Here is a 122,779-nt window from a genome sequence, read left to right as displayed (position 1 = left end):
ATTTGCTGGCAATTTCCAACAAAAGCCAACCGAGCAGGGGCATTTTACAAGGGGACCCAGAATTACAGAAAACAGGCCTTAGATGCACCTGAAAAAAACGGGTGGCGGACAACATGACTAGACACAACGGGCAAACAACGACACATTCCAGCGGATGGTGAAATCAACACCGCTTACTATATCGTGAAGAGTGAGCTCCCCTTCACTGCTTACGAGAGAACGGTCGCTCTTCTCACAAAGAACGGCGAAGACGTTGGCTCTCAGTACCTCACCGATGTAGCATGTCGAAGGTAAGTTACTCAGCTAGCTAGCTAATATATCACTGTAACTTTGCTCATAAATGATAGATCCAAAGCGCGACTGCTTGACTTGTGTCATGGGTGAGTTTGAGTGTCATGTCACAGCTAGCAACCAAGCCACATTAGCTAGCTAATCTAATCTATGAAATTGTTTATAAATCCCGACTATTGCGAGGAATGTTGCGACGACAAATTTCACCCTGCTTCACGCAACTTTTTCTTGCGTAACAGGTTTTATAAATGAGGCCCCAAGAAGGGTTTTTTGTCCGTATCTTGAGCTGTGGACATCCCAAGAACATCTTTATTGGTGTAGAGGAGCTTCAACACGCCACAGCGCCTGGTCATTATGCTGCAATGAGGGCTGCTAAGTTTGTGTTGCTGTGTTTTCACTTGTTGAGTAACATTACATCAATAAAAAGTATTTCTCGGTCTACAAAATTGGATAGCTGCTGTGATGGTTGGGAGGATTGGGGGTGTTGCCACACTTCTTTGTGCTGAAGTTCCCCACTTGATAAATATCCAGTGCCTAAGCCATGGCCTGGAGTTGGATGCCATGGATGCTATAAAGGACCAAGAAAGAATGAGAAAGGCAAGTAACAGGAGCTTGTCAATCGAATTATCTGAAGTTCGGTAAAAAAAACTCATGCGAATAAAGCTGGGGAAAGTGTGTTTCCATCCAACAGCTTTAAAGCGAATAAAAACCTGTGCGTAATGACGTCACATGCTGTTTTGCGATTAAATTGGTACATCGAATTGATTTGAGACATTTTAAGGTGTTTCCATTCATTTTTGCACTGAATTGCACAACATTCAAGCGAACTTTTGCGAACAAAGTTTTGCTAGACAAAAGTAGTTGTTGTTGTTAATATTAGAAGCCAAGCTAAGCTACGATGGGCCTTTGGCTGAGGATCTGATCCAGCTCATCAAAAAGGTGGAACTTGCCTTTTATTTTCCCTCCAGCACCGCTGCGAGACAACTCTCTTTTTTGAGCCGTGTATCGCTGTTTGAGCGCCTTCCATTTACTCCGCAGGACGTCCCACGGCTTGTCGTAAGGGACATTAAAACGCTTAACGTGAAAAAGCTAAACGCGGTTTAATGTATCTAAACAACGATCAATCATCATCATGGTCATATCTTGACATGAACACCTAAGCCTGTCAAAAAAACTAAATCGAAATCCAACGATTATAGAAGTTATCTCACGTTAATGTTTTCTTCATCATAGTGTCAGATAACGTCCATAATATTTGGACATTGGGTTACATTTGACCGTTTTAAGTGGTTATGATGAGCAATATAGGAGAGGATTTTTTTTTGGTGATGATTGATCGTTGTTTAGGTACATTAAACCACGTTAAGCTTTTTCCTCGCCATAGGGCCAATGATGAAGAAAACATTAACGTGAGATAACTTCTATAATCGTTGGATTTAGATTTTGTTTTTTTGACAGGCTTAAGTGTTCATGTCAAGATATGACCATGATAAATCTGGTGATGATTGATCATCGATAAGTCATTTTTCATTTGATATCACTTAATTTGGATAAAAACGTGTGGATGGAAACATAGCTAGGGAAGTAGAAAGCCAACCTTCAGCAACTTCTGTATAGTAAACTGAGAAAATCATGTCCTACATAAACCCAATTTGTTATGTGCTACTTGAGCTAATTTGTATAATTAGCATAATCCTATCATTCTAATTCAGGTGATGGACATACTGACGGTATATCAGTATCATCACTCTCCAAAAGCGTGGAGAGAGTTGAAAGATCTGGCAGATGTGTTCAATCAAAAAGTCTGGAAGATGACCAACTTGGGAGGGACAAGGTGGCTCCCGCACTCGGAGAGGGTCATTGAAAAACTACCCTGTATTGCTTGCCCAGATGGAAAACACAGTGGAAGCAAGGCTAGTAATAAAGTCCTGTTTCCTAGGTAATCATACTTAATCAATCTCTGTCAACATTAATTCTTATTTGGTTGTTTATGTAATAAAAGGGGGGGGCGGCGCGAATAATAAAATATCAAATATAAAAGTGGTATAAAAGGGGGGCCGACAACGCCACCTAGGTTTTGGGACTAAGGCCTAGGACCTCTTTAAAACTACAGTAATTCAAACACTAAGATAAAAGTTTAAAACAGGTTCTTTGTGCCGGGGGAGAGCAGTAAATCAGGGTATTTAAAACAATGAGTAAAAACAAATTGAGGAATAACTGTTAAAAGCCCTCCTAGGGACAGGTGTTGCGAATTAGCCTTGGCTACAAACACTGTGATACAGGCATCGGATTGTTATTTATGTAATAATCTATGTTTTTTTTGTATCTGTCCCTATTTAAATAAACTACAAAAAAAAAAAAAAAAAAAAAAACACATTCAAAAATTCCTCTTTAAAAAATGGGATTTAAAAACTAGAAAAACACAACCGACTACATCAAGTTAAAACAGTCCAACAGAACAGGAGTCTCAGCTTTAAAATGTCCATAGGGCTCTGCCGGCAACCAGCCTCCTTTTCATATGTCTCCTCCCCTGGGGCATAACCTGCAACAGAGACTCCAGGCCAGTAAAACGTCCTTAAAAGAAATGCTACCGTTTCATACAATTCACAACAACCAACATTAAAAGGGACTTACGTGGAAGGGAGAGGTTTTTACGCTCTCCCACATTGGCCGCTAGCGGTCAGTGTTTGTGTTTTCTTCGGTGTAGCCTCAGGCCTCCTCTATGGTTCTGTTTCCGTGTCTCTTCGTCCGATCTCCTCTGGCTGCTTCTCTGCCTGTACCATGCATCTGTTGTGCTTTTCGCGTCCTCCCTGGTGTGCCCTCCTCCATGGTTCTTTCCCTGCGTGTCTGTTCTCATGCTCTCAGTCCTTCCTCATGTTCTCAGTGGCCTCCTCCTTTTCCCATGTGCCTCTCGCCCTGTTGCTGTTCTGCTCTTCCTATTCAAAAACCAATCAACCCCCTCCCGGACTCCCAGGTGCAAGTCCTTAGCCTCACCACAAACTGTTCACTGGTGGAAGTAACATTAAAAACACACACCACATATTTCAGAACAAAAGCATGCAACATAAAAGATAAAAACACAGCAAATAATAAAAGCATGCTCAAATAATAAAAGCATGCTCAAATAAAATAAACTTCTGCCCCGTGACATCTACATCAAACAGATCAGCAAGTGGTGAAATGATTGGGTGAGCCAAGCAATGCCTTCAGGTGTTGAAAGACCTTCTCTTCATCATGCTGGGCCAAGACGTCATAGAGTTGCCAAGTTTCTATTAAATATAATATGTCTGATCATTTTATTTTCAATTTAAGTTGCAGTGTAGTGTACCTGAGTTAGAGTTTCGATTCTCTGCCCGAGCCCGAGCCCGACCCGAGCCCGGCCCGACTTCGGGCCGGGCCGGGCCGGACCCTTGATCAAGCATTTGTGTTTTTTTAGTCATTACTTTAGCCTAATTGGGTGGGGAGAAAGCTATGCCATAATCAGAACTATTATCTATTTAGGCCAAAGTAACAAATGTGTCCAAAAAGTTACACAAGTTGGACTACAGTTACAAAATGCAACATGAGTCTCCTCCTCTCGCACACATCACACCGGGGCTGCGGGCTGTATTGTGGAGCTTAAGTGCAACATGGAGCTTGAGGATGTAAAGAAAAAAAGAAAAACGGGAGAATTACCTTTGAGCAAGTTTGGAGGAAAGTCGGAGGTATGGAGCCATTTTAAACAAGTCGTGGGCAGTGACAACATATGTGTCGGCTTTGTTGAGTGCATTAAGTGCGGCACGCTGTTCGCCTATGACAGCTGATAAAACGGAGAAGTGGATGATGAAGAGACACATGAAGCAGGCTCCCTGTGGCAGAAAAGATGATAGTCAGCCTTGAACGTCTTCTTTTGTTAGTTCTCCAAGCATAGGCTACCCCTGAGGGCGAGGCAAGCGGACAAGCCCTCACAGAGAAATACGTTGAGTTTTTTACGTTTCTTCATTCAGATCCATTTGCGATCCGTTCCATTCTGAATAAACAAACAGCGCAATTTACATGCTTCGCTCCTGTTCATTAAGATCATTTTAAACAGATTTCTGCAGTTCAAACAACTCTGAATTGTAGTTGAGAACGTCAGTTATAACGGCCCACGGATTAAAAAAAGTGTCGGGTTGAAATTGGGCTCGGGCTCATAATTCCAGTTAATGTGTCGGGCCGGGCTGGGCTCGGACACAACGTGCACGGGCTCGGGCAGGGTCGGGCTTGATTTTTTGGGCCCGAACGAAGCTCTAACCTGAGTTGAATCATGTTTTCATTCTTGTAGTCTGAGTCTCAAGCTGCAAGAGGACGGGCTTACCCTGCCAGAGGCACTCTGTGCCTTTGAAACAGCAGTGTTGAGGCTGACAGCCATGGAGGGCTTCCTAGCAGAAACCAAGAATGGAACCTATCAAAAAGTGGAGCTGTTGAGGTTCAGGGAGAGCAGAGAAGAGTTTTCCAAGTAAATATTTAAAGGAATATTTCACCGCTGGAAAGCTGAATATATCTTTAAATTGGGTCACTTATGTAGTAGAAATGTGAAAAAAAAATTGAAATTGGTGCCTTCTAGGCCGAGAAAAGCCAGAAAATGTGTTTTGGTCTTATATGGATGAAAAACAACAAATCCCAGAATGCACCTGCTTCGTTGCTTTGAGTCCACTCCCAAGCCACGCCTACCGCTTGACAGACCGACAGAGGCATTCAACTCAACTCAAGCGTGTTTTATTGTCATTTCAACCATATACACGAAACAACGTTTCATCGTGACTCAAGTGGTGTTACACATTTAACATATATAAAAACGACATTATATAAAAACGACATACGAAACAGGCTACATTTAGTACACACACTTTATAGGCTCCGTAAAGTTCAGCTAACACATACTAGCATTAGCGCTTGGTGGGCTGTAAACACCGAGCATAAACACAGCCGTGAATTAGTGTGCAATGTAGAATGGTCGGCATTTAACAGTCACAAACTCCACCAGCAGTTAGCAGTTAAATGGATACAAATCACCACATTTCTGCACCACTCGGCGTTAACACAGCCCACCTCTTTTACCTGGCGACAGAGCATCTCTAGCTCGGAGGGCTAGCAGGCCTGGTAGCTTGACAGTCCGGTACACTATTCAGGCATGTTTCCACAACAAAAACACAGCAGTCTCTGAACTCACGTTGGGAGTTTTGTTGAAGTTGGATGTAGTCCAGTTTGTGGTCTAAATGAGCGGACACTTGCAAGCAGGATCCGTAAAGTTCAGCTAACGCATACTAGCATTGGTGTAGCTAAACAAAGAGTATAAACACAGCCGTGAATTAGCGTGGAATGTCGAATGGTCGGCATTTAACAGTCACAAGCTCCACCAGCAGTTAGCAATAGCTAGTTGGATTTTATTTCTACACCAGTCCACCTCCACGGGCCGGCGAGAGCAGCCTGGTAGCTGGATAGTCCCGGTTCCGGTACACTGTTGTTCAGGCATGTTTCCACAACAACAAAAACACAGCAGTCTCTGACATCACGTTAGGAGTTTCGTTGAAGGAGCATGTAGTCCAGCTTGTTGTTTAATGAGCAGACACTTGCAAGCAGGATGGATGGGACAGGTGGACAGCTAGCGTTAGCTTTCCACCTAGCCGATGAGGATGTCCCCTAGCCGGCTAGCGGCATTGAGCGACACTGCTGTTCTCCGTGCAGCCGAAGCTCACGTAGTGTGCCGAGTATTGCGTCTGTAATAACGTTTCCTCCATATTCTCCGATCTGTACCGATGTATCCCGGTGGTACACACGTCCGGTAGTTTGAATGCAGATAATTGTTGTAAATGTTTTCTGCTGAAAACCGAGAGCCTATTTAGCAAAGATTCAAGATGGCTGACAGTCGTTTTCATTCGGAATACCTCGGCCAGACTCGGCAGTCCAACCCCCTGTGGGCATGTTGAAAACATACGGAAGTAGATCCTACTACTGGCTGTAGTCCTTTGCCTCTGGCCCAAAAATCTTCCAATGACGCAAAAATCGTCATTTTACGTCATCGGAAGATTTTTTCAGGCCCCAAATGCAGAAATCTCTCGTCTCAGGGGGACATGAGGGAGGGAAGCACGGTCATTCAGAAATACTATCGGGTTTCTACTGATACAAAGCTGAATGCTAAATCGGTGAAGTATCCCTTTAAACCAGAAGGATGAGATAATAAATTTTTAAGGGGTTAAATTCTGAGACATTATAATTAATTTTATTTTTTTCTCCAGTGTGAAGCAAAAGCTCCTGCACAGTGTGATTGCCAGACTACAGTCCTGATTCAAGGGGGTTGAGTCTCATCAGGTGCTGAAGGCTGCACCATACTGGTGGATCCTCGCGAGTGGGCTGCTGACCATCAAGAGCTAGCATGCTATGGCAGGGAGCACCTTGCCATGGTCTGTGATCACTTTGCTAAAGTCCTTGACCAGATAGGATGTGACCGGGACAAAGCACAGCGTGTGGAGTGGCCTACTGCTAAGGTGCTGATCAAGTCCTTACCACAGAGCCTACAAAGGAATGCTTGGCAAGACTTTTTCCTGGATAATGAGCGAAGGAGTAGCTTCCCCAACCTCCTCATTGTGGAGCTTATCTTGGTCTTGCCTCTGTCTGCAGCAACAGTCGAGAGGGGCTTCAGTGCTGTGAAGCGTACCAAGACTGACTGGAGGAACAGCTTGAGTATTCAAATGCTGAAGAGCTTGCTCTTCATTAGCTTGGAGGGTCCCAACTTGGAGCACTTCAACCCCATGCCAATAGTGAAGAGGTGGCTCATGGAGGCGGACAGAAGGAGTTTCCAGTGAATACAAATAAATGTATATGAATAATACAATTAATGAATCAGTTGTTTAATTCTGATTAATCATAATGTATACAGTAAATACAGTTTCATAGAAAAGTGTTTTCCTTATATTTCTTTCAGGGCCAGTAAAAATGTAGAAGGGGCCAGCAAAACTCGGATCTACTGGCCCCGGGAGCCAGTGGGGATTTTTTTTTTATGTTGAGCCCTGCCCACACGGCCCGTATCTTCATGGATGTATTAGCTCCTAAACTGTTATCAGTGTGGACTGGAGCATGTGAAGGCATCGCGCAGGTCAGAGCTGCCAATCTACCGACGTAACACAGTCAATACCTGCCTGCAATTACATCTTACCGCTAAAATCTGCCGCTAGAAACAACCTAACTCAAATCTTACGAACAACAACTAGTTGGATCAGAAATCTCAGAAAGTTTTTACATGAGAAACAGCAAGCCCATGGATAGAGTTAGAATTTTTGAAATATATTGGTTTATGGATTAATGACAAATATACATGGAAGAATCATATTAAAAATATTGAGACCAAATGTAAAATGTTTTTAAGATTCCAATGTGAAGATGACAAAGAAGCACTATCAGGCTACATATATACAGGGCTTTGATGAGATTCTGGTTGCATCATGTATGAAGCAGCAGCAAAAAGTCACCTTAAAAAACTATACAGGATACAACACAGAGCATTAAGACTTTGTTTGGTAGCGGTTAAAACTACGCCTATTAATGCACTCCTCGTTGAATCTAGTGAAATGCCATTACATTTGAGAAGAACTAAGTTATCATTAGCATACTGCATAAGAGGACGAAATTGCATCAATTTAGCATCAACTGTTCTATAGAATTGTTGAGAGTACACAAAATGTTCTGGTAAAGGCTTTGGATGGGACATGAACAAGAAAGTGAAACTACAAATGAGATAATATACAACACAATCCAGTTGTTATTAGCAGCAGCATTTCTCCATAGATGTTTTCTCAACCCAAGGTAAATCTTCAAATGTAGAAAAACGAAGAGAGTGGACAAAGAGGAATCTTAACATTGGGTATTTGGTTCAAGAATATTTGAAGAATAGCTACCACAATTATCTCAATATTTTTTACAGATGGATCAAAACATTTAAATGAGAACTGCAAGCAGTTATGACGGGGTCCAAGCCTCCCCGGCGCGAGACACCACCCAACAACCCGCAGAGTCCGCAATTGTGTAACCTAAAGTGTCACGGCATCTGGGAAACATCGCAATTCATCCAAAATCAGGAAGTGTGGTCTTAAGTATAAACCCTAATTTCCCATTCACATTCATGTTATACATGCGTTGTAATGGCACCAATGTAATTTTTTGGGGGCGCAGTAGACCACACCCACTTTGATGAATCACTACACCACAGTAGGCATGGCATCAGGAGTGGAAAAAATCAGAAAAGCAGTTTATGAGATATAAACTTGTAGCGCTCCCTAGTAAAGTTTGTTGGCGAGCCTCAGAGCATAAGGCCGGTTACAGACTGCACGCGTCTCGCGAGCGTGGCGTTTCTGTTGCATCTCAGCTGCGTGTCAGCTGCGTGGATTTTTCTGTGTCCTACATACCAGAAGCGTGTCTGACGCGGCGCTGCTCCTGCTGCTAGGTACAGGGAGGGCTGATCTCGGGACATATAGTGCCAATAGATTCAAACTCTGATAAATGGGTAAGTGGGCTGTCTGAACAACTTTGTGTAGCTGTAAAGAGCCTATATAGCCTATCTGATGTTGGACCGTCACTCAGAACACACACTACGTTGTTATCGTAGCCTATCCTACCATTTATATATAGCCTACTGATTTGATTAAAGCAAGACAACGTCGGCAGTATTGACTGCAAAATATGTTCTTTATGACAGGTGCAATATTTGAAAATCTTTTCTCTGAAATTTTGTATTACATTTATATTTACATTGATGTCAAAACCTAGACTTTCAAACATCAATATGTCATTTATTAATATGTATTTGTGTCTAAATGACATATAAACATATTTTCCTATTCTATTTTGCCTGGAAACGCTTCCAACACGCTCGCGTCTCGCGTGAAAAATAGGCGTCGGTTCTATTTCTAGCAGGCACGCGTCTCACGCCGGCAGTGTGTAAGCTCTAACCTGTTAACAATGGAGCCGAAATATAAAAGGACATGCCACGCAGCTGACACGCTCGCGCGACTCTTCCAGTGTGTAACCGGCCTAATCCTATCATTCTAACTGCAGACAATAGACCTTTTTCACGGCAGACATGTTGACATGTCATAGTAGGAACAGCACAGGTGTATTCAAAACCATTAATGATGGCTGCATTCCACTTAGGAGAGGTCCTGGTATTGGGCATGCTGACTCACTGAAATAGCTTACTGGGACACTTGATGGAATTGAGCCATCTATCAATTTCAGCTGTGCTTTTCCTACTATGACAAGTCAAAATGTCTGCTTTGAAAAAGGTCCATTCACCATTGCGGGTCAACTACATAACGCTAAAGTGTCTACGTCGGTAGAATTAACAGATAAAATGCCTACTCCTAAAGCTGAAAACCCTGTTCACAGCGGTGGAAGCCCGGTGCTCGGAAGCTCCAACGGCCACTACGAGTTCATGTCACTGACCAAGCCGTTGAACCGGTTCTTGCTGTCGCATCTTCTCCAGCGACAGGGCTCCGAGCCGGCCACAGCTCGCCTCTGAGCATCGGAGAGCCCAACTCAGTGCCGTGTGTGCGTGTGTGCATGTGTGTGTGTGTGTGTGTGTGTGTGTGTGTGTGTGTGTGTGTGTGTGTGTTGTAGTAAAGAGAGAGATTGGGAGAAGGAAGTTTGTGTGAGGTGGACCTGGTCACCACAGACCCAAATCTTCTCAGTCTCTTCATGTGGCACATTTTGTTTGGCACATTGTATGGGTCACTTCTTATATTATAACAAGGTAATACAATGTGTAATCAAGTGTAAATGCTAAATGCCCTAATACCTGTTGATACTACAACAATGCAAAGTATAGGCTCCTAACCTTGCAGTTTTGCACATATCGTGTAAGACTCAATTTCTCCATTTCTTTGCACAAAACTCTCCAGAAAGTGCCATATTAACGGTTTATTTTTCTAATTTTTTTCCCGGGGGGGTATACCACCCTAGGGAGAGCCCCCCCCCAATTTAACCCCTGTGGGGCAGACCAAACCATCAGCAATGAAAAAAAAAAAAATTGTGTTCGCTAAACCCACCAGACTCCATCTAAATAATTTTAGCATCGTAAAATATGGGCATTCTAGAACATCTCTGAGCTCTGAGCAGCTGTCTTGGGCCTGCGCGTGTAGTGTTCGCGACTATACGTTTGGTCAGTGTTTTCTTTCTTTCATTCCAATTTTGGGTCTGTCAGTCGCAGTGAAAACCGGGGACATTTCAGGGGACAGCTCCAGCCGGGGACATGGTCCCTGGTCACCTTATGCTTTAGGTCCTGTTAATCAGGACAGAGGCTTAGCAATGCTAACCATGGCCCTGTGTACATTGCCATTAACCAGAACTTGTTTTTGGGTGTTTTCCATGTTTCCATCTTACACTTTGACCCATTAAAGTTAATTGGAACATTTTGGTCACCTAAAAATATGTTATTTAGCAACCACGCTAGCTAGCTAGCATTAGCTGGTAACTTAAGAGAAAGTCTGCTGATTTTCTGAGATCACTTTAACTTTTAATTGTTGATAAACAAGTTAGTTGAGTGAGTTAGCCAAGTGTCCCTTGCGTAGCCTTTGTGATCCATGCTTAACTTGACCAACAGATGTCTGATGCCAAACAACAAGTGGACAATTTGTCTTATTAGAGGACTGACCTTTTTAAAAACAGTCTTAGGAAGTAAAAAGTCTCCCAACTCACAAAACATAAGATGGAAGGTGATCAAGAACAAAATCATTAAGACCTAAAGTGTCCAAGGTGTTAATCCACAAAAAAAAATTTGTGATTACCCAGGTTCTATTCTCAGTAGCCCCCATTTTATTTTGTTTTGGTTCAGAATTATGCCTTCAAGCTGCCAGTGTGCCATGTGTGTGTACCGGTATTTTTCATTTGTAAATGTCCACCAAGTTATTTTGACCATAGTCCAGTCATTTTAAGCCAAAATGGGGGTCAACTAGGACAAATTGCAACAGAAGAAAACTCAACTGATTTTGTATCCTCGATATGTCCTGAGTAAGGAAAAAAAAAGCCCCGAAGAATCCCATTAGGGGAAAATTTAAAAAAAGATTTGCATAAATACCACAAAATATCTAAACATTGGATATAGCCAGGTGAAAATGTTTTGTAGAATCTTGTTGACATCTTACAGTAAAAGACTATAGAGGCAAACAAATGTCACCATAAGGGGCAGAGATTCAGTCATTCATTCAAGGTCCACTCAACTGTCAATCAACTGTCACTAAGCTGTCACTCAGGTAAGAAAGATTTCCTTTTGTTTCTCCTACATGGATTATTCAATCTACATTAATAAAATATACCTGGTGATCAACTACAATTTAATGGGAACATCTGGATGTGTGTTGAGCTGTGGTACGACTATTATTCGTGAGCTGCACAAACTCAATGCAGATGGCCTGTGACGAGAATGAAGATGAGATTCTGGGTAGATGGGTAGCCTAAATGGGTTCCATTCAGACCTTAACATTAAGGGCCCTATCTTGAACCCAGCGCAATTTACTTTGTACACCGACGCATGTATCATTCCTATTTTGCACCCGACGCACAGCAGACTTTTCCCTCCACAGACGCACGTCGGTAAATTAGGGAACGAATTTGCGCTCCCGGGGGAGGTTCAGTGAAAAGAGGAGGCGTGTTCAGGCGCAAACGTTCCCTGATGCTATTTTGCAGTTTCAGAAAACAATTCCGCCACAGACCAGGAAAAACCTAGTCTAAAGTCAGTGGCGCTAGTCTAAAGTCAGTGGCGCGTTATTCAGATCCTATTTTAGTGGCGCATGCTTGGCCATAATGTAGCGTGTGCACAACGCGCATACACTTTGATTCTCTCATCTACACGGACGCAGCAGTTCCCATTTTTGCAAACCATACATAATTACAAGGAAAAATATTACTGAAAATGCACTTCAGGTGTTTGGATAGGTCAGGAGCACTTTACAGTACAGTCCTCAAAAACTCGCAGCATTCTTTGTGGCTTGTTGTGTTTTACACAACATTTCCATGAATCATGGTTGATGACATAAAGGAGGAAATATTAGAGGACTTAAGGAGACGTGATGTTGAACTACGGCGGGATTGGACACTGACGGGATCTGGTCCGGGAGTGGCAATGCGCTCCTGGTGGAGCAGGTGAACGGAGATGGAGTGCTGGGAGGAGGAAGGGGCACAACAGGTGCAGGTGGTGCGTTTGGAGGCCCACGCTCCATGGCTGCAGCAATCCTCTCCAGACTTGAGGAGATGCACCCGAGAGACCGCAGCAACATCGCCACCCAGTCAAGACGGGCATTTATTACTTTGTCGCATCCCGGACAGCTCCCGCTGGCGTGGGCCAGGCAAATCCGCCGTCATAATAGCAATCCGCCATGGAACAAGCGCGCCTGCTCTTAAAGGGAATGTGAGATGATGCTCTCATTGGTTTATTTCACATTACGCCCAAACCACACCTAGCTACTTCAGACCAACCCATTTTAGATTTGCGTCGGGCGCAAGAGTCATTTATCCCGCCGGTATAATAGCAACAGCGCCCGAGATCCGCCCACAAAGCTACTTGCATTTCACGTTTAATACTTGCGTTTCAGATCGTTAAAATAGGGCCCTAACCCCACAGTCACATTAGCTACAAGAGACAGAGACAAAGCGACAGGCTACCATTCATTTTCAATGGGAGTGGCCGTTTGACAAGCGACGAGCTCGCCGCTGCCACGAGCAAGGCGGGGCCAAAATAGACAAGAAGTCTATTTTATGCAAATGCGGAGCGATGCGACAAAGTAACAGCCAATCAGAGTGAAGGGGCACCGTGACGTAGGTCAGTGGCTCGAGTCGAAGAAAATAATTCAAGATGGTGGAAAATGCTTCAGGACATCGTATTTCTGTATATATCTGATATGTTATTTTATCTCATATATTTTGTTACTTTTATCAAGAAATAAATACTCTTAAATCCAAAAATATCGTTTTTGTGACTTAACAATACCTCTGAAGTAACTTTTAAGACGTGCTTGAAGGTAGCACCGGAGAATTTCCGTTGCCAAGCCAACCAGGAGTAGGCTAGGCACGCCCAGGAGCGCCCACAAGCGAGTTCATGTCGCTCTCTTTTGTAGCTAATGTGACTGTGGGTTAGTCTTTTACTGTTATATGTCAACAAGACATTTTCACCTGGCTATACCCAATGTTTAGATCTGTTGTGGTATTTATGCAAATTAGCACAATCGTAATTAGATTAAGTACCATTTGCCCTTGTTGACAAACAATTTCAAAAAACTTGTAATACATTTTTAGTTTGTCTTGATGTAAGTGATCAACTCAGTAATTTTCATGGTGATATCTAAAGGTTAAAATCCTTACCCTATTCACATGAGAAAAAGAATGAATAGGCTTATGAATAGGCTATATTTGGGTCTTTTTCGAAACTTTCACCTAATGGGATTCTTCGGGGCTTTTTTCCTTACTCAGGACATATTGAGGATACAAAATCAGTTGAGTTTGCTTCTGTTGCAATTTGTCCTACCTTTTTCATAAAATGATTGGACTACCAACCAATGTGTCATGTAATAAACATTTACAGTTTTCAATTCCATAAATCCTACAAGTTATTTTATTTGCAAAAAAGCAGGTCAAATATATTTCTCTTTGTAAGTATACACATCCTGTGAATTTTCTTCATCCTCTATTTTCAATAAGAGGCAGCTTGCTGTGACTTGGAAATATCCAAGGTCTTCAGGGTGATGGTGTCAACCCACAGTCCATACACCAGGTTTACAGAATCTACTCTCTTGACAGAGAACTTATAATACCTGTCAGGTATTAGGTTATTGACCTCTATGTTGTACGACTGGCATGTAGATTTAGTAAACTGGCAATGTTCAGCAATTGTTGGGTGAAAACTCTTTACGTGGATCTCAAACTCTTGGTTCAACTCCTGAGACTGCTCACCTGTGACTTCCCAACACAGATGTACAGTGTTGGATGTCGTGCAAGTCTCGGACCGGTTAAATATAACCGGCATCTTGATGGCCAGTGATGCACTGAGCTGTTGTATGGGGATGCTGCCTGTGTTGGGGATGAGCTGGTTCTGCAGGTCCAGCGGGCCGAGTTTCCGAGCCAATCTGCTCTCAAAGTCTTTCAGGTACTGGTGGGTTTGCTGGAGCCTCTCCTGGGTGGAAGCTGCAATGTCACTGTCTACCAAACCCTGGTCGTACTTCATGACAAAGGCCTCAAGCTCCTGACAGCCCCTGATGATCTCTTCGTAGAGCAGTCCCAGAAAAGTGAGGTGGAGTTTCACCTGGGTGTTAGCCAGGGTCATTGCACGCTGCAGCCTCCGCTGGTCAACGAGAGACCACACCGTGCTGTCAGACAAATGTAAAGTGTGCTGCTGCTCATCTGCTGTTGGTAGCAAATCATCATGTTGGATTTCCAAGTAGTACGAGCTCCTCTGCATGAGCTGCAGCACTTCCTGCATCGCCTGGGAAATACATCACATGAACTTGTGAATCTACAGGTGCTCTGCTATGTGCTCAACCTGTCATACTGTATCACATCCCTCAGACAGTACATTTATACTAGTGTAAGGACCCTGAAAAACACACACTGGTGTTAATTGGCATATGAACTATAGTCAGGTTGAAGTTGGGTAGAGATGGGAAGTCTTTGAATGAATAACAGAGAAAAATGCCCCACCCCTAGCATGTGCAGCAAAACAGGAGAGTGAGGGACTGTCAATCAAGCACAGTCAGTACACACTCACACAGTCTTGAGAAGAGCTCTCATCTAATCTAACACCTCAAGGTTGTGTTCAGAAAAACATATTGCACGCATTCATACACACAAAACATGGCAGAAGTAGTTCTAGTAGTAGTAACATCCTGCTACATTTCACAGCTATGTATATCTGGCCAATTCCTGCATGATGCAGTTGTGATAATTGCTGCATGATGCAGTTGTGATTGTCTGTCTGGAAATAATGGACATTTTCCACTATTTTCTGACATTTTACAGACTAAACTAAGTGAATAATCAAGAAAATTATCAGCAGATTAATTGAAAATGAAAATAATAACATAGCAAATAATAATAGCTCTAAAGTTCAGAGTTGTAAAATTCAATTTATCGTATTATAAATCGCTGTGCAGTGTTTTGATACCCGACAAGCCTTCAAACTTAATAATTAATTAAACAAATTTGACTTGTAGCATCATGTCCACACCAACTAAGCCCCTTCCGTGCCTGAATTGGACCAAAAAGGCAGTTACAGTACATTACATGATCATCGCATGTGTCTTGGGTATATTTATATTTATAGCATATCTTGGTAATATATCACTTCAAATGCATTCTATGCATTTCATTACACACATTCAGGGCATGACATTCTGCTCAAAGTCAAGCAACATAAAAGTAGCGTAAAAGTAACGAGTAACGTAAAAAGTTACTTTCTATAGGGGGTAACTAAGTAAAGTAACGGATTACTTTTTTTAAGAAGTAACGAGTAACGAGCAAACACTACTTTTTAAAAGTAACTTCCCCAACACTGATCGTAATGCAGACCATGTGGACAGTAGACTGAAAATGACACCGTAAACCTATCACAGATTGCTTTATCATTAAAACTACAGCTTCCATGTCCTGCCCATTTTCCTTTACTCACTAAAGGCCAAGATGTAATTTACAATATGTTATACAACCCCAAGAACATATGATGACTAATCAATAATACAAACATATTGTAGCTCTACATTATGGCATACTAACCATGATGCAGTCATCATTTAGTCTGGTGCAGAGCAGCTGTAGGATTTGGTTGCGGAGGTCTGGGAGGGCGTCCATTTGAGTCTCCTGGGCTCCACACTCCTCTAAACTTGTACAGGCCAGCTTAACTTGATCCATGGTTACTGTACAACATTTACGTTCAGTGTGGGTTGTAGGCAACATACAGGCAATTAAAACAATGTGTGTATTTTTGGCATTGCATTTAATATGCAAATGTATTCTTAGGGCATTTTTTCAACTATGAAAGATAAACAACAGATTGCTTAGGGTTTACTCTATGTTTTACTTTGGTGTAAAACTCCATATACCAATACTGTAAAATGTATTGATTGATTGATTGATTGATTGATTGATTGATTGATTGATTGATTGATTGATTGAATGGTTGATTGATTGACTGACTGATAGATTGACTGACTGATTGATTGATATATTGATTGATTGATAGATAGCACATGTGAGAGTTTTTTGGACTGGCTTATTGGACATTAAAGCTCTAGTGCGTAGTTTCTGTCTACCCCATGAGGGTAGTAATGACAACAACACTGTCAGCGCATCCACATGATGCAAGCCTTCAGTGATCACCCCCCAACCCCTCCTCCACACAGTTGCTTGTAGCCAAGGAGGACACAGAGGATTAAAAAAACATGATGAAGAGGTTATTATCTTCACTCAAGTTTCTGCGCGCGAAAGCTGCCGGACGACACCATTTTGTAAACATAGCCGTACTGAGAAATACAGAGAGAGTTTTATGGAGCTGATAGTCTTAATTAGCTTTGTATTAACTCATTTGGCAATTGCTTAAATATAACGGACGTTCATGGATCTTTTTCACAGCAGACATTTTGACTTGTCAAACTTCCAAACAACTTGGTATAAACCATAGATATAGTATAAACGCACTGTACTAATCACTGTCAACACTCTGAAACTCATGCATTGCTCTATTAGAAAGTGAATTTCATTTAAGAACACATTTTAGTTTTTAGAAATTAAATGTGTAGTGTCTGATGAGTTGCACTCATAAATTCAATGCATTTTTAACACAGCCTATTGCTTGGTAGTCATCATGTCACTCTGCAAGTGAATATTTTTGAACAAAGCATTGCAAAAACGAAAGCAAAAACATTGCACATAACATGAGACAGATGCATCGGAGGAGAACGAGTAGGTCAAAAGTTGCAAAGAAACTCCGGCACACTGTTTTAACTTGCAAAGAAAAATGTAATAGCTGGCAAAATTTCAGTACTAGACCTTCATCAGACAAATGACATTACATACTCAGAAGCCATCTTTCACCCACAGTCACCTACTACTAGTCTAATACTGAAATGTTGTCAGCTATTACAGTTAATGTATCTTTGCAAGTTAGACAGTGCGGGAGTTTCTTTGCAACTTTTAACAAAGCCAACCTAAAATATCAATCTCCACAAAAGAAAGCAGAGCACGTCGGCTAATGGACATCTAACAGATGCCTCTCATTTAGGAAATGACAGGCCTATCAGACTCCTCCACACAGTTGCTTGTAGCCAAGGAGGACACAGAGGATTAAAAAAACATGATGAAGAGGTTATTATCTTCACTCAAGCTTCTGCGCGTGAAAGCTGCCGGACGACACCATTTTGTAAACATAGCCGTACTGAGAAATACAGAGAGAGTTTTGTTGAGCTGATAGTCTTAATTAGCTTTGTATTAACTCATTTGGCAATTGCTTAAATGTAACGGACGTTCATGGATCTTTTTCACAGAAGACATTTTGACTTGTCATAGTAGGAAAAGCACAGCTGAAATTGATAACCTAACGATGGCTCAATTCCATCAAGTGTCCCAGTAAGCTATTTCAGTGAGTCAGCATGCACAGTACCAGGGCCTCTCCTAAGTGGAATGCAGCAATCATTAATGGTTTTGAATACGCCTGTCCTTTTCCTACTATGACATGTCAACATGTCTGCCATGAAAAAGGTCTATTAATTAATATAAAATAGTTGTGCACTATAGCTTTAAGTTGATAGCTAATGATTATAGACGGCCTTATAATGTGAATGTGTTTTAAATGTGCTAAAGCCATGAAGTCACTAACATAGAGATAAAGCCTAAAGAGTCAAGACTGAGGTGAATAAATTCCCACATTTCTAAGAACTTTGTTGCGAGAAAAAGCGACAGTCAAGCTAACTAAACCATGCTAGCTTACTTGAAGCAACAAGCTAGCAAGTGTTAGGTCTACCTTACAATTGTCAGTACAGTAACGTTACCTCATCAGGGCAGTGTAAATAACATTAGTAGAATTGGCATTAATAAAATACTCAATTAACCCAATACACATTACCCAATATGTTATTAGTCCACAATTTCAATGCCTTGATGATTTCCTAAAGTGAACAACAGGGTTAGCCTGATACAGCTAGTTAACAAGCTAATGCCAGATAATACCAATAAAATCGTCTACATAATACAACAGGATAGTTAGTAGTAGTAGTAGTAGTAGTAGTAGTAGTAGTAGTAGTAGTTAGTTAGCCTAGATACTTGCCTTTGTTTTACTTGAGCTTCCTGTAATCCTATATAGTTTAATGGCAACTCCTGTTTATGGTTAAATTGTTAATCTGCATGGTAACGGTTTATCTGCCATGGTTACGGAATGACAGCAGCAGCCTGCAGGTTCTGTTAGAGTCAAGTTCTACAGAGAGTGGACTAGTAATCCAAACTTCCAAACAACTTGGTATAAACCATAGATATAGTATAAACGCACTGTACTAATCACTGTCAACACTCTGAAACTCATGCATTGCTCTATTAGAAAGTGAATTTCATTTAAGAACAAATTTTAGTTTTTAGAAATTAAATGTGTAGTGTCTGATGAGTTGCACTCATAAATTCAATGCATTTTTAACACAGCCTATTGCTTGGCAGTCATCATGTCACTCTGCAAGTGAATATTTTTGAACAAAGCATTGCAAAAACGAAAGCAAAAACATTGCACATAACATGAGACAGATGCATCGGAGGGGAACGAGTAGGTCAAAAGTTGCAAAGAAACTCCGGCATCCTGTTTTAACTTGCAAAGAAAAATTTAATAGCTGGCAAAATTTCAGTACTAGACCTTCATCAGACAAATGACATTACATACTCAGAAGCCATCTTTCACCCACAGTCACCTACTACTAGTCTAATACTGAAATGTTGTCAGCTATTACAGTTAATGTATCTTTGCAAGTTAGACAGTGCAGGAGTTTCTTTGCAACTTTTAACAAAGCCAACCTAAAATATCAAACTCCACAAAAGAAAGCAGAGCACGTCGGCTAATGGACATCTAACAGATGCCTCTCATTTAGGAAATGACAGGCCTATCAGACAGTGTCCAATTAGAGTTGTGAAAATGAGCTGGGTGGAGCCCGGCAGTGCCTTGTTCTGTTAGTTTGAACCTATTTTGGGTTCTAGTATATCAAGTCAGATTGGTGTGTGTGTGTGTGTGTGTGTGTGTGTGTGTGTGTGTGTGTGTGTGTGTGTGTGTGTGTGTGTGTCATTCATATTTTTCATAAGAGATGTGTTGTGTTGGAGGGATCGCTTTGTTGGCTATTCAAGTAGTGTCAGGTGTGTTCTTTTCACTGGAAAGTGTACCTGGCTGCTACATCTCCAACTAATGAACCAATGTTTGGGTTTTCTTTACATTTCAGCTTCTAATACAAATGGCCAGCAGTCTGTACAGCCGGTGTAGAACAATTGTCAGTTTCCTTCTTTGATTGCCATGTCCAGCACTGCTGTCTTGGCCACAGCTGCTCTATAGCTATTGTATTGAATCATAAAATAATAAATGTCACTGGGTGGTATGAACCTATGATTCCTCGTCCTTGGAACATCTACCTGTGGCCACCTGTGGCCTTATATTTAACATTAAATTAAATTATCAGCATACTACAGCTACAAATCTATCAATCAAGCATTATTTATATGGCACCTTTCAAACAAAATGCAATTCAAAGTGCTGTACAGTGAAGTGGATTTAGAGGCTAAACAAATAAAATATTTATAAAATATAGATTGTTAAAAACAAAACAAAACAAAGAAAAAAGTAAGTAAAATGATAAACACTAAAACTATAACCATAAGACCTTACGTGAAAGCCAGACTGAATAATTAGGTTTTGGTCTACATTTAAAGGTATCAATATTTCCAGCTCCTCTCAGATCTTCCGGCAGATGCGTAGTGGCAGAAGTCGCTAAGTTGGCAACACTGCTGTCACGTACCATGTAGAGCTTGTGACTATTGCGCAAGCGCGCAGCTGAGAAGGCAGTGTTCCTGTCAAATCTGTCCCTGGGAAAAGTAATGTTGTGGCAAATTGAAAAAGGAAATAAGTTTTGTTACCAAATTTTCAGTAGTAGCGCATTACACTAGTTACGTTACACACAACAAACGCTTCAGGTTCACAAATTTAAAAGCAGCCCAACATGGCGGCTCTTTTGGAAGCTTTCTCTTATTTAACGAAAATAGTTCAGAGAAAAATGCAATGCAGTTGATGAATCTGTCTTCAACACAAGTGTTTGTTCTGTTAGTGGAACAGCTAAAAGAGAAGAGCTGGGGGATCGGAGGGGCCTACCTGGTTCGTAAACTAAAAGCATTTGTCAGATGTAGTCTAGTGCGAAGCCGTGTAGTGCCTTATAAACTAATAAAAGAATTTTAAAAACCAGGTAACCAGACTAAAGGGTTAATGTTATTTTAAAATAGCCGTAATGTGTGCTCTCCTTCTGGTCTTAGTCAGCACTCTTGCAGCAGAATTTTGTGTTAATTGCAGCTGGTTTATTGTATTCTTAGGTAGACCAGATAGGAGAGGATTACAATGATGTAACCTGCTAGTAATAAAAGTGTGCATTAGTCTTCCAGGGTTTCACAGAGAGAGTTGTCTATATCTAGGACAGTTCATTTACGAGATAGTTTCAATGCCACCGGATATTCAGCTGGATGGCCCTCGCCTTCCGCTTTCTTTAAACTCCGGTCGCATCAAGCAACATTAACCGGAACCTCTGAGTAATGTTACAGGCTGAAAATGGCAAAATTTGGTGGAGCAACAAGGCAGGCCTACTTGCAAACATTTTTTTACGGCATTTCCTCTTTAACTGGGACGTTTTGGGACCGATTGGTGGGATTGCTATGGACGAAGTACACACAGTGATACACTGGTAAGAGCTAATGAGGTTTAATCATGTATCCAGCTAATTTAAATAGCTCATGTTACTGTATTGTGTGAACAGTTAACTTCATATAATATTGTATGTGGTGTTTTTTTTTGCAGGGTGAAAATGTTCTACCAAAACAAGTTCCTTCCCGAGACTATTTTGCAGAGCCACCGTCGCTGCATCCGGAGCTTAGCGCCACCCAAGATGATTGTGTTTGGTTTAAAGAAATGCAACCCTGAGCATTTTTTCTCCTATCCATGAATGTTGTGTCTTCCTTCGCAGCGCTGTGGAGATAGGTCTGGCCTAACCTTGGAAATTTTCTTTAAATGATAAAAAGCTGTTTTTGTGACACAACAATTAAAATCAGTCAAAAATCACTCCTAGATTTCTTTTGCTTCTTGGCTTGGGTTGAATCCTACCACATTTAGTTTTGAGGTCCATTTCTCTCTCTGAGTCTTTGAACCAATCATCAGCACCTCTGTTTTGTCCTGGTTGAGCTGTAAAAAGTTCTATGTCATCCAGGCCATATTTCTACAAAGACCTGGTAGAAACTTTAACAGTGATTTGTCTCCACCTAGTGGTTAAATCTGATTTACTAGAGACAGATTGGTGAGAAACTTCTCTTCTTTCACTTGATGTACTCCATTTATTGTCTACTTGAGCGTGCTGTGCGCCCCATGTACAATGGATGAGTCCTTACTGCTGCAGCCGCATGGTCGATACCAACCTGCAGCTCTTTGCTGCATGTCATTCCCTCTCCCCCTTCCTGTCTCCCCCCCTTTCTCCAGCTAAATGAAAACAAATCTGAAATCATTCGTCTTGGCCATCCAAGTTCTTCAAAAATATATTGCCTTTCTGTCATATTTGACAGTGAACTTTTATTCAAACAAGCAGCAGCTCTGCTTTTAACAAACACTAGAAGAAAAGATCATATATCAGCCCTGTTTTAGCCTCTCTACACTGGAAACTGGAATGTTTTATAATAGAATCACATTAAGTTTAACATTATAAGTGAATTTCCATTTCCCCTCAAAGTTGACCTCACTCATTTCTCCACATCTGTCCACCAAAGACAGACCACCAGTGCTTTCACCTGGCTCTGCAAATAGTTGTTGCACTGATTTATCAGGAAGTATGTAAACGGAAATTACTCATTCAGCCTAAAATACACTAAAGCATCTGCTGATACAATAACAACGGTTCACGGGGCGAGACGGTATCCATGAGCTGACTCTTTCTCACCACAGCTCACTTCAGTTCAGATATTCCTCATGCTGGGTTTTTCCACACACTCTGCAAACCTGGAGAACCAGCCAGAATGGATTTGGGCTGGTATGAGCCACTATAATTTGAAATGAAACTGTTACTGTTGACTGTAAACAAGTACCTTACCTTGTTTTTACACAGCATGCACACTCAGACATTGTTGATCCTGAAGACGGTCATGGGAAAGAACATGCAGCTCCAACTCCAACTGTGTAAGTTCTTTTTAAACAAACTATTTCACACACAATTTTAGGTTCATTATGATGTTGTTTCTTTGGTGTAATTCTTTTTAATGTAATATTTCAGCATTAGGGTCAAGTTTTGCTTCTAAGATATTACGATAGCTAAAACATAATCCATGTAACCTTGAATGACCATCACTGTGATGGAATAGCTGCATACACCATTTATCTTAAATATCTTGATCTTTAAAAAATGACAGGGCCATCTCAGATTGCCTGTATATCGTTTTAATTCTTCATTAGATTCTGCCTTCATTTTCTTCTGTTTCAATACATACATTTAGTAACTGCCCAATGTGAATGTTGTCAGGCAAAAGGATAGATTACCAACTGGGCAAAGCATGCACCTGCCCCAAGTACCCAGGTTCAATTTGTATCAGTTGGTTGCATATGATTTTGTTAAATGCACATTTATTTCTGCATTTTCATAGGACAATCATTTCAAACTCAACTAGATTCTAGTGGAGTGGAGAACATTTCAAACATATCAGGTAAAACAACTAAAATACTCACCAACATTTCACTCAGTGTAAACTTTATATAGCTTCAATCAAATACAGGATATATGTATATGAGATACCAGTCTCGCATTATGAGATGCAATCAAACAGGATGGCGTATGATGACTTTTGCAGCCTTCAAGCTGAAAATTCTATTTTTGCTGACCTCTGGTGGTTTAACTTCTCACCTTGTTTTAGTGATGTACAGGTAAACTCCAGTACACTGTGACACATGCATGTGCAGAGAGGCCTGCCCCTTATGCCTACAAGTCCAAAGTGCCCTCTTTTTGTCAAGATTTTTTTTCCTTTTCCTTTGATTTTGGCAATGGCCCGTCCATGGCCCTTCAAGAAAAACATTTATCAATTAATAATAATGTGCTAGAAATAAAATGACCTGCTTGACCTTCAGCCATTTTACGTCACAGACTTTTACATTTATAGCTTGACGTGTCCGCTTCCTGCCAGGCATTACATCAGGACAGTCACAGTGAGCCACTTCTTAGCAGTCATGGCAAGCTTTAACTCTCCTTACCATAGGAATTCCTCAGAATGCAGATTGCACTGTTCTGCTTAAAAAAAAAAAATAGTAAAAGTTTTTTTAACTCAGATTTTATGCACATGGTGTTTTTTGGGGGGGGGTTTTATTTTTTTGTTTTTTTTTTTTTTGTTTTTGGGAGGGTATTTTTTTGTTTGGTTGGTGGGTGAGATTGAAAAGAGATGTTGTCTGGTTGGTTGGTCAGGGAGGATGTACTGGAGACTGAGTGAGACTCAGTGTGGGGTTTCCGTCTCAAGTGCTTTCACCTGAGCTGATTCCAACCCCCCGGTCGTTACCTAGAATGACAAATGAGAGAGGAATGCACTGGACTGAGTAGGAAGGGAAGAGGGTAGGAAGGATAAGGGGATGAAGGGATGAGGGGGGAGATGATGAGGCCACAAGATAGTATCTTGAGGCCACGAGATAGTATCTTGAGGCCACGAGTTACTATCTTGAGTCCACGAGATAGTATCTTGTGGCCACGAGATAGTATATTGAGGCCACGAGATAGTCATAATAAATTTTTTTGACAAAGTGGGACCAGGGGGGCTCCGTTCTAAGCTATGTGAATTTGTGATTTATTTTTTTTCTATTTCCTGACATTATACAGACATTATAGCTACAGACTAAAGAATTACCGGTAATCAAAAATATAATCGATTGACATTTATTAATAATTAAAATAATGGTAAGTTTACTATTACTATGTACATACACTTTTTAATCTTAATGTTGAATAGCCTATTATGATTAACAATTGAAAAGATTTTTTTAATTATAAAGCTTTATATTGATTATTAAGTCATACCCATAGACTGTAAAAGGTCAGACCACATGGTGCGCTGGTCGGTTTGGTGCACCGTTCACAACAGGTCAACGTCGTGACGTAACCCAGCATTAGACGCACTGAGCGGAAAGAAGTCATAACTGTAGCTTCTGAACCGTCTCTGCTGTATACTGTCTATGGCTGTAGCCGATCACACAAGCCAACCACATTGAGCAGTTCTTCAGGATTCACATTGCACACATTAGCTGTTCTAACAGTCTATGGTTTTTCCTACCCCCGCCCCCGCTGCTGCCTTTGAGTTGATGTAACGTTACCGATCCCGGGTTTGTGTTTATATCTCCAGCCTGGAGGGACAGAGCAGAAGTAACGGGAGGAAGAACACGGATTCACGGACTGAAACTGTGAAGAGATGGGGGCTGTTCTGGGGGCATTATCCTTCGCAAGCTGGGTAAGTTCTGACATTGTCAATATGAATTATGTTATAAACCACTCGTTTTTAAATTAATGGGAAATGTAAGATGGCGTCATGCACAGTAGCCTAATAAGCAACAGCAGGTAGTAGGTAGTATACAGTAGCCTAACGTTAGCGTATGCCGCTCTCCTGTAACTTACGCCAAACTCCACTCAAATATCGCCACGGTTTACTGATAAAACGGTACGAACAGAAAGCCGAACTGTATTCTCTCACACACACACAAACACACACACAAACACACACACACACACACACACACACACACACACACACACACACACACACACACACACACACACACACACACACACACACACACACATTTGAACAGAGATAGAATAAAACTTAAAATTAAATTAATTACTTAGCTATGTTTATTGTTTAAGTCTGCAAGTTATTTGATTCACCAATGCGTTTTTCAATATTTGATCAAATGGTTAGCTAGGGTTACCACCGACCACCACTGTGAAAGAATATTTTATCAGCCGAACCTTTCGTAGTGGTTGGAATTTTATTAAAGAATATGCATATGTCATAATACATAAATGTTATAAGGATAAGAGACACATTCAGCATGCCATACTCTCGAAATGCAGGCTTTGTGACATCAAGCACATACTTAAAGTGCATTTATATTTCCATAAAGCCAAACGAAAGTAATACTTGGTGACCGAATCACAGTAGCCGCTGTAACACCTGCTAAAGTTTTTTTTTTAAAGTGTCTATTGTAAAGTTTTCTAACTAACTTCTATGAGGGATAGTAGACGAATTTGAAGCCCACAGCAAAGGGTTAAACATAACACACTTGATCATCTGCTTACACGTGATTAACTGGATTAACTCTGCTTTGTTGCCTTGTTGTACAACCACAACAAGCGCCACATTCATAAATATGGTCAACATATACAGTCTGTTTGCAGACTAACAGCATGCATTTATGTAAGTTTAACAACGTCATGATTAATACAACAATGTAAAAAAGGACATAACATCACAAGTCATGCAATAATCAAATATCCCAGGTATTGGATTTATGGCGTATCAAAATCAAGAAAAGAAACAAATCCTCACATTTCTTAGGCTGTGACCAAAACATATTTGGGATTTTTACTTCATAAATAAATGAAAAATACAAATGCCTGTTCTTTTCAGTAGAGGACTGTGAAAGCTCATGCTAAATGAAGACCATGTGGATTGTACTCCCATAAACAAATTTCCCATGCAGATTTATTTTGGTGTAGGTCAGGAGGGAGCGTGCCTGGTTGGTAATGTGTGTTATCTGGAACACATGGCCTTGCCTGGGGTTTGGACTAAGCTGACCTTGTCTGGCTGGCAGAAGTATTAACTTGTTGACAGTCTTCCAGTCCTCTCTCACTCAGTGTTTGATGTAAGAGAGAGAGAGAGAGAGAGAGAGAGAGAGAGAGAGAGAGAGAGAGAGAGAGAGAGAGACATCTAAAGCACTGTAGATACTGGTTAATTGTAAATGAAGGAACAGGCTGTTTGAGCAGGGTCAGTGAGCTTATGTTGTTTCTGTCTTGTATATCTTCATGCCCATGTATGTCTTGTGTAAAGCACTTAGAACTTGTTGTTGTTGTAAGGTGCTACAAATAAACTTGCTTTGCCATGAACACAGCCACTGTATTTTAGTATTTTAGTCTGCTGCTTAAAATAGTCCCAAACAAATGCACAATTTCCTCCTGTTTAAGTGATGTTTTGGCCAGCTGTTGAAGGAAATTAAATTAGCCTTTTTAATGAAACTTTATGTGTGTTGTTCTAAAACCAATTGGCTTGGTGCTGAGAGCCACAGACAATGTCAGAAAGTACTGAGCAATGGAGTAACACATTGTTGGTTTTTGGTCCTTTTTAATGGATTTGTTTACAATTATAAAAATACTGAAAAATACATGAATGAAGGCTGATCCTTTAAACAGTCTGACCTGTTTCACAATAATCTACCAAAATTACGTTCTGACTAAATCTGTTGAGAAGTGACAGAATTATGCTTCATTATATTTAGCCTTTACAACATCATCTTTTGATAGTGGAAATGAGACACATTGAACATTGTGTGATTGGTCCAGTCCACATCAGAATCAGAATCAGAATCAGAAAAGCTTTATTGCCAAGTAAATTTTTTACACATACAAGGAATTTGTTTTGGTGTCGTAGGTGCATGTCACACATTATCTAAATAAGTTAAACAAACAGGTTAACAGAACAGACAATATAAGTATAAATATATAAATATATGTGCATATATACACACGATGTAATAAAATAAGAGTAACAATTAAGATAAAAAGAGCAGATTAAGTACAGTGGCATGTAGAGCCAGAGGTGGGTGTGGAGAGAGTCAGGGTGGTTTCCAGGCCTTGTTAATAAGGCTAGTGGCGGAGGGGAAAAAGCTGTCCTTGTGACGTGAGGTTTTGGTCCTGATGGACCTCAGCCTCCTGCCAGAGGGGAGTAGCTCAAAGAGTTTGTGTCTGGGGTGGGAGGGGTCAGCCACAATCTTTCCAGCATGCTTCAGAGTCCTGGTGGCGTAAAGGTCCTGGAGCGGTGGGAGATTGCAGCCAATCACCTTCTCAGCTGACCGAATGACACGCTGCAGTCTGCCCTTGTCCTTTGCAGTGGCAGGCAGCAGCGTACCAGATGGTGATGGAGGATGTGAGGATGGACTCAATGATGGCTGTGTAGATGTGCACCATCATTGTCATTGGCAGGTTGAATTTCTTCAGCTGCCGCAGGAAGTACATCCTCTGTTGTGCTTTCTTGACGAGGGAGCTGATGTTCAGCTCCCACTTGAGGTCCTGGGAGATTGTAGTCCCCAGGAAGCGGAAAGACTCCACAATGTTAATTGTGGAGTCACTGAGTGTGATAGGGGCAGGTGGGGCTGAATTCTTCCTGAAGTCCACAACCATCTCCACTGTCTTTAGAGCGTTGAGCTCTAGGTTGTTTTGCTTGCACCACATCACCAGGTGGTCAGCCCCCGACCTGTAGGTGGACTCGTCACCATCAGAGATGAGTCCGATGAGGGAGGTGTCGTCCGCGAACTTCAGAAGCTTGACAGACTGGTGACTGGTGACATCTGTCTAGGCTGAATTTAGGTATTTGTGTATCTTTCTTGATTGGATGATGATTGGACACAAAGTAAAATATGGGATCTGAGCTCTTTATGTTTGGTTGTAGTTTGGTCTTTTTATAGCCTATTTCTACAGAAGCATATTGCATTCAGAAAAAAAGCACTGTGTTTCTGAATTAACAAGACAGAAATTCAGAAAAACAAAAAAACAGCCCGTCTTGTGTGAAGCTTTTTTCCGGCTAACCTAATTGAGTGTTTGATGTCTGGAAGCAAACATGTCCCACCTGTAATTTAATCTGGTTTTATTTTGGTTTGGGTTTGAGGCATTGGGAGATAGTAATGTCTTTAAGTACTGTAGATGGCATTGTTATCAGTGTGTTGACTTTGCGCAGGCACCTCAGGACTTTGTGGTTGTTCAGGCAGAAAGCCCAAAATAAAAAGCTATACCTTATTACTAGTCTATATCCACAACGTTCCACTTCCGGGATTGCTCCGGTGCCGCCAGAAATTCCGGATGTCCCTCTTTTCAGCCGGCTGTCCGTTACCTTCCGCTTTCTTTGTGTTGGCACGCTAAACTCCGGTGGATTTATGAGGCCGATGGTTAACTGCTAGCTAGACTATCTGTCCAATCTGAGTTTTCTGTTGCATGGCTAAAACAACTTTTGAACAGTAAACTTGTAAAAACAGGGCTTTTTTTTTCAAGTGAATGCATTCTGTATCTGTCAAGTCACACTCTAATAAAGATTTACAGGCAGGCTGTCAGTATTCAGTAATTGAGTATTTAATGCCAGTATAACAGAAAACTGACAGGAGATCATCTTGTCCATAAATACAGAGAGTGCATGTCCTCCTACCCATCCCCCAGTCTGATCATTATTTCGTTCTGTAGCCATGACTCCTATAGTTGACATGCATGGGACGTCTTAACTGTTCTTTTCCCAGCAAGATAGTCACCTGTTCGCCCCCTGTTAATGAAAGATTCTTTTGTTTTCCATGGTCAAGCTCTGCACACTAACCATGTACTGCTGGCAAATTAGTTCAAGAGCTGACTCGGAGAAAGACTAAATAGCAGACTCATTCAAGCCTTTAGTTCAGACACAGACCAAAAGTCAGATGATACTGCCTCGGCAGATGACTTTCAGATGATGGTTTAACAGTTTTGTTTCTCTCATGTTCATCTGATTCACCATACTTACAAGCAGAGAAAAGCCACTAGCCTCCACCCCCTGCTAATTAAAAGAACAACATGATATGCTCCTATAACTCTCACCTCTCCTTACATTGTCTCACAGGAAGTGTAAAAAAGCCCATATTGGTTTATTGTAAAATAAGGACCCCACCAAAAATGTCTTTGAAAATGCTACATTTTCTAAAGAAAATATACACATGCTCACTGCTCAAATTTTGCAGATGAAACATTATTTAATACCAACAGTAGTTGAATTAGCAGGAGCTGATTTCAGTTGTGTGTAGGTGAAGAATTGAGCTTGAAGTGTCCATTAAGGTGGATGTCCTGCAAGGAATTATTAATTGTAACAGTTCAAGTGTATAAAGTGGGAGATGATGTCAGGTGAAGCGTTGGCTGAAGTGGGAGTAGTGAAAGAAGTTGGAGTAAATTGGGTATGAGCAGTGGAAGCTGTGGAAGTTAGACAAGCTTAAGACGTTTTTTTGTACAAATGTGAAGACCTACCCTGAAAGAGGTTAAAGGGCGGTGGTGTAGTCTACGTAATACACCGTATAGGCAGTTTACTCACTAAGAAAGCTCCAGGATTTCCATATACCCACTTGAAAATACGCAATGACATGTAACAACATACTTCCCATAATATTTTTGATATATTTTGAATTGTCATCTGTGATTTCCTTCGCATAGGCTAAATAAATATTTCCACTGTAAATTGGTGCAAGAAAGTGTATCAGAATGCAGGAAATGAAGTCTTTGATGCTCAAAATTTCCCTGGGGGAGGACACCCACTTTGATATGTCCATTCTGGTCCATATATTTATATAGTACAGTTTACTCGTACATTAGACTACACCAGTGTTAAAGGGTTAGTCAAAGTGTAACCATTGAAAGGAATTGAAATGTCAGTTGACGTGTAAGTGGTGATAGTAGTTCAGTTGTTTTTTGAAGAGTAAAAGATGAAAGCAGTTGACGATCACTTAATTATATCATTACTGTATGTCACCTGTATGGATGCATCCTCATTCTGCACATTTAGTTTTAGGTTTTTGCGTAATAGGCAACATGTTACATGTTTTTAGATGTTCCTCATTGAGGTAGATGCTGAAATGCCTCACGTGTATTGTGCCTGTCCCCAGGTGCCGTGCCTGTGCAGCAGTGCAACCTGTCTGATGTGCAGCTGCTGTCCGGGCACCAGGAATTCCACGGTGACCAGGATCATCTACGCCTTCATCTTGCTGATGGGGACCATCGTCGCCTGCATCATGCTTTCGCCGGGTGTGGATCAGCAGCTAAAAAGGGTACGAGTGGACCATGGGAATGAAGTAAATGTATGCATGTAACGGTCATTTCTATACACAGTAACACTCTATTTCTGTGTCAAACACAGAATAGGAAGTAATGTGTTTGTTGGGTTTTTATCCCGTATAAGTAGCTGGATAATTTGTACTATCAGAGAGCGTTAAAGAGAGAGAGAGAGTTAAAGCTGCATGAGTGATAGAGTCGGGATCGGCAACATCTGTCTGTCAAGATCTTCATCATGATTGTTGGATTTTATTTTTTGTCTCATTACTTATTGCTGCTCTGCATGTTGACATGTTTTAATAAAATGGCTAGAATCAGTGTTGCTTGGCTGTGTTGTGTTGCTTGCATGGCTACATGTACTGAATGTGGATACTGTTTACTGTGTAAATCTAGTAATGTCTTGCTGCTTCCCATTGCTCTGCATGGCTTCTTGAGAAAGCTTATTTTGTTGCTGTTGTGTCTTTATGGCATCTTGTTGTCTTCTGTCTGTAAATTTGAACCTCTACTAATATATTGCTGCTACCTGTTGCTCTGGTCTCAAAACATCTTGTCAACGGACTACAGTTGAAAATTACGCTGGCTAACACTGGCACATTTACAGAACTGTTGATTAAAGTGCGTTGCTCATATAAATAAATAAATAAATTAATTAATAAATAAAATGAAATATAGAGGCGTATCAATCGATTTTGAGTTTAAAACCCCTTCTAGGACCAGCAAAGTAGGTCTTCAGACTGCCTGGCTTTCAACTGCCACCTCAAGGGCATTCTTTATCGAGCGGACCTCCCTTTGAACTTGAAGATGATCTGGTAATCTGCAAACTGTGATATCAGTTGTGTCTCCAGAGCCTCAAAGTCTTCTTCAAATCTCCACTTTGCCCCACGGGAGTTAATGCCACAATCTGACAATATCTTCTTCGTTAGATCTTTTCCGACACTAAATCTGCATAAGGGGAGCAGGAACGCATCCGTATCCAGAAAGTTGAAGAGTTTGATGTGGATGGTGCGAGCACCTAGCCTCAGCTCCTGCTCCTCTGGCTCTCTCTTGGGAGGGCAGGAGGAAAGGGCAAACTATTAATTATTTGGTCAATAAAATGCCAGAAAATAGTGAAAATGATTATCCCAAATTGCAGAGCCCATAGTGACGTCTTCAGATGTCTTGCTTCGTCCGAGCAACAGTCCAAAACCCAAAGATGTTCATCATACTATCAAGAAGATTAAGAAAAATATTTATTTAAAAACAATTGAAGCTTGAATCGCTGCAGCCATTCTCTGACAGTATTTCCATTAAGCTTTGTTCTGGTCTGTATCATGTTTACTGAAGCCAAAGTGGGCCCGCCTACCATCATGGCATCATATGTTTCAGTGTTATAATTTCAGGTGCATAATCAGGGTTTCCGCGGAGTCTAAAATGTAAAAAAAAAATTTTAGGCCTTAAAAAGTCTTCAATTCGCTCAAGTATTGTGTTCTAGGTCTTAAATAATTTTAAACAGGTCTTAATTTTCTTATGTCCATGCAATGCTACTTTTATTGCTCTTTTTTTTATTTACTCCGTGGTGTTATAGTTCTTTGTTTCCCTAGTTCAAATATAATTTCGCTGTATTACGACTACAAATGAGACCAACATTAGGGCTGTGACGGTATAGTATTTTTCTTATCGCGGTGACGAAGCAACATATCACCGCGGTATGGCGGTTAACCGCAACCCCCTTACAAGAGTAGCGTAAATTAGAGCGAGAATGGCAGGGGGCCTTAAGTGATTGACGTCAGTGCCCGTGTGGGGAGCAAGCGGTAACGGAGAGCAGCGTATGAGTGCTGCTGTGAGGAAAAGCGAGAGGAAAAAGAGATAGCAAAGATGATGTAAAGTAAACAATAAAACAACAAGCTTGAGCTTCTCAAGACACAGTGGCTTTATCTGTCGTCAATACCGCCGGTAAAGTGAATGGCCGTTACCCCCCGATAAACATTGGCTTAACCCATAGCACAGTGTTTCCATTTCAGCTCAATGTGAGAGTCTTTACTGTGTTTTGCTGTCAGTTATGGCCACTCTGCTTTCTCTCGTCTCCGTTGATCTATTCCACAGACAGTTCAGAAAGCTCTATTGTCAATAAAGTAAAAAGAAGAAAAAAGGTTTGCCGACAATGCCAAGGGAGACGCTCCGCAGCACAGCGGTCTTAGCAGCTGAGCAGACAGAGTGCTCTGTCTAAGATAACCAATATAAGCTGCTCTGTTTAGGCTACAAAACGTGCATGCAGGCTGAGATTCAACCGTTCGGTTTTGTCAGGATTAAGCTATAAGCAGAAGGAAACTCCGCTAGCTGCTAGGCTAATGTGCAATGGTAAACACTGCAGCGTTAACGTTAATGTGTCCACGTCCACCTCAGCTCAATGGACTGTCCATCCTCGTGCAAAGCTGAAGTGACGGGTAACTACACAATGATTATTGCTTTCATTATATGTCATATCACACAATATCTGTTCTCCTGTAAGTTACGCGAGCTAAAGGTAAAAAAAAAAATATGCGGTGATGGCGGTGATGACGTCATGACCGCGGTAGTGGCACGTCACCGCCGGTATTGCGGTGATGCGGTTATCGTCACAGCCCTAACCAACGTGCAACTTATATTGCAGCCAATTAGCTTTCGTGTTATTGCCGCGAGTCTCTTTGGGATTATACCACACCTAAAACGGATTTTCTTCTTCAGCTATGGGGAAGTGCAAGTTTAGCAATACTTACTAATTTAGGGCGTAGTTGATGTTGTGATATAGGTCTTAAATTGCATACACAATGGTCTTAAAAAGGTCTTAAAAAGTCTTGGGTTTGACTTGGTGAAACCTGCAGAAACTCTGATTATAGACTTGATTTAAATAAAGTCAGTTAAGAGGTTCACAGTGTTGTTGTTTTGAATATTTGTTCAATTGGCCCACGCTACTCAACATCATATAGAGTGAAGCTCCTGCTCATTTGACCCAGTTTAAAAACAAGTTAAAATGTGACTTCTTGTGATTTGCTGTAGATTCCAGGTTTCTGTGAAGATGGGGCTGGCTCCTCTATCCCTGGTCTGCAAGCTGATGTCAATTGTGAAATGTTTGTAGGCTACAAAGCAGTGTACCGCATCTGCTTTGGCATGAGTATGTGGTTCCTGGGTTTTGCCATTATTATGATTAACATCAAGAACAGCAGAGACCCCCGTGCTGCCATCCACAATGGGTAAGCACTGCAATAACAACACATGCTCTTTATTCCCAACACATCGCAGTAGGGCCGGGTATTGATCAAACGTTTTCGATACCGGTACCGATACCAATACTGTGACTTCGATACCGGTTCCTTAACGATACTTTTTTTCAATACCAATTTAATAAAATAAAAATAAATTACATTACTCATTACGGCACAAATCCTTTTACTGTATTTATTTTTCATTGCCCTACTACATGAGCCCCATCTCTGCGATGTGTAACGTTAGACAACCAATCACAAACATTATTAGATCTTTGTAGAAACATGCTGCATGCTTATTGGCTCACTGATGCTGCTTTACTCCTTAGGTATTGAAATTGGGTATTGAATGACTAAGCATTTTTCGATACTTGATACTTTAGAGGCCATTCGGTCGGTGCCTTAAAAGTATTTTGAATTATATTGAATTCGGTACCTAGCCCTACATCACAGTAGAGGTTTGTCTTTCTAACCTTCATTTACCTGGGGGGGAAGCCTGCTTCTTTTTAAAAACTGCCAACTTCAAAATTCACACCGGAGATGTGGAAGGTGCAGAAACAGAGCAGGCCAACATCAAATGCATTTGGCTGTTGATCGAGGCTACATCTGCATTACTACATTTTGTAAAAAAAGAACTTTGGCTTTCTCTGTCCTCTCCGCATGTGCACTGTAACACTACATTCGGTCAGAGTTGTTAGAAATTATACGTGTCGATCAAGGGGGTGGCCTTTGTCCTGTACACACCTTTCTTCCTTTCTGTTTTTCGTAACAGATCTACAGCACATTACTCATCTGTTGATTTGATTTTTTTATCAATCAGTGTATAAAGTTAAAGGAAAATGTAACATCAGAAAACATCACATTACCTGAGCCCAAACAGATGTAAAGTTTCTCACTTGGTCTGACCAGCAGCAAAAAAGAATTGGATAACGGACAGATTGGATAACATGGGCACTGAAATAAAAATAGCTGCACTGCGCTGTTTTACGCATGCGGTGTGTTGCAGCTGTAACACATTATAGGAGCAGTTTCTCATGTAGAATATGTTGGTTACATGCAGAGCTTACATACAGTGTGAGGTTTTCTCAAACTGCCAAACTTTTTAAATACATTTTTTTCCAATTCAAAGTGAAAATAACAATCTTAATATCTGTAGAAAACATGTCATCATTCCCTCACCGACATCTTGAACAATTCAACTCTCACAATAAATGCCAACTGTTGTAACGTTAAACACATTTATGGATAAATCATTTTAATGAACTGTGTAAGTTGCGTTTAAGTTTTTAACGATTCCGATTCTGCTTATGGATTATGGTTCTCAACGATTCTTGATTCAGATTCTTTGAGGGGCGGGGTGAAAACAGATCACATGCTTAATTCAATCAGCCAGTTGCCCGAAAAACAACAAGAATCCATGTATGTGTTAATGAACAGTCTAGGACACAGTAACCACATCCTTCCTCTGCTCATCACTGAGCAGATCAAATTGTTTGTTCACATGCTTTGGACATTGTTTCACTTCAAGGCTCACCGGATACATATGCTTGATGCAACTCTAAAATGTATGTTTATGTACATTCTACTGAATAATCATCCATTAACAATTTGTTTTCAGATTTTGGTTTTTCAAGTTTGCTGCCTTGGTGGCAGTTACAGTTGGTGCCTTTTACATTCCAGATGGGCCATTTACCTACAGTAAGAACTTATCTCAGATCATAACATCTAATATACACACAATAATATCTGATATGAGTAATGTAATGAACTGTGTGTCTGTTGTTGCAGCTTGGTTTGTCGTGGGCTCTGGCGGAGCTTTCTGTTTCATTCTGATCCAGCTGGTGCTGTTGGTGGACTTTGCCCACTCCTGGAACGAGTCCTGGGTGGACAAGATGGAGACCGGCAACTCCAGGGGCTGGTATGCAGGTCAGTGTCTCAAGCTGTGGCACGATTACACGCTGCATGCAAAAACATCACAACATGCAGAATGGGGTGTTGATGGACTCACACTTCCACAATGCAATACACAATAAAAAACTGCTCACAGCTGGGGGGGAAAACCTTTCAAATCTGTGGGAGCAGGAACTGAATACAACATGTATAGATTTCGTATATACTTCTTTATGAATGTGTAAAAAAAAAAAAGAAACCAGATCACTTTTTTATCTTTTTTTTTTTTTAGCTTTGCTGGTGGTCACTATCCTCAACTACATCCTGTCATTTATTGCTGTCGTGCTGTGCTTCCTCTTCTACACCAAGCCTGATGGATGCTCTATCAACAAGTTCTTCATCAGCTTCAACATGTTGTTCTGCATCGTGGCCTCTGTTGTCTCTGTGCTGCATAAAGTACAGGTATTTCAGTTTCAACCATTCAGTCAGGCAAAAATGTGCCTTAAAGCACTTTGAATTTCAAAGTAATACCAACCTGTGATGGAGTATCTTTCAGGACCAGCTGCCTCACAGTGGAGAAACACCACACAGTGGATGTGCCATTGTGGCTTTTTTAACATCATTCAACAACATATTCTATCATGAAATGCCCCTGGCCTTGAAAGTAGCTGATGTAGACTCATCAGGTCAGTCACAGTTAGGTTACAGTAGGTGATGTGCTTGTTAACCATTGCTTATGTTAACATTACTTTAGAGCAGACAATCACATTGTTCATGACCAGTGGTGGAATGTAACTAAGCTAAGGCTGCACAATATATTGTTTTTTCATCGTCATCGCAATATCAACTGCTGCAATAAACACATCGCAAAAGACTGCGACATATTGCGAAAGACACTCTGAGAGTTTTAGTGTTATTTGAAAGAAAATATCAGTAAAAAATTGCACTTAAAAATTTTTATGCCTTTTACGTTTAATTCAATTCAATTTGTTTAATAAAAGAATGATGGAAATTATTTCCTTTCATTTGTTTAAAACTCAACATTAAATTGTTTGTATTTTAGCTGAATAAATACTGAAAGCAGCAGAAAAGCATAACAGAGTGCACTTTAATATCTGTTTATTTATCGCAAGTAATATAACGTTATCACGATTTCAACGTTATCGCATATCACATATTTTCCTCATATCGTGCATCCTAAACTACAGTAAGTACATTTACTGTACTTAAGTACAAATGTTGAGGTACTTGTACTTTACTTGAGTCTTTTCTTTTAATGCCACTTTCTACTTCTACTCCACTACATTCATCTGACAGCTTTAGTTACTAGTTACTTCTCAAATTAAGATTTTTGCACACGAAACACATGTAGTTTATAAAATCTGATGTTTTATTATCAATGAAACTAGCCAACAATATAACGGCCTACTGCTGAAATGATTAGACCATTTAACACACAACTGTTCCTTTACACTCTAAAATGGGAGGGTCTAAAATTTTCCTGATGATGCTTACATACTTTTACTTAAGTAACATTTTCAATGAGGGACTTACTATTTTTACAGTGTAGTATTAGTACTTTTACATAAGTAAAGGATCTGAATACTTCTTCCACCGCTGTTCATGACTTCCTTACACCTTTGCTCTTGTGCTTTTCGAGAATAAAAAAAGACTACAAACTTCAGCGTTGCTCTCATACGCTGTTTGTGATCGCTCTGATCAATATTTCTATATTATGTGCATTAGAAACATGACATCATACCTTCAAGTGAGGGACTATAAGGGAAATAAAAATAGCTAAGACTACTACGCAAAATGGGGTAATTAAGGTAATAATTGACGCGTGTAATGGGAGGAAGAGTAGAGTGATCTCAGCCCTATATAATGCTTTATTGATGAGTAGAGGGAACTCAACAACGTACATAAAAAAAAAAGTGGGAGAGAGAACTGGGGATTGAGTTGACGGAGGAATAATGGTACAATATTTCCAGGGTATAGCATTCAACCACTAGTTCAAGGGTATGGAGAGAGTTTGGGTGGAAGAATATTGGTAGATATTTCATAACCCCAAAGACGAAAGGAATGTTCGCCCCAGTACGGACTAGGTGTTGGAGGCAATGTGGACAGATAGAGGTGGACCACATGCACATATTTTGGAAGTGCCCAAAGATGAAAGGTTATAGGGAAGAAGTATGGGGAGTCTTGAAGGAGATATTTGTAACCAGAGCATGGTACAAAGCAGACCCACCTACAATGGAACAATGGCTAAGTGTAGTAGAAGAAATATATGACATGGAGAGATTTACCCACATATTGAGGCTCCAGGAGGGGAAATTTGAGATAAGGTGGGTAAAATGGGTTGAGTATAAAAGAAAGCTGAACGATACCATAAATTAGGAGATTTATAATCCTATTACAATGTTGCATCACAAATATGGGAGGAAGCTCACATGTCACTTTGTTGATTTAATTTTTATTACCAAGTTGTTTACTTTAGTATATTATTGTTTGTTAATATTGTTGATTGTTTCATTTAATTATTATAATATACCCATATATGCATGACATTATTGTTTTGCAACATGCTGGCTGTGTAAAAAGCTTTTTCGTAAGGGTCTTTATCTCAATTGCAATATGCATGTGTGCAGCTTGAATGTGCACAAAAGTTTAGTTACAAAAAAAAGAATAGAAACATGACCTCACGTCACAGGGCGGCTGTAGCTCAGGTCGTCTACCAATCAGAAGGTTGGTGGTTCGATCCCTGCCCCTGCAGTCTACATGTCCATGTAGTAAGTGTCCATGGGCAAGAATGAATGTGTGTGAATGATTATCTGTTGAGCAGGTGGCACCTTGTATGGCAGCCTCGGCCACCAGTGTATGAATGGTAAATGGTGCTTGTACTGTGTAAAAAAATCAGATTGAGTAGTTGCTAAGTGCGGTGAAATTTCATTGAACAGAAATAAAATTTGACCATAGTTTAAGGCCAGGTGCAAGGACTTGAGCTCTGTGTGAAAAATAAAACTCACCCATCACATTTATTTGAATTGAGCTAGTCCAGCAGCACAGTGGTGGCGTCATCGCAGGGTCGTCAACTTTTTCTGCAATGCAATGAGACATCATCCAGCAAGGCACTGCAGTGGACAACATACGTTGTTGTCATCACCTGACAACCGTCCCAACGAAATATATAAAATAGTTTAGAATAATCCTGTCTGTGAGTGTTTTGGCATCTGATATGCATTTAAATGCTTGCGTACTGTTCATTGTCTCACAATGCAGCCCCCTGTTCTGGTTGAACGCAGGGCTGTTTTCAGTCCCAGCGTAGGATCAAGGGTGTCGGTTGTTGTACTGATTGTAAAGTCCTTTGAGGCAAATTTGTGACTTGACATATGACACCACAATTCCTTGGAATCAGCATCACAGAGAATCTGATCTGATCAGTGAATGGAGTTTGCTCACTATTCATGGAGTATTTCATGTTTTAAATTTAGATTTCTGACTATTTTATCTGTGTGTTTCTCCAGGAGTCTCAGACACGTTCAGGTCTTCTTCAGTCCTCCGTCATCACCCTGTACACCATGTACCTGACCTGGTCTGCCATGAGCAATGAGCCTGGTGAGAATGTTTGCTGGTTGCCGGAAATAATTCTGTAAACAATGATACACTTATGAATTAACAGAAGTAACAGCCATTCAGCTCCAAACAAGAAACAGGACAATGTCTTTGTCATTGTTGTTGTTTAGCATTGTTGCAGTCATTTTAAAGAAATGACATCCTTTTTTTGTCATGTGATTATGCTTTTGTTAGTTATGCTTTTGGTTGTTCTGTTCAAAATGCATGCTGTGTGTTGTACTGCTGTAGATAATTGATTCCCCCACAGAATGTGTACAAATATCCAAGAACAAAGCATTACTATTGATCTGAAACAGTTTAAGTATCATTATCAAGCTACTTTCATGTGCTTCCATGTCTTTTTTTTCCCCAAGAATGTAGCTTATTTAAGGCAATTGAAAGCAGGAACATGTCTGCAAATGAGGTCTCGTATTTTTTATCAGAATCAATCTCTGTCAACATTTCTACTTACACACTGAGCTGTAAATTCAAACATTGTGCTTGTTTTTTTCTCCTCCCCTCAGACGAAGAATGTAACCCCAGCCTACTGAGTATCTTTCAGCAGATCGCAGCCCCCACACTGGCCCCTCTGGAGGTGGAGAACCAGACAGCTGTGGTGATCATTGGCCCAGAGGAACCTGCCTTGACAGCCCCGTATCTGCAGTGGTGGGACGCCCAGAGCATCGTGGGGCTCGCTATATTTGTCCTGTGCATCCTTTACTCAAGGTAATATCACTGGATGAGATAGGAAACAGTGTGACCACTACTTCATTCACAAACTTCCTACAAGGTCTAGAAATGTTCACATGAAAATAATGTGGCTGCGTTGGTTCTGGTTGTCATTGTGCAATGCACAGGCAGTGATAGGCGGAATCACAAAATGTTGAAACTGATTATTGATTGGCTCCCCATATCTAACAGGCTTTGTTGTTACTCAGATAGTCAGTGTGACTCAGACTCAAACTTGTTTCAACTGACATGATTTCATTAGAATGGGATGTCTATGGGAAACTGTGGCAAAAGGTTTTTGTCACAGCTTAGCACTGTCTCTGGAGGCCTGAGGCCTCACACGCAAACCCTCTTCTTTGTCATAAACAAATGCATGAAATTAAACACAATTAAAATGATGTGACAAACACTCATACATTATTTATTAACATGGTCAACTCAATGCATTTCTAATCTTCAAGTTTAGTCAAAGTTTAGTTTCATCTCAAGGTCTATTTAGTCTTTATCTGCAGCTGCTGTTTTCAAGGCCAAGAATCATTTTGGAAACTGTTGAAAAAGTTTCTGTCGCCCCCATGAGGAATTCTAAGTAATGACAGCAAAACTGTCAGCGCGTCCACATGATACAGCCTGATGTGATTGCACATGCGCCCTCACCCTCCTCCACACAGTTGCTAGTAGCCAAGGAGGACACTGAGGATGATGGACTCTTCAGAAGAGGTGATTATCTTCACTTGAGTTTCTGCGTGCGAAAGTCGCCGGATGACACAATCTTCTGAACATAGCCATACTGAAAAATACAGAGAGAGTTGTGTGGAGCTGATAGTCTTAATTAGCTTTGTAGCAACTCATTTGGCAATGGCTTGAATGTAACAGACGTTTAGTAATATAAATACTATAATATATAAAGCACTGAAGCTTTAACTTTTAAGTCAACAAAGTGAACAACAAAGTGCTCAGAAAAAAACATGTTTAAACTGAAATCTAATGTTCCAAAGCCCATTTGAGGAAGATCATGTGATATCAAAAGTTGCAGAATGACTACGAGACGGACCGCGAGATGAAATTATCGGTATGAGTATTAGTAATGTAGGTGCCTTTTCATGTGATGTTGTGTCTTGCACTTCAGGGCCATTGTAAAACAGATTGTATTTCGTATTTCTAAATGGAGATACAGTCTCCATTTATCAGTGTTGTGCCCTCAGTATTCGTTCGTCCAGCACCAGCCAGGTGAACAAGCTGACCATGGCTTCCAAAGACTCGGCCATCCTGGCAGAGGGCGGCAGCAGCCTGGACCTGTCAGAAGAGTCCACAGGACCCAGGCGGGTGGAGGACAATGAGCGGGACATGGTCCAATACAGCTACTCCTTCTTCCACTTCATGCTCTTCCTGGCCTCACTCTACATTATGATGACCCTCACCAACTGGTACAGGTCAGGCTTTGTGATATGCCGTGTAATATGCAGGATAATGTTGAGAATGCCAGTTATTACTGAGAATTGAACCATGTAGCACCCTGTTGGAGTTTTAGTTCGCAATAATGACCAGCTTGCTCTACATTGACCCTTACATATATGAAAGAATATAATGAAAATCATAATAGGTCTCTTTTAAGAAAATATATAAAATAACACAAGACACAAATCAAACATGCTAACTTCTGTGACTCGAATGTAACGCTAACACATGAGGCACAAACTGAGGCGGGCATGGCCCATCAGAATGGTCACAATAGTTGAAAAATTCCCGAATTTTAGTTAAAAGTTCAGATTTGCTGAAACATTTATTATATCCTGACAGTAGCGCATGAGACAGATAATCTGTGAAAAAAGCATGTTCCTCTGCCTCCTGCTGGTGCTCCTAATGGCATTTGCAAATTTATGCCAGATTAAGATTAACAACCAAGTCTCTAACACAGTGTCTATGACTGCTCGTGAACTGAGGTCAAACTAGGCAGCGCTGACCAAATATGAGGCAAGATTCTGTTACTGTATTGCATATTTCTCAAATGTTTTCAGAAACACATTTTAATGTTTAGCTGTAAAATTTGAAAGTTTGTGGCAAAGTCAAGTCAAGCCAAAACTAGTTTCACATTGCCAGACCTTCCTTCACAGCACTGCGGAGGCAGGGCCAATTTTTCTCCCATCCCAGAATGCTGTGTGGACTACACACAGCATTCTGGGATGGGAGAAAAATTGGCTCTGGTTTATTGGCATTTCTTTAAACCAATAACAATCGTCTTGGGCGGCACTAAGCGCCAGAGTGAGCCACGGTGTTGCTGCAAAATAGCCTCGGATGGAACTTGTTTTGGTGGAACGTGTTCGTTCAAAAGAAGTTTTAGTCGTACAGGTAGTCTAGCTAGCTGTCTGGATTTACCCTGCAGAGATCTGAGGAGCAGTTAACCATAGTCCTCATAAATCCACCAGAGTTTAGAATGTCAACACAAAGAATGTTGAAAGACCTTTTGTTGTGTTCTCTTCTTAACAGCCCTGATGCAGACTACACCATAACCAGCAAGTGGCCAGCAGTGTGGGTGAAGATCAGCTCGAGCTGGGTGTGTTTGGCCCTGTACACCTGGACCCTGGTGGCCCCCATGATCCTCACCAACCGGGACTTCAGCTGATCAGCAACTCCGTCTCTTGCTCCACTCAGTCCTCTACAAACCTCATTTTTACAGAAACTCTGACCATATTGCCTATGTCTTACTTTCACAATTTATACTTTTAACTGGAGCGTAGTTTTGTTATTTAATAAAGTTAACAATTGGTCAGATTCAGAGGTGCCATAACAGCTGCTTCAGGTATTAACTGCAGTGATTTCATAGATGCGAGGACAATTACACATGTTCCACTGAAGCACAAAAACACACTTGAAGAAAAACAATCCATTTGTTTGTGCAAATTTATGTCCACAATAGGGCTGGAAATAGGGCAGGGAAATATGCGATATGCGATAACGTTGTTGAAATCACGGTAATGATACAGATATTAAAGTGCACTCCGTTACGCTTTTCTGCTGCTTTCAGTATTCTGCTAAAAGGAAATCATTTCCATCATTCTTTTATTAAACAAATTGAACATTGAATTAAATGTAAAATGCATCAGAAAAAAATCTCTGAGTGTCTATCACGATATGTCGCAGCCTTTCGCGATGCGTTTATTGCGGCAGTTGATATTGCAATGACGATAAAAAAAAAAACGATATATTGTGCAGCCCTAGTCCACAATAAAACCAGTGTCACATTTTGATATTACGTGCTCTTAATCTAAAATCATTTCTGCTGTAAGAACAACAAATATTCAGATTTAATCAAAAACCAACATTGTTTACACTGCTTAAAAATATGAATGTATTACAGTATTAATAATGAGGGCTGGTTTGTGAACTGCACACAGTAGTAAACTCGTATAGTTTGCTGCTATGCCTTCCAATGCCTTATATGTCTGTCAAATGTTTCTGATATGTGAATATATTGAATATATTAAGAGTAATATGAAGAACATAAGTGTAGTAAACTTTGATTGGTAAACATTCCTGAAGTATGACTCAAAGTCAAGTTTCTGCCAAATATGTATGGTCCAAGATATTCAATGTGAAGGTGTCTTTGAGATGTGTTCATTTCAGGTTACAGGGTACCCCCAAGATCCTCCAACTTAAATTCAAGGCTTTTTAAGACCTTTTTAATACCATTTCAAATGAAATTCAATGCCAACTTCGTACCCATTCCGACAGAAGTATGAGGGGAAAATGTCAAATCTGTATAAATTTCAAAACCTAGAAAATAATTATGTACAAGTAGGCTACTTGAATTAAATAACACATTGTATTTAAAGTATCAGTCATTTAATACAATTTATTGGGTTATAATATAATCCAATAAAATAAGATAATTACACTGCATAAGAGCACTTTTACTTGTTGTTGTTATGTTGAATGCAGGATTTGTAACTGACAAGTAATTTGTAACTCTACAACACTGTTTTTTCTACTTTTAATACACGATCTGAGTAAGTCTTCTGTATCACCAACAACAGTCGTGCATGAATACCTGCAGCTGTGTTTAACACTGAAAACACACAGCTCAGTTCAGCGTTTACTCAGTGATCTTAAGTTTTAAGGACAGGCAAGCACACACTTGAGCACACACTGGATTCCTGTCAGTTTCATAGTGAGAGCGGCGCGCCAGAAAAAATTATTGGCGGCGGCGCATATTAAATAAATATTTATTAATGAATTGAATTAATTAAATATATTATAGTTTTTCCGCGTGAGAAATACAATGTGTGGCGGGACTGCGTGACAAAAGACCAAAATGGGTGACTGTCACGCTCAATGTGTGACACTTGAGAGCCCCTGGTTTACTTGCAGCTCCGCTACAGTAGCAGCGAACCTTTAACGTTACCTGTAGTCACATGGTCTCTAAACAGTCCGCTCACCGTGAAGTCCTGCACGGATCAACAGATGTTAGAGCGCGGCGGCTGCTCGCTCCGTTTGTTCTAGCAGATTAATGGAGTCGCTCGGTGTTTGGCTAGCTAATAAGCCGTTAGCCTGTTACCTTGAGCTTTGTCTGAAGGCGCTGAGTGGCCAGCCAGGCTCGACACACCCGAAACATTCCGCACATCCGCCGATCAGTTTAACCGCTAACCCCCCGTACCAGTCAGAGAGGCGTGTTTACTTTGTGTCTCGGTCCTCCAGTGCGTCCAGAGACGGGCTCCGGCCAGTTTTTAAATTAGCCTACATTAGTAACAGTTCATTTTGTTACGGTATGAACTTAATCCTAGGAAAGGCGAAAAATATAAGACCTTTGTAACGAAATCCATGACTTTGTATACCAAATTCAAGGCTTTTAAGGCCTTAATTTGAGATTATCAAATTTAAGACTTTTTCAATGCTTTTAAGACCCCGCGGGTACCCTGGGTTAATATAAATCCACACAATACCACTAAACACGCAGATACAATCAAAAGATTAGTTTAAAGCTGCCGTGGGTTATGGTTTTATTATTTTCTGTGCATCATTGTATGACTCCAAATACAAAGTATTACAGAAGGGCTTTAAAGATTCTTAAGATTTTACTTGTAAAGAATGTCATCTTTTTTTAATCCAAAAAATAAGTTGTGTTTTGTAAGACATGTCAGGGAATGGAAATTGAATAGTTAAATATGTTTAAGAATTAAACCTGATTCATATGACACAAAATTACCAAATGCCTTGTAAGCCAAAGTGATGGACTGTAGTTAGTATGTGATATGTGATATGTGTGAGTTCTCAGTGCTTCTGCAGTTTCTCTTCACACTGATTTATGTTCACAACAGAGATACAATGTGCAAAACTCTTGACATGAATAAATGAGCTGGTCCGTCTTACATTGTGTTTATCAGAGTATCATTGTTCAGGTTCAGTTTACTTCATTTGTACCCATGGGTAGATTTGGTTTGCAGTACACGACGCATCGATCTTGGCCAGAGGTGTCAAAAGTATTCACATTCATTACTCAATACAGATAGTAGGGTTTGAAAATGCTTTTGTAGAAGTTGAAGTATCAACTCAAGCTTTTTACTTAAGTAAAAGTGTAAAAGTACTTGTTTCAAAACTACTTAAAGTGTAAAAGTAATGTAAGGCAGATATCTTCAACAGGAGGTCCTCAGAGTCATTGCAGGGGGGCCTCCAAATTATTGTAAATTTTTGAGTCTTTAAAAAAAAAGAAAATGAAAATGCCTTAACATAATTCCAATATATTATTAGCAAATATAAATTCCCACTGATGATAGGCTTACTGGCCTAGGTAGTCACTAAGATATCAGCCCACAGATACAGTTAATCCTTATAGATTTACTGTGCCACATATGTAACATTCAAATATGATTTATAAAATCATGCCAACAATTAATATTTTAATAGCGTATGAAAAAAGGGTATGTAAGAAGGCTTCAGGTTGCCCTAACAGTTATTGTAGGCCCAGTTTAATATGCAACTTAATTTAATACAATATGTAGTAGGGGGTCCCTGCTACATCTCACTTTAAGTTAAGGGGTCCTTGGCTTAAAAAACATTGAAGACCAAAAGCTTAACCCCAAAACGTGGGGACAAAACCCCACTTCCACAAAAAACATTTTTCTAAAGGCCATAATGACTATAATAGCCAAGATTATATTAAAATCATACCTGCAAACTCAGAAGGGCTGAAAAAGGTGACACATCTCTTCTGTGTTTTTCAGACAAGGGCAGCTACAGTCCGGTGTTGGAATCCTCTCCAGTGAAATACAGACACACTTTTACACCGTTTAGCTGTCAGCATTTTAACCGTGTTCACTCCAGCTGCTAGCTAACGCTAGGCTAACGTTACCTGCTGCCAACTGTAGTGTTAACTTGCGGCGATGTTTCAGTTCCCTCTAACGTCCGTTTTCGGAGCATCAGAGAGAAGCGCAGTCATTAAAGTGGCACCTAAATAAGGCAACGAAATCCGCGTTGCTATTCGGTAGATAACGGTCGTTAAGGCACCGGTGCCGTATTAGCACCGGGTCTGTGCAGGTGCGATGGATCGCGTACAAACCAATAGGGTGTCGGAATGGTATATGTTTATACTTCTCATCCAACCACAATCACAATCACTCTCTCCGGATGGAGCGATCTGGATAGTTTTTTTTGTGTGTGTGTTTTTGAACGATGACAAGCCGGAATGAAAACAAGCCGAACTGAAATGTGAGTAACGAAGCTATTTTTAAAATGTAAGGAGTAGAAAGTACAGATAATTGCGTGAAAATGTAAGGAGTAGAAGTAAAAAGTATGCTGTAAAATAATTACTCCAGTAAAAGTGTGCCAAGATCTTGGCACACATTTTACAAAGAACACAGACAATAGAAACATGATAAATTTAATAATGATATGAGTTTTTATAGTTAGTGGTGAGAAATAAAATAAAATAATTAATATGTGTTTAGATATTTTAATATATATGTTTAGTAAGATATATGACTTAAATAAATAAAAAAATAAAAGTAATAATAATTAAAAAAATAAATAAAAAAATTTTTATTAATTTATTATGTGTAGTGATTTTAAATTTATTATTGTTTTTTTTATAGAATAATTATTCCAAAAATAGGAGCTATGAGCAAGGATACAGAGAGCAGTCTTCCCTGAAGCCGTGCAGCTGAAAGCTGTTGCTAACTCCACCCACACAGCCGACTAATTTGCATGAAGCTTTAAGGCTCTGACACACCAGCCGACCTTCAGCAGAAAAGGCAGTCGGACTGACTGCCTCCCAGAGTTGGTCAAAAAAGTGCCTTCGGAACACACCGAAGCAACGCCAACTTGAGCATACGTTCTGTGCGTGCGCGAGACGTAATACGTCTCCATAACAGCAGGTGGTGCTAATCTGTATTGTCGCCCAAAAAATGAAAACCGGCAGCTGACTGGACGAACGCGTCATGTGGGTCTGGCTTCTCCGGAATTTCAAAGCCAGACCATCATGGCTGCTCGTTCGCAATACGATCTCATATTTTACAAAAATAGTTCACCAAAACGTGTTTCTGAAAACATTTTAAGCGAGAAATAGAATCCGTCTTCATTTCAGATCGACAAAAGGTCAGTTTAAAAGATTTTCGTCAGATTTTGAGAGACTCTAGTCATGCTCATCCCGCTCGTCATTTCCGGGTTAGATCAGATTGGTCATTGAGTCCGACTGCCCGCCTTCAGATTCAACATGTCAAATCAGCCCAAATGAAGGCTGACGGCCCTTCCGACTGACGACGGCACCGAATACACCGAACAGACTCGAGTCGCTGACCTCGCCAGACTGTCCGACGGCCCATAATCGGGTTGGTGTGTCAGGATCTTTAGAGCAAAGGACGTCTCATCCCTCTAAAACACATTTCCTTGTTTCCTCTCCTCACGTGGTTTCCTCTGTCTCTCCCATGCTTTCTCGGTGGGACAGACTCAAAGGCGAGGAAGGGAAGCAAGTGGAGGAAACATTGATGCAATTAAGGGAAGTGAGATTCAGCCCCTGCTGTCCTGTCCATTATCTAACTTAGCTATAATTATCTTATTAGTTGGTCACATCAGCTGATATTATCGATCCAATAGCTCAGCGACACACACTTACATTGTTAGGAATGTGATCCGAAATTATGGAGAAATTAACAACCTTCCACAACCAAGAGTACAGGTTTCCCTGACATTATGGCATGTAGCTACATTTAAATAGGGAAGTTTTTCCTCGCTGCTGTTGTACTAAGTTCAGCCTCTTGGGGGGGAATTGTTGAGTCTATTATAGAGTGTGGTCTAGACCTACTCTATCTGTAAAGTGTCCTGAGATCACTCCTGTTGTGATTTGACACTATACATTTAATTGAATTGAATGTCAATGTTGAATGGTACTGCATGATAAGGCAACCCGTTCTCACTCTGAACTCGTAAAATACGGACGTTTGGACAGTGGCTGTCAGCTAAAGCGACGAAAAAGGCATTCTTCAGCGTGTTTGTATAACGTACCGGCTACACAGGGTTTAGCGTGTAGTATGTAAGGCCGAAGATTCCATGTAAGGAGAATGGTTGGGGTGGCAGGTGGGTCAAACACAGGACTTTCAAACAGGAGCGCGGGGTTTGTGTCCCGCTTGTCACGTTTCCTAAAGTCGCTTTCTTCTTTAACCGTTGCGTTATTCCAGCGTGTCATGGAATCTTAAGCCCACCCACAACCTTTTTCTAAACCCAACCGCCCCGTTCCTGTGTGTCATGGAAACGTAAGCCCACCCACAACGTTTTCCTTGACTTAACTGCGTCAAAAGGGACGCCAATAGTCCCAATCAAGCGTGTTTAGTTAAAGCAAGTTATATGACACTAAAGGAGACTTTTAGCGTCAATAACAACGACAAAGGCACCTGACCAAGCGTCCGTATTTTACGAGATGGGAGTGAGAACCTGTTGGATAAGGGAATGTATGTCTCAGGACTGTCCCCGTTTGGAGGTTGGTGGGCCAGCCACACTTTAGCATACTTCCCAGAGAGAGAGAGAGAGAGGCTGAACTAGGCTGTAGTATCTGATACTTCCCAGAGAGAGAGAGAGAGAGAGGCTGAACTAGGCTTTTAGTATCTGATACTTAACAATGCCCATCATATCAGAGGCAGACAGGACCAGATTTTTTTTTTAAGTTCCAAACTCTGTTTCATCTCTACTAATCTGCATCCCAACCTTCACAAATAAAACCATGTAGATTTAAATACAAGAGATCAGTGAGGACATCAGAAGCCTTCAGATATCAGATGCAGATTGTGACTTGCACACAGGGTGAAGAGCCTCTCCTCAGGCTCCCTCTGGGCACTGTGGACCACCTGGCACCTGAACTTGGAGCCCTGGTCATCCTTGTTGGGGATGAGTTTGAGAAAACTGAACATGGAGTAGAGGCCATTGATGTTTAGGCTCGGGGGAGTGTTGAAGCAGGAAACCATCTCTCCATCTTTAGTCCAAGTCACTGACACGTCCTCAGGACAGAAGTCTTTGACGCACAGGTGCAGTGTACATTCTTCATTCAACAGAGGACACAACGGTTCACAGTCAATGAACATCACATTAGGAGGAGTTCCTGTTCAAACAGACATGGGATATGTGCCATAAAACAGGTTAAAGGTTGTTACTGTATGTGCAGCATTTTGACCTGAATAAATTGTCACATTTACCCTTGTGTTTATTGTCCTCGGGGCGGGAGGGAGAAGAATAAATGAGTAGAAGAATTTTAAACAAAACATTCTTGTTAGCACCTCTAAATCTGTGAGTGCCTACTCTGGGTGAGGAATGAGTCCACGTAGCTTTTTTCTGACCTTTCAACCACATCTCAGCATCTTCCTCAGAACATAGAGTTGTTCTGGAAATAGGCATTAGTTGTCAACAAGTGTTATCGTGTGACCAGAGTTTCACATGATGACAACTGTCTGTCATGAAACCATGAGATGGGGTTGAAAGCTCCTGGAAAAGGTAGTTATGTAATATGTAGGCTATGTTTTAAGAATCTTCCATGTTCACATTCTTTCACCTTAAGGTTGGTATTTGTTTTATTTTATATTTTATTTAAGTTATATTTTAAACCTTTTACCTTAACTTCTGCACAATGTCTTAAATTAAAGCTATAGTGCGTAGTTTCTGCCGCCCCCATGAGGAATTCATACGCGTCCACAAGCCTCCCCTCTGCAGTCACAGATTTACTCAAAAGGATTATCTAAATGTACTTGCAGGAAACATTTGGTGCTGCTACCTTGAGTGTTGATGTGGTACAGGACATCTTTGTAACCCGGAGCAGAGAAGCTGGAGTGGTAAACACGGCAGGTGTAGACGGCACTCTCATCCTCTCTGGCCATGACCAGCTCAATCTTACTCCACACGCTGAAGAGGCGGTTGTGGTCGGAAAAAGGTCCAAAGTGTTTCACGGTGCACACCTGCTCCCCATCGTTCCTGGACCACTCCAGGTCGATGTCCTGGGGGTAGAAGTTCTCCACCCTACAGCAGAGAACCAGCAGCCTTTCCACCTTGGGGATCTGAGGGATGCTGGAGATCTGTAGGAAAGACGGCTCCACTGGAGGTGTGTGAGTGTGTGTGTTGAGAAGGGATGGCAGTACGTGTTATATAACAATACAGAACACTATCACTGCTCTCAGCAGCATAATTTTCCACATTGCATTTTGCTAACACTAACATGTTAGCCATGTCAACTTCATAAGGTGATATGTCAATGTTGTGATTGAAGCTTAACAAAATGTCAGGGGGGGTCACAATCTGGCCAGCAGCTGACAAATATCCGCACCAAATTATTGAAGCGTCAGACAGACTGATCAACCTCAAGTGATCTTGTTTCAGAAAACATCATACAATGTCAATGACAAAACTGTCCTCCCCAGAAAAAACATCAACACAAGTCGTTTTTTCAAGCAACAATTATGACCTATATTTACGTTTATAGTGGCGGCACTCTCTAGCGGCCGTAGTAGTTATGAAGGGAACAAAGCAGGAAGTAAGGTGCCAAATTTCCATGTAAGGAGTTAAGTTGGGGTGGTGGACGGGTCAAGCAAACATTGGACTTTCACCCTAAGGACTGGGGTTTATGTCCTGTTTGGAAATGAAAGTAAACAGCAAGTTCTTTTGTTTTTTTACCTCATGCAACAAACGTGTGTAACCGGATATAAAGTAGCGTCTGATTTTAACCCAAATTACAATCTTTTTCGACGAAACTGCTACTGTTTCTACGTTAAAGATGTGTTTAAAACATGCGACCGTTACGTTTTCTGCTTTAAATATGAGGACGGAAAACGCTCCTGTGGGTCGTATTAGAGGGGAGGAACAAACGACCCATATCGCCGTAAGGTTTGGAGGACTGGTTGACAGTGACATGAATATAGTTTCTGTTGGAGCTAAAGTTACTCACCTTTCACCTGGACTGTGGTCTTTCTGCTGACGCTCTTGCCCCTGCACAGCACCACACACTGGTATTTGGTCAGGTCTTCATTGACAGTCAGACACACAGTCAGGACAGATGTGTGGTGTGTGCCATCTGACTGGAGACAAGCCTGTTCACTCAGATCCTCACTGACCAACAGGGGATCAGATTCTGACTGGACCACTGAGTCTGCGCTGCTTCTTAATTTAAACCATTTCACTTTAAGCTCCTGCTGTCTTGCTCCTCGGATGGTGCATTTGAGGTCGGTCTGCACCTGAGCATATATGATGCTGGGTTGGCTGATTTCAGAAACACTTGGTGGAGCTGTGGAGAGAGATAGAGATGCATGATATTGCACAATTAAGACAATCAGTATCAGTAACAATCAAGTATTTTCTCTTCATTCTGATTATGCAACAAACTTGAATTATGCATTATACAGGTTACAAATTAAAGGCCTTCACAGTCTACAGATCTTAACCCAACTTTGTTCAGTTGGATGTTCAGTAAATGAGGTGCTACCGTCACTAAAACAAATAAGGAAATATCTCGGAAAAAAATGTTGTTGGAGAATCTTTGACAAGGAGCCCTGAAGCTGTTCTGGAGGCTAAGGCCAGTAGCTGTACAGTAGCTGCTCTGATTGTTCCATGTACTGCTGACTAGTTTAAGCTCTAACACTGCATCACATTTTACAAGCTTTTACACATAAAGATTTTTCTCAGAAATATAGTGAAGTAAGAACTGTCACAAAATGGAAAAAGTGGATTCAAGTATCATTTGACAACCACTGGTAGCATAATGGAACAGTATTTCTACGGGTGAATCCCTGTTTTTTATACCATTGACACGCATCAGGATGATATAGCATCCGCACGAGCAAGCCGGAGGGGAATATTCATTCCAGCTGACAGTGGTAGTAACGTACCTAGAAATGCTAAAAGGGGTCCTTGAGGGTTGATTATACAATTGTCATATACACAGAGGTGTCAAAAGTATTCACATTCATTACTCAAGTAAAAGTACAGATTTTTGTAGTACAGACGGTTTGAAAATACTTTTGTAGTAGTTGAAGTATCAACTCAAGCTTTTTACTTAAGTAAAAGTGTAAAAGTACTGGTTTCAAAACTACTTAAAGTGTAAAAGTAATGTAAGGCAGATATCTTCAACAGGAGGTCCTCAGAGTCATTGCAGGGGGGCCTCCAAATTATTGTAAATTTTTGAGTCTTAAAAAAAAAAGAAAATGAAAATGCCTTAACATAATTCCAATATATTATTAGCAAATATAAATTCCCACTGATGATAGGCTTACTGGCCTATAGGTTAGGTAGTCACTAAGATATCAGCCCACAGATACAGTTAATCCTAGATTTACTGTGCCACATATGCAACATTCAAATACGATTTATAAAATTATGCCAACAATTAATATTTTAATAGCTTATGAAAAAAGGGTATGTAAGAAGGCTTCAGGTTGCCCTAACAGTTATTGTAGGCCCAGTTTAATATGCAACTTAATTTCATACAATATGTAGTAGGGGGTCCCTGCTACATCTCACTTTAAGTTAAGGGGTCCTTGGCTTAAAAAACATTGAAGACCCCTGATGTAATGCCATTAAGGACAAAAGCTTAACCCCAAAACGTGGGGACAAAACCCCACTTCCACAAAAAACATTTTTCTAAAGGCCATAATGACTATAATAGCTAAGATTATATTAAAATCATACCTGCAAACTCAGAAGGGCTGAAAAAGGTGACACATCTCTTCTGTGTTTTTCAGACAAGGGCAGCTACAGTCCGGTGTTAGAATCCTCTCCAGTGAAATACAGACACACTTTTACACCGTTTAGCTGTCAGCATTTTAACCGAGTTCACTCCAGCTGCTAGCTAACGCTAGGCTAACGTTACCTGCTGCCAACTGTAGTGTTAACTTGCGGTGATGTTTCAGTTCCCTCTAACGTCCGTTTTCGGAGCATCAGAGAGAAGCGCAGTCATTTAAGTGGCACCTAAATAAGGCAACGAAATCTGCGTTGCTATTCGGTCCGGTAGATAACGGTCGTTAAGGCACCGGTGCCGTATTAGCACCGGGTCTGTGCAGGTGCGATGGATCGCGTACAAACCAATAGGGTGTCGGAATGGTATATGTTTATACTTCTCATCCAACCACAATCACATTCACTCTCTCCGGATGGAGCGATCTGGATAGTTTTTTTTGTGTGTGTGTTTTTGAATGATGACAAGCTGGAATGAAAAAAAGCCGAACTGAAATGTGAGTAACGAGGCTAATTTTAAAATGTAAGGAGTAGAAAGTACAGATAATTGCGTGAAAATGTAAGGAGTAGAGGTAAAAAGTATGCTGTAAAATAATTACTCCAGTAAAGTATAGATACCCAAAATTTCTACTTAAGTAAGGTAACGAAGTATTTGTACTTTGTTACTTGACACCTCTGCATATACAATTGTCATGATGTTTATATGTTGGTCTGTTGCAGGCTGCAAATTAATATATATATATATATATATATATACATGATATATCAATACTAATAGTGTCACTAGCACCTTTCACACATAGATTTTACAATAGCGTCACAATGAAGTTCTGCCGTTATGCCGGCTTTGTTTCTTCCCACAGAACCAAGCAAAGGCGAAATAATGCCACTCCAGTGTATGATTTTGCATAGCATCCTGGTATTCCGGAGCTAAAGAGCCATGACGTGTTAAAGGGCTGTCACACCAACGAGACAGAAAAGAACTAGTGGCAACGAAGACCGACTGTGGTGTCTCCTCACGTCTCTTCAAGTCGCCTGTGTCTTGGCTAAAAAGTTGCACTTGAACACACGACAAAGACTAGAGCTGATGGCCAATGTTTTCTTAATACATTCATGTGGCCAACTAGCACGAACGCCTGCGTAAGAGGAATACTCCATGCTATGTAAAATAGACAATTCAGCATAAATTTTGCAGGGCTGACGGAAGGGCGACTGGAGAGGACTGCACCTTCTAGAACTACTAAAACTACTCAACTTAAGGTCAAGGAAAATATTCATGAAACAATATATGATCTCATGACATCCAATATCAAAACCACTTATGACAGTTTAAAGGTGCCCTGCCATACAAAACCGTTTTTACTTGCATTTTTTTAAATATGTTAGGTCCATATGTGTTTGTGTTATGTTGTGAATGTGAAAATGAACTGCTACCTCCTCTGTCAGCTCTAGCCACTGAAAAGAAATAAGCAGAGAAATCAGGCCAATTACAAAAGCTGGTCAGTCTGACATCATGTTGCCTGAGCTCATTACTATTCATGAGCATGCCGAGTTGGGCTGGGTAAAGGATTCTGACAGCCAGGCTCTCATTGGCTAGCTGTTAGCCAATCAGATTCAAACAGCTTAGCTTGTTGAATATTAATGAGAACTGGCAGAAATCGAGCTAAGTCTTCCTGTAGGCTTTCTATACCACGCTAGAATGGCTTGAAACAAGGTAACCAAGGCATTTTTTCCACAAAAAATGTTACAGAGTCCATGGTAGAACTTCAGACATTACCACAAAGTAATGAAATACGTTTGGCAGGGCACCTTTAATGTGATGCTAACACATAAAGCTAAATAGTTTCTTTAAGTTTGATAATTGACTGCTATGACATATATTTAACAGGTTATGTTGTCTAAGTTAATGTCAAGTTGTCATAACAAAGACATCTCAAACAATTTCAACTTTGAACCATTCAGACTCCTTCATGTTCACGACAGGTGTCATGTCATAATTATGACAATGTCATGTCAGTCATCATGACATTCATTCAAGTAAAGTGTTACCAAAATATTTATGTATAAATTAATTTGATGAAATTGTAGCATTGCATTGAATCAGGTTAAGATCTACCTTCGACATGCCGACAGTTATACAGTTAATGTGATCCCTCAAACTCCATCACATCCACACTGAGCTGTTCACTCTCAGTTCAATGTCTCAATATGTTCAGTCGAGCTGTAATTAGATGCAAGATGTACCTTTACAGAAATACCTGTAGAGAATCAACGCGCCTCCAATGACAGAGGTGACCAGCAGCAGACTGATGACACTGGTGACAGCTATCAGTGTGACAGCACTGTAAAGAGGCTGTGATGGCGCTGCAGGGGAAAGGATTTAAGAGATTCATATAGTATATGTGTAATTTAAGTATGGATAATGACTGGAAGAAAAATGTAATCCTACCCTGAACAGTCAGTGTAACAAATCTGCTGTACGGCCGGCTGTAAGTCTGGTGCTCCACCTGGCAGATTATGTGTATCTCTGCATCTTTCACTGCTGACGAGTGCAGTGTGAGGCCACTGCGAATACTGTAGGTGCCATCTGGATTGTGAATGGCCATTTCGGTGCAGACACGGGAGAGGTGGTTGGCACCTGCGTGGACAGTGTGGGAGCCATTTTGGATGAGCCATGTCACGGCAAGTTTCTCTGGATAGAAACCTGTGATGTCACACTGTATGGTCTTCTCCTCCCCCTCTGTCACTGCTGCCTTTTCTGGGAGAAACACTGAAGGCAGAGCTGGGGGAGTCAAAAACAGTAAGGTTTTACTTCGTAAATTCTACAACACACATTCATGCACCATATAACATTCTGCTGTAATGCTTTTTTCTGCCACAGCCCAATCAATGGCAGCACAGAAATTAGCAACAAGCTAACTTTGGTGGACATACTGTAATGGAGCAGCTAAAGGGACAGAAATGATAGGAGTTGGTGGAGACCAAAACAGAGATAAAAGAACAGTGAATATTAAACTTGCATTCATGAGGTAAACAGAAACACAACTCTGTTTATAAATAAGCAATTGTTTGCTAATATATTTGCAATAAAAAAACTTGATATGGTAATTATATAGGCTAACAATATTGTGTTTCAAGCTTGTTCTGCCTCCCCAAGTTGCCAAAAAAATGTCTCACGGCTCTCTCTCTGTCTGTCTGTCTGTCTCTCTTTCTCTCTCTCTCGCTCTCTCTCTCTCTCTCGCTCTCTCTCTCTCTCTCGCGCTTTCTTTCTCCTCCCCAAACCAGTCAGGGTAATTGACTGCTCACCAAGAGTCAGATTCCACCTGAGGTTTCTGCCTGTTACTGTAAAAGGAAAGATTTTTTACGTCACTGTCGCTCAAAATGCATGCTCTTGTAAATTATAGTGTGGTCTAGACCTACTCTATCTGTAAAGTGTCCTGAGATAACTTCTGTTATGATTTGACACTAAAAATACAATTTAATTGTTATTGTACAGGTGAGAATGGTATCAATCTTCTCATTTACCCTCTGAGCAAGAAAGCAAATAAACATATTTCCCCCAAAAAAGGATTTAATAATAAACAAAAACACTCCTACTCTACAGTTCACAACTAGAACTGCAAAAAGTATGAATTATAATTAAACACCTGGTTAAACACCTGGTTTTAACAGTAAAGATTATTCTGGTGGCACACTCCAGCTTCCATAGCAGAAATCTGACATGCAACTTAAATGACTGCAAGGGGAAAAATCTAAATCATTCGGAAGAACATGTACAGTCTTGTGTTAGCGAGAGTATGACTTTTGTATAACTTTTCTCAGTGATCTAATTTACTTAAAGACAGTTTGCAATTTCTTTCTAGGCTGGTTAGAGAACATTCTTATTAAACCTCTTTCTAAATCAGTAGCACATCTTGAGCTAGAGCATGTGACACATTAGAGTGGAAACAGGCAGAGGAATACCCAGCACTTCCAGTGAAGTGGTCTCTGTGTAGACCACAGGTGTGATGATTCTGCAGGTGTACAGCCCTTCATCTCTCACAGTCACATTACGAAGCTGCAGAGAGGCATCACTTTCTAGCAACTTCATTCTATCCACCACAGAGCCATCTCTGCTCCCATGTGCTCTACCATCCTCAAAAGTGTACACGACGCTCTTCTCTGCATGTTTATCCACCATGTTCCACTCAATGGTTAGAGTGCTCAACTCCAACAGCTTGGACAGTTTATCAAACCGGCAGCTGAGAGTCACATCTGCCCCCACCAACACAATGAGCTTTCTTGTCGTATCAGCTGAGGAACCTGGAAACACAAAAGGGATTAGTGCATAAAGGTGGAGAAAAAAAAGAAACTGTGCAAGAGACAAACACAGATCTTTCCTTTACAGTGTCATACCAGAACAATAATTTAAAAAAAACTTACCTCTACAGTGCAAAACAATAACTATGAATTTAATCATAATTTTAATATTTTGTAGGTGTTCCATTTGGACTCAGATGTCACAATGCCAGTTCATAATAAAGTGATTACAGTTCAAAGAGATTCTAAAGAGATTGGACTAAGGTTAATGTGGTGGTTGTGTCACCGAACATGTAGAGTAGGGCTTGGCTGGTAAACATTCACCTGATTGCTCCGGTACTCATTGTTCTCTAATGCACTTCCTCCTGGACTCTGACCCGTGGCTGTTACCTGAACTTTCACATGCCAGCCGTAAGGTGCTCATGAGAGGGGCCACAACAACCACTTTGTTTGGCCTAAACCTGATACCGGCTTTTAGTTTTGTAAATGTATTAATGCAGTCAAAAAATATGTACTGATTTAAAATGTCTGCACTATTGCCATGCCATAACACAACTCTAACAAAAATAAATGATCGCCGCTGTGTGTAATTGCTCTTGAAGGAATTGTTGGGTCTCTGTAAAATATAGTGTGGTCTAGACCTCCTCTATCTGTAAGTGTCCTCAGATTATGCCTGTTATGATGACACTATAAATAAAAATTTGCTGAAAATGTAATTTCATTTTCCAAAATGTTGAACTATTCCTTTAACACACATAGCTGAATATCTGGCATGTATTATTGCAAAATGTGACTGAAATGTTGATACAATTATTGACCATCAGCTGTAAAAGCATTATGCTTTTTGCCTTTACAGTAGTCTCGCTTTGCCACACTCTTCTCCAAAGCGCTATAGGAGAATCTGGCTACTCCAAACAGCATTCAGGGATGGGAGGAAAATGTGCTCTGGTTTAATGCATTTCTTTAAACCAATCAGAATCGTCATGGGCGGTCCTAAACTCTGCACAGAGCTGCTGCAAAATAGTCATGTGAGAGAAAACTCAGATAGGACAGTTGGTCTAGCTAGTTGTCTCAATTTACCATGCAGAGATCTGAGGAGCAGTTAACCATAGTCCTCATAAATACATTGAATTTAAAATTTCAACACAATGAAAGGGGAGGGAAACAGAAAATACATGCATCCGGCGGAATTTCTTGCAGCACCGGAGCAATCCCTGAAGTGGAACGCGAAGGATATAGACTTATATAGACTTTACAGTGACTTCACCAATGGAGGTGTGACCACAAGTATGGAATGCTACAAAGCAGAGATGGGAACTGGAGTTTGTGACTTGAGTCGCATTTAAGTCGCACTCACAATGACTTCAGACTCATCCTTAAAAGACTTGAGACTCGGACTCAAGATTTGAGAATCATGAACAATCTGTATTTTATTTTTGTGGCGCATTAATTAATTAAATGTCTGACAAGCTGAATTCCATTCCCTCCCCATTACCATGCGTAACATTAGGCATGTGGTGAAAGTGACAACAGATGACTGCAGCAAGCCTGAGATCCTCCGAGTAGCAAGCGTGTGGTGAGCGGCACCGTAGTGGCAAGCATGGGGCAGGGTTGAGGACAGTGACAAGCGAGTGGCACTGATTTGGCACCCACAAAGGATCTGCTGAGCTGAGCAGCACCACAGTAGCAATCTGTCACATTTCCTCGGAAAACCTACAGGAGACTAAGTGTGTCCTTGGTTTGTTGGAAAGATCTACTTTTTTGTTTTGCATTCATCTTATTTAATTATTTCCACCAAGGAGATTAGGATTTCGCCTTTCAGTAGATGCCACAGAGTGTCTCTATGTGCCACAGGGTATCAGTACAGTAGATGCCCCAAGCAGCCACAGGAGTGCCACAGTGTAAAGTCATGCTGCTTTGTTTTGTTGGGATACAAAACTATGTCTCTTAAAAGAAAAAAAAAACCTTTTTATTTTATATAGGCCTTAGTGGTCCCCTAATACTGTATCTGAAGTCTCTTTCCCGAAATTCAGCCTTGGTGCAGAATTACAGCCACTAGAGCCAGTCCCACAATGAGCTTTCCTTAGTATGTGCCATTTCTGTGTCTGTAGCTATTGAGGAGGAGAGAGGGGGGGGGTTGGCCTTGACCAACTGCCACTTTGCTCATTTGACAGCCATGATGTCTCTCTCTCATGGGTGGGCCAAATTCTCTGGGCGGGCAAAGCAGAGAAAGTGGAGGTAGCCTTCCAGATTGGCCCATCTGAGCTTTCATTTTCTCAAAGGCAGAGCAGGATACCCAGGGCTTGGTTTACATCTATCGCCATTTCTAGCCACTGGGGGACCATAGGCAGGCTCGGGGAAGTCATATTAATGTTAAAAAACCTCATAAAGTGAAATTTTCATGCCATGGGACCTTTAATTTATTAAGTAGATTAGGTTTTTTATACATATTTTAATTATAATAAAACAGAGGATTTGTTTTCATTATTGTATTTAGTAGTAGTTTATTGAATTTTACCAGTTGATAATTGGTTACGTGGGCTACAGGCAGGTTCAGGTTTATGGTTGACCATGTAATGTTACAGGCTTATTAGGTTACCTTACACTGGGTTTGAGAGGCTATGGTGTGTGTTTTTTTACAGTAACATTACATCATAAGCATCATAATTAGTTGGGGTCTCCGTGTAATTATACTGTATAATGTTAGCAATATTTTCATGTTACCCTGAGTAACCTATATCAATTTTGGGGGCAAAATACAGTTATTACATTTTAAGGAAAGCCTTGTGTTTTTTTCATGTTGCATTGCAATAGCCTGTTTAAAATGATCATACACACAACTAAGCAATGCTGATGCATGCTAAAAGATAAAGGAGTGATGATACAGTACTTAATATGAATTCGTTAGGTAAAGCCATGCAGGGTTCTAAGCTGTTCTAATCATACAACGCTCATCACAACCATAAGAGACCGGACTTGGACTTGAGAACAAAGACTTCAGACTTGACTTGGACAAAACAAGCAGCTGTTTTCTGCTAGATTCCGTGTTGAAACCCGAGGATGGTCGCTGCTGTGCTGTCTGCTTTCTATGCAATATTAACTGTAAATAAACATGGGCCAAACTACAGTGTTCCAAAACAAAAAGCAGACGCTTTGTTCAAAGTTAATGCATCCAATTCGTTTTTTTTATTACGGTTCTGTTTAATGTGATTTTGATAGATCTTATTCTATTTAAATTAATGTCTGACAGCTAATTGACAGTCAGTGAACTCCAGTGTCTTTATTCCTTAGATGGGTGATCTTAATTATGCTAATTCACAGAACAAGTCAAAAGCAAATGAGCTGCATGTCATTCATACAGTATGAGGGGCTTAAAAAAGGAACATATCCCAGCAAGCACTGATTTGTTGATTTTTCCGGTTGCAAGATGCATAAAGAACTGAGGTTACAACAGACTGACTACAGATCAAGACTACGTATGACCATTGTTTCAACAATACGTAAAATAATTTTTAATAAGATAATTAATTAATTAATTAATTAATAAGATTTATTGTTCCAGAGGGATATTTGTTTTCATATCCAGTACACAGAAACATATAAATCTGCACATACCAACATACATCTTTCATGTCTTGCTCTGTAGTAAAGCGGGGCAACAGGCACTTGTGTCTCTGTAGTTTCTTGGTACATGCTACCACAATATCAGCAATAATGGATGTGAGGATGCTAATGTGTCTTACTAATAAGAATGTAGCCTGACTTTGTATGTAACATTTTTGTAGAAGTGGAGACAAATTGTTCCAAAATGTGCTAACATCACTACAAAGTCACTTTTTATTATATTGGCCTTCCATAAGAAGAAACAACTTCTTTTTTTGCACAATAACAGCTTTGTAATTAGAACATACTTTTAGAAACATAATTTCCAGAGATGTTTGTCCCTGTACACAGCATGGACCATCATCCCACCATTGACCTCTTCCTCCCTCTCAAGCGAACCTCATCAAGCTTTTTAATGACTGCTGACGACTTGCTTGATGCCGCTGCATAGCTCTTCAGCAGCCTCTCAAACAGTGCCTCGGTGTTGGGGTGGGTACTGAGGAAAGCCTTCTCCAGCACGTATAGGTCCACCCCCTTATCCTCCGGCAGAGCAGAGATGTAACTCAGGCCGAAGTCGATGAGGAACAGGTCAAACTCCCCATCCTCCAGGCCGCATCTCAGCAGCATGTTGGAGGTGGTCAGGTCTCCATGGATGACGTCCTCGTCGTGCATTTTGGCCAGGATCTGGCCCACTCTGTCAGCCAGTCGCTCCAGCACCGGCTCCTTACAGGAATCAGACCGCTGAGTGGATGCGATGTGGTCACGTACAGTTGAGGAACCCACGATCTCCTCCAAAAAAATACAGTGGGATGTGTAGTCCACAAAATAGACTACAGGGGCAGATATGCCTGAGGAAGGGGAATGAGGAGAGTCTGATTTAACAAATTGTTGTTGTTGGGCTCTAAAGATACAAAAGCAACACCTTATAAGCATGTGTTTTCTCATATTAAATGATAAGGATGACATTATCCTTTTCTTTACTCTTATTCTTCCTTATTGTCAAAAAATCGCAGGCAAAAACGTAAACCAACTATGTGTTAGTGCATCTCTAAGTACTATTAATGGAGGAAACATTGAGGAAATAGTTAATTTGTTGAGGACTATTTTTAGCGCTGATTAATACTCATTTGGTGTGAGGATTTGGGGCAGCAGGTTTCTAAAATGTGAGGATTTGCTGCTTTTCTCTTTTATTTCACTGATGATTATCTTTGGGTGATATTATGATGTTAAGACAAAACAGGCCATTTGAAGGCATCGCAGTTGGCGTTTGGGTCGCTGTGATCTAACGTTACATTTTTCTGCGGGCTTCTCACCCGGTCAACTACTTCTGACGGGTCACAGATTTTGTTGCACGGTTCGCGGTATACACTCTCGGCTAGGTTAGCTGGAGTTGAAGATAATATCGCTACTTTTATTTAACCGTATTTTGTTGGTAAGTATGCTGCTCTGGATCAAGTCCACTCAGACCTCTACAGTGTGAAGTCCAGACCGGGTCCGGACCAGCAGAGGGAAACTTGCCTGCTCTCCGGCAGCGCAGTATGGAGCGGACCTCCTGCACCGTCCTGCGGTGGGTCAGTTTCTCGTCCAGCATTGGGTGTCTGTAGCGTTTCGGGAACCTTTCTTTCACAATTGTCGGCTTTCCCAGAAACTCTGCCCGGTACACCCGGGCTTCTGCTCCTTGTTTTACTAACTTTGCTTTACTGAGGAACTCTTGGACCGCCATGCTCTTCTCCTGGGCCATGTTTACTTCCGTTGTTTTTCTCTATGGTTTTTCTACTGTCTGCTGTCCTCGTGCTTCCTCTGCTCTGTTTCTACAGGCTGCCACCTAGCGGCCACTAATGAATACACATCAACTATAGAACTAAAAGAAAGGTTTTACATACTAGTCACATCTTACCTTGGTCAGTGTATCTTTTGGTCATTCGATTATCATTTAATAAAAAGGTATTAAAAAGACGAATTTGATTTTCGTTTTAAAATACAAAATTTGAAATTGAAATACAAGGCGTTTTTTCCTTTTCCTGGTCAAAAGGGGATGCGAGATATTTAACAAAATATGCTTGATATTCATTTTCTATTTCATATAACAAAAAATAAAATCACTCGAAAATAGAACCGGATGTTGTCATTTCCAATGCAACACGGCACAGGCTAAAATGACTTTGGAACATATATACTGTTAATATTAATATTTACAGTCTATGCTTTGGAACCCTACTCTGCTTGATGATGCTTGAGTGGACTTTTATTTAAAAATGTCACATTAGTTTATTTCCCTCTCCCTGCCTCCCGTCTCTTAGTACTGACATTATGCAACATGACCCCACACAAATTGCAACAGAAACTCTTTCAACTGATCTAGTCTCATAAAAGTCTCCTCTATAACATAAAAAGTCCTAAGAAATTCAAGTAGTGGAAAGTATTGAAAAATACTGAAATCAGTAATGCCAGTTTCCCATTGCAGCCTATGTAAAAGAGACACTACAGGTGAATAGGGAAATATTTTAACTTCCAGATATCCCCATTAAACTTCCCCAGTTGATTATTTACATTAAGACAATAATCTCTTGTATTACAAGTATTCTGAACATGTACTTAATTATACAAATGACTGAGGCATTGTCTAATTAAATATGTGCTAATGTGCATAAATAATGGTGTTTCAGTATTTTTCAACTTGGACTTGAACTTATATGTTATAGAGGAGACTTTTATGAGTAATACACATTTGTCAGATTTTCTGTTGCAATTTGTGGGAGATTCACTCCTTTTTTTCCTCACATAATGCTTTTAGGCCTACTCTCCCCGCTCAGAGACAACTTCGCTGCGAAAAGAGTTGATACCAGCTCAGGAAATAATAGACTTTCAGTTCACGGCTGTAACGTTACTGTTATATTAACGTTACTGTTACAGCGCCAAGGTCTGATCCCGGCAAACTTTCTGTTGCTGCCGTTGAGTTTGCTGATCTGGCGGAGAGTCACAGGCGATTCGGGATCAGATCATGGGGATCAGACCTCCGGTGCTGGGTCCGACATTAGCTGCTGCCGTTTTCTTCAAGTAGCAGCTAGCTTGCAGCTAGCCATCAGCCCCATTGGTTGTGACCCGGGTCCCTGGTGCCGACTGATTCTGGTCCGTGTGCGAAGCTAGTTTGACCCGCACTGGCTAACATTAGCTGGGTATCAGACGAATCTGCAGAGCTTGTGTTTTATTCATGGGTGTATTAAGGTTTTATTTCCTTTGGGAGATAGTGATATGGTTTGATGCACTATGCCAGGGAGGCTAGCTAGTTGCTTTTAGTCTGAGTCTGTAAGATAACCAAACTTAATTTAAATATAACGTACAAATAGGGAAATAAATGTTTACGTTACATATAAAATAAAGTCCCCTGATATAAATGAAAGTAAAACATGTATTTAGGCTATTGAACTATATTGACTAATGTATATCTTTATATGTATTGCCTCATTTATTCATTTCAGGATTTATTTCATATCCATATTTATGTATATTTAGGTAAAGAGGTGCAAAAAACGGAGGATTAGTCGCTCAGGAAGTTGGGGTACAAGTTTCCCTCAACTGCAGAATCAGACGCTGCAAAGCAGAAGCTAACTTCAGCGTGGTCAGATGAGTCCATACAGTCTATGGTCACATCTTGTTTGAGCCATTTTCAGTGCAAAATCTCCTCACATTTCTTGTAGAAATTCCTCTTGCACCCCCACTTCCCTGTGATATGCACACAGAGATTTCTGCACATGATAGGCTTTTTTTTTCTCGCCATGTCTAAAATCACATCAGAGTAGGAATCCAAAGTCCTTTTAACCTGTGCTGAAAGCAACACTGGTACACTGGCGCTGTTGCCTTGGAAATGACAACATCCGGTCTCAGAATATAAAAAGAAACCAGGACTTTTTTCATTTCTGTTTTCTATTGATTTTTTGTTATATTAAAAAGAAAATGAAAATCAAAGCATATTTTAAATTTCTCTCATCCCTTTGACCATGAAAAGGAAAAAAATGCCTTGTATTTCAATTTTCTAATTTTGTATTTTAAAACAAAAATCAAACAACTATAGTTTTTTGTCTTTAATACCTGTTTCATCCATCCATCCATCTTCGTCCGCTTATCCGGTGTCGGGTCGCGGGGGGAGCAGCTCCAGCAGGGGACCCCAAACTTCCCTTTCCCAAGCCACATTAACCAGCTCCGGCTGGGGGATCCCGAGGCATTCCCAGGCCAGGTTGGAGATATAATCCCTCAACCGAGTCCTGGGTCTTCCCCGAGGCCTCCTCCCAGCTGGACGTGCCTGGAACACCTCCCTAGGGAGGCGCCCACACAGTAGCAGTACACAGTAGAACCTGGTCATACGCCTTCTCCAAATCCACAAAACACACGTAGACCGGATGGGCATACTCCCAGGCTCCCTCCAGGATCCTTGCGAGAGAGAAGATCTGGTCCATTGTTCCACGACCAGGACGGAATCCACATTGTTCCTCTTCAATCTGAGGTTTGAATCGGCCGAACCCTCCTTTCCAGCACCTTGGAGTAGACTTTACCAGGGAGGCTGAGAAGTGTGATACCCCTGTAATTGGCACACACCCTATGGTCCCCCTTTTTGAAAAGGGGAACCACCACCCCAGTCTGCCACTCCTTTGGCCCTGTCCCAGACTTCCACGCAATGTTGAAGAGGCGTGTCAACCAGGACAGCCCCTCCACACCCAGAGCCTTGAGCATTTCTGGACAGATCTCATCAATCCCAGGGGTTTTGCCACTGTGGAGTTGTTTGACTACATAAGTGACTTCCGCCTGGGAAACTGACAACGATTCCCCATCATCCTCCAGCTCTGCCTCTAACATAGAGGGCGTATTAGTCGGATTCAGGAGTTCCTCAAAGTGCTCCTTCCACCGCCCTATTACCTCCTCAGTTGAGGTCAACAGTGTCCCATCCTTACTGTACACAGCTTGGATGGTTCCCCGCTTCCCCCTCCTGAGGTGGCGAACAGTTTTCCAGAGGCACCTTGGTGCCGACCGAAAGTCCTTCTCCATGTCTTCTCCAAACTTCTCCCACACCCGCTGCTTTGCCTCTTTCACGGCAGAGGCTGCAGCCCTTTGGGCCCTTCGGTACCCCACAACTGCCTCCGGAGTCCTCTGGGATAACATATCCCGGTAAAACTCCTTCTTCAGTCAGACGGCTTCCCTGACCACCGGTGTCCACTATGGTGTTCATGGGTTACCGCCCCTTGAGGCACCTAAGACCCTAAGACCACAGCTCCTCGCCGCAGCTTCAGCAATGGAAACTTTGAACATTGTCCACTCAGGTTCAATGCCCCCAGCCTCCACAGGAATGCACGAAAAGCTCCGCTGGAGGTGTGAGATGAAAGTCTGTCGGACAGGGGCCTCCTCCAGACGTTCCCAATTTACCCGCACTACCCGTTTGGGCTTACCAGGTCTGTCCAGAGTCTTCCCCCACCCCCTGACCCAACTCACCACCAGATGGTGATCGGTTGACAGCTCCGCCCCTCTCTGCACCCGAGTGTCCAAAACATATGGCCTCAGATCAGATGAAACGATTATAAAATCAATCATTGACCTTTGGCCTAGGCTGCTCTGGTACCAAGTACACTTATGAGCATCCCTATGTTCGAACATGGTGTTTGTTATAGACAATCCATGACTAGCACAGAAGTCCAACAACAAACAACCACTCTGGTTTAGATCAGGGAGGCCGTTCCTCCCAATCACGCCTCTCCATGTGTCTCCATCATTGCCCACGTGCGCGTTGAAGTCCCCCAGCAGAACAATGGAGTCCCCCACTGGAGCCCCATGCAGGACTCCACTCAAGGTCTCCAAGAAGGCCGAATACTCCGAACTCCTGTTTGGTGCATATGCACAAACAACAGTCAGCGTTTTCCCCCCCACAACCCGCAGGCGTAGGGAGGCGACCCTCTCGTCCACTGGGGGAAACTCCAACGTAGCGGCGCTCAGCCGGGGGCTTGTGAGTATCCCCACACCCGCCCGGCGCCTCACACCCTGGGCAACTCCGGAGAAGAAAAGAGCCCAACCCCTATCCAGGAGTATGGTTCCAGAACCAAGACCGTGCGTAGAGGTAAGCCCCACCAGATCTAGCCGGTAGCACTCCACCTCCTGCACCAGTTCCGGCTCCTTCCCCCACAGAGAGGTGACATTCCACGTCCCCAGAGCCAGCGTCTGCTAGTGATGACGAACTGACCGAAGAGCCGGTTATTAACCCGATTCGTGTCACTGAGCCGGGAGAATCAAGTGCCATACGTCAATGAACCGACTCACTCCTGTTTTTTACCTCATTAGCGCCTCCACTGGAGTGGTGGTAGAATCAATCAGGAAATGGGCTACCTCGAGCAGCACGATTCATTGGACCGAAAGAGTTGTTAAGAGAGTTGTAGAGACCGTGCACCCGGCTACTGCCGAGAGTCTGCACTGCCGAGAGTCGAGACCGAATGTAACCGTTAACAACCGCTCGAGTATATAAGCAAACGGTTTGTCTAACGGTTCTCGGCAAGTTTGAGTTATTAACCAAGCCTTGTTTCTGATGCATCTTAGGTGATTGTGTTCGGAAATTCACACATTATTGATTGGGAAGTGCATCACATACAAATACACATGTTATCTTAGTTATGTTAAGTTAAATGTTAGAGAAGTTAATGTTACAGGCTGTCACGAGCAGACCCGGGCGGGCACCCGGATACTGCCGAGACCGGGAGTAGCCGGATGCCGCAGCCGCAGGCACGTGAACCGTTGACCGAATCTATAGACTCGGTTCGCCAACCAACAACCGTCCGGTTGAACCGACTTGCGTAAAAGAGCCGGTTGTCACATCACTAGCGTCTGCTGCCCGGGTCTGTTCCGTCGAGGCCACCTTCACTGCCTGTTTATGAAAGGAAAATTGAATGACCAAAAGATACACTGACCCTTAACCATCTCTACATCTACATACATATATGTATATAAACTATCGCTCTGTTCAATTAATTAAATGATAATGTAATGAAAATGTATTTCCACAATTGCATTATAGGCTAATTTGAGTAAAAATAAAAATCCAACAAAACATTTCAATGAGCACGCTCTGTTTTAAAGCTAGAGTTAAGAAAACTAGACGACCTAAGGAATCCAACCAACAACCATGTCATGCTAACTCCGTTCTCTCGGGAACATACAACAACAAACATCTAGCTAGCAAGCTACACACTGTAAATGACAAGTTTTGAAGAAGAAAATTTGGATTGTGCAACAAGGCAGGCCTGTTTGGTCATACACAAAGTCACCCCTTACGGTAGGGTTCCACACAACGAAATACCTCGCGAATTTCGGCCAACGAAAGTTTGCCTCGGGGGCGTGGTTGCGAAAACAACACGCAAGTCCGCAAAATTTTTTTAAATGTCCCGGGCTGTCAGAAGACAGGGCGGTAAAAATGCACAGCAGCAAACCATCGGTTAAATGTTAGCTCATAAATGCTCTGGTAACCTGGCTATATAGCCTAGCTGCCTTGCTATGCTTACAATGAAATGCAATGTCCGAAAATGCAAGCCGTATACCTGTCGGCTAGCTGAATAATTTTGAGTGTTTAAACTATCTACAGTGGTCTATTTGGTGGTGTTTGCCCTGTTTAAGTTTGTGTGACATATAAACAATCCGTATTGCTACAAGTGTCAATGTTCGCCAACAAAACATGTAATCAAACAAATGCACAAGTAGCCTAGCTAGCTAGCTGCCTGGCTAGGCTACAATGAAATCCAATGTCCGAACATGCTAGCGATTAGCCTGTCGGCTAGCTGAAAAGTTTGAGTGTTTAAACTAACATATACAGTGATCTATTTAGTGGTGTATGTGCCCTAACTAAGTTTGTGTGTCATATAAAACACAATTCGTGTTGAAAGAAGTACCAATGTTCGTGTAGAAACATTTTAATCACATCAAAATGTTCATGATACGGCGCTGATAACCTCCGCCATCTTTGTCAGACTTTTTTTGTAACTCCCGCCTCCAAACACAAACACACGGACCTGATTGGTTCTCGAGTGGTCCTCATTTGAGTAAAGTTAAACTTTCATCAACTTTATTTCGCTCCCCTCAGCGATTCGCTCTCATCTCGCTCAATCAGGGCGAATTTCGTCTCCATTCAACCTCAATGAGAGCAAAGCAAAATTTCGCTGTGTGGAAACCTACCGTTAGGCTACTTCTGAAATAAGGCTACGCCTCTGCGTGAAGGGGGCTAAATAATACTCGAAAGGTAGGCTACATTTTGGCGAAGGAAAAACTGAAGCAACTCCACATGATTCTAACATAGAAACATGTTTATGGAGGCTTTTGGGAAGAATGGCTGTAAAGTTGATTTAGTGCTCAAAACAGGGTTTTCACATCACAGGAAGCATTGTGGAGGCGTCTTCACATCATTCCCACACAGAAACATGTTTATGTGAGCTTATGGTAAGAAGTGGCTGTAAAGTCGTTTTAGTGATGCACACAAACTTTTCACCTATTTAAAAATGGTGTAATTGAATTTTTCTGCATACTGGGTAGAGGTGAAAGTCGCGATGCCGACGTGGACGATTCTGCATCGATGCAGTGCTGACCATGATCGACTGATGTTGCTTGTGAATTTTGCGGTCGCTGTTTCATGTGTTGGTTGTGTTAAGACTGTTAAGTGTCATTTTTAAGAGCAGATGCAATAAAAAGGGGAGTTCATAGTAAATATCTGACTGCTCGAATTTGTTGATGAAAACCACGTGTATAATAATATTGAGGAATAATAATTACACCAGCAATGCATCATGATGCCAATATGTAGACCTACATCATTCCCGAATGATGTAGCCTACATATTTCTCGACATTCTTTTAATAAATGGCTCGAAAAATAATGCAAATAGCTGCTGTTTGGGAAAAAAATCTCCCAGACTAGGTTTGGATTAAGCCCTGAATCTGAACAGCTGGCTCCACAGTCCAAAATTAAAACTACTCACTGATCCTTTAACCTGTGAGCGGTATGTTGAGCCTCTTCGGGACTTTCCTTCCTGGGAAAGTTGGACAGTTGTCGACCTCTGGTGTCAAAACTTCGCCAATAAGTTTTTCCTCTTATGACTTGACACGGCTGCCACGTAGCTCAGACTTCGAGGGAAGGGCCATAAGTCTTCAGGAGCATCTCTTTATTATCCCCTCCGCTGTTTACGGTGAGTCCATTTCCCTTCCCGGATGTCTCATAGCCGAACTAGTCCACAGCGGATTAAAGTGTCTTCAATGTTCATTAACAGTTTTACAAACACAGCGAGGAAGCAGACTGTCGCATCTACTGTCTGCCCCGTTAACAACGGACAAATAGTGCGAGTCGATGAATAGAGGCTCTATTGTCCACAACTGAAACTGTTAGCAGGTCAGGGACTGTAGACAGCGAGGACTGGAGAGAACATGGTCACTGGTCAGGTCGGTTTTCTTTTAAACTAATTGAGACAGTTGTGAGATAGACCCAGTGGTGGAATGTGACCATACAATTACTCAAGTACTGTACAGTTTTGAGCATTTCATGCCACTTTTTACTTCTACTCCACAACAGTTTGGAGGGAATATTGTACTTCTTACTCCACTACACTTATCTGAAAACAGCTAGCCTAGTTAAGAATTTCCATACAAAACATATACAAAGATCATCAAATATGATGCATTGCTCCAGTACATTTTGCTTGAGTAAAGGATCTGAATATTTCCTCATCCACTGGATAAACCAGTTTACACTCTTCACTTCCTTATGTATGATCACTGTACTGATTTAGTTTCTGCATATATATATATATATATATATATATATATATATATATATATATATATATATATATATATATGTATGTATGTATGTATGTATATATATATATATATATATATATATATATATATATATATGTAAACTAGCTAGCAGCTATTGTAAAGTTTCTCTGTTCGAGTTGAAATTGTCAGAATTTTGAACTATGATGCTACATATACAGTAACCCTAACAGGAACTGCACAGTTACAATTGATGGGAGGTTTTGTGTGCCTGTCCAAATATTGTTTTGAGTTTGAAACATCTCTCTCCCAGTTACGACTGACTTCTTGGTCCACTAACACATCAACTTTTTTTTTAGATTACTCTTTGGGATTTCCACCTTTAATGGATAGGACAGTTAGATATGAGAAGGGGGAAGATATGTAGGAAATTGTCACATGTCAGACTCAAACCCTGGACCTTCTGCACCGAGGAATAAACCTTTATATATGTGCACCTGCTCTACCAACTGAGCTTACCAAGCCACACGCTCACATGATTTTGTCGACTAATTGATTAGTTGATTTAATCGACAGATCTGTAAAACTGAGTTTCCCCACAAGAAGCATGCAAAGCACCACTTTAAATCTTGTGTTTACCAGAGATAATAATATAAGTTCCTTATAGGAAATAAGTCATTCAGTATGAAAAAAAACATAAAAATGACTAATCGACTAAAGAAATCTTAGTTGTCTAAGACCAAAATGGGGGGCAGCCCAACTCAAAGTTAATTTCTGTAGAGGTGGTGCTTGTAATCACACTGGTGTAGATTCCTCCACCGAATCCCCACTGCTCTGTCATTATCAGCTGATATTTGGTGTTAATATAGGACTAAACAAGCTAACTGATTGCGTCACAGCTATTTATTTTGTTGAGCCCATCTCAAGTGGACTCCCTAATGAAATCATGGCAATCAACAAAAGGGTTGTCATGGTGACAGGGCTGCAGCAGGCTCTTGTGGGCTCCCTTGTCTTGTCTATTCAACGTACACAAGACTCACAGTGGGTGCCAGACCAGGAGAGTACTGCAGGAACTGGAGATTGTCCGAACCATTATTATTTTCTTATGTTTTGCTTATATTTCACAGAGGATGTCTTCCAAGAAATGAATCCAGTCCTGCACAGCCTGACTGAAATGTGAATGTAACAGGACAGAAGCAATGGGTAAGTTAAATGTAAATGTCTGATTCTCCATTGTAAAGCAGTTAAACTGTGTTTAGTTTTACTCTGATGTAAAGGATAGCAAGGGAAGGAACAAATTCATTAAATATTTTCCCTGTAAGGCTGACCAGTGTGTCCTGGTTGGTGATGGTGCAGTGGATATGACACATACCTTTAGTGTGGGAGATCTGGGTTCAATTCCCACTGTTATACATTAACCAATGTGTCCCTGAGCAAGACACTTAACCCCTAGTTGCTCCAGAGGCATGCAACCTCTGATATACCATATAGCAATTGTAAGTCACTTTGAATAAAAAGCGTCAGCTAAATGACATGTAATGTCTGTTTAAAGTCAATGCAGATACCATTTCTTTAGTGTCACAGCTCTGAAACTACATTTAGACCACCAATAGTCCTTAAAAAAATCATAAAACTTTTCAAATCAATCAATCAATCAATAAAATGTGCAAAGAAACTTAATTCTGTCAGGTTTACACATGGACTGTGTCTGCAGTCAGTGAGGAACTGTTGAATTGATGGCAGGGTTAATCTTTTATCCAAGCTTTCATGTGGACTACCGTCTGCCTCATTTGCATTTCTGTCAATAGACACTGCACATGAAAGACTCAGGTTAATGTGAGAAACAGCTGCGGAACAGTTGGAGTGATGAATGTGAATCATTCATTTGGAATTAACTAAAATATGATACATTCTGTAAACTAATGTAAAAAAAAACATTTTGAGATTGGATATACTTTGCACAACAGAGCTTTGATCAAATTCATAAAAACACAGGAAACCTATAGACTGCGACGACTTTACCTTATATTGTATATTATGTATTGCGTAAAGCTAATTTATATCTACCTGAGTAAAAACATAGTCTACATTTAGACCATAGACTGTAGAAAACGTGGCTTTAGCTTAGTGGTACCCAAACCTTTTTCAACCACAGCACCCCTTCATAGGATTTGTTTAGCTGAGACACGGCGGAGTGAAGCAGCACCCATTTTGGAAACCACTGCTCAAGCATTTATGACCTCATCCATTGCTTCCTGTAGGCACATTTTTAGGATATGACTTACAGACTGCTGTCTGGAGATGTTAATAGAGCATGAAATTCCTGTAAATACAGTAAACACTTTTTAAATATGAAGTCAAATCTGCTGTCTTGAGAAAAAAAAAGGACTTTGTATTTCTTTTTTTTTGAATGGATGTTAATAGAGCTTCTGATTTTTTGGAGTCCGCATCTATTGGCCATTAGTGGTACTATTTGATGAAAACCCCATGAAGGTGAAACATTGATATAAAATTCGCAAGTTCACCACAGAGTTTATTTTGCTGTGTAAATGTATATCTTTTGTTAAGAGTGCTCTTCTAAAATAGTAAGCCACTGAATTTTTTCCTTCCTCCCAGGTAGTTCCATCCTCCTGTTGGCCAGTGTTGTTTCCAGTCTGGGCGGCCTGGTCTTTGGTTATGAGTTGGGCATCATCTCAGGTGCTTTGCTGCAGCTCAAAGCAGAGTTCAGACTTTCATGTGTCCAGCAGGAGGCTCTGGTTAGCTCTTTGTTGATAGGAGCTCTGCTGGCCTCCATCGTGGGCGGCTGTTTGATCGACCATCGGGGCCGCAGGAACTCCATCCTCCTTAGCAATGTCTTGATCCTGATCGGCAGCCTGGTCCTGCTCATCGACTCCTTCTCTGCACTGGTGGTGGGCAGGATGACACTGGGCTTCGCCATGTGTATATCCTCCATGTCCTGCTGCATCTATGTGTCCGAGATGGTCACCCCGGACCGAAGGGGCTTTCTGGTAACACTGTATGAAGCTGGAATCACTGTGGGCATCCTAGCAGCTTATGCTATGAACTACATCCTGTCTGACTCCAAAAGAGGGTGGAAGTGGATGTTTGGATTAGCCGTAGTACCGACTGTGATTCAGCTGGTCTCTATCTGGTTTCTTCCATCCAGCACGAAGGAATCTTTAAGCCAAAAGTATTGCTTTCAAACTGAAAGAGACCAAATAAGTGCTGTCGGAAACCAAGAAGCAGATGACTCAGAAGTCAGTATGGAAAACAGGAAGGTTCAGTTCAACATCATGTACCTTATACAGCGTAAAGACAACATGAGGACTCGGACTGTCATTGGCCTCGGACTGGTGCTCTTTCAGCAGTTCACAGGCCAGCCCAATGTTCTCCTCTATGCCTCCACTATCTTCCACTCGGTGGGGTTTCAGAGCAATGCCTCAGCAGTGCTGGCGTCTGTTGGCTTGGGGTTAGTCAAAGTGATCACTACTCTAACCTCCATGGTGTTTTCAGACAGGGTGGGCAGGAGGCCTCTGCTCATCAGTGGGTGCTCTGTTATGGCGCTGTGTCTGATAACCATTGGACTCCTCAGTGGGCATTCATTGATGAATGCTAAGAGGCCTTGTAATTCTGAGGACTTTAACGTTAACAGAACAGATGTAACTCATTTAAATGTTGGTAATCATGTTTTTGACATGCCTGAGAGCCAAAAACTCCTTAATACCAACACACAGGATCAAGATGTAGTACTTGATCAAGTTAGACAGAAACCACCGGACACTCCTCTGGCATCTACTCCTGGCGCCCATGGCACAGTTGTGAACTGGATCATTCTTGTGTGTATGATGACTGTCGTCAGTGCATACTCCGTTGGATTTGGACCAAGTTTGTATATTCGCTCAAAATGTTTATTTTTAATTTTTATATATAACCATTTTTATTCCGAATTGTGTATTTAAAGCTACAAAAGGCAAGATTGATAGAAATACCCATACTATAAACTAATACACGTACTATTATGTGTAATAGACACTTTAATAAGCATTTTAGAGCTGCTAGCATGCAAAGATGCCTACCGCCTTTAAAATAACCCTATCCAACTTTGAGTGGGTTATTAGAGCTGGTAAATTAAGCCGTTTCTTTTGTCTTTGACCAGTGACCTGGCTTCTCCTGAGTGAAATATTTCCACCCGCTGTCAGAGGAAGGGCATTCGCATTCACCAGCTGCTTCAACTGGGCTGCCAACCTGTTGGTCACATTCACATTCTTGAATTGTATCGGTGAGTTCCCATACATTCCCATACATACCTGGCGCAAATTTTTCCTAGTAACCGTAGGAAAAGTGCAGGTGTAACAAAAAAAATTAATAATGTTCCATTGACATGATAATATCACCTTTTTAAGAAGATATGATGAACTTGTTGGCAAAATGCAAACTGTAAAGGATGAAGTAGAATGCAAATGAGTTGCAAGATGGGATATGTTAGACGGAAACAGTAATTGGAATAATGTTAATTTGTCAGTCCATTTTAAAATTCAGTTATTAAGTAATTATTAGGAAATATATATATAGGGGTGGGAATCACCAGAAGCCTCACGATACGATATCATCACGATACTTCTGTCACGATATAATATTATTGCGATTTTAAAGATATTGTAATATTCTGCGATATATATTGCAATTTATTACCTTTTTTCCAACTTCAAATTTCAAATTATGTCCCCAAAAGAAAACTTTGTCAACATCTGTTTTATCTAAAAAGATACATTTCTCTGTTTGTTCATCTCACTTCAATTGTATTGCTGCAAAATGGGATTGTCAAGCTGACCATCACATATATAATAAAAGATCAATACTTGGCATCTGTGTATCAGTATTGCCACGGAAAATATTGCGATACTATGCTGTATCGTTTTTTTTCCCCCACCCCTAATATATATACATATATATATATATATATATATATATATATATATATATATATATATATATATATATATATATATATATATATATATATTATAAGGAAATATAATAAACAAGTGATCTTGCTCAACCCAGGATTTTCTGTACTAGAAGGTGGATTAGTTGTTATCGGGTTCAATCGCCGTGGAAACTCATGCTGAACACCTAACCTGGTCGGGAGCAGGTTAAGTTGGAGATTAGAGAACAACCGGTGTAAAAGCCACCGCTACGGACCAATCAATAGATTGATACCCGCGTCACCGTTCTTAAAGAAGATCAGAAAAAAAAAAAAAAAAAAAAAAAAAAAAAAAAAAAAAAAAAAAAAAAAAAAAAAAAAAAAAAAAGAAAGAGAGAGAGAGAGAGAGAGAGAGAGAGAGAGAGAGAGAAAAAAAAAAAAAAAAAAAAAAAGAGAGAGAGAGAGAGAGAGAGAGAGAGAGAGAGAGAGAGAGAGAGAGAGAGAGAGAGAGAGAGAGAGAGGTGCGCTCATAAAAGTTAAAACATTTAGAGACCGACAACCCCGTTAACATTCCCTGATGGGTATTTTTATGAAATATATATATTTTAATGGGAGGGAATTGCATATCGGCTTCTTGAGCCGTGTGTCGCCAATGTACATATCGGTTTGAATTATGTTTTTATATTTTTTATTTGCTCTCACGATCGTTTCCCACTGCTGGGGATGCAACTGAAATAATAGGCTAAAGCAACGACCGTTTATGGAAAGCACAAGTGTAATTATGGTCAGATCTTTCATAGATCTTCGTCCTGACTGATGGGGAAGTGATATTGATATTTTATGTTCACTTTTATGTGAACGTGCGTGCCGCTGGATTGGGAAACCCTGAGTTGACTGAACTAGTTGATAACCAGCGTCGTAATACAGGATATGCGGGACCGTGGTTGTTAGGTTTGGTGAAGCCGGATTACTGAAAGAAATCCAGGCCATGTTGATCTTGCTTCGTAGTACAGAGGCCCGTTCCAGAAAGCAGGTTTAGTTTAAACTCTGAGTTGGTTAACCCTGAGATGAGGGAAACTCTGGGTTTTCCGTTCCAGAAAGAGAGGTAACTTAACCTCAGAGTCAGTTACTATGGTAACTGAGTCTGTGAACCTAACCTGGTCGGGAGCAGGTTTTCTTCAAGAAACCTTGAGTTTCTCTCATTCTCCTCCCTCTCAGAGGGAGGGGAAACTCATTTCCTCATTCATTCAGTCTGTATCAGGCACATTTTAATGCAGTTTGTTATCTGCATGAATAAAAAAACGTATTGGTTTATGTTAGGCAGACTATAAAATGTTTTTTTTCTCAAATATGTCATGTCCTTTTGTCGACGATCCCGTTGATGAAAAAGCTGTATTAATTCAGAGAGTTTACGTCGGGAGATGATATTGAGTCCCGACTAGATGTTTTTTCATTTCCACATAACCGATTTGAGTGGTATTTTTTTATCACAGTCTATTAGATACCTTATCCTTTCACTAGTTCAACATCGTGGACAGGCTTTAACATCCCAGCAGATTCTTTGTGTCGCATTACGTTTTTTGCAAACGGCAGTTTTCTTTATAACAGCAGCGGATCATACTGTAATAGTAAAGCCACTGTATGTAGAGCCGTCAGAAAGTGTGATCGCTCTGAAACGTTTTTTAAACATGTTCCCTGGACACAAACTAGTGAGAGCCATTAAAAAGACAATAAATGATTATACTTATAGTTCTGTTAATGATCATGGTGCTGCAGCCTCAGAATGGTAATAGTACAGTTTACTTTTTCGCCCGCAGGATTGCACCTGAATAAAATTATAGGTGTAGCCTACAATTCCAGTTTTCACCAGTAGCCTAATATTATTATAAGTTAACTGTGATTAAATATGAAATGAATACACTGTTAATGCGTACGCATTGACTCGAGCAGCAATTTTCTCCCACACCAATTCTCTCTCTTTTGCAGCAGCAGCCGCTGTCTTGCTTTTTTAATGAAATGCATGTTCAAACTCGCTGTTTGTGCGCATGAGTATTTCCGCCGTTTGTTTGTGGTTGTTACCATGGTGAATCGTAGAATCATGGCTCCATTCATACTGCCTTATGTGCACACGCGTAACCCTGAGTGAACCTACTCCGAGTTGATTGAACCAACTCAAATCAGCTGTTCTGGAACCGAAAACTCGGAGTTTCCCATCTCAGGGTAAATCAACTCAGACATCAGGGTTAGACTCAGAGTTTGTTAAACCTCCTTCCTGGAACGGGCCTCTGGCCTCTGCACAACGAACCATAACAAACAGTGTTCCAGCCAATAACCGACAAGAAGGAGTTGGTTGAGTCATGAATACACATTGTGGAAGTAGCCTACGTGTTAATGCTGCTGCATCAACCAACTCCTTCTTGTCGGTTATTGGCTGGAACACTGTTTATGTTTCGTGGGACAGGTTGGTGCAGTTTGTTTTTGTTGCCGTTTGTGGAGCCTGAGCTGTCTTCAGAGACCGCGTTTTTTTTACAGTGTGTTCAGGGGACAGGCAGCTAGCGGATAGTGAGGAGATGTTTGCTGTATGTGACGAAAAATGTTGTAGCCTAAAAAACGCGTCACATCACTTAGAGCACCTTTAAAATGTCTGCTGAGAAAACAGGAGAGACATGTCAGTGCATACACACCTACATAGGCAGACGTCTTATCAAATGAAGGGAAAACATCTGTGTGGGTGGACCACTGTGTACCACTGTAATGCTTAAAAGCTAGCAAGATGTGAAAGTAGCATCTCCTCTGGGCTCCGTAAAGTTATTTATTGCTGTCGGTGTGTAAAGACCATTTCAAACTATATTTAAAAAAGGTTATATTGGAAATAGTTGCTAAGCCTGCCTTCAAGATAAAAATAAATAAACTGTAATGCTGCTTCAAAGTAAATTTAAGAGCAAACATGACTTATCTTATAAAAATATGATACTTCTGAAGCCATAAAATCACTTTGTATAGCTGTATTCATTGATAAATTAATTTCCGTTCTGACTACAAACTCCAATGACCAACAGAGAGTGGACTGTGTTTTTAATCAACAGATGCGATCGGTCTGTCTGGGATGTTTCTTTTGTATGGGATGGCTGCTGTGGCAGCTGCGGTCTTCTTCTTCTTCATGCTACCAGAGACCAAAGGGAAGACTCTGGAGCAGATAGACAAGGAGCTGCGTTCAAACAAGTAAGATCTATATTTGTCGGATTAGAAACACAAAATAATGTCAGGTGGCATGCTAAGACACTGATGTGTGTGTTCTTGGCCTTGTTTTGCAGGTTTTATCATAGCGAGGAGTGCTGTTGCATCATCAGCTGGAGAAATACTTCCCCACAGTACCAAAGAGTGCACTGTCAAGTTAGCCCCTCAGGGTGATATGCTCAGTTTACACTATTACCTGTGGATTTGTCTGATCATTTGACCACTCTAGTTTGGGTCTCCTTAAGCAATAAAATGAATTAATAAAAAAAGTAAAAGTTAAACTGTTAAAATGTGTGTGAGTGGATAGCAGCAGGTACAAAGGACCGCCTGAAGTGCTTAGTTTTAGACCTCGTTGGGATGATCCAGTGGCTAAATGAGCTGCCCATCGGCCAACAGCTTGTGTGCCACTAACTCCAGACTGTCCAGTTCTAGCCCAATCAGAGCTGGACTTGATGCCACCTACCCAGCACACTGGCTACTACAGAGTGATAGAAGAGCTTCAGAAGCCTGTTGCACACACTGAAGCATCTGAGTCTGCTCTGGCCTTTCCTGAAGAGGGCTTCAGTGTTGTGGAACCAGTCCTGTTTTTTTTTTCCTTCTGAGTCCACCCTCTCCACTTCCTCTCCTTGGATGATAAACAGGACAGGGGGCCTCTTGTTCCTCTGGTAACCCACCACCAGCTCTTTTGTCTTTTGATATTGAGCTTCAGTTGATTGTTGTTGCCCCACGTGATGAAGCTCTCCATCAGTCCTCTGTACTTGTCTTTGCTGATGCATAATGCATTACCAACATGTGCATACTGTATGTACATTTAAAGTTATTTGTCTTCATATTTAGTCTTCTGCCCATACTGGCCACAAAGTAATACCTCCCTATTTTGACTCAAATGTTAATTCGTGGACAAAATCTACAGTCCTTGTTTTGTTCTTTTAACACAGAGGTGATTTTGTACTCAGAGGCTAACTCGGAAGATATCCACTTTGGATTGGTCAAACTCAAGACTGCTGGAGCCTCATATTAGCAGAGCACATAAAAGGGACTGTGGATTCTGTCTGTTAGTGTCACATTAGAAAGGGATAACTACACAACCAGTATGGACAGAAGGAAGAATTACAGTAACTATTAACTCTCAATGTTAATAAATGTTTATAAATAATGCATTCAAACACTTGGAAAAACCTTTAATTTATAATGTAAATTGTAGCAGTATAGTTTTAAAAATCCTTAATTTGCATTTGTATATGTAAGAAGAGTGGTCTGTATGAACATGACAGTCAGATGTTCCTGATAAATAAAACGTTTATTTACACAAATATTTTCAAATACTAGTCTTCTACATAAGGACATAAAAATATATACAGCAATGTAGGGACTCAAACTGCTCCGTTCTCAGGTCAATGTACACATGTTCAGATTTATTTGCATTTTCAGGTTTTGAAATAAAAGAAAAAAAAAAAAGATGCGTATGTACAGCCGGATCTAAAACGTACACTTTCAAACTAAAACTGGGGAAAACTCTACCCTTGAAGTGCTATTCAACTCCAACATTTCCCTCAACATGTTTGTGAAAGCTAGTAAACTATCTTGTCACAAAGCTTACCCATGTCACTACTCATAACAGATCTTAGAATGGCTTACAGCACTTCAGTCACCTGCAGCTTATTGTATCATGTTGTCATCTTATTTACTAGAACCCACATTGTCAACCTGCATTACAGTATCTCCATTAGCTACTCCCACAAAACAAAACTAGGTGTGGTCAGAGTCTTCTTCCAACCAACTGAGGAAACTTTGGTTATGTCTTGAAGTAATTCAAGGAACTGGAAAGCAGCACATTTGAGAAACCATTTCTTTGAGAACCTGAATGAACCTTACCTGGCTTCTTAAGAGATCGTAGTACAACACTAGAGTCAAACCACTTGATGGTGATGAACCTTATCCAGCAGTCTAGAACATTTCAATACAAAAATGTTTAATAACAGATGATGTGACAGAGAGCCGCATATCAAAAGAAGACTGGTGATCTGGTTTGGCAAGAAAGGCAAGCCAAAACTACTCAGAGAAAGTGTAATTGTGTTCACATACACCTGGAGCACTGAACAGCACTAAACACTTCCAAAATGCTGTGATCTGGAGGGTGTTGAGACTCACTTGGCGTGATAAATTAAGTGTCATCAGGTCTTGTTTTTGACAATGCTGCATTAGTAAACTATACAGGATGTTTGGTCCTGATGGCCAACATCTAATTTTTTGCCTTCTACTGATGTACTTTTTGACCACTCCCTTCACAGTGCAATCTAAACCACACAGGACGGGTTGTTGAGTCCCCGAATCAGCCGTTGATGACACTCTGTCTCAGACTCGCCACAGACACGCAACCCTTTGTATTGACTACGGCTTGTGGGAAAATGAAAGGAATACCTGTATATTTCAATAACACAGAACATTCATTTCAGACGTCAGGTTTGTTAACCTGACGTCTGAAATGAATGTGTTAGTGAACTAACTTGTAAGTTCATTTTAGGAGGAAAAGGAACGGAAAAACATCGTTCTTTTCTCAGACGACGGCTTCCTTCAGCCAGTAGGTTAGTAACCCCCCTCCCCTATGCTAGGTGGTGTTGGAGAGCCTGGGGAGAAGGTGGTGAGTGTAGTGATTTGGGTGGGGTATCACTGCGGGGCGCCGACAGCAGCTGCCACCGGGGTGCTCAGGATGTTGGTGGAGGCAGAGAGGACCGGCGAGCCAGTGAAAGGGCCCAGGGCAGTGGACGCTGGCAAGGCAGAGATACCTGAGGGAAGGACAGCCAGAGCGATGGTTAGAAAACCAATACCAAATACTTTGTTCAGTCACCAAACAAACATGTGCAAAGATGGTGTGGCCCTAGTTCAGCACACCATCTTTCTTGCTATTCATCAAAAATTGACCAAAACAGACACGGCGACTATCTGACATAGTTAAAGTCACGTCAATAAATTTGATACATACAGAACTTCAGACTGGCTGCCTGAATAAGGGGTGGAAAAAAAACATTGATTCACGTAGGCATCGGGATTTTTTTTTAATGCAACAATTTTTTAAATAGATTCTTTTCATTAACCAATGATTCACCTAAGTATGTTCTGCTTATACGATACCGCTAACAATGACTACATTTGATCCAGCAAAACAGCAAAAAAAAAAAATTGAGAAAATACATGTTCTGTACATCTTTACAAATTAATTAAATGTCAGACTGACATGTGCATTCTTTTAAGAAAACAATTGAAATTTATCATGACATATTGTCTCTAGAATAGGCATGGGCTGGTTATCGGGTGTAAAAGGTATATCACGGTATGAATAAGTCATGATTTCAAAACCACAAAAATATCAGTTATATCGTTCCTGCGGTATGAGCTGTTTTTTTTATGAGTAGTCACGGACAGGAAAGTGCAGTTCAGAAATCCCTCTGCCTGCCAAGCGTAGAGTATTGCAGACCCTCCCCCTCCTGTTGTTGTTGCGAGTGTCTGTGCATGATGGCTGCAGGAGATGAAACCCTCGAACTCTTCCCGCACGTCTGAAATGACTGGAGCCGGCTATGTGGGAATTTTTCGGGTACCGAAAAAGCACAGACGCCCCAAACAAATTCAATGTAACGCAACGCTGTCTTTGAATGAACGTTTGCAATCAGATATGAGAGTTAAATAGGCGCTATGCAGTTTTGGCCATTCCTTCGCCGTTTTCTCGTTTTTGCTCGCAGGTTTCTCTATAGAGCTCCCCCTACAGCTTCGGAATAGATATTTGGCAGCTCCTAGGTTTACTTGTGTCTGCTTCTTTTTAGCCGGCTCAGCCATGACGATAGTGTGAAAAACTCCATCGCTACCTTATTAGCCGGTTCCTGAATGGGCGTATGTGTGCAGTGCCATGAAGCAAATCGTTACATCGCGAGACCTGATATCACGCGATACTTCCTGGTGCTGAGGCCGGCGGTTCGCCAGCCGAAAGTTGCAAGGGTGGTTTTTCCGTTCACAGGCGCTAGGGGGGAGCGAGACGACCACCATTCAACTCGAAAAAAAAGTCATATAACCATTCCAAAAATAAATAAATAAATAAAAATCACAAAAACACTTAGGCTAAAGGTCATGAAAATTCATCCTTAATTATTAAAAAGTATCGGTATCTTGTCGATATCAACGATACTGGCCCTGTATTTACTTGGTATCGGATGGATACCAAATTTTGCAGTATCGCGCACCACTACTTTCTATCGTCACTTCACTAAGCACTAAGTGAACATTTTCTGCTAAGTTAGTACTTTTACTGTAGTGTTAAAATAAGCTGGTGTCACATCTGTTGTTTAAGTCTTCAACAATTGTGTACATTTGGTTTGTTTTTTACCCAGACATTTCAAAATAATACGTTTAAGAGCTGTAATTGCAATACCGTGAAACCGTGGTATTTTTGCTGGAGGTTATCATACCATCAGAATCTCATACCGGCCCATGCCTACTCTAGAAGTGTATTATTCAACTTTAGTTTTTGTTAAAGAAGGAAAAGAAAATTGCAAAACGTAATATTGTCAATCGCAATACTTCTAGAATCGCAGTCAATGAAAATCCCAATACTAATCGAATCGGCACCCATGTATCATGAAAGAATCCACTCTGGACAAAAGTAGTGTAGAGTGTAAATGCTGTTGAAAGAATTGGGCATAATATAAAGAGTAGCGCAGTGCCTATCAGACGACTCCGTGTATGTGCGAGATGTGTCCGTGTGGAGAGAGGTACAGGGTGCAGCTGTCTTGAATAGGGCTGCACGATTAATCTAAGTGCGATGTCACTCAAAAACGCAATTTTTTTTTATTTAATTAAACAAAAATGTGTGCCATGTGTGTGACACTGTAGTCTGTGTGCACAGCAGTCTCCACATTGTTACACCTTTCCTGTTTCACTGTGGTCGAACCAACCATCGCTCGGATGCCATTTGAATGCATTTATCATAAGTATCAGTATACAGGTGCACTGTAATTTTAGCGTTTGCTGATTTGACCCAGGAATCCAAGCGACAGCTGCCTTGACCGCAGCCCTGTTTCAGGATCCCGGACCGTGGTCGGGAAGCACAGGGGAGATGTTCCCTCCAGCGCCGATGCGCTGGAGGGTGCAACACCCTTCACATTACTGGCAGTACTAACAACAGATGAAGCCACCGTGTCTTTGGAAGCTTGTGGTTTGCAGCAACAGAAAGACATTATGAAGGGATGTTGCCATAAATGTTTAACCAGATTGGGGGCAGTACAATCTCTTCATGGCACGTGCGAGTATTCTCACCAGTGATCATGTTGGCTGTGCAAACAGCTGTATTCCCACTGGGCAGGTTGGCTCCGGCCACACGAGACTGATCTTTCACGATGGGGACTGCAGGAACAGCAAAAATAAAGAAATCACTTATTTTGTCATTGCTATTATGGATTTTGATCTCATTCTTATAAACAAAACAACACTGGCTGATTATGAGGGCTTACAAAAGTAAGGGTGATCCATGGCCTCGCGGGCAGTTAGCCGGGCCTGGTGGTCATATCGCAGCAGCTTGTCCAGGAAATCCAAAGCCTCGGGGCTGACCAGGTGCTGGTTCTCACTGTGGACAAACCGCTCCCATCGCTTACGAGAATGCCTGAAGGTAAAAGACAAATCAAGACTAGAATTACCTCCTCGTGGTTGTATGCCTTTACAAGTTTACATTCATGTTTGTCCAGACATATATAATATCTGTAGTGTAGAATTTGAAGCAATTTATTAAAAAGGTATTAAGTCTGAGTTTTGGCACAATGCTGGATGCTTTACACACATCTTCAACCCGGCAGCACAGAAGATCTAAACAATCACCAGTTTCAACATTAGTGTCACCTAGTCTATATCAACGACATTTCCGGGATTGTTCAGTGAAGCTGGAAATTCCACTGGATGTCCCTCATTTCAGCCGGATGTCCGTTACCTTCCGCTTTCTCTGTGTTGGCATTCTAAACTCCGGTGGATTTATGAGGCCTATGGTTAACTGCTCTTCAACCAGAACACATTTTTATACCATCCCGTAATGCTGCGTTGAGCCTAGTGTCACCAACTCGGTATCAGTCCTAATGTCTCCCTTCTCTTCCTCAGTTAAGGGTTTTGCAGAACATGATGACGTCACAGTGAAGTTGACCTTTGACCATCAAAATCCACTCAGTTCACCCTTTAGTGCAGATGCCGATACCAATTTTTTTTCATCAGCCTTAGCCGATAACCGATCCGGGCTGCCGATTTTCTTGAGCCTATATTTGGAGTTGATATTGCTTTTGCTCCCTCAATTTACATCATAAAAATGTAAAACCCTGCCACACTGGATTTGTTTTCAGAATCTGTTCTGCCATTTCTTTAAAAATAATAAACAAAAACACAGATCAGTGTCACTTCTGCAATCATCTTACATTCATATCACCCAAATTATGTGTGCAATGCGTGCATGATTTAGAATGGTAAATATATGTTAAATTGCAAGTTAAAAGAAAAAAAAAAGTTTTTTCCACTGAAATAAAGTGCTTGATTTGTAATTTAAGACTGCCACCAGCACTCTGCTAGTGGGGGAGGGGCAGTGCGTGGTCTGCACGTGAACTGCAGCGTCTCCAGCAACACAGAGCTGCCTGTGGAAACCTGTCTGTAAATAATGCCGGGAAAAAACTATCGGCGAATATCAGCCCGATATATCGGTCGGCCGATAAAATCGGTCTATCACTAGCCAAATTTGCAGAGGTTCCCTCCAGGGGTTCAGAAATATCGCATTCACCAGAATGGGATGGACAGACATGAGGTAACAGTGAGCTTGACCTTTAACCTCCAAAATCTAATCAGTTCCACTAAATTCATTTTAAATCATTTGGACAAAACAAAAGCCTACATATCAAGACAGCACTATCACTATCATCATCATCATGCGTCAGTGGTAACTGCTCTCACCTTCCCAGGATGTCGTTGAAACGAGGTTCCAGCTCAATATTGTACTTGTCAATGTAGTCGTAGAGGTCTTCAGTCCCCAGAACCTTCGCTATTCTCACCAACTACAGGAGCACAAACAAGTAACAACCTGAATCTATTTTTCGAAGTTCTGAAACTTACATTTTTGGATCCGAGTTTGTGACAACTCAAAAAAATATATTCAAATTTAGCTTCTTTTTTTTTTAAGATCAATTTTTTATTATTTTTATATTTGTTGAACATACATAACCAACAAACAACTGAACAAGAACAACAACCCTCTCCCAATCCCCACCCTCTGCGGTCTCGAGGAAAACAAAAACAAACAAAAACACAAAAACAGAAATCACACCTTGCCTAGTTGCTCTCCTCTAATTCTTGTGATTCTGAGGTCATTAGGACCGATACTTGTGCTGCTGCGTACTTGTGCTGCTGCGTATTTCCATAGGTCTATAGTCGATTTAGCTTTGTTAATCCTTGCTGTAGAGAGCTCAAGCATAACTATGTCCAAAAAATAAACCAACCACTGTTTTATACAAAGTGAGTGGGGGGGGGAGCCAGTGCTGAGCTATCATTTTCTTGGTCGCAGTCTCCCGAGTAGGTGTAATTTAGAGTCATCATTAAGTAACAAAACAATCGGGTCAGTAGTAAGTAGACATCCTATCACATCAGATATTATTGATGTTTTATTCCAAAACTCATGCACCTGTTCACACTCCCAGCCCATGTGCAGGAAAGTTCCAGTTTGTTCAGGTTGGCAGAACGTGCAGTAGGGAGTAGGAATGGCTTTAGAGACCCATCTCTTCTGAGGGGTCCAATATGTCCTATGTCATATGTTGAAGTGGATCTGCTGGTGATTTAGGTTCTTGGAACAGTGGAAAATGTTGTCCTAAACTGTCTCCCAATTAATTACGTTCCCCTCCGGGCTCGGCTCTCTATCCTATTTCTTTACTATTGGGAGTTCTCCTACGGATACTTGCATCAATTTAGCATAAATCCCAGACACTAATCCTCTCACAGGAGAATCAACAAGCCATTTAATGATTGGGTGCATCTCAAAACTGTTCTTGTAGCTTTTAAAAATGAAAATCAAAAAAATGTCATACTTTAATTTTCTCAACAGATAATTTTTTTTTTTCAAAAAATGTTAAGTATTCAGTGAGTGTTAAAATTACTTGTGTCTCAAGACAAATCAGTTAAAGAAAATACCTGGCAGAAATGTAATCACAATAATCATGGCTAGCTACATTTCTGGCAAGCTATAAAACGTAGCTGCTTGTCACCCCATAGCCTTCCGATGAAGAGAATTGTATGTGGCATTTACAGTAAAGTAGCTAGAGAAAGCCCTACCAGTCAACCCTGCTTTGTGTTTACCTGGTCATAGTTATCATGTCCATGGAAGAAAGGCTCCTTCCTGAAGATCATGCTTGCCAACATACAGCCCAAGCTCCACATATCCAGACTGTAGTCATACATCTGAAACAAACACAAGTGTCAAAGGCATCACAGATAGGATTAAAGCAAATAAATCAAATTAGCTAGGGATGCAGTAAAAAGAAATTGCTATTTCTATACCACTAACAAGGCTCAAAATAGCACCACACTGTAGCATAATGAAGGTCCCTACATGTAAACCGAAGCATTGAGAACTTTGTAAGTGTACAGACAGTTTATTACAAGAATTTTTAGAAAGACATTTACGTATACAGGCAGGCGCCATCTTGGGAAAACAGTCACGACCAGTCAAACAACGAATGCCGTGCAACCAGTAACCAGTAACATAGCTCATGCACGGCGTTCGACTGGTCGTGACTGTTTTCCCAAGATGACGCCCGCCTGTATACGTGAACTGTCTTTCTAAACTGTATGTACACTTACAAAGTTCTCAATGCTTCGGTTTACATTTAGGGACCCTCATTATGCTACCAGTGTGGCGCTATTTTGAGCCTTGTTGGTGGTATAGAAACAGCGATTTCAAATAAAACACCACAATTTACTACATATTTTAAGGTTTAATCATTATTTTATCATTTAAATTACTAAATTTTTAGATTATTTCCTTATTATCTAAACTTGTTCTTTGATTTTATTTTAGTCCTTTATTGCCGTTTAGTTATTGATTCTGTATCTTAAAGCTATAGTGTGTAGTTTCTGTCGCCCCCATGAGGAATTCTAAGTAATGACAACAACACTGTCGGGGTGTCCACATGATACAAGCCTTCCATGATCATGCACCAACCCCACCCCTCCTCCACGCAGTTGATAGTAGCCAAGGAGGACACACATGAATAAAAAAAAACATTATTGACTCTTCAGAAGAGGTAATTATCTTCACTCAAGCTTCTGCATGGGGAAGTCACCGGACGGCACAATCTTCTGAACACAGCCAGACTGAGAAATACAGAGAGAGTTGTGTGGAGCTGATAGTCTTCATTAGCTTTGCAGCAACTCATTTGTCAATGGCTTGAATGTAACAGACATTTATTGATATCCAAAAGTTACGCACTAAAGCTTTAATGTGCAAGCGTTTTGGTAAGGAATATTTGGTACACAGTAAGTTATTCCGTCCTCTCAAACTTTATCAGGGCATATGGGATTATAAGGGGGAAACATTGTTTAGCACGAGATTCTCATCTGGCGGTCAAAATAATTAGGGCAAGGCCTTGCTCGGGCTCAGAGAAAACTGGAACCTGAAAACAAGGATTTATGGGTACACGTATCAAAGGAAAACTGCACCCTGCACAGAAAGCTCCTCAGGTGCTGTCACTGCCTGACCCGTACCCAAAACCTGATCCATTCGTCACATCGCCTGACCCTAACTATTCTGAGTTTAACGCCTGACCTCAAACATGTTCGAACATGAGCAGAACAAGTTGATTTCCGGTATGGATCAGGCAGCCACAGTGGCTCAACGCTTTGAAATTCTTGGACCAGACAGAACCGATACAGACAGTCGCTTCAAGAGTAGTCGCACGAGAGCGACACTGATGGGACGTTTGCGGACATGAGAGAGAAAAGAGTGGAAGATGTTGCGCATGTTGCTTGTCAATAAATAAACAGTTGTCAATTAATAATACTTTCTCATCTCTTAATTTTAATACTTAATATACAACGTTATAATAGAATATTAAAATACATAAATAATGCTACACAATAAATCGAAGGCTGCAAATAGATGTGATCAGTTTCGGCCAATAATGCCCCATAAATCCTGACTCAGAACATGTCAACTCCACCTGAAGCACACAGCTGTACCTGATAGTCCACCAGAAGCTCGGGTCCCTTAAAGTAGCGGGAGGCGACTCTGACATTGTACTCCTGTCCTGGGTGGTAAAACTCAGCCAGACCCCAGTCAATAAGGCGCAACTACAGACATGGAAATTAAGCAGTTAGCAACTACAAACAGTGTTGCATGTGTTCAACACAAGAATGTGTGTGTGTGTGTGTGTGTGTGTGTGTGTGTGTGTGTGTGTGTGTGTGTGTGTGTGTGTTATGTGTGTGTGTGTGTGTGTTAGGGTGGGATCGGGCCGAATTTTTCTGTCCGAACCCGGCCTGCGTCCGACAGAACCGTGACCGAACCCGGCTCGAGCCCGACAGGCATCAACAGATTTATGTCCGAGCCCGGCCCGACACAGTTAAAATCTCTTTTTTCCTGCACTCAGAAATGTCAACAGATCACCGCATCAGCACAGTGAGCGCACACAAGGGCCAACAAGCGCACGTTAACACAAGCGCACACAAGAGGCACAATCATATAATTGAAATAAAATTAACATATGCCTGGACAACTATGTGGAAATACTTCCACACAGTAGACTTTACTTAATTTTCGGTGGTTTTAAAATCTCCTGAGGCCAACTTCTTTTTAACATCTTCCATTGTTGCGCTCTGAGCTCTCAATGCGCTGCGGCATTCAGTCTGCCTGATATGCAGGTGTTTCGTTGTCAATTGAAGAAACACATTTCCGCAATTCTGCACACAGAAGACGGATGTTAGGTTAATATTTAAAATTTATTTTAATCACAAAAATTAACCTTTGCATCAAGTGAAACAGGCCCATTACATAATAAGCTGTTTTAAATTTCCAATGCCTTACACTACCGTGCTGATGTGACCGTCCGAGCCAGTCCATCATTTCTAAATATCTGTCCGAACATGGCCGGTATCCCAGCCTTAGTGCGTGCGTGCGTGCGTGCGTGCGTGCGTGCGTGCGTGCATGCGTGCACACACACACATAGTCAGTCCAAAAGTTTGGACACACCTTGTCAATGAGTTTCCTTTATTTTCATGACTATTTACATTGTAGATTCTCACTGAAGGCATCAAAACTATGAATGAACACGTGGAATTATGTACTTAACAAAAAAGTGTGAAATAACTGAAAACATGTCTTATATTCTAGTTTCTTCAAAGTAGATACCCTTTGCTCTGATTACTGCTTTGCACACTCTTGGCATTCTCTTGATGAGCTTCAAGAGGTAATCACCTGAAATGGTTTTCCAACAGTCTTGAAGGAGTTCCCAGAGATGCTTAGCACTTGTTGGCCCTTTTGCCTTCACTCTGCGGTCCAGCTAACCTTTAACCATCTCGATTGGGTTCAGGTCCGGTGACTGTGGAGGCCAGGTCATGTGGCGCAGCACTCCATCACTCTCCTTCTTGGTCAAATAGCCCTTACACAGCCTGGAGGTGTGTTTGGAGTCATTGTCCTGTTGAAAAAATAAATGACGGTCCAACTAAACGCAAACCGAATGTGATGGCATGTCGCTGCAGGATGCTGTGGTAGCCAAGCTGGTTCAGTATGCCTTCAATTTTGAATAAATCCCTAACAGTGTCACCAGCAAAGCACCCCCACACCATCACACCTCCTCTTCCATGCTTCACGGTGGGAACCAGGCATGTAGAATCCATCAGTTTACCTTTTCTGCGTCGCACAAAGACACGGAGGTTGGAACCAAAGATCTCAAATTTGGACTCATCAGACCAAATCACAGATTTCCACTGGTCTAATGTCCATTCCTTGTGTTTCTTGGCCCAAACAAATCTCTCCTGCTTGTTGCCTCTCCTTAGCAGTGGTTTCCTAGCAGCTATTTGACCATGAAGGCCTGATTCACGCAGTCTCCTCTTAACAGCTGTTCTAGAGATGTGTCTGCTGCTAGAACTCTGTGTGGCATTCATCTGGTCTCTAATCTGAGCTGCTGTTAACTTGCGATTTCTGAGGCTGGTGACTCGGATGAACTTATCCTCAGCAGCAGAGGTGACTCTTGGTCTTCCTTTCCTGGGGCGGTCCTCATGTGAGCCAGTTTCGTTGTAGCGCTTAATGGGTTTTGCGACTGCACTTGGGGACACATTAAAAGTTTTCGCAATTTTCTGGACTGACTGACCTTCATTTGTTAAAGTAATGATGGCCACTCGTTTCTCTTTACTTAGCTGATTGGTTCTTGCCATAATATGAATTCTAACAGTTGTCCAATAGGCAGGGCTCTAGAGTGCGACCAATTTGCGACCAAAATTTGTAAGGGTGCTACTAAGATTTTTCCTAGGTTGCACCGGTGCACTTAACGTCCTCGCATCCGCTGCCTCTCCACGAACGAAGCGATGTCGTTTATATCAATATGGTAATGTTGCGTTACATGACTCATTCCTTCTGTAAAGCCGTGCCTGTGTTTGGATCTCTCCTCCGCGCAGCCCCGCCCCCATTCACATGGCTCCCCTGCAACATGGAGAGACACAGCGCCGCCGGTCCAAACTACTTACATTTGTCTACAGTTTTAATTGTTATTAACACAGCTTTATATTGTTAAGTATGAGAGGGAAACCTGTATTGGTACCAGTGTTTCCGCTGGTAACTGTTATTGCGGCCACCACGGCGAAAAACACAGAAGAAGTTATTAAATGCAACTAACTTCATTTTGTTGAGTAATAGCGTGTAAGACGGAGCCTGCTGGATCATAGTTCATAAAAATGTAGCGCAGTGACGATACAGACATTTCATAGCCTACACAAGACGGGTGTAACGCCGCTAATGAGTCAGCAGTCTCTCTCTGAGTAGCATATGCTTCAGTCCATCGCACTCCCCCTGTCTTTCGGTCGTTCTTTTTCTATCTTTTTTTTAAGATTTCAGCCTTTATTTTGATAGGAAAGCTGAAGACATGAAAGGGGGGAGAGAGAGAGAGGGGGGAATGACATGTAGGAAAGGGCCGCAGGTCGGAGTCAAACCAACTGAGCTATCCAGGCGTCCTCTTTCTTTTTTTTAATCTAATTAACAGTCTGTTATTGTTGTTGAACACAAGGGAGGGAAGGATCTCTCTCTCTCTCTCTCTCTCTCTCTCTCTCATATACATGTGTTGCAGCTGTATATTTTTAAACTGGTAAAGGAAACCCTGTCTTTAGTATTTTATTTATTATTATAATCACAATCTGTTTTAATAAAAGAGCTTGTGAAAAGTGGCTTTGACTTAAAACTGTTAGCCCACTTTGTAAAAAAAAAAAAAAAAAAAAATACAGAGCTATATATCGTGCATCGCCATTCAGCGTTAACGGCGATGCGAGGAAAAATTTGGGTGCACCTAAATTGAAAAAGTTAGGCGCACCAGTGCAACCAAGCCAAAAAGTTAGTCTGGAGCCCTGATAGGGCTGTCGGCTGTGTATCAACCTGACTTCTGCACAACACAACTGATGGTCCCAACCCCATTAATAAGGGAAATAATTCCACAAATGAACCCTGACAAGGCACACCTGTGAAGTGAAAACCATTTCAGGTGACTACCTCATGAAGCTCATTGAGAGAACACCAAGGGTTTGCAGCGCTATCAAAAAAGCAAAGGGTGGCTACTTTGAGGAATCTAAAATATAAGACATGTTTTCAGTTATTTCACACTTTTTTGTTAAGTACATAATTCCATATGTGTTCATTCATAGTATTGATGCCTTCAGTGAGAATCTACAATGTAAATAGTCATGAAAATAAAGAAAACTCATTGAATGAGAAGGTGTGTCCAAACTTTTGGACTGTGTGTGTGTGTGTGTTGGGGAGACACTGACCGACTTATTTACTCACCTTGCGGTGTTCATGATCAATCATCACATTATGTGGCTTTACATCTCTATGCATGATTCCCATGCTGTGGCAGTAGTCCAGGGCCTACAGACAAGAGCAAAGGAAGTTTGTGATCCATTGGTCAGTTTTTTTCTTCCCAGTAATTCCAAAACAGATAGCAACAGATTAGCAGATGCTGCCTACTAGATCTCTCACACACACACACACACACACACACACACACACACACACACACACACACACACACACACACACACACACACACACACACACACACACACACACACACACACACACACACACACACACACACACACACACACACTTACTTACATACTTTATGGTACTCTACGAATACCCAAGCATGTCCAAAAATCAAAACAAGGACTTGAACTGAGTCTTACTGCTTCGCCTCCCTCATGACATTTGGAGGTTTTAGATTATGAGCAGAGAGGCAGCTGAAACCATGAAAGACATACCTTGAGGATCTCGTACATGTAGAACCGGATGTCATAGTCTGTCAGGGTCTGGTACAGTTGCTGGAGATTAGAACAATACCATTAGGCTTTCTATGGCAATGTATTACAGTAAACCAGCAGCACACATTCATGGAACAGCCATACATCACTCACAACAACCTGTGGAAATGTGCCAGTGATTGAGGATAGAACCAGACGATGGTTGACTTTCTGGCACCAAAGACATAGCATTGGACTTTCATATTCCTCCATCTCACACACACACACTCACACTCACACACACACACTCACACACACACACACACACACAGTATGCCAAGAAAGGAGCTTTCCATAATCTTACAAACTTTTATAGAGTAAAAAAAGTAAAAAAGTTCAGTTCCTACCTTGAAGTCTGTGTTGTTAACATGCTCAAAGACCAAGGCAGGCGTCCTGGACTGAAAAAGTAAAAGGTTGTGTATTTAACATTCTACCACTAGGCCCAGCTTATTTATCTATTTTACTGAAACAGCAACACTGTAATAAGCTATGGCACTAATGCAAACTCTGTACAAACTAACCAGGCAGCCACACTGTGAGCAACACTATGGCCAAGTCTCCAAATGTCTCATTACATGGATTACAATGGATCTATACACAAGTAAGCAAGGAAACTCAGCCAGCGTGTGGACAGTCAATTAAGCAATAGTCTGGCTCAACTGATGTACATTCTTGGGATAAAGTGTCCTATCAGTCCCTTCCCTCTAGCTATCTCCACTATCGGGGCTTAGCACTGCCCAGGACATCTGTGATTGTTTTATTTAAAAAACAAGCCATAGCATTTTCTTCCCTATTCCAGAATAGATAGGTGGTATAACCAGACCATACACCATTGTCTTAGCCATTTTATCACTACCAAATATGCAGCTGTAGCAAGTATCTCACTTTCATCTTCATTCCTATTTTAAGATGCCACAAATCATATCCAGTGACAAAAAAGCCTGAAAAGTCGTATGTTAGAACGGATGTATAGAGAGTCGTTGCTATGGAGATGATACACCATATTGGTCACACTGGTGTAAACTGGCAGGTTTCAGAACCTTGCAGACTGGCACATTGCAAGTAATTGCAAGTTTCAACTCGCCTCATTGAGAATATTTGATCTGAACTGGGCTGAAGGGCATTGTTAGCTGTGATAAGGTTGAAGTGGGCTGGAACGATCCAGGACGGCGTTCTGGCAGTTTCATAAATCAGGGTTTCCCGTTCTTTTAGAAAATTACACCAAATATCCATTCCAGTGCTTCCCCTATTCACTCTCAGCAGAGCACTGCCGTGACTCCATGCACAATGTAACTGTCTGTAGTAGAGGTTTTGAAATTAATCAAATAATCGCGGACATTGACGATGCTGCGGTTGACCATAATAGATTATAACGCAATGATGTCACTCGTTAATTTTCCGGCCGCAGCATAACATTCAAATGAAAATAACATTCTCAGTAGCTGGGCTTTTATTTTGAAGGCGAAGAAAACAAAGGGCATGAGCGCTTCGCATATGTGCCAGAGCAAAATGGCTGAGGAATTTGGATTCACTAAAAGGCACACAATAATACTAACTAACCAACCAAGGCAGTGTGTAGACCAGCAACTCCCGTGTTCTGCGAGGTAAAATTACAGTTTTGGTCAATGGGGTATGGCGGCTTTGAAGAGAGCAGAGTTTCAGTTCCCCGTCGTAATGGGCGGATTTTAAACCAGCTCTGTGCTCAGGATTTCACGATCACAACAATTCACGCAAATTCAACCAATCACCACAACTTTACTGCAAATTTGACAAATAACCGGAGTTTCCCGCGACTTCAACCGATCACAGCTAGGGCTGGGTACCGAACGTCGATACTTTTATGGTATCGAAAAAAATACTCCAATCCTATGAGTATCGAAAAATTCTTTATCTTTGGGTGCCAAAAGCATCTGAGCGCGAAAGCTTATCTGTCCTCTCTGCATATTCACACAGATCGGAGCTCCAACCGACACACACACACACACACACACACACACACACACACACACACACACACACACACACACACACACACACACACACACACACACACACACACACACACACACACACACACACACACACACGGGTGCGGACGGAGTAAACTGTTTGCAGTTTTGTTGAAGTCACAGAGAGTCACGGTTGGTCTCAAGTGTGGTAACAGTTTTTTAAAACTTCACGCAGCGTTTGCTGCGATGTGATATTAATGGCGAGCCGATCGCGGTGCTGTTGACGTTACACTTCCTCTTAGGCCTACTAGACAAGCAGCCACAACAATACTACAATCCTATGAGTATCGAAAAATTCTTTATCTTTCAGTGCCAAATTTCGGTTCCAAAAGCATCTGAGCGCGTAAGCGCAAGCTTATCTGTCATCTCTGCATATTGACGCAGAGCGGAGCTCCGACCGACACACACACACACACACACACACACGGAGAGGTGCGGACGGAGTAAACTGTTTGCAGTTTTGTTGAAGTCACAGAGTGTCACGGTTGGTCTAAAGTGTGGTAACAGTTTTTTAAAACTTCACGTAGACAGCGTTTGCTGCGATGTGATATTATTGGCGAGCTGAAAGCGGTCGTGGTGCTGTTGACGTTAAGCAGGCACAACGGTGGTTGTTCTCTGCCCTGATGACTGACTGACAGGCTGAGCTTGCAAGGCAAGGCACTTTTATTAATGTTACTCTGAATGAGCAGTTTTACCAGAATTTTTTAATTTTGATAACTGTTTTGATTCACAATTAAGGTGGAAAATTAAAGCTTTGTGTTTAATGTATTTTTGTTGATGTTGAAATGGATTTTAAAACATGGTATCGAAAAAAGTATCGTTAGGAATCGGTATCGAAACTGGCACCGGATCGAAAGATTCTGAACGATACCCAGCCCTAATCACAGCAGTCCCACATGCCAGACTTTGCGTCAGTATGTGACGCTGAGACCCACTGACACACGTAACACACGTACGTCACCAGATTCATTTCCTTGTTTGTTTATGATATTATATTAAGACTAGACGTGTGTGACTCGAACATCTCACATTTACCAACAAAACGTACACCGAAAGACCGTACAACCCATTTCAGGCCGTCCTTCCAACCTGTATGCATTTTAACATCAATGTACGCCGTAACGCTTTTTTCCCCCCACTCTAAAGTCGCTGAAAGCTGCTGCCGTTTCAATCCTGCCGTCTCTCTGCAGCGGGCGGGGCTGCTGCTCAGTTCTCCCCGCGACTGACGCGTGCACACACAAACACAAACACAGTCGATGCAGGAAAAACCAGAGAAGAGACGTACAAGATGACCTAAATTGAGGATAGCTACGCTCGTTATTGTATGTGCAATGATAAGTTAAAGTCCATTAAGTACTTTATCAAACTGTATGAATGTGTGTCCCAGCCCAGGATAGGAAATTAACTAACAATAAAAAGATCAACAAGCCATTGACAGAAATGTTCAAATTTGATTAATTCAATAAATTATAATTTTTTGACTTAAACCCACCAGCCTTTTTCATATTATACCAATATTTGCAGCATCCTGAGCCTTTTTGGTAAGGATACTAGGTAAACTCAGACCAGAGTAGTTTTATTCTCCCTCAAACAAGTTTCCTTTTACTTTTAAAGAAGTATACCAAAAACAAAATCGCAACTTTTTTTTGCAATTTTCACTGTCTCTCACAACTTCACTGCAACAAAAATACAAGACCATTGCAACTTTTATCGCAATTTTTTTTTTAGAAAAGCTGCCGCAAATTCAGACATTTTGGGCCAGAACAATATAAAAAAAAGTCAGCGAAATCCTTTAGTTAGGGAAACGGCAAGTTCATTAGTCTAATGTTTTTTCTAAAGCGCAGATTGATACTTATTGTGCAAAGGAATTAGCTGCCATAGCAGTGCTGGGTAGAATGCTGTCTCAACCGGTATACAGGTCTTACATTTTCCAAATTATATGAATTCTTCACAAACCACGGAGAGCGCTACGACTACTGTCGAGTGAATAGAGAATGGAAACCCTGTTAACTGTGTACACGTTCTTATTCATGACTGTAACTTTATAATAAAAAATTAAATAACCCACAACTAACTCTCTTCAACAGGGTAAAACACACTGGCACACAACAATTTGTGACATAAACAACACTTAATAATTGTACATTTACAAATTTACACTGACGAACGTTATAGCTGCTAGCTAGCCAGGTCGCATAACAGTCTGTTAAGCTGGGAGAAGCTCTGGTTGCCACTATGTAACAGTGATCTATTTTGAATACATTGAATGGAAATACGTCCATAGGTTAAAATATACTTAAAAATGTGCATACAAGTAAAGTTAAAACTGCTAAGTTAAAATTCTGTAATTCATTGCACTGCTTGGTTAAAAAGATGTTCATTCATTTCTTTGAGTTAAAATGAACTATGATCTGTAGATCGGTAATCCATTGCTCTGACCTTTTTCAGGTAAAAGAGGCTTAAAAGATATAGGATGAAAAGGCGATTTGTGTTAAAAATGCTGTGTAAGATACCTACAAGATTTTGGGAAAAATGCACTTGAAATTACATTTTGCAGTATTTCTTTGTCTCCTTAAGTTTCTATTTGTTTCCTGTTTTAAGCACCAGTTGAGTTGCTAATCTGTGTTCGATTACAATGCCTTGTTCGGACTGTAGGGGAACGTGGCTTCCGCTCGTCCATTACAACATTGGATTGAGTGAAGCAACATCGTGTCCGTGTTCATTCTATTTTCCCCTTTTACAGGTAAGAATGAAGGTTGTGATATGTTTGATCAATGTATGTGTGTTTTAATTCTGTAAAGGAGTAAAATATTAGTTACTGTGATAACTCAAGCATGTGAATTTAGAAGATTGAGTGTAAACGTGCTGCTCTACTGTGGCCTGCATGCTAACTGCGTCACGTGAAGTTAGGTGAAGCGTGCTACTAACGCTAATGTAACATCGCCGTTGCCTGTGTTCACTAGTTTCTATATTGTTTGTATCAGAATGCTATTGCTGCAGTTTAGTAACAATAGTGTTAACTATTACGGTGTTAAATATGCAGAAGCAAATATTCTGTTTTAGTGCAGCTGAAGTAAGATTGTCAATTATTCTGGGTTAATAAATGCATAGCAGAAGTATTTTGTAAGGTGCAGTTAAGATCCATTTTGTTTTGTTATTGAAAATACTGTTTCACTGTTACTTACTCAAAACTGTTTGAGTTACTTAAAGGGACACCATTGTGTTGTGAACAGAGAAAATACATGTAAATCTGCTATTATGATGTTACTGAAAAAAACACATTACAACATTGGATTTGAGTGAAGCAACATCGTGTCCGTGTTGTTCATTCTATTTTCCCCTTTTACAAGGGCACAACAACTACACATTAAAGAACAGAGAAGAAAGCTAGAGGATGACGAAAGACCAGAAAAAAAATACAGCAGACAAAAAACATGCCCAAGAGAGGAGCAGTCTGCTGTTCGAAAGTTTTGTTTAAAAAAAAATCTGACATACAGTACAGGCCAAAAGTTTGGACACACCTTCTCATTCAATGCGTTCTCTTTATTTTCATGACTATTTACATTGTAGATTTTCAATGAAGGCATCAAAACTATGAATGAACACATATGGAATTATGTAATTAACAAAAAAGTGTGAAATAACTGAAAACATGTCTTATCTTTTAGATTCCTCAAAGTAGCCACCCTTTGTTTTTTTGATAGTGCTGCAAACCCTTGGTGTTCTCTCAATGAGCTTCATGAGTTAGTCACCTGAAATGGTTTTCACTTCACAGGTGTGCCTTGTCAGGGTTAATTAGTGGAATTTTTTCCCTTATTAATGGGGTTGGGACCATCAGTTGTGTTGTGCAGAAGTCAGGTTGATACACAGCCGACAGCCCTATTGGACAACTGTTAGAATTCATATTATGGCAAGAACCAATCAGCTAAGTAAAGAGAAACGAGTGGCCATTATTACTTTAACAAATGAAGGTCAGTCAGTCCAGAAAATTGCGAAAACTTTGAATGTGTCCCCAAGTGCAGTTCCAAAAACCATCAAGCGCTACAACGAAACTGGCTCACATGAGAACTGCCCCAGGAAAGGAAGACCAAGAGTCACCTCTGCTGCTGAGGATAAGTTCATCCGAGTCACCAGCCTCTGAAATCGCAAGTTAACAGCAGCTCAGATTAGAGACTAGATGAATGCCACACAGAGTTCAAGCAGCAGACACATCTCTAGAACAACTGTTAAGAGGAGACTGCGCAAATCAGGCCTTCATGGTCAAGTAGCTGCTAGGAAACCACTGCTAAGGAGAGGCAACAAGCAGAAGAGATTTGTTTGGGCTAAGAAACACAAGGAATGGACATTAGACCAGTGGAAATCTGTGCTTTGGTACAATGAGTCCAAATTTGAGATCTTTGGTTCCAACCGCCATGTCTTTGTGCGATGCAGAAAAGGTGAACGGATGGATTCTACATGCCTGGTTCCCACCATGAAGCATGGAAGAGGAGGTGTGATGGTGTGGGGGTGGTTTGCTGGTGACACTGTTGGGGATTTATTCAAAATTGAAGGCATACTGAACCAGCATGGCTACCACAGCACCCTGCAGCAACATGCCATCCCATCCAGTCTACGTTTAGTTGGACCATCATTTATTTTTCAACAGGACAATGACTCCCAAACACACCTCCAGGCTGTGTAAGGGCTATTTGACCAAGAAGGAGAGTGATGGAGTGCTGCGCCAGATGACATGGCCTCCACAGTCACCGGACCTGAACCCAATCGAGATGGTTTGGGGTGAGCTGGACCGCAGAGTGAAGGCAAAAGGGCCAACAAGTGCTAAGCATCTCTGGGAACTCCTTCAAGACTGTTGGAAAACCATTTCAGGTGACCACCTCTTGAAGCTCATCAAGAGAATGCCCAGAGTGTGCAAAGCAGTAATTAGAGCAAAGGGTGGCTACTTTGAAGAAACTAGAATATAAGATATGTTTTCAGTTATTTCACACTTTTTTGTTAAGTACATAATTCCACATGTGTTCATTCATAGTTTTGATGCCTTCAGTGAGAATCTACAATGTAAATAGTCATGAAAATAAAGGAAACGCACTGAATGAGAAGGTGGGTCCAAACGTTTGGCCTGTACTGTAATTTACCCACTGTTGTTGCCGTCGTGCTTAACGTTACTCTTTGAAGCAAGCGGTGGAGCAACATTATAAACGCAATAACCCACCTACGGTCCCACTACAGACAGTCAAAGACAACACCAAACATACCAACAACACAAAGCAAGCTGACAGCGGTGCTACATTCAGTCTCCCATTTTTCTACAACAATATACCTGTGGCCAAGGTAGTGTTTATACAACTATCAGCAATGTTAAAGTTGTCGTCATATCTATTTATTAAATTTAAGTTTATTTATTTTACTACTTTGCACAATAAAAATAGTTTACATTCTGTAACCTTTTCATGCATTCTAATTTCCTTCATATATTGTTTTACAATTGATGAGGTGCAATACAGCCATTCAGAGCTTCCACATTTATAGATTGTGACTTTAAATTCTAGTTAACAGACATCTCCAAAATGGGGATTGAGGAACAGTTGTATCCATTGTTGAGTTGATGTCAGTGCTCAAGTGTTTGAATTCCCCCCCCCCCATTTACTGCTATGCAATTAGCACTCGTTAGCTACAATAAATACAGAAATATTTCATAATAATTATAGCAGTTTCGATACTAAAAGTTTGAAAAATAAACATACATACAGATGGTCACTTGTTGCTTACAGTGTGAACTAGAGCTGCTACCAACCAACTTTCACAATTTGATCTATTGTTATATTTTCTATTAATCAGCCTCTTAAGTCACAAGTTGCCAGAGCCCAAGTGATGTCTTAAAACTGCTGAGCAACAATCAAAAGGTATTTTTTGGCTCAACTTCAACTAGCTAATTATTATTGTCATAATGAACGGTAAAGGAAAAACTTGGCTTGGAATTCTGCTTGAAAAAATGTTTTTTTTTATGTCAAAGCAGAAATCTTAATTTTAAATAATGATGGCTCTCCTACATCATGATGTATGAACAGTGCACTGTTGCTCCATTCTTTGGAGAGCCCTGACACAACATAGAAATACAAGGCTGTATAACTGCTAAGATACATTTATCGAACTAACAACCGTAGCTGGTTAAGTACTTACAGACACATACTTCCCAAGTAAAATCGATAAGCTTGCACAGGTGGTGGGCTTGCCACGCTATTGGTACAGTAATGATATTTCAGACATTCCAACATAGTTTGATTTTTATAAAATATAAATCATGTCATCAGAAAAATACAAACAATTTATATAGGACCTCTGCTGTACTTAATGACCAAAGTTTTCTTGCCAATCAATATACTATACTTACTACTGGGTCTTTCACAATATCGATGAGGGAGATTATGTTAGGACCTCCACGCAGGTTCTCCAAAATCTTGATCTCACGCTTGATTTTCTTTTTTTTCACAGGCTAAAGGTGAAAAAGATGAGGCAGTTAGGCACATGGGATTAAAGTAATCATTCAATCAGAGCAACTGCCTTGATCGAAGCCTCTGTCTCGGAATATATTTACCTTGAGTATCTTCACCACCACCTTCTCATTATTAGTGATGTTGATTGCTTCAAAGACTTCACTGTACTTGCCACGCCCTAGCTTACGCACCAATTGAAAGTCATCCTGGTTTCTGTGAAGAAAAACAAAAACAAAACATCAGCTGGGTTGAAGGTTGTCATGCAGCATGCAGCAAATGCTGTGTTACCCCTATTTTCCACCGGGCGTGTCTGCGCTGTATTCCGTATGGCATATGTGTGCCTCATTCCTGAGTAATTGTATGTTTTGAGCACAGAGAACAATATTTTCCATGCACATTACATTTTGAACAGAAATTAACACTCAGAAAAAATAATTTCGTTTGAGCAAACAAAAACCTATTCCGTGCTCCATAAATGTATTTGTATGTTTGCTATTATCCATATTAACGTGCAATAATAACCCCTCTCACACAGTTTACTCATGTGCCCTCTCAATTACTCTCTCTGCGCACAAGTAGATACTGCTGCACTCTGGTCATGTCTCCCTTGTGTTACGGCCCCTCATCTGCAGTGCAGGCAGAGGAGGGTTGTTAGTGATTGGAGCCACCTGGGCTCAGGGTATTTAAGCTGCTTCTAACCACTCTTTTCTTTCTCTCTGCTCTTCCAGGTATGATCCTGTTTGGTTTGTTCCTTTATAATTTTACTTAGTTTTCACTGTCATTTTCACATATACAGACTCACTCATCCATGCACTTTACAGACACCTTACATTATGACATTCTCACACCTCATTCCTTTTTCTTTGTTTAAAGTTAATAATTTTGGTTTACAATAAAGTATCTTTTTGATTGGCCTATACTTGTTGTTGGTGTCCCCTCATTCTTTGCCACAGGCCATGAGCCGGTTTGTGACACTTGCTCTAAACCTCTTCACTCTGTGCACGCTCAACTCTTGACACATTCGCTAAAATTTTCACAGCGTTGCAAGTGTGCCACAAAACCAACCAATCGGAGAATTAAAAAGGTCAATTCTGATTGGCTGTTCGTCTCCAATTAGATCGCAAGTAGCAGTAAACACAAATCTAGGAGGAACAGTCTTTTTCAGTCAACACCTGTTGAACAGCATATACTGACTACAGTGGAGCTGTTCGACTAACGTTTCTGGATTAAAACACATTTCGGTCAGTATTTTGTATTATTGACTTAGCTATATCACTTAGCTGTTCTGCTCTTTTTATCTTAATTTTCAATACAGTGAGTGTGTGTGTGTGTGTGTATATATATATATATATACACACACACATATATATACATACACATATATACACACACATATATACACACACACATATACACACATATATACACACACATATACACACACACACACATATATATACACACGCATATACACACACACATATATATACACACACACACACACACACACATATATATACACACACACATACACACACACACACACACACACACATATATATACACACACACACACACACACACATATACATATACACACACATATACATATACACACACATATACATACACACACACATATATATACACACACACATATATATATATATACACACACACACACACACACACATATATACACACACACACACACACACATATATACACACACACACACATATATACACACACACACACACACACACACACACACACACACACACACACACACACATATATATACACACACACACACACATATATATACACACACACATATATATACACACACATATACATATATATACACACACACATATACACACACATACACACACACACACATATATATATATACACATATATATATATATGTATTGATATTTCAATAACCGTAATAGCCATGTTTCTTTCTCTTCATAACAATGGCCGTATTGGCCGTATATCGCCAACAATATTGGCAGCCCGTGATATTATCAACAATGACATGTGTCAACCAGCAATATATGTATATATGTAGCCAACTTATGTATATGTATATGTAATACGCACGCACACACCGCACATATGCATACGCTCACGCTTATGTACGCACGCACGCTCGCACGGCAATGCGTGACGCGGCAGGCAAAAATCCATACCGATGTTTTTCCTGGCTGCTGAGCCGCTGAGAAGCTTATCATTCATTACACAGTACACAAGAGCTGAGGCTGGCCCGCTGGCATCATGCATTACAATACGGCTCTAGAGGCTTAAATAAAACTATCACCGATGCCTCGTTTATTTTCGCCATCGCATACGCTACAACGGAGAGTACATGCGCGAGAAGGCTGACATCAGATGCGCTGCTTAAAAGCATCGAGCAGCAAAAGGTGCTGTATACAGTACATTTTGTCATATCATTATAAAGTTATTAATTTGTTGAATAGATGTTTGCATTAGTAGAGCAGAAAGAACAGCACAACAGCATGTTTGTTTGCTTTGCGGCTGAGTTTTACTTAAACATTAGTAGTAGGCTAACTTCTACCTGCTGTAAGTTAAACACTGACAAAATAAACGCAAGTCCCACCCAAATCGTCCACGCATCCGGCTTCAGTGGCATTTATATTTACACGCAAATGTCGATATATCCAGCTTCCAAAAAAAAGCCCAAAAGTCTGAAGCTAGAACGCAATGCATTGCGCAAAGAAAGCTGGTTGCTGCGGAGACGCATACACAGTGTTAAGTTCTGCTTTGACAGTTGCGTCTGCTGTTTTGATTATTGTAGGTCTATTCATCGAGCATTATAATTCATATAAGGACAACCAGTTCTTCAGGGTTTAATAAGCTAAAACCCCAAAACAGGATTAATTTTCTGTGAGCGCTTCAGACTCACATTCTGACTAGAATCTGAGTAGGACCACGTCAGGCTAGTTCTAAATGGTTCTAAACCATTCTACAGAGAAGAATGGCGCCACTGTTTTGAGATTTGGCATACATTTGGCTCTTTTTTGAAGAAATGTAAATAGTTTGTCCTTTATATGAATTATAATGCTCATTATGTTTATTTTTGCACTGGATGACTCCAAATATGTAGGAGAACTGTTTTAGACAACACACATGCTTGTGTAGCATTGCTGTGGGTGTAATATCAATACATGACATTATTATTCTGATTATTGGCAAAAGTGTCTGGACTTTTTTTGAAAGAATTTATGTATTTTGTCAACTGTTTTATCCAGTATCAATTCTAAATACTATCGGTCGATTAATCGGTTATCGGCAAATACGGCCCAACCTAGCTATCGGTATCGGTAAAATCCACTATTGGTCGACCTCTAGAAAATAGGGGTTAGGGTTAACAAAATATTTACCCCCATTCAACCACGTGAGACTCATAGTCCCAGTACTCCCTGGGCCGGTGAGTGTTGACCTCGGTGTACACTCGGGCCCGGCTTGGCACGGGTCCCGACATGTCCGACAGCTTGGCAGAGATGATGGGGAGATTTTACTGCAGCAGAGGAAGTACAGGGAGGAAGGGTGGGAGAGAGGGAGGAAGAGGAGGGAAGGTAGGGGTTGACCCAACGGGGCAAGGGTTTGGGGATGGGGGGGGGAGGCTTTGCCTGAGGATGGGGGGGGAGGGGCCACCAGGGGCAAGGTGGGATAGCTGACAAAGAAGGTGGGAAAGGAAATTAAGAATTAGAAAAATTGAATTCCTTATTCATACTGATAGGTATCAGCAGTGTCTTCATCCATCAATTTAAAATGACATAAAATAGAGAAAAGCCAGAAATCCTCACACCAGTGCAAGTTTGGCAATGTGCCTTAATAAATGTATCATAGTCATCAGATTTACTCTACCATTAAAAAACTATTTGTGTAAAATTATTTAATTTATTTAATTATTTCTCAGCAGATGAGTGCCTGTCAGAAAATGTATATAATGTTTTAAATATTTATATTTTAAATGATAACGTGACAGAACGCTGTTTAGGTCAGAGTGGAAAGGTAAGGTCAAAGAGCAGAGGGCTGGTCACCAGTCATAAGCTACTTGTTTACCAGGAAGAACATCAACAGAAAATGTGGATTTATTTGTATTATCAAATAGCCTATACAAACTTTCTTGAGAAGGATTGTTGGATGGCCATTATATTTATCAATCAAAACACGCCCAGCACCGGAGACAGAGAAGACTACTAACATTACGTAACTAGGTAAGACACTGTTTTTTCCAGATAACTTTTGTAATAGTAAATAGCAAGCAAGATTGTAATATGTTTGGGGCTGTGTCTCTCGGGCCATTGGGGTCCGGAATTTCTCTGTCCTGTTCGCGTCCTCGATCTCAGCTTTCTAAATAATAGACAGGTCTGTCCGTCTGTGAATAGTGACACAGCAGTTGCAGTGCGATCACTCAAAAATAAGTTCACAGCTAATTTAATGTACACAGTGTCATGGATACAAATTGCTAAACCTCTGTCGTGATTCTTGACAGGCCGGCATGTAACCATGTCCCTAAAGCATCCCCTGCTTTATTGTCAATTTTAAAATAAATTGGACCATAACTTACAAAACAAACACCATGTTTTAAAGAAGACTTGAAAGTAGCGACTGAGACCATAAACTCGGTATGAAAATGTTTACTAAAGTAATAAATCAACGGCAACCAGTGGAGTCACCCCCTGCTGGAAATTAGATAGAATGCAGGTTTAAAACACTTCCGCATTGGCTTCACTTTTCGGGCCCAAAGGCTAAATCCATTCTTTTTAATCTGTGAGTCTGAGCTAGGAAGACGCTGCACAGTGTTGTGTGCAAAACTCATGTGGACCAGTTTAGCTACCGTTAACATTAACGTGACAAATATTCAATCGGAATTATGCGATATCGGTAATGTTAATATGTCGATAATCTCATAACACTGAAAATGTAACATTATAGGGTGCTTACAAATGTGTCATGCAGTGGATAAACTAACGTTAGTTATATGCTCCGATGACTAGCTAAAGCAATTGCTTAGTAGTTAACGTTAGCTGCACCCACCCGACTGGAGTGTCTCGAAGTATGAGCAGAAGGTTTTAGTAACTTATCGGCTCTAGGCGGGCCTAAATTGCTAGCTCGCTAACCTTAGCATGGCTAACGGGAACAATCGCTAGTTTACACAGAGAATGGGAGTCTGCATTATCAACAGTACAGACACACTGCATTGGTTATTTACCCCCTTGATCAATCCGACGACCGAAATGCTTCCCAGTAAGATGACTTTCGTGAAGCCAACGATCCTCGCCTCCCTCCGTCGCCTCTGTGTGTATGTGTGTGCCAGTGTGTGATTTCTGCTGTATCAGAGACAATATGGCTGACCAACGCCATCTAGTACTGCAACGGAGGCCGTGGAGGGACAAGCCATTGCACAGTTGCCGCCGACCAACTGAAATGCTGAAAAGTGGTAACCTGTCACTGTCATGTTTTTTTTCTTCTGTACGCGTTTTTATGGCTTGACTTTACTGTGTATGAAGTCTATGAGTAGTCTGGCTGCAGTGCAGGGCAGACTTCAAATGATTAACAACAACCACATCTTCGATACAATGACTTTATTCAAGTTTGTGTTAACATGTTACCTGTATGTGCCAGTAAATTACTGCGGTCAAGCCAGCCGCGGTTTGAAAATACACGGTCTAGCCAGCCGGAAAAAAGACGCGTGTGCGCCTATTACTATGAGTTACGGATTTCGAACCAGCAGACAGACGTATTCGTGCTATCTATCTATCTATCTATTTCTCTGTCTTCTTTCTTTATTTCTCTCTTTTCCTTTTCATTCTTAAGCGTCTTTTTTTTTTTCTCTTTTTCTCTCTTTTTTTTCTCTTTCATTCCTATTACATTCACTCTCTTTCTCTCCTCTCTTTTTTTTTTTTTCTTTTCTTTTTTTTTCTTCTCTTTCTTTCTCTCTCTCTCTTTTTTTTTTTTCTTTCTCTCTCTTTTTTTCTTTCTCTCTTTTTTCTTCTTTCTTTTTATTTATCTTTTCCTCCCCCCCCCTCTTTTTTCTTTCTCTCTTTCTCTTTTCTATCTTTATCCTTTTTTTTAAAACTCACATTGTCTTTGTCTAATGTTTTTTTTCTTTATAGGTCACATCTCAATACATTGTTTTATGTAAATGTTTACAGCACAAGCAGACAAAATAAAGTATCTCTTTCTAAATACATTTACTGCATATGTTTAGGAACATTTTGACTACCGAGGGCCTTAAAGACCTCATTTAAATTATGTAGAAAAAAAAAAAGATCAGTTACAGAACGGTCCCATACACTATGCACAAGTCATTTGAAACCATTTTACAGTAGCGGTTTGGGAGATATGTCACATTATTCGAATTTGGAGGCCTATATTGACCTCATTTCTAATAAGTAGAAAAAAAGAATGGTCAGTTGGGATACAAGACGTCCCATACACTATGCACACCTCATTTGAAACCATTTTACAGTAGCGTTTTGGAGATATGTCACGTTATTCGACTTTGGAGGCCTATATTGACCTCATTTCTAATAAGTAAAAAAAAAGAATGGTCAGTTGGGATACAAGACGTCCCACACACTATGCACACCTCATTTGAAACCATTTTACAGTAGCGTTTTGGAGATATGTCACGCGTTCGACTTTGGAGGCCTATATTGACCTCATTTCTAATAAGTAGAAAAAAGAATGGTCAGTTGGGATACAGGACGTCCCATACACTATGCACAAGTCATTTGAAACCATTTTACAGTAGCGTTTGTTTGAGATATGTCACATTATTCGACTTTGAGGCCTATAGCTACTTCATTTCTAATAAGTAGAAAAAAAGAATGGTCAGTTGTGATACGGGACGTTCCCCACACTATGCACAAGTCATTTGAAACCATTTTACAGTAGCATTTTGGAGATATGTCACATTATTCGAACTTTGGAGGCCTATATTGACCTCATTTCTAATAAGTAGAAAAAAGAATGGTCAGTTGGGATACAGGACGTCCCATACACTATGCACACCTCATTTGAAACCATTTTACAGTAGCGTTTTGAGATATGTCACATTATTCGACTTTGGAGGCCTATAGCTACTTCATTTCTAATAAGTAGAAAAAAGAATGGTCAGTTGGGATACAAGACGTCCCATACACTATGCACAAGTCATTTGAAACCATTTTACAGTAGCATTTTGGAGATATGTATATGATCGAATTTGGAGGCCTATATTGACCTCATTTCTAGTAGAAAAAAAAGAATGGTCAGTTGTATGAAGAACAGGACGTCCCATACACTATGCACAAGTCATTTGAAACCATTTTACAAGAAGCGTTTTGGAGATATGTCACATTATTCGACTTTGGAGGCCTATAGCTACTTCATTTCTAATAAGTAGAAAAAAGAATGGTCAGTTGTGATACAGGACGTCCCATACACTATGCACAAGTCATTTGAAACCATTTTACAGTAGCATTTTGGAGATATGTCACATTATTCGAATTTTGAGGCCTATATTGACCTCATTTCTAATAAGTAGAAAAAAGAATGGTCAGTTGGGATACAGGACGTCCCATACACTATGCACACGTCATTTGAAACCATTTTACAGTAGCTTTTGGAGATATGTCACATTATTCGACTTTGGAGGCCTATAGCTACTTCATTTCTAATAAGTAGAAAAAAAGAATGGTCAGTTGTGATACAGGACGTCCCATACACTATGCACAAGTCATTTGAAACCATTTTACAGTAGCATTTTGGAGATATGTCACGTTATTCGACTTTGGAGGCCTATATTGACCTCATTTCTAATAAGTAGAAAAAAGAATGGTCAGTTGGGATACAAGACGTCCCATACACTATGCACAAGTCATTTGAAACCATTTTACAGTAGTATTTTGGAGATGTATGGCCTTATTCGACTTTGGAGGCCTATATTGACCTCATTTCTAATAAGTAGAAAAAAGAATGGTCAGTTGTGATACAGGACGTCCCATACACTATGCACAAGTCATTTGAAACCATTTTACAGTAGCATTTTGGAGATATGTCACGTTATTCGACTTTGGAGGCCTATATTGACCTCATTTCTAATAAGTAGAAAAAAAGAATGGTCAGTTGGGATACAGGACGTCCCATACACTATGCACACCCCATTTGAAACCATTTTACTGTAGTTATTTTGGAGATATGTCACATTATTCGACTTTGGAGGCCTATATTGACCTCATTTCTAATAAGTAGAAAAAAAGAATGGTCAGTTGGGATACAGGACGTCCCATACACTATGCACACCTCATTTGAAACCATTTTACAGTAGCGTTTTGGAGATATGTCACATTATTCGACTTTGGAGGCCTATAGCTACTTCATTTCTAATAAGTAGAAAAAAAGAATGGTCAGTTGGGATACAAGACGTCCCATACACTATGCACAAGTCATTTGAAACCATTTTACAGTAGCATTTTGGAGATATGTACGTTATTCGACTTTGGAGGCCTATATTGACCTCATTTCTAATAAGTAGAAAAAAGAATGGTCAGTTGTGATACAGGACGTCCCATACACTATGCACAAGTCATTTGAAACCATTTTACAGTAGCGTTTTTGAGATATGTCACATTATTCGACTTTGGAGGCCTATAGCTACTTCATTTCTAATAAGTAGAAAAAAGAATGGTCAGTTGTGATACAGGACGTCCCATACACTATGCACAAGTCATTTGAAAGCATTTTACAGTAGCATTTTGGAGATATGTCACATTATTCTCGACTTTGGAGGCCTATATTGACCTCATTTCTAATAAGTAGAAAAAAAGAATGGTCAGTTGGGATACAGGACGTCCCATACACTATGCACACCTCATTTGAAACCATTTTACGGCTAGGCGTTTTTTGGAGATATGTCACATTATTCGCTGGAGGTCTATAGCTACTTCATTTCTAATAAGTAGAAAAAAGAATGGTCAGTTGTGATACAGGACGTCCCATACACTATGCACAAGTCATTTGAAACCATTTTACAGTAGCATTTTGGAGATATGTCACGTTATTCGCTTTGGAGGCCTATATTGACCTCATTTCTAATAAGTAGAAAAAAGAATGGTCAGTTGGGATACAAGACGTCCCATACACTATGCACAAGTCATTTGAAACCATTTTACAGTAGCATTTTGGAGATATGTAATGCGTTATTCGACTTTGGAGGCCTATATTGACCCCATTTCTAATAAGTAGAAAAAAAGAATGGTCAGTTGTGATACAGGACGTCCCATACACTATGCACAAGTCATTTGAAACCATTTTACAGTAGCATTTTGGAGATATGTCACGTTATTCGACTTTGGAGGCCTATATTGACCTCATTTCTAATAAGTAGAAAAAAGAATGGTCAGTTGTGATACAGGACGTCCCATACACTATGCACAAGTCATTTAAAACCATTTTACAGTAGCATTTTGGAGATATGTCACATTATTCGCTTTGGAGGCCTATATTGACCTCATTTCTAATAAGTAGAAAAAAAAAATGGTCAGTTGGGATACAGGACCTCCTACACTATGCACACCTCATTTGAAACCATTTTACAGTAGGCGTTTTGGAGATATGTCACATTATTCGACTTTGGAGGCCTATAGCTACTTCATTTCTAATAAGTAGAAAAGAAGAATGGTCAGTTGTGATACAGGACGTCCCATACACTATGCACAAGTCATTTGAAACCATTTTACAGTAGCGTTTGGGGAGATATGTCACGTTATTCGACTTTGGAGGCCTATAGCTACTTCATTTCTAATAAGTAGAAAAAAAGAATGGTCAGTTGGGATACAGGACGTCCACACACTATGCACACCTCATTTGAAACCATTTTACAGTAGCGTTTTGGAGATATGTCACATTATTCGACTTTGGAGGCCTATAGCTACTTCATTTCTAATAAGTAGAAAAAAAGAATGGTCAGTTGTGATACAGGACGTCCCATACACTATGCACAAGTCATTTGAAACCATTTTACAGTAGCACATTTGGAGATATGTCACATTATTCGACTTTGGAGGCCTATATTGACCTTATTTCTAATAAGTAGAAAAAAAGAATGGTCAGTTGGGATACAGGCCGGCCCCCATACACTATGCCACACCTCATTTGAAACCATTTTACAGTAGCATTTTGGAGATATGTCACATTATTCGACTTTGGAGGCCTATATTGACCTCATTTCTAATAAGTAGAAAAAAGAATGGTCAGTTGTGATACAGGACGTCCCATACACTATGCACACCTCATTTGAAACCATTTTACAGTAGCGTTTGGGAGATATGTCACGTTATTCGACTTTGGAGGCCTATAGCTACTTCATTTCTAATAAGTAGAAAAAAGAATGGTCAGTTGTGATACAGGACGTCCCATACACTATGCACAAGTCATTTGAAACCATTTTACAGTAGCATTTTGGAGATATGTCACATTATTCGACTTTGGAGGTCTATATTGACCTCATTTCTAATAAGTAGAAAAAAAGAATGGTCAGTTGTGATACAGGACGTCCCATACACTATGCACACCTCATTTGAAACCATTTTACAGTAGCATTTTGGAGATATGTACGTTATTCGACTTTGGAGGCCTATATTGACCTCATTTCTAATAAGTAGAAAAAAAGAATGGTCAGTTGGGATACAGGACGTCCCATACACTATGCACACCTCATTTGAAACCATTTTACAGTAGCGTTTTGGAGATATGTCACATTATTCGACTTTGGAGGCCTATAGCTACTTCATTTCTAATAAGTAGAAAAGAAGAATGGTCAGTTGTGATACAGGACGTCCCATACACTATGCACAAGTCATTTGAAACCATTTTACAGTAGCGTTTGGGAGATATGTCACGTTATTCGACTTTGGAGGCCTATAGCTACTTCATTTCTAATAAGTAGAAAAAAAGAATGGTCAGTTGGGATACAGGACGTCCCATACACTATGCACACCTCATTTGAAACCATTTTACAGTAGCGTTTTGGAGATATGTCACATTATTCGACTTTGGAGGCCTATAGCTACTTCATTTCTAATAAGTAGAAAAAAAGAATGGTCAGTTGTGATACAGGACGTCCCATACACTATGCACAAGTCATTTGAAACCATTTTACAGTAGCATTTTGGAGATATGTCACATTATTCGACTTTGGAGGCCTATATTGACCTTATTTCTAATAAGTAGAAAAAAAGAATGGTCAGTTGGGATACAGGACGTCCCATACACTATGCCACACCTCATTTGAAACCATTTTACAGTAGCATTTTGGAGATATGTCACATTATTCGACTTTGGAGGCCTATATTGACCTCATTTCTAATAAGTAGAAAAAAAGAATGGTCAGTTGTGATACAGGACGTCCCATACACTATGCACACCTCATTTGAAACCATTTTACAGTAGCGTTTGGGAGATATGTCACGTTATTCGACTTTGGAGGCCTATAGCTACTTCATTTCTAATAAGTAGAAAAAAAGAATGGTCAGTTGTGATACAGGACGTCCCATACACTATGCACAAGTCATTTGAAACCATTTTACAGTAGCATTTTGGAGATATGTCACATTATTCGACTTTGGAGGTCTATATTGACCTCATTTCTAATAAGTAGAAAAAAGAATGGTCAGTTGTGATACAGGACGTCCCATACACTATGCACACCTCATTTGAAACCATTTTACAGTAGCGTTTGGGAGATATGTCACGTTATTCGACTTTGGAGGCCTATAGCTACTTCATTTCTAATAAGTAGAAAAAAAGAATGGTCAGTTGTGATACAGGACGTCCCATACACTATGCCACACCTCATTTGAAACCATTTTACAGTAGCATTTTGGAGATATGTACGTTATTCGACTTTGGAGGCCTATATTGACCTCATTTCTAATAAGTAGAAAAAAAGAATGGTCAGTTGTGATACAGGACGTCCCATACACTATGCACAAGTCATTTGAAACCATTTTACAGTAGCATTTTGGAGATATGTCACGTTATTCGACTTTGGAGGCCTATATTGACCTCATTTCTAATAAGTAGAAAAAAAGAATGGTCAGTTGTGATACAGGACGTCCCATACACTATGCACAAGTCATTTGAAACCATTTTACAGTAGCATTTTGGAGATATGTCACATTATTCGACTTTGGAGGCCTATATTGACCTCATTTCTAATAAGTAGAAAAAAAGAATGGTCAGTTGTGATACAGGACGTCCCATACACTATGCACACCTCATTTGAAACCATTTTACAGTAGCGTTTGGGAGATATGTCACGTTATTCGACTTTGGAGGCCTATAGCTACTTCATTTCTAATAAGTAGAAAAAAAGAATGGTCAGTTGTGATACAGGACGTCCCATACACTATGCCACACCTCATTTGAAACCATTTTACAGTAGCATTTTGGAGATATGTACGTTATTCGACTTTGGAGGCCTATATTGACCTCATTTCTAATAAGTAGAAAAAAAGAATGGTCAGTTGTGATACAGGACGTCCCATACACTATGCACAAGTCATTTGAAACCATTTTACAGTAGCATTTTGGAGATATGTCACGTTATTCGACTTTGAGGCCTATATTGACCTCATTTCTAATAAGTAGAAAAAAAGAATGGTCAGTTGTGATACAGGACGTCCCATACACTATGCACAAGTCATTTGAAACCATTTTACAGTAGCATTTTGGAGATATGTCACATTATTCGACTTTGGAGGCCTATATTGACCTCATTTCTAATAAGTAGAAAAAAAGAATGGTTATGTTTAATTCAAGACAGCACCATACATTATGCACACCTCATATGCCACTTTTTTACACCATCATTTTGAAGATATGTCGCATTAATTGACTTCAGAGGTGTCTAAAGACCTGTGTGTGTGTGTTTGTTTGTGTGTGCGCATGTGTGTGTGTGTGTGTGAGTGAGTGAGTGAGTGAGTGAGTGAGTGAGTGAGTGAGTGTGTGTGTGTGTGTGTGTGTGTGTGTGTGTGTGTGTGTGTGTGTGTGTGTGTGTGTGTGTGTGTGTGTGTGTGTGTGTACTGTATGTTTCTTTCATTATATCTTTATACAAAGTTTGGTAAAAATAATATAACCTAAAAATTGTATGGTGATTGAATTTTTATGTTTTTATTTTTATTTTGATTTGATTTTACTGAGTCCTGGTGTCTATACAGATGACATTCTCTAGACAATGTAATGACATTTAATACATTAAAAAATATTCTTTTCTGGTTATAAGCAGGATACTTTTTAATAATTACAGAAATTAATTTACATGCTAACTGAAAAAGTTTTCTTTGCATTTTTACTTTGTTTCCATTTACGTTTTTTTCTGAGAGTAGGCCTACTTGTGTTATTTATTTATTTTTTATAGTTTAAAACACAAATCTTGAAAGTATTGTAAAGTAATAGGGAAAAACACTTCAACAGTTATTTTGCATAGCACAAATAGAAAAATAAGTTTGAATCAAGTGGATATGATATGATCAGTCGCGTCCCCGAGGTCCAAAAAACTGCCATAGAACAGACCAAAAAGACGAGAGGAGACGAGACGTAAAACATCTCTATAACAGCAGGCGGTGCTAATCTGTAATGTTGCCCAAGAAATGAAAACCGGCAGCTGATTGGACGAACGCGTCACATGGGTTTGTTTTCTCCGGAAATTCAAAGCCTGACTGTCATGGCGGCCGTTCAGAATACGATCTCATATTGTACTAAAATAGTTCACTGAAACGTGTTTCTGAGAACATTTTGCGATAAATAGGCCATGCAGTTGCTGAATCTGTCTTCATTTCAGCTCAACAAAGGTCAGTTTAAAAGATTTTCGTCAGATTTTGAGAGACTCTAGTCACCTCATTACTCGCGTCATTTCCGGTTGAGCCCCGACGGCCCTGCCGCCGACCGAACATGTCAGGTCGGCCAAAATGAACGCCGACAGCCCCCCAGACGGATGACGGCACGGGACACACCGAACAGATTTGAGTCACTGACCTCGCCAGACTGTCCCACGGCCGATAATCGGCCTGATGTCTTTGAAAAAGCATCATGAGGCGACAGAAAGAGCGGTAAGTTGTTAACCTTTTTATATAAATAATTGATTATTTAACTGTAGCTATTCATCATTAACTATTGTTTTAATGTTGCCATGTTTTTTACAAAAAAAATTTCATTATTGTATATTTCAGAAGATACTGTTTTAAACAATTTGGGAAGGTCACGTAACTTTTCTTTATCTATTCGGTAGTTATATTACTATTTGACATTTGAATTGGCAATTTTATTTATAAAAAAGGAATTAAAACATTTTTGCTTTACTTTTCTCTTCACAGAGTCGTAAAATTACGCTCACTTTGCAAGACATACAGAACGTTATACACGGCTGTGCTATGGAAGAAAGTGCGTATCATTCTGATGGCACCTGGGCAACAATTTGCACTTCTTTACAGGTTCCAAATTCACTATCAAACAGGATACGACTAAGAAACATTTTTTTTGCACACTTGAAGGTAATATTGTGACCAAAATATTTTGATATTAGTAAATTAAAAGTAATTTATTAACAATAACAAAATTGTTGTAAATAAAAATTGTTATAAGTGAAAAATAAAATAATTGTTTGTCTTTGGTTGAACTTGTCACGATTGTCCATTGTATGAGGAGCCTCCTGAAGGCAGTGCTGAGGAGAGAGATGTGTTGGAGGCCAAATCTCCGAGCCCCAAGGTTGTTGTAATGCAGTGTTATATTATAATATATATATATATATATATATATATATATATATATATATATATATATATATATATATATATACACGTAGCATGTTGATGTCTGAGACTGAAGAACACAAAATGGCATTGCAATTCCTTTAACAATGTTTACTCATTTTCCTTTCACTGTGCATCTAAGTGTTCTCCTCTGGGAAGTCCTGATGCTGCACCTGACACCGACATTGAGTATGAGGACAAGGATCTGGAGGAGATTAAGTCTTCTTCATCCAAGGTAAAGCCTTTGTTCAACGTAGCATGTTGATGTCTGAGACTGAAGAACAAAAAATGGCATTGCAATTCCTTTAACAAGGTTTACTCATTTTCCTTTCACTGTGCATCTAAGTGTTCTCCTCTGGGAAGTCCTGATGCTGCACCTGACACCGACATTGAGTATGAGGACAAGGATCTGGAGGAGATTAAGTCTTCTTCATCCAAGGTAAAGCCTTTGTTCAACGTAGCATGTTGATGTCTGAGACTGAAGAACAAAAAATGGCATTGCAATTCCTCTAACAAGGTTTACTCATTTTCCTTTCACTGTGCATCTAAGTGTTCTCCTCTGGGAAGTCCTGATGCTGCACCTGACACCGACATTGAGTATGAGGACAAGGATCTGGAGGAGATTAAGTCTTCTTCATCCAAGGTAAAGATTTTGTTCAACGTAGTATGTTGATGTCTGAGACTGAAGAACAAAAAATGGCATTGCAATTCCTTTAACAATGTTTACTCATTTTCCTTTCACTGTGCATCTAAGTGTTCTCCTCTGGGAAGTCCTGATGCTGCACCTGACACCGACATTGAGTATGAGGACAAGGATCTGGAGGAGATTAAGTCTTCTTCATCCAAGGTAAAGCCTTTGTTCAACGTAGCATGTTGATGTCTGAGACTGAAGAACAAAAAATGGCATTGCAATTCCTTTAACAAGGTTTACTCATTTTCCTTTCACTGTGCATCTAAGTGTTCTCCTCTGGGAAGTCCTGATGCTGCACCTGACACCGACATTGAGTATGAGGACAAGGATCTGGAGGAGATTAAGTCTTCTTCATCCAAGGTAAAGCCTTTTTTAAGCAACTCATCAACTTTGATATGCAGGGAGCGTTCACCTGGTGTTTAAGAATGTTGTCATTTGTGTGATCATTTAAAGCTTAACCTTTTAACCATCCAGACATATTTTCTGGCCAGCCAAGTACCATCTAAAAGCAACACAAATAGTAAAATCACAGAACTTGTTAGAAGCTACACATTACAGAATATGCTTTGTAACAATGGACCTTTTAATTAACTGTGAAGATGGTTTTCCACAGTCATAACATCAGAAATCTGATTTTCATTTTCAAATTTGCATTTCTAAAATCTGTAATACACATTTAAAACGCTATACTTTGTGTTATTACCTTGGCTATAAAGTACCTGAAAAAGATAAGAAATGAATGCTGCAGTGAGGGTGTTTGTAATATAGGTCTTGGTTTTAAGATTGTGGTGGCAAATTTTAAATTTTTCTTTCTTCTGACCAAGTTAATCAATTATTACAGCAAATGTAAAAACGTTGTTTAAATTTGCTATGTTTTTGGCAAACTGTAGAATATAAGTCTGAACTTTTCCTGATAATGAGAAAAATTCTGAAAGAAACAAATACAGAATCAATTGTTCTTTAAACAACATAAAACACTATAAAAAATGTTTTATCTCTCCTAATGACACAATTCCATGTAATAACAGTCAAACCACAAAACAAAAATAATTACCAAATATATTTTTTAAAAGAAGTGGTTTTTTTGTAATTGTAAACAACCAAAGTTAAAATTTTAAACATGTTCTACATTAATATGAAGTTCCTTCATTTGTAGGACTTGCAGGTAAACAGTATTCACACTGAACTACATTTAATATATTTAATACCTGTTTTTTTGCATTTAGCTCACTGAGAGAAAGGATTCTACCCAAGCATCAGAAACATCTTCCGAAAATAGTGGTCCAGATAGCCTCTTTTTTCGTCATAAGCTGCCGACAGGCCCATGTTTTTTTTTTATGGACACTAAGGAGTGGAGCGACCTGAGAAAACTACAGGTTGGGCACCAGTTTAAAGATCTGCACTGGACAAATATAATCTCAAAAGGAATACAATCTGTACATCCATACTGCAGCATTGCTTTTAAAAGGCACACCGTGAAAAATAAAATGTCCAAAAGAAAAGGACCTTTATTTAGTTGCCTGGGATACTGCACATTTTCAGATTGCCCAGTTTGTGTAGAGGTCACTCTGAGGGATGAGAGTACCCTGAAGGCCTGGGTGACCTTTCAGGGAGAGGAGGTCTGTCACAGTATGGAAGAATTAAAAAGAAGATATGTACGAGCTGATAACAAAGACTTTTTTGGAAAGCAACTTGAATCAGTGCTTCCAAGGGCCTTACATTTGCAGTGTATGGACAAAATCCAACCTAAAGTCTTTGAATCAGGATGCAGAGACCAGGCACCTACAGCTGCAGTCCTCAAAAACATAGCCTACATGACACGAAAGAAATGCAGAAGGCATGACAACGAAATACTAAGTCTTCTCAAAATGGTGGAGGAAAAAACAGATGAAGACAATGAAGTTCTCCAAAAGGTGATCTTGCACCCCAAAGGAGTCATTCTGTGGTCCAAAAACACAATCGGACTGTTCCATCAACGATGCAGGGATGATATTGTGTATATTGACGCCACAGGAAGCATTGTGCAAAAAGCGCGAGGGAAATCAGCACCTTTTTATGTGTATGAGTTGGTGGTGAGGCATCCTATTAAAGGATCCTCCCCTATCCCTGTTGCAACGTATGTCACCTGCCAACACACCACTGCATCAGTGTTATTTTTTATGGAGTCTTTTCAAACAGATTACTACAAGTTGTTTGGAAGGAAATCTGTGAGGAGACCTGTGATGATAATCTGTGATGGGTCCCTTGTTCTGATGCAAGCTGTTGCCTACAGTTTTTGTAAACATTCTTTGGAGAGCTTGCTCAGTGTGTACTATGACATTGTCACTGGACAGTTGAAAGAGGTCATGAATATGCCAATTCTTCATCGCTGCCTAAGCCACATCATGAAGAATGCCAAAGTGTTCTGCAAGAAACAGTAAGTTGATTATATATTGTGTTGTCATACATGGTTATTCACAAAAAATAATTAATTCACTTTTTAATAAACAATGGGATGGACATGGTCATGGTTTACAATGGAACGATTCTTTAAAAGGTGAAACATAGAACCACAAACTCACAAAAGTAGTTAATATCAAAATAGTTTAAAGTAGTGAATATAATTCAATAGTTGTCTTTAACTAAAAATTAGGTTACACTTTATTTTAAGGTGTCTTTCTTACACTGTAAATAATTCTGCTTGTGTATTGAAGGTCTGTAATGCTACTTTACGTTACAAAGAGAACCAAAAACTGACACATGACAATGATCAACTTTTGTTTTCTTCTGAGAGTATTCATGTTTTTTGTCTGTAATACATGTTAAACTTACATTTATCATGTTTGTCAGTTCCCCCAAACACTACAGACTGTCCATGCATCTTTTTGGCCTCCTGACAAGTGCTGCCACACTGATGGAAATGGATGACATTATTACAAGCATGGCAGTCCTGTTCTCAAGTCCTCAGAGTGGTGACAACGTGGAAAAACACTTCCAAAACCTTCAGAACAGGTTGCAAACAATTGGCTTTTCTGAAAGCAGTGACCGTGCAGAAAATGCTGAAAATGACTTTGAGGTTTGTCTGATTTGTGCATTATACAGCTGTATGTTTCTGGTTCACTTCAATGTAGTTATAACATACTTATATCATGGTGTATGATGTTAGCTTGACACTGCAATTAGGTTAGGGCACTGTTGCTAATTTGAGTGACACAGCATGAAGTGTCATGTAGCATTGGCTTTATGTGATGACATATGTGCTTAAAAAATCGTAACTCATGATTTCATATAGCATGATACAGTATATATTTCCCTCCTTTTATGGAACCACACTTAATAATCCAGTTGTTTGCTTAAATACAGACTGAAACTATCTGTTAATTTGCAGATCAATCTGGGGCACACAACATTTCATACTCATTTTGCGGAAATAGTGGCAAACGCACCTGTAGATGTAAAGGGTGAGCCAAATGAGTATCATTCACCTACATTCATGCCTAACCTGGTGAAATATTTCCTACCTCAGGCAGTTTTGTGGTCTGGTCTTATGCTGGGTAAGTGACAACTTATTTTTGAGGATTGCTTGGGGTGAGGTTGTGGGATTTGAACAAAGGCATATATTTGACAATGTTACAGCCATAATGTTAAACAAAAAAAAAAATCAACTTAATTCAACATTTCATTACCTGATTGTAGTGAAATAAAACACGATATGGCATATTTGATCCATTCATTTGTGTTCACTGCGGTAAATAATATGTTGTGGGTAATCATCATTTTAAGGTCTAAATTATTTACTTTAATATAGGTGATCTTGGCCGCGCATGGAAAAGGACCAGCCTACAATCATTTTTCCAAGATCTTTATGCGCGATGCAGTCAGTCAGGCACACAGGTACATGTTTGATAATATCTTACACAGTGAATACATAACTTGTACAAAATGACATGCATAATATGTGTACTCTTTAACTCTCATTAATTATTTTATCCAATAATGTAGAACTACACTGAGGACAACAAGACTCAGGCTATAATGGAGAAAAGCCAATGGGATCTGAAAAAAATTAGATTCCAGAGACGTCGTCTCACAAGGCTTGACGACTTTGTACAGATTTATCAGCAGACACATAATGCTCTCTTGATGGAGTTCTCTGACTCAACACGCAAGAGAAAAGTAAGTTTATTGAAATTTTTACCTTCAGTATAAGTACTACCTGCACTTATTTCTTAAATAATCCTTCCAATGAATCTGCTTTATTTAAGACATACAGGGTAAATGTTGAGCGCTGGAGAAAAGGAAGCCTTCCAAGAAAGGCATCTATGTGTCACCAATAAAGAAGAGTGGTAAAAAAGTGGTATTAAAGTATCATTATAAATATTATAACAAATTCAATGATATCATAAATGTGTTATGTGAGTGAGAAAATGTAAATGGTTTAGGCTCCAGTCAAAGGGACGCAAACCAGGTTTGGAGAGACCACAGACAGTGACTGACACCAGCCTCGACAGGACCCAAGTCGGAAAAGGTATGACTTCAATAAGAATTTACACTTTTTAGGGTGAATAATTGATGATCGATCTATCTATCTATCTATCTATCTATCTATCTATCTATCTATCTATCTATCTATCTATCTATCTATCTATCTATCTATCTATCTATCAGGCTTTGAAAAAACACATATCTGTTCCACAGGAACCTTTAAGGAGCACTGACATCCCCAAAAAACCTGGGAGTACAACAACATCTGTAAATAAAAACTATGGACCATGCTGGCAAGGAGCAGACCCCTCAGAAAAGAAATCTGCAGCAAGACTACAAAGGCCTCCACAGGTCCCAAAACATAGCAAAATGACTGCTGTTCTTCATCCGTACCACTGGCTTAGCTGTGATGAGATAGATTTTGCATCATACTTGCTTGCAAGCGAGTACCCTCACATTCATGGCTTTCAGTCAAGTGTTTTATTTAGTGTTCTACATAAGGGAGGGATTGTGGGTACTCCAAGCAGCCCATTTGTGCAAATTTTACACACTGGGAACAACCACTGGGTAACTGCTAGCAACCTGTTTTGTCGGAACAATCAGGTTTGCATTTATGACAGTCT

General features: G+C 40.5%; 5 protein-coding genes, 1 long non-coding RNA gene, 1 other non-coding gene and 1 gene segment (V, D, J or C); 3 read left to right on the top strand and 5 right to left on the bottom strand.

The window, feature by feature from the left end:
* Positions 1–13,984: 13,984 nt before the first annotated feature.
* Positions 13,985–16,195, bottom strand: LOC120556919 (fibronectin type III domain-containing protein 11-like). The gene is made up of 2 exons (XM_039796794.1): positions 16,060–16,195; positions 13,985–14,773 (listed from the first exon to the last, which is right to left on the bottom strand). Exons 1-2 carry the CDS (start codon positions 16,192–16,194, stop codon positions 13,985–13,987), a joined length of 924 nt encoding a protein of 307 aa, XP_039652728.1. The 5' UTR covers position 16,195.
* Positions 16,196–23,184: 6,989 nt separating this feature from the next.
* Positions 23,185–43,109, top strand: si:ch73-267c23.10 (serine incorporator 1). Of its 3 annotated transcripts, none has more exons than XM_039796793.1 (11): positions 23,185–23,244; positions 24,919–25,023; positions 30,452–30,613; positions 33,633–33,826; positions 35,457–35,536; positions 35,627–35,764; positions 36,021–36,190; positions 39,253–39,343; positions 39,865–40,066; positions 41,272–41,499; positions 42,554–43,109. In XM_039796793.1, the coding sequence occupies exons 2-11, from the start codon at positions 24,985–24,987 to the stop codon at positions 42,687–42,689; spliced, it is 1,440 nt and encodes a 479-aa protein (XP_039652727.1). In that variant the 5' UTR covers positions 23,185–23,244; positions 24,919–24,984; the 3' UTR covers positions 42,690–43,109. The 3 variants fall into 3 exon arrangements, with proteins under 3 accessions (XP_039652727.1, XP_039652726.1, XP_039652725.1); XM_039796792.1 differs by having other exon boundaries at positions 23,230–23,244; positions 24,875–25,023; XM_039796791.1 differs by lacking the exon at positions 23,185–23,244 and having other exon boundaries at positions 24,703–25,023.
* A 4,588-nt stretch (positions 43,110–47,697) lies between these two features.
* LOC120556915 lies at positions 47,698–70,161 on the bottom strand. The segment is given in 7 exon segments: positions 47,698–49,646; positions 50,313–50,630; positions 51,477–51,812; positions 55,502–55,621; positions 55,707–56,039; positions 57,221–57,559; positions 70,155–70,161. Coding segments are annotated over 6 exon segments (1,665 nt in total).
* tp53rk (TP53 regulating kinase) lies at positions 60,607–62,939 on the bottom strand. Its single transcript, XM_039796790.1, has 2 exons — positions 62,678–62,939; positions 60,607–62,007 (listed from the first exon to the last, which is right to left on the bottom strand). The coding sequence occupies exons 1-2, from the start codon at positions 62,898–62,900 to the stop codon at positions 61,520–61,522; spliced, it is 711 nt and encodes a 236-aa protein (XP_039652724.1). The 5' UTR covers positions 62,901–62,939; the 3' UTR covers positions 60,607–61,519.
* slc2a10 (solute carrier family 2 member 10) lies at positions 69,398–80,586 on the top strand. 3 transcript variants are annotated; one of them, XM_039796789.1, is made up of 6 exons: positions 69,398–69,422; positions 72,075–72,150; positions 73,564–74,832; positions 75,104–75,226; positions 78,958–79,093; positions 79,186–80,586. In XM_039796789.1, exons 2-6 carry the CDS (start codon positions 72,147–72,149, stop codon positions 79,280–79,282), a joined length of 1,629 nt encoding a protein of 542 aa, XP_039652723.1. In that variant the 5' UTR covers positions 69,398–69,422; positions 72,075–72,146; the 3' UTR covers positions 79,283–80,586. The 3 variants fall into 3 exon arrangements, with proteins under 3 accessions (XP_039652723.1, XP_039652721.1, XP_039652722.1); XM_039796787.1 differs by lacking the exon at positions 69,398–69,422 and adding an exon at positions 70,215–70,361; XM_039796788.1 differs by lacking the exon at positions 69,398–69,422 and adding an exon at positions 70,404–70,611.
* A 1,027-nt stretch (positions 80,587–81,613) lies between these two features.
* On the bottom strand, positions 81,614–107,572 carry LOC120557477 (casein kinase II subunit alpha). Of its 3 annotated transcripts, none has more exons than XM_039797834.1 (13): positions 107,419–107,570; positions 105,581–105,873; positions 102,269–102,380; positions 102,065–102,166; positions 94,015–94,065; positions 93,629–93,688; positions 93,150–93,233; positions 89,348–89,458; positions 87,467–87,568; positions 86,075–86,175; positions 84,607–84,755; positions 84,413–84,499; positions 81,614–81,894 (listed from the first exon to the last, which is right to left on the bottom strand). In XM_039797834.1, the coding sequence occupies exons 2-13, from the start codon at positions 105,679–105,681 to the stop codon at positions 81,776–81,778; spliced, it is 1,179 nt and encodes a 392-aa protein (XP_039653768.1). In that variant the 5' UTR covers positions 105,682–105,873; positions 107,419–107,570; the 3' UTR covers positions 81,614–81,775. The 3 variants fall into 3 exon arrangements, with proteins under 3 accessions (XP_039653768.1, XP_039653769.1, XP_039653770.1); XM_039797835.1 differs by having other exon boundaries at positions 105,581–105,829; XM_039797836.1 differs by lacking the exon at positions 89,348–89,458 and having other exon boundaries at positions 107,419–107,572.
* LOC120558245 lies at positions 93,794–93,956 on the bottom strand. Its single transcript, XR_005639074.1, has one exon. It is a non-coding gene; the product is annotated as a small nucleolar RNA SNORA57 (small nucleolar RNA).
* Positions 107,573–121,544: 13,972 nt separating the features above from the next.
* Positions 121,545–121,969, top strand: LOC120557479. The gene is made up of 3 exons (XR_005638972.1): positions 121,545–121,565; positions 121,674–121,847; positions 121,937–121,969. It is a non-coding gene; the product is annotated as an uncharacterized LOC120557479 (long non-coding RNA).
* The last annotated feature ends 810 nt before the right edge of the window (positions 121,970–122,779 follow it).

Source organism: Perca fluviatilis, chromosome 4 (genome assembly GCF_010015445.1).
Source record: "Perca fluviatilis chromosome 4, GENO_Pfluv_1.0, whole genome shotgun sequence".
NCBI classification, from domain to species: Eukaryota; Metazoa; Chordata; class Actinopteri; order Perciformes; family Percidae; genus Perca; species Perca fluviatilis.
This window is presented reverse-complemented; position numbering and strand designations above follow the sequence as displayed.

Excerpts from the sequence above, each read along its gene's own strand:
- LOC120557477 (XM_039797834.1), bottom strand. The coding sequence starts at position 105,681 with ATGTCGGGACCCGTGCCAAGCCGGGCCCGAGTGTACACCGAGGTCAAC. Across the intron at positions 87,569-89,347 it reads AGCTTCTGGTGGACTATCAG|ATGTATGACTACAGTCTGGA; the intron begins GTACAGCTGTGT and ends TGTTTGTTTCAG. Across the intron at positions 84,756-86,074 it reads TTCAACGACATCCTGGGAAG|GCATTCTCGTAAGCGATGGG; the intron begins GTGAGAGCAGTT and ends TTTTACCTTCAG.
- tp53rk (XM_039796790.1), bottom strand. The coding sequence starts at position 62,900 with ATGGCCCAGGAGAAGAGCATGGCGGTCCAAGAGTTCCTCAGTAAAGCA. Across the intron at positions 62,008-62,677 it reads ACTGCGCTGCCGGAGAGCAG|GCATATCTGCCCCTGTAGTC; the intron begins GCAAGTTTCCCT and ends CCCCTTCCTCAG.
- si:ch73-267c23.10 (XM_039796793.1), top strand. The coding sequence starts at position 24,985 with ATGGGGGCTGTTCTGGGGGCATTATCCTTCGCAAGCTGG. Across the intron at positions 30,614-33,632 it reads TGGATCAGCAGCTAAAAAGG|ATTCCAGGTTTCTGTGAAGA; the intron begins GTACGAGTGGAC and ends GATTTGCTGTAG. Across the intron at positions 36,191-39,252 it reads CTGTGCTGCATAAAGTACAG|GAGTCTCAGACACGTTCAGG; the intron begins GTATTTCAGTTT and ends GTGTTTCTCCAG.
- LOC120556919 (XM_039796794.1), bottom strand. The coding sequence starts at position 16,194 with ATGGATCAAGTTAAGCTGGCCTGTACAAGTTTAGAGGAGTGTGGAGCC. Across the intron at positions 14,774-16,059 it reads TAAATGATGACTGCATCATG|GCGATGCAGGAAGTGCTGCA; the intron begins GTTAGTATGCCA and ends TGTATTTCCCAG.
- slc2a10 (XM_039796789.1), top strand. Across the intron at positions 74,833-75,103 it reads CTCCGTTGGATTTGGACCAA|TGACCTGGCTTCTCCTGAGT; the intron begins GTTTGTATATTC and ends GTCTTTGACCAG. Across the intron at positions 75,227-78,957 it reads CACATTCTTGAATTGTATCG|ATGCGATCGGTCTGTCTGGG; the intron begins GTGAGTTCCCAT and ends TTTAATCAACAG.